The 107053-nt window shown below is 39.0% G+C and overlaps 4 protein-coding genes and 1 long non-coding RNA gene across 6 annotated transcripts in view; 3 read left to right on the top strand and 2 right to left on the bottom strand.

Annotated features, from left to right (window-relative positions):
* Positions 1-313: 313 nt before the first annotated feature.
* LOC125314905 lies at positions 314-16213 on the top strand. The gene is made up of 3 exons (XR_007198251.1): positions 314-588; positions 13656-13660; positions 16202-16213. It is a non-coding gene; the product is annotated as an uncharacterized LOC125314905 (long non-coding RNA).
* A 12104-nt stretch (positions 16214-28317) lies between these two features.
* LOC115736211 (tetraspanin-8-like) lies at positions 28318-43343 on the bottom strand. Its single transcript, XM_048278243.1, has 3 exons — positions 42720-43343; positions 41632-41950; positions 28318-28329 (listed from the first exon to the last, which is right to left on the bottom strand). Exons 1-2 carry the CDS (start codon positions 43227-43229, stop codon positions 41642-41644), a joined length of 819 nt encoding a protein of 272 aa, XP_048134200.1. The 5' UTR covers positions 43230-43343; the 3' UTR covers positions 28318-28329; positions 41632-41641.
* A 28111-nt stretch (positions 43344-71454) lies between these two features.
* Positions 71455-72453, bottom strand: LOC115736227. Its single transcript, XM_030667810.2, has 2 exons — positions 71806-72453; positions 71455-71731 (listed from the first exon to the last, which is right to left on the bottom strand). Exons 1-2 carry the CDS (start codon positions 72301-72303, stop codon positions 71483-71485), a joined length of 747 nt encoding a protein of 248 aa, XP_030523670.1. The 5' UTR covers positions 72304-72453; the 3' UTR covers positions 71455-71482.
* Positions 72454-94953: 22500 nt separating this feature from the next.
* LOC115736229 (glycine-rich cell wall structural protein-like) lies at positions 94954-95701 on the top strand. 2 transcript variants are annotated; one of them, XM_048277680.1, is made up of 2 exons: positions 94954-95560; positions 95597-95701. In XM_048277680.1, exons 1-2 carry the CDS (start codon positions 95177-95179, stop codon positions 95666-95668), a joined length of 456 nt encoding a protein of 151 aa, XP_048133637.1. In that variant the 5' UTR covers positions 94954-95176; the 3' UTR covers positions 95669-95701. The 2 variants fall into 2 exon arrangements, with proteins under 2 accessions (XP_048133637.1, XP_030523671.1); XM_030667811.2 differs by having other exon boundaries at positions 94956-95701.
* Positions 95702-106549: 10848 nt separating this feature from the next.
* Positions 106550-107053, top strand: part of LOC115736197 (UDP-glucuronate 4-epimerase 1) — a 1713-nt gene continuing 1209 nt past the window's right edge. The window contains exon 1 of the mRNA XM_048277756.1: positions 106550-107053. This exon is cut by the window's right edge and continues 960 nt beyond it. Coding sequence (XP_048133713.1) covers positions 106611-107053 — 443 coding nt within the window. The 5' untranslated portion in view covers positions 106550-106610.

A 107053-nucleotide genomic window follows, 5' to 3' on the forward strand; every position in this document is an offset into this window, starting at 1 on the left:
AATGTCACTGAAGTTGCATTAAAATCTTATGGGGCTAAATCATTGATGTGTTCTAAAGACTAGGAGCTCAAAAGTTAAAAAGATCTAAATTTAGGGGTAAATTACCTTTTGAATTGTCAACAAATCTTTCACCCTTATCAAATGGTATTCTATTCTATGGACTCTCCGTATTTCTTCCAAACAATCTATTAATCCATATGCGGTGTGACAAATGCACAAATTTGATTTCAATTATACAGCCTTACATTTTTCTTGTTTGGTGTTCCACTTTACGTCTTCGTGGTTGAAATTTATCAGTAGGTCATTTGTTTTGCTAGATTGAATCCAAGAGCCTTCGATGTCAAACTTAGACGGTGTATTAGCATAAACTCTCATAATGGTTTTGGAAGCTGAGGATTGTGATTTTTGTTGCAGTGTACGACGGCGCCAACAACGATAAAACTAGATGGGTATCTCTATGGGGCATGAAGTTTGCATATCCACAAGTCCAGCTTGATGTGCATTCAGATAGTTGATCTCATGGAGCATATAATCATTCAAAAGGGATCGAAGCGGTCCTCTACAGAAGAAATTCATTGTCCGTGAGCTGTGCTAGATGCAAGTTTGGAATGCTTTGCTACGTCTTTCTTGTGTGTGCATGTTTAGTAATTGTCCAGAATTAAGAAGTCCAGTTACAGGAGGACATATGTATGAGGTGTGTGGCAGTGAGTACGTTTGATGGCATTTTCTAAGTGGGGTTAAACATTGTTTCGCCTTTAGGTCAAATGTAAAAGCAGGGATAATTTACACCAGTAAATTCGTTAAAGTATATTTCTGGTGATGGGAGATGTTATGGATATTCAGTTGAATGTATGATATAAATAAATATTTGAATGCTTCAATTGATGATATATTTGTTGACATGACATGTTTACGTGATCAAATAGCGACAACTTTAAGAAATAAGAAGTTTGCAATATTCAAGGATAACGTATTTCTTTTCTTGAGACATATGCGACCGTGTTTATTATAGTGCAATTGCTCTGTTTTTAGTTGAGATATCTACTTTGATGCGATTTTTTAATTATAAATTTGTCCACATGTAACAATTATTATTTTTTTAATTTTAAACAAATTGCATTTAAAAACTAAACTTGATCACATCGAAAGACCGTCCGAATTTATGTTTACCAAATGGCATTTTTCCAATGTTGCCTTCCAAGGTATTTTTCAATTAGAGTTTGCCAAATAGTCTTTGCATTTCACCAAAACCCTTTAGCCTAAAAGCCTTTGCATTTTTCCAAAGACTTTCTCCAAAAGCTGAACTAAACGCACCATTAATCCATTTTCGCAGCAACTTTGAACCCTTTTGTGCCATTGTTTGGCATTGGTCCAATTCAAATTGGATAGCAACGGCAAGAGTCCTAAAACTCGTGCAAGTTCCGCATTTCAGAAACCTTTTTTTTGTGCAGTGCGGTTTAATTTTAAAACTTGTCCAGGTTGGCACTATAGTCCTCCCCGTTAGATTTTTTTGGTTTTTTTGCGGATGAAAAATGTATGTGGCATTTTCTTATTAAGCTGCGACAATGGATATTGTTTGTTTAGATATCCCCTTCTAATCAAAAGCAAGGAGCACTTTTCGAAATAATGGATTCAACAAAAGTAGCAAACTTGAGAAACGATGGAATGCGATAAAAAAATGAAATAAAAAAAGAAAAGAAATATAAAAAAAAAGTACGTAGGATCACATACATAACAAAAAAAAAAAAATCACGTGAGATTTTCCATCCATGAATAAAAAAAAGGACCTAACATAAGTCCTAATGTGCATCACGTGTGCAAGCCTTAAAATTCAAATGCATGAAAAACATGTTTTAGGACTAAATTGTCGCACCGACACGAGTTTTAGGACTTTCATAAAGTCTTTAGCCCGTTGGTGCTCTGTACTTGGAACAGCTAAGCTTGTTCTGACCTCTTTTTTTTTTTTTTTTCCTTTTTTTTTTTTTTTTTGGGCACTGGGCGAGTGACTATTCTGAGTTTGATCACGAACACGCATTCTGTTTGGCACCTTGAAAACATTAAAAGAGCTAGAACCATGAGTATATCTTGACTTACACCCATATTTATTTCTACCACTAGAATACCTAGTTTTTCTGTTGTCTTAAAAAGGAAAATTATCAAAAAAAATATAATTATATTATATTTGTGTCAATTCACTCCTAAATATTTCAATTATGTCAATTTAATCTTAAACATTTTTATATTTATGCCAATTGAGTCCATTAAGCCAATTTTGGCTGAAAAATGATAACGTAGACGCAACCGTCCCACGTGGCACGATCGACGCCAACGTAATTTTTTTTTTAAAAAAAAATTTGGACTTTTTTTTTTATTGTTAAGGATCGATAGGGTGCCGCTAGCCGTCGGTCACTGACCAAGGGCCTGCGAGTCATCGCCGGATGCTGGCGTGGGAAATGAGAGAAAGGAGAAGAAGACGGGCCCTTTATGTACACAAGAAGCTTGTCTTGCGTCTGAAATTGAGGATGGAGTAGGTTACTTTTACCTTGTTCTTCTGCAACATGGTAACTTAGCTTCAAGTAAGTTGTGATTGTTTTCAAGAGGCAAGTTTTTCACTCTCACATGCTTTGTGAATTGGGGCTTGCGGTCTTGTAACTCCTAGGGAAAAAGGATATCTGTCTTCGAATATTCTCGGTGTAGTTAGACCTTTTTGTTCTCTTCATCCTGTAACATTTCCTCTTTCAAAATTGAAAGAGGTCTCTCGAGAAGCCCCTTTTTAAAATTTGTTTTGAGTTTAGTAGTGTTACTGAAGTCGCAAGTGCTTTAGCTATTTGAATTGGCGTAAGAACATTCATGGTGCCCATATTATCGCCACTACTCCATTTCGATCTTGCGACATAATTGATTCGTAAGTTAATATCTGGTCACGGTTTTCATGACAAATCTCATATTTCCGTCCAAATGCCGCCAGAAAATGCGGATTAAACCTTATATAAATGCTGCGCTGATGTGACAAATCGAGGGAAAATTACATACATGGTCCCTATATCATTGCCTATATCTATGTTTAATCCTCGTACATTTATTTTGTGATAGATTTGGTCAGTAACCTGATTTTCGATCTCGATTTCAGATATTTCTGCCTGAATGTCGGAGATCAACATATTGCGTTGATTTAGATCAAACGATGGAGAATTGATGGGAAACGTTCTTTCTCTCATAAAGCCAAAGACCTTCCAAAACACAATACAACTATTTTTTTTTTGTCATAAACACAATACAACTATTGAGAAGTGGAAATTATCAATAGAAACAGGCGGGATCCAGGCTGGGATGATGGCGCCCATTGCTAACTAGTTCCGAAAAGATTGGCTCATGCTAAAGGAGCAACATCACTTAGGCTCCTTTTGTTTCACGAAAATTAAATAATTAAAAAAATATATTTTCCTAAAAATAATTATTTATGCTGCTTGATTTAACTAGTCAATAGAAAATGTCTTCATTATCGATAACAATATTTTTCTAAACATTTTTGCAGAAGATGAACTTTTTTTTTCTTCATTCAGCTTTTTCTAACGATAAAAACGATCATTTTTAGAAAAAAATTTCTCCAAAACCTTCATTTTTCATGAAACAAATGGAGCCTTAATTATAGGTTTGCTAATTCATGTAAACGCGCAAAAATTATCGCCTCAAGATGTATGGTTTGAACAGTTCCATTGGGCCAAATTCCCCAAAAACGACACTCCGAGTGGTGACCACTTTGAGAGAATCGTGACTGAATCGACCCTTAACGGGTAAAGTACAAGAAGAGGGCGCGCAAAAATGACCGAATCCAACGTCAAGGATAGAAAAAAAAGAAAAAGAAAAAAAGAATACCAATCCAACTAATTATTATGTTTGACTATAAAATCATATAACTTAATTGTAAGTTGGTATGTTTCATGATAAATTCAAGGGTTAATACCAAAATCTTAAACTAGTACACCCGTAACTGATTTATCGTCAACTAATTTTTTTACCACCAAAAACCTCATATTGATATCCTGTGACAAATTTATCATCCGTTAGTTTCCGTTTAATGGATGTACTAGTTTTAGGTTTTTCAATGTATTAATGTAGTTTAACGAAAATTAACAGAGGATAAATTTGTCGTAGGTGTACTAATTTGAGATTTTTTTATGTAAAAAAATTAATTTGAGGTAAATTCGTCACACATGTATCAGTTTGGAGTAAATTTGTCATAGGCATACTAATTTGAGGTTTTTCATGGTATTAATCCTAAATATAAAGTAGGGAGTAATGACATTGTTACATGAGAATGTAAAAAAGTTTGTATACCCTATTTCGAAAGGAAAATTGTTTGATCCAAAACTAAAACTCGGAGAGCAATTAATATCTCGCGTCGTTTTGGTAATGATGTTGACCATTCGAGCATCTTGGAGCAGACCAATCCCATCTTGGAGAGCCCCAAAACTAAAATTGCCATGAGCTCACGCTAACACACGCACAGAGATAAACTTTATTTCTCATTTCTTATCCCGATCGTGGAAAGAAACAAGTAGGAGCTCGAATGAAAATACACAACACTTCAAGAAAGACCAAACAAGATTGACCTGTACATTGGATTATTCTCTGTCTCTTTATTCGTGCTCTTCGCTAGGACTGCCTCCTGATCAATCCTTCTTCCTCCAGAACGATGTCGCGGTCACAAACTTGCACGGAACGTCGACATTTCGATTGAAGGGAGAGAGAGAGAAAGAGAGAGGGCAAGTTTTGCGAGAATTACAGGAACCCTCGCGGGTTCTTCTTCTATCTCCTTCATTAGACTCCATAGGAGGAGGAGACAGTGGCGAGGAGGGTGACTTTGAGCTCCAAAAGTTGGATGTAAGCGGCGATTGTGTGGAACAAGTTGTGGGGGTGGGTTTGATGGCAGCCTGGGACTATGGAGAGGAGCTGGTGAAGCTTCCTTCTTGTGGACAGCATGCTCTTCACTCTTATCTTCCTCCCTCTCACTTGTCTCCATGGGGAAGAAGATGATGTGGAAGAAGACTTCGATCTCATTGTTGAGAGAGAGAGAGAGAGAGAGAGAGAGAGAGAGAGAGAGAGAGAGAGAGAGAGATTTTCAATCTTTGTGAGGGCAACAAGAGAGGCTTGAGCTCCCCTTTTATAGGAAGATGGAATAGCTTTTATATTTTTTTTATGGATTTTTCTTTTGTTTTGAGGAGAATAGTTTCCACCAACTGTACTAGATGCAAGATACTATTTTACTCTTTTTAAATAATGCCAAGTACCAAAAAAAAAAAAAACCTCATTTTTTCTACTCGAAATTCAAAATTTCCAAAAAATTGCACCTATTCCATGGGATAATTTTAGCCGTAACTTCTAGTGTCCCGAAAAAGAGAAGGCACGTACAAGTGAAATGGGTGTGGTTCAAGTTAACAAAACAGTGATATGTTATGGGTAAGATCATCGACGAGCTACTAAAAATATTTAACTCACCGGATATTGCTTCAATTGAAAGAAAAATTGTTCATTATTTTATCGACAATTATGAACAACCCAAAAAAACACATGCCAAAATTGTCTTACGAGCATAACGTGTGTGCCTTGTCGTGGGATCTTTAAAGTGTGAGCCAAAATTATTTTCTTTTTTATTCTTTTTCGGTATTTAGCCCTCTTTGTAATACCTACTCAATACCTAAAGAAAGTCATTAGGGTTGAACAAGATTAGACAACCAAAATAATTATTATATAAAACAATATGATTCACGTGCTACTACGAGGTAAAAGAGAAATTGGAGCCGTACTTTCGCTATAAACTAAGGTTAAATTTTCACTGAAGCGAAAGACTGCAAATTACAAAACGTTGACGATTTGATACATGTGACGGCTAAACAAAGAAGATAGAATGTGGTCCTGAAATAGTTTTTTTTATTAAAGAAATAAGAATGGGAAAATGAATATCCAAAGAAAGAAAAGGATAGAAAGAAGGATCGATGCTTAGGGAATCATCCACATGTGGAAGTGGGACTGACCACCAATTGGGTAGTCTTATAGCCAATTATTGCACGACCTTGCCACTTGAATTTGTTTTTGTCTTTATTCTTTTGTTCCCCACTTATTGCGGCCGGATTAGAGAGGAAGTGGAGAAGGTATTGAATAATTTAGCTTAGTGATGCTGCGACAATGGACGGAACCAGTTACAAATCGTATTAATTTAACTTAACCCCACTTATCTGTGTTGGAACTAAACCTAAAGGTTAGGACAAAATTTGGAACTAAACTTAAAGTTTGGGGCTATGTACAATGTGTTGAGTCGTGCTTGCTATGTCAGGATTTTACTCTTTTCCATCGCACAATGTGGATCGGTTTAAGTTTATCTAATGATATTGAGTTGATTTTGTCTTCGCATTCTTTTGAGCTGTGCCTGTTGGGGTGCTAGGATTGGTTGAAAGTTCTCGATTGGATTATTATTCGTGGTTTTGGAACCTAATACCCAAAAAAAAAAAAAAAATTCAAACTTTAGCTTCTATCCCAATTATATCCAAAACTTTTGTTTGATTTATAAAAAACCCTAAACTTCAACCTCTGTCCCAATTATGTCCAAAAACTTTTTTTATCTCATAAAAAAATCTCCTATTTTTACTTTTGTCCCAACTCTACTGGCTTGATACTTAAAATACCCTCAACTTTAACATTTGTTCCAATTATATCAAATAAAATTATTTTAGAAAGACCCCCAACTTTTACTTTTATCCCAATTTTATCATCGTCGACTTTCTGATCATAATCACCATCAATTAATTCTGCGTGGCTCGAATTTTCTCGACAAACTTACTAATGAATCTTCGAAATTAAAAAACAGCAAGTTTCAAAGACAACGAGATTTGAAATCATTCGTCCAAATAAACAGATCTCTACGTCTAGCAATTCTTTAGGCTATTGAGTACCGGAGAGAATTCGAAATGCACCATCTTAAGTGGCTTTGTATCATCCGGCAATATGTAGGGAAAGCAGACAATAGAAGAGAAGTTGCTAATTTTTGTTATGTTAGCTTTGCTGAGGTGTAATTTATTAACGATGTGAAAAAGGCACATATGATTAACTAACAATGATTATAAACGGAAGGATGACAGTGGTAGAATTGGATTAAAAGTAAAAGTTGGGATTTTTTTGTGAGAAATAATTGAATATAATTGGAATAAATGCTAAAAGTTATGGATTTTTTTGGGTATTAGGCAAATAGAATTAGGACAAAAGATAAAATTGAGTTTTTTTTTTTTTGGTATTATTCCGGTTAAAATTGGGACAAAAGTAAAAGTTGTGAGTTTTTTATGTGGTAAAAAGATTTTTAAATATAATTGAGATAGATGCTAAAATTTAGAGTTTTTTTGGAGATTGGGCTGTGGTTTTAACCGTATAAAAAGGTCTTGTCAGGAAAGTGATGGAGATGCAAAAGTCTTGCGTTACCCTGTGCAATCTGGTGTGCTGAGTTGTGTGTCTGCAAATATTTTGTAAACAATATCAACTGTTTCTGCTGTCTGGCGTGGCTACTCAAGTTTTCAAGAGAAGAAATTGGCAGGACGTTCAAATTGTTTAGACATATTCGACATCAGTCACGAAAATTCGAAGCCTGCGTTTTCGAATTTTACAATGTGATTTTAGTAACGCTGATGATAAAAAAGAAGAAACTAATACGGTAATTTAGTATTTTAATAATAGGATGTGTTTGTTTCAGAGAAAGTATTTTCCCCGAATTAGTTTTCTAGACTTTCATCCGTTTGGTTCACCGAAAAATAATTCAGTCTATGGAAAACACTTTCCGGACAATGAAAATTTTATGTACAAAAATCAAGAAAATGAATTCCTCAATTTGAAGATGTGAAAACACTTTTCGAAATTGCAACTCTTTAATATTTTGATGTTTCAATATTATGTTTTAATATTTTAATAGTCTTTTCTTCTTCTTTTTCTTCTTTTTTTCCTCTCTCACTACGATTGCCCGGTTGCGGCCATCGGCAAGCCTCGAGGCCGTCGGCCGAGCTCGCCAATCCCGATGAGCCTCCAGGCCATTGGCTAAGCTCACTAGTCTCGGCGAGCCTCGAGGCCATCAATCTCCGGCGGCCTTGAGGTTGTCGGCCTCAACGAGCCTCGAGCTTGGATCCGGTAAGCCTCAAGCTTGCCTTCCGCCGGCGAGATCGAGCACTCCCATAGTCGCCGACATCGCAGAAGGAAGAAGAAGAAGAAGAAGAAGATAAAAATGTAAAATATAATTAGAAAATTCGATTTTTTTTTACCGAAGATAAAATCATGAAAGCGAAATCATTTTCCAAAGGAAAACCAAACACCAGAAAACGTTTTCTATCACATATCACCAAACAAAGGAAAGCAAACAATTTTTCGAAAAAAATAATTTTCCAGAATCATTTTCCATAAAATGAATTTCAGGAAAATGTTTTTAGTGAAACAACTCAAATAGGTCTTTCACCAACACTAGGAACAAGAACTCGAAAAGAGAAAATGGGAGATCTAAAAAAACAGCTACAAGATGCTCTGCATCATCTAAAACACAGCTTCGTTTCAATCAACCCCTACTCAAAGGATGCCATGAATGTGAGAATGCTTTCTCAAAGCACCAACGTCGATAAAGGTTTTTCCCCATCTGTCTCTGGCTCGGACAACTTTGCTCCTTTTTCTTCTCTTTCAAGGCCTTCAATGCGTTCTCTACTTGTGAGATTGACAGAAACTTGAGCCCACGCTAAAAAGTTCTTTCCGGTTTGTTTGTTTGTTTGTTTTTTCTAGCTCAAGTAATGGTAATACTGAAAGGACTTCGGAATAAGGAGGTCCACTTAAGATGCACCAATGAAAACCATCTGTGCTAACGCTAAGTTGAAAATTTGTGAGCTTCTTACTCCCATCCTTCAGTAAACCATACAAAGTAAAAAAGGCATATTCTTCTGCACAATTAGGCCTAATTTCAAAAAAAAAAAAAACCCAAGTTTTAGGTTGAGACCCAAATCTTCCCCAAACTTTTTTAGGTGCCATAAAAAATACCAACTTCCAATGAGTTCCCACATCTGCCCACGGTTAGGTTTTCATCCATTTTACACCGTTAAAGTACATGATTCCCCCTGTGTAAAGAGCCGAGAGGCTAACACAATGACGGGTTAACGCGCGAAGGATAGAGAAGCTCGCTGGCTTCGGATTCGTGTCGTCGAGAGAAAATCTGATATAGAGGGAGCAACCGAGCGTTTTGTCTCTCTTTCAGCACGACTGCATAAGTGAAGAAGCAGACCCTGGTTGCTTCTAACTTCTCCCATTCTTTAGAGAAAGGATGTGGACATTTTTGATGAGTTTTTCCTAATCAGCTTTTGACGTGGGCTTAGCGATGACATGGAATTGCCACGTTAGAAGACTTAATGGAGATGTGGATTTAGTGATGACGTGGAATTGCCACGTCAGAACACTTAACGGGAATTTTTGGATGAAGGGTCAATGGAGACAGATTTGGAACTAAAGTAAAAGTTGAAGATTTTTCTTTTAAACAAAAAAAGAAGTTTAGGATAGGGACTAAACCGAAATTTTGGGGTTTTTAGGTACTAAGCCTAAAGATTTTGTGTTTTTTAATGGGATCCAATGTAGATTTCGCAAATTTTGAAATTATGTCATTTAAGAGGATCGACTCCCGTCAGAGTCTGATTTTTTTGGGGGTCCTTGAAATCGATCGAAGCGGATTTCAAGAGGATAGGAAAATTGAGTACCTAGTAAAATGGAAAAAATAGAGTGGTCTATAATATTTTTGTTAGGTCTGTTCAAAAGTTCATAAGTGAATACGTTTCAACTTCAGAATAATTGTCCAAAAAGTTATAAATCTATTATCAGGCAGCTAATTCAATCCAAAACCTTTTAATTTTTTCCAATTTAGTCTTAAACATTTTAACAAATTTTCAATGTAATCCATTTGACCAATTTTCATTGAAAATCGCTGACTTGGTTGTTCAGTCAACGCCGACCATCTTACATAGTACGACACGACCGCCGCCGACATAGATAATTTTTATAATTTTTCTAAATTTTTGAATTTTTTTTCTTGTTTCTCTGTCGGTTGCCCGTTACAAGCGAGGGCAGCGATGCCTTTGCACAGATGCGGCGAGGGCCATGCGCCTTTCCCCACATTTATTTTGGAAACATCTAGCAAGGGCATCATGGTCCTTGCCTTTGGCCTGCAATTGACAAAGAAACAAGTAAAAAAAAAGAAAAAAAACAGACAAAAAAATTGAAAACATTTAAAAAGATTTCAAAAATCATACACGTAAATGATTTTCTGCCAAAATTGGCGGGATGGATTGCATTGAAAAATCATCAAAAAACTTAGAACTAAATTGGCACAATTGAAAAATTTAGGATTGAATTGGCTGCCGTCCAATAGGTTTATGAATTTTTTGAGAAATTTTCTTTTCAACTTCCTTTATGATTTTTTTTTTTTTGTAAATAGTATCTACACGTGGTTGTTGCTCTCCCAAGAAGTCATTAAAGCAACATAAAAATATAATCAATGTTAATATGTAGAACGTATTCCCAACAATTCAACGTATTTGTTTATAGAGAAGACATGATACAAATTTGGAGAACTCTCAATCAATTATATAAGTTACAAAAATGGAAAAAATTGAATCAGAAGTTCAGAACTACAGAGTACTAGTTTGTACAGGAGATTCAATAGCACACTATTGACAGCACAATTAATCTTAATACAAAACTACTATAACTTCATCTAGCTATATAACTTCATCTGTAGATGCATTTGTAAGATTGTGAAAATGACACATATGGTCCCTAAACGTTAGCTAGATATGTAAGGTAATCTCTGAACTTTTAATTTATTCATTGTGGTCCCCTATATAAAAAATGTTCAATATTATCTCTGATTTTGAATTGATGGAAGGAAGATAATGAACATTTTCATATAATTTATGGACTAATTCATGGACTACACCGAACATGTACCAAAAGTCCAGGGATTAGATTGAATAAGTTAAAAGTTTAAAGACCACATTGCACATTGTGCTAAAATTTAGAGACCGTTTTGTGTCATTATTCCCATGAGATTCGATCCCTTAGGGTGTCTTAATAATCTAAAGTCACTTCATAATGAACCCAAGTCTATGTTATCTGCTCCCTCGGTCCAATGAGAATGAACCCTCCTACTAAACTTTGACCGTGAGTTAAGTAACAACATATTAACGTGGAAACTCGCAAGCGACCACGAAAACGTACTTTACCTTACGAACTTACACGGTGCGTCGGTCCAACTTTTTGGGCAATAATAATAGGGTTGTGAAATTCTCGTTCCACTGTTCATAGGCTGTGCGGGTCATCGAAAACGACTTTCTTGAGAAAATTGAGAAAACGAGGACCATTTTCATACAGGCACCCACGTGATGTTGGCCTTATCAGCCAGTCAAATTATTCGAATTCTGTCCGAATATAAAAACAACATGACAGCTCCGCCGGAAAATGCATGCACGTATACACAACATGACAAATGAAACCCTAACTGTCCCACGTTCTCTATACTTGACGATCCTCCATTTTCTTGTTTGTTTAGACCATTCTTTCGTTGAGTCCTTTCAAGTATATTTACATTGACTGAGGGTAACTTCTTTGGGGGCTGAGTTCTCATCTGTAGGTTGATGCTTGGGAAAGGAACGTGTATTTGAACAGGTTTCAGTACCAATCCAACCAACCGGATACTGCGGGAAATGTTTAATCAATTATGGTCGAAAGAGATATGAACCTAATGTCGGTTTGGACCTTTAGTGCCCGATCAATTTGGCGAGAATCTGACCCGGTGAAGATAAGGCAGGGAGAGTGCTTCTGTTTGAGAGGACCCATCAAGATGGTGACAAGAAATGAGATAATTGGAGCTGGGACAGGTTTAGCTGCAGCCTAGTCACAGTGTTAATGCTATTGTCTAAACACTTATTGTTGGAAAATATTCCAAAACGGATTTTGATGATAATAAAACTTGGTCCAAGTATTTAATGAGTTCATTTAAGTGTACGAGCTCATGCCTAAATCATACAGAAGTTAGGATCTGACTCTATGAAGTGTATATCTTAGTCTGAAAGCTGCAAAAGGAAGGGTGTATAACCGAAATCTTGATTCCGCAAAACAGTCCGACTAGATCCTCGGATACTTTTCATATATCAATCTGACGCGGTTGGATTTTTTAAATTTCAAAACCATCTCATAGCCGAAAGTATGATATTCCAAGAGAATCTATGCCAAAACTCAGAGACAAAGCACGAACTTTAGTGCATATGGTGACCAATTCCGGCCAAAAATATTATGTCGTTGGCCGAGGCTCAAGCTCAGGCCCATGTGCTAGGCCGCAGTTGCCGCCGTGCCGGCGACCAGGGAGTCAAATGCGGCGATTCAACCCACGAAGCACACAATGCTTCCCGAGAGGCTGCGGCTGGGGCACCCGAAGGACGCTCCAAAGCCGCAGCAGAGTAGAAACCCGGAAAGGAAAGGCAGGAGTGAAATCATGAGAAGCCCCAAGGAGGCATCTTTCGAAGTGAGGGGGACAGAAGAAGAAGGCAGCGATTGTGAGAGGGATGTGGATTGGAGTCCCCACTGAGATTCAGTGATTGGGGATTCCTGTCTTTTTTGGGAAAATCGAATTAGAGTTTCGGATTTTGGGAAAAATGGTTCAATGTTAGATTTAGGCTTTATACATAGGGCAAAACAGGTAGAGGACGTCGTTCAGGGGTATATATACCGACTAGGCACGTCAACATGCCACGTCAGTCGGAGACATTAACAAAATACGGCCACATCGGATTTCGACAATCCAAATTAAAGTTGGCATTTAAGTGATCGTTCCTTTTTTTTTTTTTTTTCCTTTTAAAGGTGGCATGGGCACACATGACAACAATTCTATTGCCCTGCTTTTCTATTTTTCTATTTCGGGGAATAGATTTGAAACAGAAATATATTTGGTAACGCAATTTCATTTTTCTATTTTGGAGAAAAAAATTCTAGCCCGTAAATAGATTTGGAACAGAAATAAGAGGTGAAAATTTTCTACTTTTCTATTTCTAGAACAGAAACAAAAAAAAATTCTCATTGCTCACTTCTTCTATCTCACATGCGGTCTCCCTCTCTCTCGCATCCTTGCCGTCGGTCGCCGTCCGGGTCCCCGACTATCAATTGTCATTCGTATCACCTGCTGTCGATCGTCAGCTGCCCGTCGTTGTCCATTGATGGTCGCCTCTCTAGAGTCCCCGCCACCAAACTCCGATTTTCAGCTATTGTTCACCCTTCACCGTTTGCCAACAGCAGGCCTCCGGTCACCGTGCGCCGGCCAACCACCGGTAGTCCGGTCATCAACTCCCGTTCGCCTTTTGCCATCCATTAGCCACCGGTCACGGCCTAACGACCGGCAATCTTAGAAATTTTATACTGTTATCAAATGAATTTTTCTTTTGAAAATAGAAATATTGTATCATTATCAAAAGTTTGTCTTTGCTCAAAAACTCGTTCGGGGAATAGAAATAGGAAAATCTATTTCTACTTAGAAATAGAGCCCAAGAAGAAAATGATTGTCATTTGTGCCCTAAGTGATCCAATAAAAATTTTTAATAACAAAGTGAGAGTCGAGCAAAACTTTTGGTACTTTTAGTATCCTTGTAAGCCGCTCGGACCAGCAACTTGCAAAGTTTGACTATTACATGTCCACCGCTCATGCGTCAATTATTGATGCACAGGATAGGGACGTACATGCACCACTTAAATGTCGTGAAAGCGCCATGCACGCGTGCACGCGGCATCGACGCTTGAGGTCCACACATCTTCGTTCGCAAAACGTGGGAACGAACCGGCAAAAGTGGCCGAACGAGCGGCTGTTCACTGACGAAGATTGAAGGGATAAAGCATCATTCGTCAACTGTTCAGCTCGAGACAAGCATCGACACAGCAATCGTTCGTGCGATCCTTTCACTGTACAGTGCGGGAAATATCTCATGTAGTGATCTCATGGACTCGAGTGTCCTCGAAGAGGTGATTTCTTGTGTTTCTAAAGTATTTAAAAAGAAACCAGTGCACATTCACTTCCGGCGGGGGGCCACAAGCTTTGCATGTCGTCGCTTCCTTCCATGCCTTATAGGGCACCTGTCACCCCTAACCCTCTCACGTTAGGAAAAATTATATAAAAAAAAAAGTATTAACCCTATTGTATGGTAATTAATTCAATTTTAAACCTTTTAAATATATTAATTTTTATCTTAAATCTTTTCACAACTTGCCAATTTAGTCCTAAACAATTCGATTGTATCAATTTTATTAGAAAACTTTTGTGATTTGCCAATTTAGATCTAAACCTTAGTTCTTCCAGCCAATTTTGACCATCATTGACATGGCGGTCTAGTCAATGCTACCTATCTTATGTTGGATGGCTGGCTAGCAATAACATGGACAATTTTTCCAATTTTTTTATTTTTTTTCTTTTTCTGTTCTTTCTTTTCTTTTTCTTATTTATTCTTTAGTTTTTCCCTTTGCCAGCAATCACCAAGCCTTGTCAATGACCGGAGGAGGACGCCAACCCTAAGCGAGGGATGCTCGGGCAAAGGCTAGTGAGGACCAGCGAGGGTCGCCTTCACTTGAGCGAGGGTCGCCCTCCGTGTGTGTGTGATTTATCTAATATCCATCTTGCCCCGGCTCTCGCCAACCTCGAACAAGGGTTACCCTTGCCAACTAGGTGAGGGTGAGGGTTGCCCTGCCAAGCCAGCCGAGCGAGCAAGGTTGCCTTCACCCTCACCAAGCCACCGAGGGTGACCCTTGCCTAGGAGAAAGCTAACCTTGCCTAATCCAGGGAGGGTGGCCCTCACCAGCCAGGCCCTTGCTTCCCTCGCCCGAGGCTAGCCATCGACGAGGCCTATCATTGGTCGGTTGAGGGAAAGGGGAAAAATAAAAAAGACAAACAAAAATAAAAGATATAAATTTATAAAAATTATCCACGTCGGCGTCATTTGTCATGGCCATGACACTTAGGATGATCGGCGTTAACTAGACTAACACGTTAGTGATTTTTTTTTTTTTTTTGTGGTCAAAATTAGCCAAAAGGACTAAATTGACAAATCATCAAAAGTTTTAAGACAAATTGCCATAATTAAAGAGGCTTGGAACTAAATTGGTAAGTTACCAAAGGTTTAGGATAAAATTGACATAATTAAAAGATTTAAGACTAATTTGGCTACTGTTCAATAGATGTAGGACTTTTTATTTTTGGACAAGTTTCCCTTTCTTGTTACACGTGCATACAATAGACACGAGAACATAGAAATCACAACACGGTTAACGAATCAAGTGTTTAGAAAAAGAAAATTGGTTTTCTCATAAGCTTAACGATACATATCACGGCAATAATCACGATATTTAGATTGCGAGGTCTTTTATTTAGTATTTTACTTAAGGAGTTAACATGATTTGAAAGCCCTTCAAAAGCTGATGTCGAATCATGTTTGTGTCAAATCTTGCTGTGTCTTAACCCTTTTACTTCCTACCTAATTTAGGATACTAAGCTCCAATTTTCACCAAGGGAAAAATCCTCGAACATGCCAAGATTTATATGAATCCGTTACATCATTATTATTTACTCTAGTATATTCCACATGAATTTACATGAAGATTCGGTAAATTTAAGGCATTTGTAATAAAGATAAACAAAAGAGATTGCGAGACAAATGCGGGCGTGGGGGTTGAACGATACTGCCGGTGCCCTCGGCCACCCATACACAAACTTAGGCAAAATTATAAGTTGTATCACGTCGATATCGACCAACCCTGCACGTGCAATATGTCGTACCCAAGATTCTTCTTGGGATTTCGATCAACATAAGTAATTCTGTGAGTTGTGATTAGACGGCACAACCGCACAAATACCGCAATAAACGCAACGTGACAGCAATTTCTGCTCACAAGCAGATAATCTCTCATCCTGAGAGCGCCTCTCGGGCTAAATACACAAGTCCGTTCACGAGGGTCTATCGTCGAGTCAAATCCGTTCTTTTCATACAAAGTTTGCTGCTCGGTTCGATCACACGTCCCTATTGGTGAAAAAAACTCAAACGTCTCATCCCAGCATAGGGATGTGATCCCCCCACGGGTGGCTGTCACTGGACAGGTCTAATGAAGATAGACCACATGTGCATCCACTGTGATATTGACACACACTTTTGTAAGATTCGTGTTCGCTGAAACGTCAATAGCGGTCGACTTTAGACAGCGTCGGCCGACGGATCCGGGTCGAGGAACTTTGGACAACATCACAAGGTTTCCTATGCCGATGCGAGACTGTTACGATCGCGAGAGGAAGAGGAGAACTCGGCTTATGAACTCGATACGATACCAAACTAGTCCTGATTGAAGGCAGAAATTCCAATTTACGAGTGGAAGGGTGGGTTTGCTGGAAAATAATTTGACTGAAAGTATTGTACGTGAAGAAAAAGAAAGGAAAGAAAAGGGTGATAATGATTAGTGTTGCTTCTATTTGGATGTATAAAACCATCTCTAGGCCATTAAAATGGATTGGGGTTTGGTCAATGGATATGTTTGATAAGTTGTGGGCTCTGTTGGACATCTAAACTGGAAAACTTCCAATGGGCTCAAGGGGGAATTTGACAAATTCAATTAGCATCAAAAACATAAAACTGGGCTCTTACGGGCTTTTGAGTTTTTATTACATGGAAGAAGAAAAAAAAGGAAAGAAACATAAAAATTAGGAATAATTGGAAAAATCATCTACATCGATGATCTTCGGCCATAATTGGCCAAGGGGCTGCAATAAAAAATCAGCAAAAAATTTAGGACTAAATTGAAATGGCAAATTGAGAATTGAATTGGTCTCTATACAATAGGTTTGAGGCTTTTTAGACAATTCCCCATCCTCGAAATCCATCACCATTACCAAGCACGGTCACCATCAACACTAGCACCTGAGTCAACACCACCACCACCCCTCTTGCGAGCCTTCTTATCTGGGGCAGCACGGCTTCAACCTAATGTCACACCTCAAATCTGAGGTCGCCAAGTGTATTGAGCAAATATAATTCGATTGTGTATAAACAGATCTATCTATCTTCCTTATATTTTTCTTTCTTATTCTTTGTTTTTTACTTTATTAAAAAAAATATCCATCTATGGACATGGGTTCGTTCGATTTCTTGTGACACAAACAAAAAGGTTTTTTTTTTTTGTTAAAACAATGGATAACACAAGCGAGAAGAGGCAGTCTATCCAAATTGCCTTTTTTTTTTTTCATTTTGTTATCTGAAAATTTTATAATTCTTATTGGATATGTTTATTTTTATTTTTTTTAGATTTAGAATTTCAAAATCAATTCGACGACCTTAGACTTAGGTTCTTTTGTCATCGAGTTTTACATGATTCAATTAGAAAGGGAAATAGAAGGCCTTACTTGATCTTAACTCAATATGCATAAGCATTTCAAGACTAAAATGATGTGGGGTGAGTTTGTGAGAATCTTGAAATGTGCTTGATTTGTGTGAGGGAAAATACCTTTGTGATAGAAATGGTCAACAATAATACATAAAAGAATAGAAATAATACTACGAAATATCCCAAACTAATACACATATGACAAATTTACCCCATACTATTTTTTTACCATAAAAAATCTCAAACTGGTACAACCGTGATAAATTTATCCTAAATTATTCTTTCGACCACTAAAAATTACAAACCGGTATATATGTGACAAATTTACTCACATACTAATTTTTTTTACTGCTAAAAATTACAAACCGGTACACATAATAAATTTACTTTCCATTAGTTTTTGTTAACTCGAGACACGTGACAAATAGAGGGTAAAAATCCTCAAATGTGCACACAAAATAATTGCCACGTGTCATCGAACTCAGCAATTTAACTATAAAATTTAACGGAAACTAACAGAGGGTAAATTTATCACGAGTATACCGGTTTAGGGTAAATTTGTCAAAGGTTATCAGTTTAGAGTTTTTTATGCTCAAAAAATTAATTTGGGGTAAATTTATCACAGGTGTACCAATTTGGGATTTTTCGTGGTATTAACCTAAAAAAATAATCCATTAATGAAGGATAATGAAGTTTTTTGTTTTTTTTTTTTCTGGTTCTATCCTATTTCTTTATTACAAGTCATGTGTGCTGTTTGTTGAGTGAATGTTGTGAAATCCTACTCCCTCACTCAAGCATCCTCACTGCCAGCCCCTGAGAAGGTGAGGAATTGAACTCCCCATCTCTCCCTTCCCAAGTAGAAAGTTGGCCAGTGGAGCAACCCTCAATGGTTAAAGATGATGGAGCTAAGGTTCATCACTAACGAATTGGACAAAGAATCAAAAGACTTGAAGATTCACCATCAGCTTAATGGATAAAGAAACAAAGGAATCACCCACTTGAGACGAATTCTCACATAATGTCAGCTCATATTTGCGTGCTTACAATTGAGAATGCACCTCGTACTTATAGGTGGACTAAAACTAGGAAATGTTAAACGGACCCAGAAATCACCGAGTCAGAAAACCATTATAACTAAGATATCAAATTGGATTAGGAATCTACTCAAATTTGTAAATCAACTTAAATTAGGTAATCTACTCAAATTAGTCCATGTGTTATTTGCTACTATTCCATTTTGGTAATTCGTGCTTTATCCAGTCACAAACTTGATCCGTAAATCAAGTAATCAACATCTAGTCACAGCTTCATGACCAATTTCATATTTCCATCCGAATGCCTACCAAAAATGGCGAGTAAACACCAAAGATAAATTTGACCCAAAAAAAAAAATGAAAGATTAAAATTTGGCGCTGACTTGAAATATCAAGGAGAAATTGCGGAAATGGTCCTCATACCAATTCAGTCTTAAACCTTTTAATTGGACGAATTCGGTTCCAAACCTTTTTTCATTGGTACTGATTGAGTCCATCCGGCCAATTTTGACCTAAAATCGCAGATATAGAAGTTAGCCATCCTACGTGGCATAGCCAACATCGATGTGGACAAATTTTAATAATATTTTTAAATCTTGTAATAATTTTTTGGTTTTTTTGTCATTTTTTCCTTTTTGGCTAGTAAGGGTTTTGTTTTTTGCTTGCAAAGGCCGCCAAACGACCTTCATTGGCCACATGCAAGGGCTGGTGAGGGTCACGGCCCCGAGGGAGGGCTACAATACCCTCACCGACCACTAGGGTGAGGGTGAGATGCCAAGATCGAGGGCGAGAGCTTTGCGGCCCTCGTGCCGATCCAATAAGGGCAAGGACGCCCTCGCTCATGGCTAGCGAGGGTCGCCGGCCCATGCCTATGGCCAATGAGGATCGGCCAATGGCCCTTGCTGGCCCTCAACAAAAAAAAAAGTGCAGAAAAGAATAATATAAAGGAAAAAAGAAAACAAAAAATATTTTAAAAAATTAAAATAATGTTAAAAATGTCCACATCAATGCTGATTGTGCCACGTAGGCCAGCAAGCGTCCTTCTCAGCGATCCAATTAATACTAATGCAAATGATTTAGGATTGAATTGGTTTAATTAAAAGATTTATGATTGAATTGGTACCAATGTAATAGGTTTAGAAATTTTTTTTATACTTTTCTCTCTTCCTTTCTCTCACTTGTCTCCATGACGAAGAAGTAAAAGAAGACTTCGATCTCATTGTTGAGAGAGAGAGAGAGAGAGAGAGAGAGAGAGAGATGAGGGGGTAAGTAAAAAGGCTTAAGCTTCCATTTTACAAGAAGGTGGAATAGCTTTCACGTTCCACTATAGGAAGATGCACGGGAGATTTTTCTCTTTTTTGAATAATGCCAAACACCAAACAAAAGGGGAAACCACATATTTTTCACCCAAAAATCCGAAAGTTCCAAACTTATAATGATAATAAAAACACTATTCGACAGTAGGGGTGTGCATGGTCCGGGCCGGTCCGGTCCCGGCATGGAACCGGGGACCGGACCGTAGTCCCGGTCCCCATATTTTCAAGACCAAGGACTGGACCAGGACCGGCGGTCTCGATCCGGGCTGATTCTCGTCCGGTCTCGGTCCCGGCTCAGAGGGACCGCTAACTATTGAAAATCTAGTCAACTTAATAAATTATGCCATGGTAAAAACATAACGACTCGCTATGACTTTTATGATCGACGAACTTGACCAAAATGTTCAAATTCAATACCAAATCCAGCCATTACATGATAAAAACATCACCAACCGCACTCAAAAAAGCCTGCAAAGAGAAAAGATGACCAAAATGCTCAAATTCAATACCAAAATACTCAAATTCAATACCAAAATACTCGTTGGACCTTCAAACTTGCACCAAATCCAATAATAACATAAGGAAAGAGCTTGGTTTGTTAACCATTCTGCCTTGTGTTATTGAGTAAAGGCATAACAATCAACTCTTCTTGTTTACAAAGAAAAAGAAAAGGCAAGAAAGGATAAAAAGCCAAGTGATGCAGGTCTTCATGGACAAATTCATTTGAAACTACCAGAGCTTTGATATGATCATAGCGGGCCATTATACATGACCAAAATGCTAACCGCAAGCAATTCTTCTTATTCACTTGGCAGCAAACACGAAGAAGCAAGAAAAGCAACAAATGTAGGCTGTCGAACTCGGCTCTCCATGGGAGCTCCTTCCCTCTACAGAGAGAAATCACTTGCAGAAAACAAGGGTTCCAATAAGAACTCGAAAATGCCAAAAGATCCAAAGTTGCCCTATCTTGGGAGATCCCATAAAACTTCCTCTCATCGGACCAAAGCAAGCAGCTCCCATTTTTCTTTTTTCCTGACCTAAGGATCAAGCATGCAGACACAAGGTCACATACACCACACCACACAACACAACATAGTCAGCAATAGAAACATCTGCAACAACACTAAAAATAGAAGCTAAAGCCACTCCCAAAGGTTCACCTGTGTAATGAATATAGAAAATCATCGTCTTGCCAAGTGCAACCGTGAAAAGATACCGTAGCAAAAAAAGAAAATGTGAATACATAAGAGTAGTGAAAATATCTTTATGGGTGATTCCAATGTGGGACAATATTCGCAAAAATAAAAATAAAAGTATACGAGAAGTCTTAATATCTCACCATATATATTCCTTTCATTTCAGCTTGTAGATGATTTCCCAATAAGCTCCAAGTGAGCATCATCCATATCTAACAAAAAGCAAAATATTAAATAAAGCACTCTCTTAGTTATACTAAAGAATAACAATATAAAAATATATATCAATGACTTACCACACTCAAACTTTTCCGCATTCACAAATGCACTCTTCAACATTAATTGGCTTATTAACCACTCGCAACCAATCTTGGGTGCAAATCAAAGCTTCCGCTACTCTAGGAGTCAAAGAACTCCGAAAGTTATCAAGTACACGACCGGATGTGTTAAAAGTCGACTCCGAAGCAACAGTTATTACAGGAATAGCCAAAATATCTCGAGCCATCAAAGAAAGTATTTTGAACTTTAGGCCAGCAGTGCTCCACCACATCAAAAGGTTAAGATTACAACCTTCTTCACGTTCGGCTTTAAGATACTTATCGAGCTCGGATTCGTTTGCTTTGGACAATATTTGGTCCTCTTCATCGGGGTACTCGAACTCCATCTCCTTGTCCCAATCATCGAAACCTAGCTTCTTTTGACTATCCTCATCGGGGCAATAATGAGGATCCTTACTACTAGTACTACTACTAGCAGTAGGAGACACACGTTGAGCACCCAAATTTTTGTTACAAGAACCAAGATAAGATTTCTCATAACAACGAAACAAACGTTTCAAGGCAATTCTCACATTATCGCAACTCTCATCAACTTTCGCACTATCATCATAGATAAGTCTATAAGAATGTCGCACATAATGCATCTTTTTTCTTGGATCCAATATCACCGCAATCAACACCATCATATTTACTTTTTCGAAACTCCCATAATATTCGTCAAATTTTTCCTTCATCTTCGCAGCCATATCTTTCACCCTAGGAATCAAAGCCGTCTCCGCTTGTTTCAGAGATCTATATAAAGAAGCTATCCCAACAAAATAATCATTTGAAGTGATATACAAAGTCCCGGACATCTCTTTAGTGGCATCATAAAACTTCTTCAAAAATATGGAAAGAGCTTTGGCATTTTCCGAATCATCATTTTTAGGATGTTCATTCTCAAGCTCAGTCACATAACAAGGATCCTCTTTTTCCATTCTTTGAAAAACTTTTCTTAGCTTTAAGGCAATGTCCAACATGAGATAAGTGGAGTTCCACCTTGTAGGAACATCGAGACAAACTAAACCCTTATAAGTGATCCTTGCACTCTCAATACAAATTTTGAATATTTCAGCTCTCTTGGGAGAACCCTTCACATAAGTAATTGTGCCTCGAATACGTAAAATAGATTCACATACCTCATTTAAACCATCCCTCACAATCAAATTTAATATATGAGCTGTGCACCTCATGTGTAAATAACCACCATCTAAGATCAACAACTTGTCTTTTGATAATTTCTCTTTCAAAAAACCAATGGCTACATCATTTGAACTAGCATTATCCACAGTGATTGTTGACACTTTTCTCTCTATTCCCCACTCATAGATGCATTTCTCAACCATTCTCCCAATGTCCTTGCCCTTGTGACCAGTGACCACCACAAAACTGATTATCCTTTTGTTTAATTTCCAGTCATCATCAATAAAATGTGCAGTAAGACATAAATAGCTCAAGTTTTGAGAGGGAGTCCATGTATCGGTCGTGAGTGCAACCCTAGACTTCAGCTTATGAAAGTAAGTCTTCAAACTTATTTTTTCATCAAGATACAACTTCATGCAATCTCTAGACACTGTAAACCGTGAGATGTGATTGAAGAGGGGTTGTAACTCACTGATAAAATCGTGGAATCCAACACGCTCAACCAACGAAAAAGGTTGTTCATCCATTATAATCATATGGACAAGCATTTTCCTACATCGTTCCTGGTTAAATTTCCATGTCGATAAGACATTATCACTACCATCACCAGTACTAGTACTAGTAGTATTCCCCATTTTCAGTTGAGTCCTACGTACGGCAAACAATTTTTGTCTCTTATCTATATTCTGAGGGCTCTTACTGCACCTATTCAAGTGCTTCAACATAGTAGAAGTACCGTTAACAACAGTGTATATATACTTGGTATCACAATACTTGCAGAACACTTGAATTCCCTGTTTCTCTTTTTTTCCTTTATGAAAGTGAGTCCATGCTTTTGAAGTTTGTTTACTAGGATTAGGACAATCATGAGATACCTTGTCAGAATCAAACGCCTCTACGAGGTCATCTTCTTCACCTTCATGTTCTAATGAGTCCATGTCCAGAATACTTGGCATATCATTGGATTGTTGCCCTTCCATTGATATGTAAATTGATCACCTGAATCAAGAACAACATAAATTAGATATAAAGTGAAAACTCTACAGCAAAGACAATAAAGCATACAAGGGTTCATTTGATTACAAAATAATTTCATCTCTTACATCTTTAAAAAGGAAATTTGCAAATATAATGGTTATTAATGAAGGGATTAACAAGTAAAGATAGGCCGTCAAATAAAAGAGTTCTCTTCTTTTTCTCAAGAATGTGGATAACAAGAATCGCATGAATGCACTTGAGATTAGGTACAGGGAGAAAATTACTTATTATGACTACTAGATACAAAGATGTTCTCAATGCTTCTTAGAGTGCAATATAAACTTAATGGCAATAATCCCGACTAGAGAAAAACTGTATAAAGGAAGATGAAGGATAAGTTTGACTCTAGTTGGTTTCACAATCTTGGGGGTGGTAAACCACACTTGAATAAAAGGGCAAAAAAACGCAACAAATCACATATACGATTAAGCTAATCCTGGGACCAAGAACTAATCTAACCGGTAACTGGACAATAACAGGACACGCGGACATACCGAAGCTACGTACTACTTCAAAGGAGCATCTCAATTAAAATTAAGTTCACACACTAAAACCTCACGAGATTAGCATACAGTTGAACATGAACGAATACAAATCTCGACACACACACAAAAAAAAGCACCGCGAGCAAACGCAAACAGCTTCTTGCACCGATTCAAAAAAACCTACTGAAACAGCATGAAGTAAGAGGGAGATGTTGATGCTTACGTGGTGCACCAATCGTCGTCCGACGAGTCCCGAGCGCCCTCGACTTCCTCAACCTGCAACTCCTTGAAATCGAGCTCTCTAATCTGCAATAGGTCTCGCCAATTGTCGTCTGACGAGCAAGAGATGGGACCGTGAGAGAAGCAAGGAAAGAGGCGAAGGCGAGATGCGAGTGGAGCGGCGAAGGCGAGCGTAGACAAAGAAGAGAGGACTCAGAGAGAGGTGGCGTGAGAGTGAGATTGGGATTGAGAGGATTCTGATTTATGAAAACGAAAAATTAGGTTAACAAAAGGGCTTTTATTTTTACCTTTCAGAAATAAGAAAGCCGAGCGCTCCCGGTGTGGTTCACAAAGGAAAAAACAAGATGGAAAATAAGACTAAAAAGAGAGTCTTGAGGAGGAGAGTGTGACCATGCAAGGTTGGGAAAAAATGGGCAAGTGGACTTTTATTATTATGTTTTGTGTTCATTTTTTTTTTTTGCAATTGTATATATTTATATATAAATAATTATATATTATTGCCGGTCCGGTCCGGGCTAGACGAGTCCAGTCCAAATACAAGAAACCCGAGGACCGGACCGCCTAGTCACCGGTCCCATTTATTTGGACCTGGGACTGGACCATCCACCTCAAGGACCGGACCAACCCGGCCGGTCCCGGGCTAGTCCGAGCCTATCCAATCCAGTTTGCACATCCCTATTCGACAGGACACTTTGCCCTGACATTTTAATGTCCGGATGAAGAGAACGCAAGTACATGTTTAATGGATGAGATTCGAGATGACAAAAGGACGCCATTTTATGTATCAGGTCCTCTATGAGCTATTCAAACAAAACAAAAACCACATTGTATATTGCTTTCGACTAATGCTATTGCCAATCATAATAAAAAGAATTCTTCTCGAACCACATGCCACAATTATCTCATGACCATAAGTATGTGGCCTTTTTTTTTTTATGCTTCAAAAATTTGAGCTAAAATAGTGCATTTCTTGGAATTTTTTAAAGTTTGAGCAAAAATTATCTTATTGTAGAATTATTTCTTTTTGTATTCGGCCCTCACTATAATATCCATGCAGTACCGAAAAAAAGGTATTAGGATCTAAAAAGATTAGACAATTTTGAGGTTTGGTTATATCACTACCAACAACTCTAAAATGTTAAGATGACAAATGAAACCGTGATTCACACATATTTCTAAAAGCAGTGGGAAAAAAAAATCATATAAAAGAATATGGTGCCTGTGCTCTGAGCTAAAAGTGAAATTGTGGCCGCACTATCAATATAAACTAAGGTTAGTCTCGCACATGCAGCCGGGGCACGGATGAAATTGTCACAGTTAAGTATCTCGATTTCTTCTTTTTTACATAGGTTATCAAAGCAATAACAGAAAATCCATAGGCACAAGTTTTCTAAACGAAGTTTTACGGGAGGATAAATGAATACGCTGTAAATGAATCTATCGATACACAATGTATTCATTATGTTCGTTCAATCACATAATCAAGTGCTTTCCCGAGAGAAATGATTATGTGATTGTTCTTAATCTACTGTAAAATAAACAGCTTGTCTTTTGTGATAAAAATAATAATTGACTAATAATCAGAAATTATTATGGGGTTTACACTTTCAAAAACTTGTATTCCAAAGCATTTTGTTACTCTCGTGATCACCCAAGCAAAATCCTCGATAATAACGAATTGTCTCTCATTGTTTTTAGAATGATTGTCCAAAAAGTGACTCTCGGTACCAAATATCCGACAGACTGGATACTACAGAAAAGACCTCGGCGATTATGGTCGAAAGAGATGTGAACCTAATGTTTGTTCGGACCTTTAGTGCACGATCAATTTGGCGAATCTGACCTAGTGCAGACAAGATAGGGAGACTGCTTCTGTTCGGTAGTACACACCAAGGCGAGGGTAAGAAATACGATAACTGGAAATGGAACAGGTTTAGCTGCAGCCAAGAGAGAGAGAGCGCGCACAAGCGAGCGAGCGAGCGGACTACGCGGCCTGACCTTCGAGATGGGCGCTATTGTGGATAGCGTCGGGGCTGATCCGCATGCGGCAGCGACGATGGCGGCTCCATGGGAGAAGCTCTGAAGTTTGAGGGTCAATATAATTATGACCTAAATCTCACGTAAACTCTTCACACTTTTTAAATTTAGATTCAAACCGTCTTCATCCTAAATCAATCTAGATTCATTTCTGGAAGTTATTCACGTTTTCAAAAAGATGATCTCCCTTAGATCTTAAGTTTGCTATAATAGTCATTCGTATGTATCATGTGTACTCTTGTGACTTAATTATTGGAGGAGTCATTTCATTACTTGTTGACAACTTGGATTGGCAATTTGATTCCGATAATTATTCCCCCCCTCGATTTGACTTGTTGTAGGATTTATGTCATTACTTGTGACTTATTGTATGAGTTAATTAAGGTATTCTTCCGCATCAACTTATCATTTTGATATTAATCGTTGGGGAGTGTACAGCAGAACTTCGATACTTTTATCCGAGGAGATCGCCAAAAAGGAGCCCACGTCCGAACCCGTCGACATATTCAGTTGGACTCACCTTCATTCAAAAGTTTAAGCCAACGAGATATCAGCTATGATATGTTAATTATCATATACTGCACCAATTCTTCAATGTCGGATTTTACTAGCACAACTCACTCATATATGCATCCTAATAAAGACAAACTCACTTGGGCTTCTTGATAGCACAATGACATTAACCGTGTTCCGGATAATGTGAAAGCGTAGACAAATGAGACGATTTGAGAAGGGAAGAAATCTGTAGAAATTAAACCAGAGCATGGGTGATTTAATGTGGCTTGGTGATGTGATACTCTATAGGGAGAGGTCAATGAAAAGTATTTATTATACTCAAGGTGAAAGAGATTTCAGTCGCTCGAACGCCCATAGCCAAGTGTCTCTTGATCCTAAATACACCCAAACTCACAAGAATCAATCAATTCCATAGGAGTATGCCCGTGCTCTCAACTTGGGAAAATTGTCCAAAAATTTTTAAATCTATTATACATTAACCAATTCAGTTTTAAATTTTTTAACTATGTCAATTTTTTTATTAAATATTTTGACAACTTATCAATTTAGTTCTAAACCTTTTAATTGTGTCAATTTAAACTAAAGCTTTTGATGATGTGTCATTTTAGTCCTAAACCATTAACGATTTGTCAATTTTGCCGTTCCGGTTAATTTTAATCCGAAATAGCATATGTGGCGATCTAATCATGGCTACCCATCTTAGTTGGCGTGACCGATAATCGATGCTGATGTAGGCAATTTTTGTACTAATGTAATCAAATGATATTAGCTTTGAGCTATGATAAACAACCTACCCTTATCTTGGCTCGACCTCGTCAAATTAAGGTGGGTCGAACTTATCCGCGTATGATAATCATGCAATCATGCACGGTGTGAAATGAGAGACATATCCGACGTCCATCTATCAGAATCAGATGTGAGTCAAGGTAATTCGCGAAGCTTGACCAGTACATGTCCGCCACGTGTGCGTCAATAAATGAGACACAGCGTAGGCCCTAGTGTACGGACGTACATGGACATGAACGGCAAAAATTAAATGGCACGACTGTTCCTGCTGACTTACTCGTCCCGTTCATCCAAAGCTCTGAAAGCGCCATGCACGCGTGCATGCAGTATCGACGCTTGAGGTCCACATCTCGAATCGCAAAACGTGGGAACGAAGTGCAAAGGAGGCCAAATGAACAGCTGCTCACTGATGAAAGATTGAGGTGATGAAGCATCATTTTGTCAACTGTTCCATTGGCGACAAGCATCGACGAAGCAATCGGCCGTGCGTATCCTTTCACAGCACGAGTTATCCTTCACGGAACATGTCATCGAGCGTCCTCGAACAGAAAGTATCTCATGTGGTTGTCATATGTTGTTTTACCGGGAAAATTATTTAAAAAGTCATAAACCTGTTGCGTTTTTGCCAATTCAATGTTAAACCTTTTAATTTTACCAATTGAGTCTTGAGCCTTTTCACATTTTGTCAATTGAGCCCATCGGGCTAATTTTGGCTAGAAATCGTCCACGTATACGCTGGCCGTTTTACGTGACACGGCCAACTCTGTCGTGGATAATTTTTAATATTTTTTTTATTTTTTCGTCCTCAAGCGAAGGCCCGCAATACAGAGCTCAAAATACTCCATTTTTAGAATTACTTTCTTTTCTTAGCCGACGAATATCCGAACTTGAATGCACTTTTCATCCGGCCAATTTTGGCCAAAAATCGCCGACATGGACGCTGGCATTTTACGTGGCACGGCCGACTCTATCTTGGATAATTTTTAATTTTTTTTACTATTTTTTTCGGCCTCAAGCGAGGGCCCGGCAATATAGAGCTCAAAATACTCCATTTTTAGAATTACTTTATTTTCTTAGCTTACGAATATCTGAACTTGAATACGCTTTCCGCGTAACAAAATACAATAATACGCGATATGCTAAGAGATATCTGTTATTGCGGAATATATTGCGCACCTTCCTTTAATAATTTGAAAGATTCGGTCCAACTCAGTCGAATTCAATAATAAAGTAGAATAAATACTTCCAAAGCATCCGAAGAGAACTTATGCACATTCACTTCTAGTGGGCCACTAGCCTATATGCTTCATCACTTCCGTCCATGCATCTTTCAGAAAGCTAGTGTCAAATCAGCGTTTGTGTCAAATGTTGCTTTTTCTTTTGAATCTTTCCTGTCCTTGCCTAATTTAGGATGTAAATGTCGATCCTCATGGTGGAAAATTTTATTGAATACGTCATGTTTTATGTGAGTCCATTGGATCGTCAATATTATTTTAGTGAATCCCACAAGGGTTCATATGAACTTAACAAACCCAATGATTGTTCCAAGTGCAAAGAAAAATACGTGCGTGCGTGCCGTCGGTATGTAAAACCTGGTAAATGGTAGGAGAAGGTATTTTTGCATTGATAAGAGAAGATTGTATCTGTAAAAATTCAAAAGTTTAGGAATCATATTGAGCAAATTGAGCTAAAGTTTAGGGACCATATTAAACAAATTAAAAGTTCAAAAACGACATTATATATTGGGTCAAAGTTCATCGATTATATTCAATAAAAAAAAAGGTTCATTGATTATATGTGTAGTTATCCCCTTTTATTATTACTCAGCATGGTAGTGACTTATAGAAACCTAATGCTGTTAACTAACCACTAACTGTCCACATTAGCATTGGATATGTCCAATTGGATGATCCAAATGCAACAACATTAAAGACACTCATTTATCAATCAATGAAGAAGAATATTTTGTGATGTATCTGGAGATATCAATCCAAATCGCAAGCTGATTATTGGAGGTGCTGGAATCAAGGGATTGATAAATCAATACCTTTAAGCATGTTCGCCTTTCTTCTTCTTCTTCTTCTTCTTCTTCTTCTTCTTCTTCTTCTTCGACAAGCAAAATTACTATTATAACAAAACAATAATTTTTTGGATCAATCTCTCCTGTGGTTGCATGGATAGTTCTCAAAGTTCCAATTTGGGGTGCAAAAATCGTGATTTTCGTAATGAGTTTCAACTTTGGCTTAGCTCGTTCGTTCGATCACATAATCAAATGCTTTCCCGAGAGAAATGATTATGTGACTATTCTTAATTCACTGTGAAATAAATAACTTGTTTTTTATAATAAAAGAAATAATTAACTAATAATCAGAAATTATTATGGGGTTTACACTTTCAAAAACTTGTATTCCAAAGCATTTTGTTACTCTCACGATCACCCAAGCAAAATCCTCGATAATAACGAATTGTCTCTGATTGTTTTTAGAATGATTGTCCAAAAAGTGAATCTCGGCACCAAATGTCCGACAGACTGGATACTACGGAAAAGACCTCGGCGATTATGGTCGAAAGAGATGTGAACCTAATGTTTGTTCGGACCTTTAGTGCACGATCATTTTAGCGAATCTGACCTAGTGCAGACAAGATAGGGAGACTGCTTCTGTTTGGTAGTACACACCAAGGCGAGGGTAAGAAATACGATAATTGGAAATGGAACAGGTTTAGGTGCAGCCGAGAGAGAGAGAGAGAGCGCGAGCGAGCGAGCGAGCGAGCAGACTACACGGCCTGACCTTCAAGATGGGCGCTATTGTGGATAGTGTCGGGGCTGATCCGCATGCGGCAGCGACGATGGCGGCTCCGTGGGAGAAGCCCTGAAGTTTGAGGTTCAATATAATTATGACCTAAATCTCACGTAAATTCTTCACACTTTTTAACTTTAGATTCAAATCGTCTTTATCCTAAATCAATCTAGATTCATTTCTGGAAGTTATTCACGTTTTCAAAAAGATGATCTCCCTTAGATCTTAAGTTTGCTATAATAGTCATTCGTATGTATCATGTGTACTCTTGTGACTTAATTATTGGAGGAGTCATTTCATTACTTGTTGACAACTTAGATTGGCAACTTGATTCCGAGAATTATTCCCCCCCTCGATTTGACTTGTTGTAGGATTTATGTCATTACTTGTGACTTATTGTATGAGTTAATTAAGGTATTCTTCCGCATCAACTTATCATTTTGATATCAATCGTTGGGGAGTGTGCAGCAGAATTTCGATAATTTTATCTGAGGAGATCGCCAAAAAGGAGTCCACGTCCGAACCCGTCGACATATTCAGTTGGACTCATCTTCACTCAAAAGTTTAAGCCGACGAGATATCAGCTATGATATGTTAATTATCATTTACTGCACCAATTCTTCAATGTCGGATTTTACTAGCACAGCTCACTCATATATGCATCCTAATAAAGACAAACTCACTTGGGCTTGTTGATAGCACAATGACATTAACCGTGTTCCGGAAAATGTGAAAGCGTAGACAAATGAGACGATTTGAGAAGGGAAGAAATCTGTAGAAATTAAACCTGAGCATGGGTGATTTAATGTGGCTTGGTGATGTGATTGGTGATGTGATACTCTATAGGGAGAGGTCAATGAAAAGTATTTATTATACTCAAGGTGAAAGAGATTTCAGTCGCTCGAACGCCCATAGCCAAGTGTCTCTTGATCCTAAATACACCCAAACTCACAAGAATCAATCAATTCCATAGGACCATGCCCGTGCTCTCAACTTGGAAAATTGTCCAAAAAGTTCTAAATCTATCATACATTAACCAATTCAGTTTTAAATTTTTTAATTATGTCAATTTTTTTATTAAATATTTTGACAACTTATCAATTTAGTCCTAAACTTTTTAATTGTGTCAATTTAACCTAAAGTTTTTGATGATGTGTCATTTTAGTCCTAAACCATTAACGATTTGCCAATTTTTCCGTTCCGGTCAATTTTGATCCGAAATAGCATATGTGGCGATCTAATCATGGCTAGCCATCTTAGTTGGCGTGATCGACAATCAATGCTGATGTAGGCAATTTTTGTACTAATGTAATCAAATGATATTAGCTTTGAGCTATGATAAACAACCTACCCTTATCTTGGCTCAACCTCGTCAAATTAAGGTGGGTCGAACTTATCCGCGTATGATAATCATGCAATCATGCACGGTATGAAATGAGAGACATATCCGACGTCCATCTATCAGAATCAGATATGAGTCGGGGTAACCCGCGAAGCCTGACCAGTACATGTCCGCCACGTGTGCGTCAATAAATGAGACACAGCGTAGGCCCTAGTGTACGGACGTACATGGACATGAACAGCAAAAATTAAATGGCACGACTGTTCCTGTTGACTTAGTCGTCCCGTTCATCCAAAGCTCTGAAAGCGCCATGCACGCGTGCATGCAGTATCGACGCTTGAGGTCCACATCTCGAATCGCAAAACGTGGGAACGAAGTGCAAAGGAGGCCAAATGAACAGCTGCTCACTGATGAAAGATTGAGGTGATGAAGCATCATTTTGTCAACTGTTCCATTGGCGACAAGCATCAACGAAGCAATCGGCCGTGCGTATCCTTTCACAGCACTAATTATCCTTCACGGAACATGTTATCGAGCGTCCTCGAACAGAAAGTATCTCATGTGGTTATCATATGTTGTTTTATCGGGAAAATTATTCAAAAATTCATAAATCAATTGCATTTTTGCCAATTCAGTCACAAACCTCTTAATTTTATCAATTGAGTTTTGAGTCTTTTCATATTTTGCCAATTGAGCCCATCTGGTCAAATTTTGGATAGAAATCGGCGACGTGGATGTCAACCATTCTATGTGGCATGGCTACTTTTGTCGTTGATACTTTTTAATATTTTTTTTATTTTTTTTCCCTCAAGCGAGGGCCCGCAATACATAGCTCAAAATACTCCATTTTTAGAATTACTTTCTTTTCTTAGCTTACGAATATATGAACTTGAATACACTTTCCATCCGGCCAATTTTGGCCAGAAATCACCGACATGGACAACGTTCTATGTGGCACAGCCGACTCTATCTTGGATAATTTTTAATATTTTTTTTACTATTTTTTTGGCCTCAAGCGAGGGCCCGGCAATATAGAGCTCAAAATACTCCATTTTTAGAATTACTTTATTTTCTTAGCTTACGAATATCTGAACTTGAATATGCTTTCCGCGTAACAAAATACAATAACACGCGATATGCTAAGAGATATCTGTTATTGCGGAATATATTGCGCACCTTCCTTTAATAATTTGAAAGATTCGGTCCAACTCAGTCGAATTCAACAATAAAGTAGAATAAATGCTTCCAAAGCATCCGAAGAGAACTTATGCACATTCACTTCTAGTGGGCCACTAGCCTATATGCTTCATCACCTCCGTCCATGCATCTTTCAGAAAGCTAATGTCAAATCGTGTTTGTGTCAAATGTTGCTTTTTCTTTTGAATCTTTCCTTTCCTTGCCTAATTTAGGATGTAAATGTCGATCCTCATGACGGAAAAATATCTTGAATACGTCATGTTTTATGTGAGTCCATTGGATCGTCAATATTATTTTAGTGAATCCCACAGGGGTTCATATGAACTTGTTAAACCCAATGATTGTTCCAAGCGCAAAGAAAAATACGTGTGTGCGCGCCGTCGATACGTAAAACATGGTAAATGGTAGGAGAAGGTATTTTTGCATTGATAAGAGAAGATTGTATCTTCAAAAATTCAAAAGTTTAGGAATCATATTGAGCAAATTGAGCTAAAGTTCAGGGACCATATTAAACAAATTAAAAGTTCAAAAACGACATTATATATTAGGTCAAAGTTCATCGATTATATTCAATAAAAAAAAAGGTTCATTGATTATATGTGTAGGTATCCCCTTTTATTATTACTCAGCATGGTAGTGACTTATAGAAACCTAATGCTGTTAACTAACCACTAACTGTCCACATTAGCATTGGATATGTCCAATTGGATGATCCAAATGCAACATTAAAGACACTCATTTATCAATCAATGAAGAAGAATATTTTGTGATGTATCTGGAGATATCAATCCAAATCGCAAGCTGATTATTGGAGATGCTGGAATCAAGGGATTGATAAATCAATACCTTTAAGCATGTTCGCCTTTTTCTTCTTCTTCTTCTTCTTCTTCTTCTTCTCCGACAAGCAAAATTACTATTATAACAAAAAAATAATTTTTTGGATCAATCTCTCCTGTGGTTGCATGGATAGTTCTCAAAGTTCCAATTTGGGGTGCAAAAATCGTGATTTTCGTAATGAGTTTCAACTTTGGCTTAGCTTGTTCGTTCGATCACATAATCAAGTGCTTTTCCGAGAGAAATGATTATGTGACTATTCTTAATCCACTGTGAAATAAACAACTTATTTTTTATAATAAAAAAAATAATTAACTAATAACCAGAAATTATTATGGAATTTACACTTTCAAAAACTTGTATTCCAAAGCATTTTGTTACTCTCGTGATCACCCAAGCAAAATCCTCGATAATAACGAATTGTCTCTCATTGTTTTTAGAATGATTGTCCAAAAAGTGACTCTCGGTACCAAATATCCGACAGACTGGATACTACAGAAAAGACCTCGGCGATTATGGTCGAAAGAGATGTGAACCTAATGTTTGTTCGGACCTTTAGTGCACGATCAATTTGGCGAATCTGACCTAGTGCAGACAAGATAGGGAGACTGCTTCTGTTCGGTAGTACACGCCAAGGCGAGGGTAAGAAATACGATAATTGGAAATGGAACAGGTTTAGGTGCAGCCAAGAGAGAGAGAGAGAGAGAGCGCGCGAGCGAGCGAGCGAGCAGACTACACGGCCTGACCTTCAAGATGGGCGCTATTGTGGATAGCGTCGGGGCTGATCCGCATGCGGCAGCGACGATGGCGGCTCCATGGGAGAAGCTCTGAAGTTTGAGGGTCAATATAATTATGACCTAAATCTCACGTAAACTCTTCACACTTTTTAAATTTAGATTCAAACCGTCTTCATCCTAAATCAATCTAGATTCATTTCTGGAAGTTATTCACGTTTTCAAAAAGATGATCTCCCTTAGATCTTAAGTTTGCTATAATAGTCATTCGTATGTATCATGTGTACTCTTGTGACTTAATTATTGGAGGAGTCATTTCATTACTTGTTGACAACTTAGATTGGCAACTTGATTCCGAGAATTATTCCCCCCCCTCGATTTGACTTGTTGTAGGATTTATGTCATTACTTGTGACTTATTGTATGAGTTAATTAAGGTATTCTTCCGCATCAACTTATCATTCTGATATTAATTGTTGGGGAGTGTGCAGCAGAACTTCGATACTTTTATCCGAGGAGATCGCCAAAAAGGAGCCAACGTCCAAACCCGTCGACATATCCAGTTGGACTCATCTTCACTCAAAAATTTAAGCCGACGAGATATCAGCTATGATATGTTAATTATCATATACTGCACCAATTCTTCAATGTCGGATTTTACTAGCACAGCTCACTCGTATATGCATCCTAATAAAGCCAAATTCACTTGGGCTTGTTGATAGTACAATGACATTAACCGTGTTCTGGATAATGTGAAAGCGTAGACAAATGAGACGATTTGAGAAGGGAAGAAATCTGTAGAAATTAAACCTGAGCATGGGTGATTTAATGTGGCTTGGTGATGTGATTGGTGATGTGATACTCTATAGAGAGAGGTCAATGAAAAGTATTTATTATACTCAAGGTGAAAGAGATTTCAGTCGCTCGAACGCCCATAGCCAAGTGTCTCTTGATCCTAACTACACCCAAACTCACAAGAATCAATCAATTCCATAGGACTATGCCCGTGCTCTCAACTTGGAAAATTGTCCAAAAAGTTCTAAATCTATTATACATTAACCAATTCAGTTTTAAATTTTTTAACTATGTCAATTTTTTTATTAAATATTTTGACAACTTATCAATTTAGTCCTAAACTTTTTAATTGTGTCAATTTAACCTAAAGTTTTTGATGATGTGTCATTTTAGTCCTAAACCATTAACGATTTGCCAATTTTTCCGTTCCGGTCAATTTTGATCCGAAATAGCATATGTGGCGATCTAATCATGGCTAGCCATCTTAGTTGGCGTGACCGACAATCGATGTTGATGTAGGCAATTTTTGTACTAATGTAATCAAATGATATTAGCTTTGAGCTATGATAAACAACCTACCCTTATCTTGGCTCAACCTCGTCAAATTAAGGTGGGTCGAACTTATCCACGTATGATAATCATGCAATCATGCACGGTGTGAAATGAGAGACATATCCGACGTCCATCTATCAGAATCGGATGTGAGTCGGGGTAACCCGCGAAGCCTGACCAGTACATGTCCGCCACGTGTGCGTCAATAAATGAGACACAGCGTAGGCCCTAGTGTACGGACGTACATGAACATGAACAGCAAAAATTTAATGGCACGACTGTTCCTGTTGACTTACTCGTCCCGTTCATCCAAAGCTCTGAAAGCGCCATGCACGCGTGCATGCAGTATCGACGCTTGAGGTCCACATCTCGAATCGCAAAACGTGGGAACGAAGTGCAAAGGAGGCCAAATGAACAGCTGCTCACTGATGAAAGATTGAGGTGATGAAGCATCATTTTGTCAACTGTTCCATTGGCGACAAGCATCAACGAAGCAATCGGCCGTGCGTATCCTTTCACAGCACTAATTATCCTTCACGGAACATGTTATCGAGCGTCCTCGAACAGAAAGTATCTCATGTGGTTATCATATGTTGTTTTATCGGGAAAATTATTCAAAAATTCATAAATCAATTGCATTTTTGCCAATTCAGTCACAAACCTCTTAATTTTATCAATTGAGTTTTGAGTCTTTTCATATTTTGCCAATTGAGCCCATCTGGTCAAATTTTGGATAGAAATCGGCGACGTGGATGTCAACCATTCTATGTGGCATGGCTACTTTTGTCGTTGATACTTTTTAATATTTTTTTTATTTTTTTTCCCTCAAGCGAGGGCCCGCAATACATAGCTCAAAATACTCCATTTTTAGAATTACTTTCTTTTCTTAGCTTACGAATATATGAACTTGAATACACTTTCCATCCGGCCAATTTTGGCTAGAAATCACCGACGTGGACAACGTTCTATGTGGCACAGCCGACTCTATCTTGGATAATTTTTAATATTTTTTTTACTATTTTTTTGGCCTCAAGCGAGGGCCCGGCAATATAGAGCTCAAAATACTCCATTTTTAGAATTACTTTATTTTCTTAGCTTACAAATATCTGAACTTGAATACGCTTTCCGCGTAACAAAATACAATAATACGCGATATGCTAAGAGATATCTGTTGTTGCGGAATATATTGCGCACCGTACTTTAATAATTTAAAAGATTCGGTCCAACTCAGTCGAATTCAATAATAAAGTAGAATAAATACTTCCAAAGCATCCGAAGAGAACTTATGCACATTCACTTCTAGTGGGCCACTAGCCTATATGCTTCATCACTTCCGTCCATGCATCTTTCAGAAAGCTAATGTCAAATCAGCGTTTGTGTCAAGCGTTGCTTTTTCTTTTGAATCTTTCCTTTCCTTGCCTGATTTAGGATGTAAATGTCGATCTCATGATGGAAAAATTTATTGAATACGTCATGTTTTATGTGAGTCCATTGGATCGTCAATATTATTTTAGTGAATCCCACAAGGGTTCATATGAACTTAATAAACGCAATGATTGTTCCAAATGCAAAGAAAAATACGTGCGTACGTGCTGTCGGTACGTAAAACCTGGTAAATGGTAGGAGAAGGTATTTTTGCATTGATAAGAGAAGATGGTATCTTCAAAAATTCAAAAGTTTGGGGATCACATTGAGCAAATTGAGTTAAAGTTTAGGGACCATATTAAACAAGTTAAAAGTTCAAAAACAACATTATATATTAGATCAAAGTTCATCAATTATATTCAACCAAAAAAAAAAAAGATTCATTGATTATATGTGTAGTTATCCCCTTTTATTATTACTCAGCATGGTAGTGACTTATAGAAACCTAATGCCGTTAACTGGCCACTAACTATGCACATTAGCATTGGACATGTCCAACTAGACGATCCAAATGCAATAGCATTAAAGACACTCATTTATCAATCAATGGAGAAAATTATTCGGTGATGTATCTGGAGATATCAATCCAAATGGCAAGCTGATTATTGGAGATGCTGGAATCAAGGGATTGACAAATCAGTGCCTTTAAGCATGTTTGCCTTTCTTCTTCTTCTTCTTCTTCTTCTTCTTCTTCTTCTTCTTCTTCTTCTTCTTCGACAGGCAAAATTACTATTATAACGAAAAAAACTCTTTCAACCATAAAAGAGCTATCATTCATCGCCCACGTTCGATGTCACCACCACCTTCAAACAATCGCCGTGCTCGAAACCCGTCACCACCATCAAGCTCGGTTGCCATCGACCCTAGCACCTGAGTCGGCACCACCGCCATTTGTCATTGATTTGCACATGATCCGCACGTGATTCAACTAGGAGCCGAAATAAAATGCCTTACGAGTTCTTCATTGTAACTCAACAAGCATGTTATAGGCGTACTCAAAAGGCCCGTGTTTGGCTCCAAATCGGACATTCCGTTGCGTCACTTGACCATGTCATTTTGCAGATTAGATCATCTAATAATTTAATGACCGTCAAGAGTGAAAAAGAAGAAGACGACGTCGTGTAGATGATCCTACGTAGTTGAGATTGCTTCCATTTAATGCTATTGCAAAGTGTAATCACGACTTTGTTTTTGTTCTACATAGGTACCCTCCATGTATTGACATGTTAGCAAATTAACCATAAGAGCATACTTACGTAACTTTTGTTTATGCACGTTTGAAAACAAAATTTGTCCAATGGACACACGCCTTCACTTCAAAGTTTGGCCCAAAATTGTCCCATACGTGAAAGTTTGTGCTTTTATTAGTATTTGGCCCCCCCCAAAAAAAAATTAAAAATTAAAAAAAGACTGCGACATATAATCAATTGGCGGGCTCGGCTCAAGCCTTATACCTAATTCTTGTCCAAATTCGCCCATGATATAAGATATATCAGGGCCGAGAAGAACCTTAGAAAGAAAACTTTTGAGCTCGATCGTGCGTCAACTTTCCTGTTGGAGCTCAACTCCCTTAGAAAATTGAGATCCCTCATCTCGACTCGGCTTGATTACAATCATCTATTAAACGAAATCCGAGCTCAGGCTGGAGATCGAATTTCATAAGTTCGAATATTACGTAATCTTAAGTGCTTTCGTGATTATTAAATAATGAAAATAATGCAAACTCAATTTGACTCGATCTTGCTCACGAGAATAGCTTGGCTCGATTAGGCTCATGAGCTTATCGAGTCGAGTAGTGACCCGCTAGAACTCGACTTGACAAGATACTCGAATGGTTTGAACTCGAGCTCGACTCGAAAATAAACAAGTCAATTTTCGAGCGATTGATCGAGCGAAACTCGAGTTAAAGATCGTAGTGCAGTGGCTGCTGATCGATAGCGATGTTTTGGCACCCGACAACACGTGGGACGTTCCACTCCCGCTGGTAAAGCAGCATTTTCAAAAGTTTCATAATAAATTGATAGAGCCTCCAATATGGTCACATGAAGCATGGGTACTACTGTCGGATAGCAATGTAGGTGGACCGGTAGCTTCTAGATTAATAATTTAATCAGAAAAAAAAGGAGGATCTCATCCGAAAAAAAAAACAAAAGACAAAAGACAAATCGAGGAGGCTTTTCCTTCAGATTTTTATCACTAAATCATACTATTTATGTATTCGAAATTGTGTAAACATACAGTATGATTATCCATGCCGACATATGACTAATTTCGTGCGCTGAAGTTTTGGGCACATCATTTTCAACCAAAATCCAACCCATAATCTTCTCTTCTTTTCTTTCCTTTTCTTTTTTTTTTTCTATTAAAACACGGGGGTATGTGATTCTTGCAAACTTCCACAACGGATTTGATTTACTAAGCTATGTGACCAACTTTCGAGTTTGCCAAATTATCTAAGTATATGTAGGATATCTGAATGTCAATCGCAAGTTAATCCAACATTGCTCAAGACAAATTACTTGGCAATTGACACCATCAAGGCCTAGGAGGCAGATGAATAGGAGGGTATGGCACGATCCGGCTACACTGACGGTGTAATCGAGCCGAGTCAAATTGCCAAGGTCGAGCTCAACACGGCCCAATTACATTCAATCTACTAATAAAATTTGAGCTCGAGCTCGAGTTTATAATCTCGAAGAAACACGACTTCCGAAGTAAGTTTTATACTGGAAAGAACAGACAACGACAGTTGGGAAAGGGTGCGACTTCATGGAATCATTGTAGCCTCAGGATATGGTCACAAGGTGTCAAGAAGCACGAGTACAATTATCGTTCAGTGATGTTGGGGTCGGTATCTGGATTTTGACAGGCTAATCAGACAACAAAGGAAAAGGACATCAACCCAAGAGAACGAAAGACAGAAAGGCAAATCAAAAGGATGTCTTTTCATCCAAGATGGTACCATGAGCAATTTTTTTTCCTTGGTAGAGTAAAGCCCATTTGAAGGTACTTCCAGTTTCAGCTACTTCTTCTCTTTTAACAGTCTTTCCAAATCAAAATTTGGAGAGTGAGGAATGGAGTTCACGTTTAGGAATTTATGTACGATATACTGTGGGATTCCCTGTGCCGATGTGTGATTAATTTCGAACACATGAAGTTTTTCGAAGGTGGTGAAAATCGAAATTCGAATTCAGGGGCTATAAAAATAAATCGGATGTTAACTGCAGAAGTAATTCCGAACACATTTGGCACGCTCCATTTCCGCCCTCATCAACCAGCCGTGCGGAGTAAGAAAGTTTTTACTGGTAGATTATTCTCAAATATTAGGGGTGAGCAAATTGGACTGCATCGGCCTGAACCGGATCGGGATCGGATCGGACAGACCGGGTTGGTCTAATCCTTTAGGGGGGCGGTCCGGTCCCGGATTCCATAATGGATGGGACTGGATCGGACCGCCTAATATATATATATATATATATATATATATATATATATACATACACACACAATTAGATAAAAAATTAAAAAAATTTGAAGAATTAGTTAACCTAATTTCCTTATCTTCCGCTCCACACTCACTCATCTCCTCTTGCTTGTCGCTCGTGTCTCGCCTTCGCAACGCAACCTCCGATCTAGTCTGTCGAAATGCAATCTCCGATCGTATTTTATCTTAACTCAATCTGTATTTTTTCTTGATTATATTATGCAAACACATTATTTTGTTCGCGCATGGATTCAGTGGAGTATAAGTGTAATTCCATTTGAGCTTGATTCTTTTCAACTCGAGGAGAATGATGTAGGAGCATAATCCAATTTCAATTGTTTTAAGTGTTTTTCTTCTTAATTTAATCTTTTCTCATTATTTCAGAATGATAAGTACTCATGTGATGGTCGTATGATGGTCATGTGTGTGTTTTATTAAATTGGATGATTGAGATTGGGAGTTTTTAGTTTACATCCAAGAGTTAAATTTTTTCTATAAACAGCTAGTATTATCGATCCCACTAGGATCGGACCAAGACTACCAGGACCGGACTAGACCACCGGTCCCGAGCCGATCTGTTCTCGATCCGGTCCTCAATCTCGAAAATTTGGAGATCGAGACTATCGGTCCGGTCTCCGGTTTCATATCGAGATCGGACTAGCCTAGACCATGCACACCACTATTCTCAACTAAAATCCAACCATTTCTTTTTTCTTTTTAAACGGGTGTATTTGCACCTTTAGATTTGACTAATCTCCACGGCACAGAACCTAACATGATTTAGATCCACACAATGCAATTCTACACAAGATCATACATACATCTCAACTCAAATTCAGAACTACAGAGACCCAAATTAGACAACGCGGGATCGGCTAATCACTCTTTAATATACTCTACTACGCATCCACATTCAGGGGTTCCGCCCCTTCCAGAAGGCGTTGTCCTCTCGGCTGTTCCGGAACGCGGAGCACCCGACTGAGTACACGACGATGAGGACGACGAGGATGATGACGTTGACGATGGCGACCTTCTTCCAGTCGCCCTTGAGGTTGTCCAGCAGCCCGGCCTTGCAAGACTGGCAGTTGTAGCACAGCACGGTCGAGTTGTTGCTCCACGCATTGCAGTCCGAGTCCGTGTAGGTCGTGGTCGAACTGGCCGTCCAGACGAGCGGGCTCACGTAGGTGAAGTTGCAAGAATCTGGTGGCTTGCAACAACCAGACTGTGAAAAAAGCAGTCACGTTGTTAGTTCCAAACTTCCAACCACAGAACGACTAACAGAGGAAACCAACATACTCAAAACAGAGGACAGTATCATCTCCAGAAACAAAACAGCAGCATAAGAACCAAAGTCCAATGACAGCATTGATCTCTGTAAACGTTTTGGGACGACAACGACAACTGCGCCAGACCAGTTTAACGAAACCAAGAGGAAATTTCATTGGAAGGGACCTTCGACATGACGAACACGTCAAGATTTTCTCTCAATTTGCCACAACAGCAATTCGATTCAGCAGACATTATAATCATATTCATATCGTTATGGCCGATAACAAAGTCGCATCTTCCAATTTGCTCATAGAAGTTAGAATGGAATCCTAACTGAGCGTGCAGTGAATCCCCAATGCAGGATCAAGCGCCGAAACAGAGACAATTTTAAAACCCGCGTTGCAGTCTGAAAATTTTCGGCCCAAAAGGAATCCAGAGAGCACCCTGCTCCATCATCACCCTAAGCAAGGCAAACCACAAGAACCGCAGAACGAGCGACTGAACAGATCCATCGGGTTTGGTCAACAAGCCCTCAAAGATCTTATCTTTAGCATTATGCAAGGAGCGAAAGCATGCCTTAATTTGGCTATCAATTACTCACAGTCGATCCAGCACTTGACAGAACAATCACTGAGGATACAACTCAAATTCAAACAGCACAGGACAATGAAGAGAAAAACTGTTGCAATTACTTGGAGAGGGAGAGAGAGAGAGAGAGTTACTTGAAGAGCCGACAGGTGCTCGTTGTAAAAGTCGTTCACCACAGTATCTTTAGAATACTTTTCGGCGTAAGCGTTGCAGACCTTGCTGTCGATCAAGCAGCTCTTGATTTTGTTCCAGTTCTTGGTGCCGTTCACCCGCTTCTGCAGCCAGTCGGAGTAATCCCCGAGCTTGTACTCCTTGTACCCTTTACCGGACACGGCCTTCCCGGCGCCCTTGTTGGTGACGACGAAGGTGAAGACGGTGAAGGCGAAGAGGAGGAGGATGAGGAGGAACATGACGAGGAGGTAGAGCCAGAGGAGCCAGGAGACGCGACAGCAGGCGCCGACGAGGCCCGCGATGGAGACGGCCATGAGGAAGACCCCGAGGGCGATGACGGGCTTCTCAAGGAACTTCTCGCAGTCGGTGTCGGCCCGGTTGGCGAGCCATATGCCGGCCCCGAGGACGGGGACGGAGAGGAGGAAGGTGGCGATGTTGAGGATGCCGATCAGGTTGTTGCTCAGGCGGAACATTGTTGTCGAATCAGGGATGGCTGGGAAAAAAAAAGAAAGCAGAGAGACCCAACTGAGTGATAAGAAAAGATCGTGCGGACAGGAGGTTAGATGGATGAGGAGAGAGAAAATGGAGTATAAATAAGGGGAGAGAGAGTGTGAGTGTGTGTCGAATTGGGGAAGATGATGTTGCAGAGAAGATTCAAATTCGGCAGGTTACAGCGCAAGTTACAGACGAAACCGCACGCGCTGGGATCCGGCGCGTGAGGTGTGGGGAGGTCGGAGTTGCGTGCGCGCGTGGAAAGTTGTCTCCAGGACGGTTACGGAAGCGGAGAACGATGAAATTTCAGACGTCAAAATCCGATGAAATTTTTTTTTTTTGGTCGGAAAAATCCGATGATTTAACCACTGAAGAATTGCCCAGTAGCTTCTGACCAAAAAAAAAAAAATTTATTCAGCAGTCATTTTTCTCACTAGAAAAAATAAAAAAACAGGTAAGAGGTTTGAATTCCCCCACCTTCGAAAGGTAGCTGAGGTGGCGATAATAGCAGGATTTTGTGCATGGACCAGATAAAAAAAAAATCGATGATTCTCTGACCGACAAACAAAAAAAGAAGACGAAGGAAATCCGTGGATTTGAGCGCTGAGTCGAATGTCGGATCCCCACGCAACGAGTCGGATGGTTTTGAGATTGGGTCGACGATTCGTACGCGCGTAGCGATCGATCGCTAGTGGGGTCGGGGATGGGGGGGAAGATGGAAGATGCTCTCCCACACGTCATCTCCATAGTCATCAAGGGAAACTGGTCGTGGCCCCACATTTCAGATCTCTATAAATTTGAAACGTAGGCTCGTTGGACACGCGTAGTTCATTAAATAGACAACGGGAAAAAATGAGGTGACACCAAGGAAGTATTCAATATTTTCTCGAGGAGAAATTGGTTAAGTCGACTGCTGACGTGGCATCGATATATTTTACCCACATTCAATTGATAGATTGACATATGTCAGCTGAGTTTGGAATTAAAAATAATAATAATAATTTTGATTTATCTTATTCATCCTCGCATGTGGAACACCATCCCATGCGGCCACCGTCTCCACCATTTCCGTGGTCCTCTTCCTCCATCGCAGAGCGTCACCCCGTTCGGCCACCATCCCCCTCCCTTCCGGGTTCCGGCGCCGTCCATTCACCAATGGCAACGACATTGTAATGAAATGTGATTTATCTTGTCCATCTACCGACAACAACCTGGTCGCCATGACGACTGTGAGCAACGAAACGGAGCGACGAAAGTCCATATCTGGTCTGCCAAATCCACTCCTCGATTGAGTCCGTCTACACTGCTACGCATCCAAGCCGACCATCCTTCTCTCATCCTTCCCTGTCCGTGGTTGGGGATTGCGTTTGTTTGGCGCCGGCAGCCATGAAGGGCTAGATATGAAGAGTTGGCCAGCCAAAAAGATGCTTGAAACTAATGCCGACGGCCTTCGATAACAACCAGATCGGAGAGAAAAGCGGGCAGAGGAAGAAGATGAGGAGAATAAAATAAAATAATTGTTTAATTCCGACCCCCCGGAGTCTATAGTCGGTGCTTCAAATTTGGCCCGAGCGAACTTCCAGAGCTAGAGCCGTGGCCACGAGTTTATCCAGTGTTTAGCAGACTGGATAAACTTGAATACATTCGAATAAAATTCTGAGCTCGCAATCGCAAGGTTGCTCTATCACTTCGTTTCCAATCCATCGTTGATCGGTACCTCGGTTCCGACCCTCCAATCTTTACATAATTATTATGAATTTCAACCAATCCATCACTATTTTCTGATAATTTCAACTTTTTTTCCCCTTCGTAGTTATTGTGAGTTAGGTGCGAACATTCAATGAGGGTTTTAGATTGTCCGGATTGGAGAGTCGTTCGCGAGATGCATGAGAACAAATCTTTAGCTTGAGGAGGCAGAAGTTTCCTTCTCTCTCAATGAGGATTTTCAAAGATTTTAATTCTGTCGTAGGTAGCACCAAGCGTACGATTTGATTTTTAATCCCACCTTGTCCTATCCTAAAAATTCGGTGGTTGTAAAGGGCCACCTCCATCGTGACTGGCCTTTTTTCCACTCATATTCAATAAGGCTATGTTTGGTCATTCCAATTTTGAATACACAAATCCTATCCTATGAAGCAATAAGACATGTCCTGCGCAACACTCCAGTATGAGCTGGTTGTGCACCCAACTTTCGAGTTGGTACGAGTGTCCGGATTCGCGAGTTCAACTCCTCGCACTTTGCTGTATAGGATCGAAAGCATCGGTACTCTGCACATGCTCGAATACACAAATCCTATCCTATCCCGATTCAAAGCTGGATGACCAGATGCGGCCTTATTGGACATGAATAAAAAGACGTGCGCAAAGTCAGCGATTGAGGTGGCCCTTTACAACCACCGATTTTATTTTATTTTTTTCCATTTGGTAGTCTAAGCGTTGCCAAAAGATTTTAAGCCCCTATAGTCATGCTGACAAAAAAAAATGTGTTTGATAAATTAATTTGAACGCCCATTTTGCAAATACAACGAATTTCTAAAGGCCTTTTTCTCGAGGTCAATGCAGAGCAGCCTTGGCATTCCAGCATTTTCGACATGCTGAATGGTCAATGAAACTTGTTTGTGCTCCCTCACTGATTTTTAGTATTCCTCTCCGGCAAGGCTTATGGCTTTAATCATCACATTGCCGATCACTGCCAAGGGTCCAGAGAGTCCAACGACCTCGACCGCGCTCGCCTAGGGTCACACGACACCTTGGTGGCCCTCGTTTAGGGTTGCGTGGACACTTGATTTTGCAAATGTGAGATTCACATCGGAAGTGGCTAGAAGTACCGAAGAAGCTGGAGGGACACCGGTGGGGAGTCGCTTTCGGTTCGGGTAACATTGGCGTTGCGCTGCCTTGTGCGTGCGACGTCGGCGGCTTAGCAAATGACGCTCGCTAGAGGTCGCACGACCTCAACCTTGCCTTATCTACGGTCACAACCTCGGCAATGGCCGTCGCTAGGGCTTTCAGCTTCGCCTGAGTCACCAAACGTCGCTAGGATTAACTGGTTCAACATGAAATAGAAGAATTTACATTCCATCAATCAGAGCAAACTCTAGATGAGATTTGGACCCATGAAAATATGACTAGTCCTCCTGCTCTCCCCCCCACGTCAAAGAGTTCCTTCAAGTTCCGCGGCCTAAGATAAGCCTTCCTGTGCAAAATGAGAGCTTCGCTCATGGCCTCTGCCGGAGACGACACGACGCAGCAGCCGATTTTACTGGTCCTAGCTTCTCGTGTCGCGCTGGTGCGTGGTTCGAGGATCATCTCCTGGCTGAATCCATTGGCAACGGCTGCCAACCAGTGTAATCTGCTTCGAACTCCTCCATACAGACAAACCGTCAACTACTTTGAGACACAACACATGACAACGTCGAAATGAAGATCGCCGGCGTGTCAAGGCTTTTTCGGCATCACAATCGCCACCCAGAAAACCTCCTATACAGCTATCGAGCATAGTAAGGAAGCTACACCGATTGCAGTAGAGGAACCTGCAATCTGAAAGAGGCTTGGTAAAGGCAGGCCAAAAGACTGGCCAACAGCAAACAGAACAATCCGACCTCGAGAGACAGCTTCTCATGTAGTATGATTTCAAGGCAATGATCCTCCATGATCATCTCTACGATGGGCGACAACGAACAGGGAACGAAAATCCAGCGTATCGGCTTGAGAGTGTGTATCCTCTCGATGTCAGGGGCAAAGTTCCTGTGCGAGCATCTCTGCTTCATGGCTAGCCACGGTATGCCCAACCTGATCAAGGTAGGAATGGAAAGGAAAGGAAAGCAAGAAGCAACAAGGCACAGTTTCATCCACAAAGTTCAGCCTCCGTTATATTGTTCTAGAATCCAAACTGCGGCGTAACCAGAGATGATCAAGTCCTACGTCATGTGCAGTGACAGTTGCTGTTTCTGCATCCCTCTTGTTAAAGTTGAGCGATTTCGGGGACGTAGTAATCTTCTGGCCGGGGAGGCAGCCTGCGGTTAAATAGACACAATCAACGAGGCCTGCCAAGCAGGTCCCTTTAGATGCACGGTCCAAGAAGGTGATCCCCGATCTAAATTTCGCCGAACCTTAATCTTCCATGACCTTGAAGCTCACATCCGAGATTCCAAAAACCAAAAGACTGCATTGATCGTGCTTCGCTGTCTCCTTGTCACGAACTTGTTCGTGCTTTACCGCCACGACCACACGTTCGGCAATCGACCCAGCCTGAAATGGTTCCGAATATGATGGCGGTTTTGTCAAGAAGGAACGTAGTCGTAGTGATGGTAATGACGACGACGACGACGACGACGACGACGATGGCAACGCACGAGGAGACGCGCCGAGAAGGGTTGGTCGGCTGCGGCATGTGAAAAACGACGATCCCTGTTGTAGTGAGACCGGAGCTGCTGGCGTCGGACGTGACCCGGAGAAGCGGCAAAGCGCATTGAACGAGCTTTTGCTCCTTTGGAGGTTGGAGAAGAAATGGGGTATCTTTGAAATTCCGAAAATAATTATTTTAAACGTCTGATAAGTGAGATTCAATTAAATGGCATGTGTAATAGTACTAAATCGTAGATAACATCTTTAAACTTGGGGGCATGATAATTTCGAATTAAAGGGAATTCCATAAATTCACTATTGTAATTTTTTTTCAAAAACAAACATGTATCATTTAAAGAAATATATATCTATTTACTCAAATATTCGAATTGTAGATTAAAAAAGAATATAAAAGCGGTATTACTAAAATAATTTTGTACGGTGTACATTTCTTCCTGTATTGTGTCGAATAATTCGAATTAAATAAGTCGAGAGTTTAAAATAGCAATAGTTTGCTTTACAAAGAACATATGCATTTAGCTTCTTCCACTTTTGTTTTTTATAGTTAATCGGGGTTTCATTTTTTTTCAATTGAAACATCTTTACTTAACTTACTTGATTCTGTCTTGCTTAAAGAAACATTTTCGGAACGAAAAGTAATACCTTTCAATAACAAAGTGGAAAAGGTAAAAATGCAAAATGAAGTACAACAACAAAACACCAAATTTATCTCAATTTGATAGATGGGTATAATCTTTATTTTTGGAATGAAATAAAGAACCTATCTGTTTTCTTGTCTATAAAAAGAGACAATTCGAGGACCGACGGTGTGATCTCCAACCGAGTAACGCAAAGTTCAATTTCTTTTAGATGCAATTCTTGAGGGATTACCAAAAAAGTCATAAACCTATTGCAATTGAGTCTTAAATATTTTGCAGTTGTGCTTACTCAGTCCACTTTACCGGCTCAGTCCACTTTACCAGCCAGCGCTAATGTGGACAAGTTTTAATAATATTTTTTTTGTTAATTTTTCTTTATTTTTTTTCTCTTTCCTTTTTTTTTTTTTTTTTGCCCTAGGCGAGGGCAGCCTCGCTATGGCCTCACTGGCTACGGGCCAAAAGGCAGCCACAGTAGAATAGGCAGAAAAGAAAAAGAAAAAGATAATAAAAAATAAAAATAGTAAAATCTTATTAAAAATTATACATGTCAACGTTGACTAACAAAGTGGACGGAATCAGCACAATTGCAAAAGATGTATGACTCAACTGGAAAAAAAAAAAAATCGAACTGAATTGGTACAATTACAATAAGTTTTATATTTTTTTTGGTAAGTATGCCAATTCGAGGGCCTCCATGACTCTTTCTTTGTTCTCCACCTAAGCAAGATTCTAGGGCTTTGGTGTCTTGATCTCGCATCAGATAACACGAATTTTTGTTCGTTTCAACAATTGAATTTAGAGACTTGAAGGCTTGATCTTAACTCAGGTATAAGATGGTCAATAAAACTAAATAAGAAATTAAAAAAAAGGTTATAAACAAAATAAATAAAGAGGGAAAAGGCCTCAATCGACCAGACCAACCTCCAAGGCTTCCCAGAGAGTTTAATGTCCTAGGATTGGAAACATGAACGGTGCATCGTCATCTTGGAATCGAATTCGGAACCGGAACTGTGTTAGGGCTTGTGGGTGTGTGTGGAGATTAGAACTTCGCTCCTATTTATCGATAGTAGTCACTTGTTACCAACGTAACAACGATCCACCCCTAATAAGGAAAAAAAAATGCAAGTGCACTCACCCAGGATTCATCCTGACCACCTCATAAATGCAAGAGTGAGCTTCTAGCACCACAAAAGAAGAGGGGGGGGAGAATGGCAATTGAATGCAGTTCCGCATTCGACAATCTAGAATATGTTATAGTATGACATAGACGACAGATAAAGGCGACCATCCGATCGAGAATAGCAGCTTCGAGTTCAAAATTTTACTGTCAAAGCTTAACTGGTTCAAGAAAACAAGGTGCAAACACAAGCAAACTGTAGATAAGATTTGGACCCATGAAATTATGACTGAGTCCTTTAAAACTGTCTACTCTCCAACTATGTCAAAGAGACTGCAGCTCTGCGACTTAAGGTAAGCCTTCCTGTGCAAAATGAGAGCTTCTCTCATGGCCTCTCCTATCGCGCAGCATTTGATTCTACTGGTCCTAGCTTCTCGTGTCGTGGTGGCGCAGCTCGTGTATGGTACATGACAGAACCTATTGGCTTCGAACAGATGCAACCTGCTTCAACCTCCTCCCTACAGACAAACAGTCAGGAACTTTGCAATAGAATGTAACCTTGATGAAAGGAAAACCTCTTGTCAAGGCTTTTCGGAATCCCAATCACCACCCAGAAAACATCCTATATGAGTATCAATTATAGTCAGGAAGCTACACTGATTTGAGTTTGATCGGGACACATTGTCTTCAACCAATACTTATTCTGACGAACTACGAGGACCAATTACTTGAGAATCTCAGAATGCTGCATAGTAGCAGAGGACAAAGAGGAGAGAGGAACCTGCAATATGATAAAGGCCGGTGGAAAGAATGACAAGCATTGTCCATCTGACCGTTAGAGACAGCGGAGGTAGAGTGTATGGTTGGCTGATTACAAGCCCATGATTCTCCATGATCATCTCTGTTCTAGAACATTGAACTGAAAGATCCAGAACCGAACCGCTGCTCAACGAGTTGTATACAGAGGATTACACGGCAAAGATACTGTACAAGCATCTCCGCTTCATGTCTAGCCATATTATGCCCAACCTGATCAAGGTAGAAAAGCAACAAAACACAGTTTCATCCACAAAATTCAGCTGTATATGCTAACATTCAGCCTCCATTATATTGTTCTAGAATACAAACTACAACATAACCAGAGATGATCAAGTTCTACCTCATGTGCAGTGAAGGTTGCTGTTTCCGCATCCGTCTTGCAGAAGTTAACTGATTCTGGGTACGCAGCAATCGCCCTGCCAGGGAGGCAGCCTAAGGTTAGATCAGGACAATCCAACACCGAGCCTGCCAACCAGGGCCCTCCAGACACACTGTCCAAGAAGGTGATCCGTTATCTAAATTTTGCCAGACCTGCATTTTACATGACCGTCCATTCGAGATTCCAAAACAACTGAGATTGTACTGATCGTGCTTCCATTTTATCCATCTTGTCCTGTAACTATCTTGTTCATGCTTTATCGCCCTGACCACACGTTCGGCAATCGGCCTGTAGCTCCCAGCCTCAACATGAAATGGGCGACATCCAGGCCCAATTGTCACTTTACCTTCGTATTTACATAGTTGTACTGGTGATGATGGAGATGTGCAAGGCGACACGCCGAGAAGGGTTGGTCCACTGCCGAAAGTGAAAAACGACGATCCCTGTTGATGATCCAAAGAAGGAACGTAGTCGTGCTCAGATGTGATCTGCTTCAACCTCCTCCCTGCAGACAAACAATATAACCTCTGAATAGCTTGTCGAGGCTTTTGAGAATCACGATCGCCATCCAGAAAACACCCTATATAACTATCAAACATAGTCAGGAAGCTATACTAATTAGAGGTAGATCGACACACCATATATGTAAGACCTGTCTCGGACCAATGCTTGCTCCAATGAACCATAAGAGTGAGCAAAATGACTTGTCAAAGAACAATTACTTAGGAATCACAGAATGCTTCATAATAGCAGGGGAAACAAGAGGAAGAGAGGAACCTGCAATGCGATAAACGCAGGCAAAAAGAGTGGCGAGCACTGAACTGAACAATGCAATCACGAGATAAAGCGGAAACATTTGTGGTCAGGTTACAAGGCAATGATCCTGCATGATCATCTCCATCTGAGGACGCATGATTGAACTGAAAAATCCAGACCCGCCCCGCTGCTCCAGCATTTGTATCCTGTCGATTACAAGGCAAAGATACTGTACGAGCATCTCTGCTTCAGGGCTAGCCAGGGAATGCCCAACCTATTCAGGGTAAAATCAGTTTATAATCGTGTAAAATGAAGTAGGTGAATCACCAGACTGATACACATATGATAATTTGAAGCAAAGTCCACTTGAGGCCCTTATTTGATAAAAACAAAAACACTTCAGGCCCTTATTTGGAATTTTCTCAAAAAACTCAAATTGACACACATATGATAATTTTACGCCAAATCACTTTTTTTATCATAAAAAATCATAACCTAGTATACCCGTAACAAATTTATCCTCTGCTAGTTTTCGTTAAATTAGGTTAATACGATGAAAAATCCCAAACCGATACACCTATAATAAACATATGGTAAAAATCTCAATATAGTGCATCTATCAACCGCCATATGTCATCTAACTAAGTAATTTGACTGTGAAATATAACATAAATTAATGGAGAATAAATTTATTACGAGTGTATGAGTTTGAGATTTTTCGTAATATTAACCTTTATATATATCTGTTAAATTCTGAGCCATCTTAAATGTTTTTGCCAATAAATTGACTTATAAAAGGGTTATTTCTCTTTTATGCCATGAAGCTTAATTATTTGAATAAAATAAGTCTCAACTTATTGCATGTATATTTAGTTTGTTTTACTTTTGTTTACATTTCTATTAAGAGGTTTTCTTTATTATTATTATTATTATTATTATTATTATTATTTTGGTTGAAGGTTTTTGAGAAAATTTCAAAAAAATGCTTGAAATGCCTTCATTTTCTCAAATAAAGGCTTGAAATTGACTTTGTTTCAAAAAATGGCCCGAAGTGCCTTCGTTGTCTCAAATAAGAGCCTAAAGTATATATTGTTTCAAATAAAGGCCTAAAGTGACCTTATCAGTCTCAAAAAAGGGCATGACTCACTAGTTAGTAGGGGTATTTTAGTCATTTAATAAGTTTTTATTATTTTATTATTTATTTTTTCATTTTTTGAGTTTTTCAAAAATTCAAAAAATAAAACTAAAAAAAAAAATGAGAACACAAAAGGGAGAAGGTCGCCCTTTCGCCTGTGGCCGCCACCCCAATGCCGGTGGGCGGCATCGACGATCTCACTAACCAGAGGCGAAGGTCTGCTGGCCCTCACCAAAGCAGGGAGAGGTAGAGGGGGCCATTTGGGCCCGTGGGCCCGGAACCGGCCCGTTGACCGGGCCCACGGTTCCAAAAACGTAGGAACCGGCCCGGAACCGGCGGTTCCGAACCGCCAAAAAAAAAAATAAAAAATAAAAGTGGGCCCGGGCAGAGAGCCGTTGGGCTCTCTCGCCCCAGCCCCCTCCCCCGGCTTTGGGCCGTTGCCAACGTGCAACGGCCAAATTGGCCGTTGCTTTACATTTTTTTTTAAAAAAAATAATAAAAAAAAATGATTCTTGCCTATAAATGCATATGCTTCCCCTTTCATTTTTGTCACAAATTCTCCGAACAATCTCTCGAATTCTCTCTAAAATCCTCTCAAATCGCTCAAATTCTCCCAATTCTCTCAATCCCGACTCAATTCTCTCAATCGGATTTCCAATCAATTCTCTCAAAAATGGCAAGTGGAAGCGGAAATGCCGACAAGGGCAAGATGGCTATGGGAGATTCCGAGTATCCCATTCATGAATACGATCCTCGTGAGTATGCAAGTTGGGAAGACGACGACGATAATATCAACTATGTCCCGATTCCGAACGTCGAGCACATCCCAACACAAGAAAGTCTTCATCCTCCCACCGGTATCGAAGAAACGTCAACGGCAAATGAGTCGGAACGGAAGGGCCGAGATAATACATCGGACTTGTGGCTACACTTCGACAAGGTACGTGATGAAGTCGAAGGTAAGTATAATGTAAAATGTAAATATTGTTCGCAAACTTATAAATTCACGAAAGGAGACGGCTACGGAACATTCCGACGGCATTTGACGAAAAAATATCCAACGCAAGCGGGGATCGACAATACGCAACAACAAATTTCCGAGTACGCCACTTCTAAGCCTCATCCTTTATTTCGTTTCACTGAAGCACTTTATAAACAAACATTAGGTGAATATGTTGCCCTTGATCATGCTCCGTTTAATACTGGTGAAAATTTTAATATGAAATATTTGATAAATATTGCGTTGGTTCGCATAGCGCCAACTATTCCAAAAAATACTCTTAAACGCGAAGTTTTTCATCTTTATAAAAAAGGAAAAAAATCTTTAGGAAAATTTTTTGCGGAATTCAATGGACGTGTGCATATAGGTAGCGATATTTGGAGTGATCCTTGGCAAATTCATTCTTATATGGGTGTCACGTGTCATTGGATAGATGACAATTGGATGATTCAAAAAAGACTTATTGCATTCCGAGTTTTTGATGAAAGCCATTCGGCTCATAATATTTATAGAATAATTAGGCAAGTTTTAGAAGAATATAATTTAATAAATAAAGTATTTTCAATTGGTTTTGATAATGCCGCCGCAAATACCGCTTCTATTCCCGAATTAGAAAATATTTGCAAACCCACTTTTGGCGGACAATTTTTTCACATTAGATGTGCTTGTCATGTTTTAAATTTATGTGTACAAAATGGTTTACGAACTCTTGACACTTCTCTCGCCCCAATAAAAAGTGCAATTAAATTTTTATGGAGTCGTCCCTAATGTATGAAATCATGGGGAAAATTTTGTAAACAAAATGGGAGAAGGCCAAGAAGATTTCCAAAAGATATTCCGACTCGTTAGAATTCTACGTACGAGTTGCTTCGGCAAACTTTTGAATATAAAGATTTATTATGTATGTTTATTTCACAAAATATTCCCGAAATTACTTTACTTCCTCAACATTGGGACGTTTGCAAGAAAATTTTAGATATTTTGAAAATTTTTAATGATGCTACTAAGATTTTATCTGGTATTTATTATCCTACAACGCATTTATTTTTAATAGAGTGTGTTAATATTAGTAGTGTTTTTAGTGAATATGAAAAAGATACCGAATTAGGTCAAACTATTTTAGTAATGCGAGAAAAATGGTTGCATTATTATTTGCAAATTCCTCTTGTCTATTTAGTTGGTATTGTTTTTGATCCACGTATTAAATTAGACGATTTACAAGATTATTTGAATGTGTATTATCATGATTGTTTACATTTGGAAGATTCAATAGATATTTCAAATATATTAGGACATGTTAAAGAATCTATAGTAGCATTATATGGAGAATTTTGTAGTAGATATGGTTTAAGTGATTCTCGGATCTTTACAATCTTTGCCTCACGTAGCGAAGGTGGTAGTTCACTTAGTAGAGGGTATAATATGCTTAAGAGTAGGCAAAAAAAAATAAAAAGGGGCAACAGGTAATATTTCTGAATTAGAAAAATATTTAACCACTCAATTTGAGTTTCGTGATGCGGAACATAGTACAGATTTCGAAATCTCGAAGTGGTGGAAGAGTCACCAAATCGAGTATCCAGTTCTCGCCCTCATCGCTCGTCAAATATTAGCAACCCCTTCTTCAACGGTTGCAGTTGAACAAGCATTTAGTTACGGAGGATTAATTTTGGACTCTCGCCGTTCAAGATTAAGCCCGGACTCTGTGGAAGCTCAAGCTTGTGTCGGCGATTGGACGAGGGCGAAATATCGACACCAAGAGTTAGATCGTGAACACGAATTTTTTAGCGATGATGTTGGAGATACCACCGCCACGGGTACCACAACGGGTAGCGACGATTGACGATGAGGTAAGTTGGGGTTCTCAAAGGTAAAAAGAACTACATGGGCTTTGATTCTTCTATCCCCAAGAAGATATGTAGGCCGCTTAATGATAATTCATTAAATTCAAGCCCATTCCTTTTTTTTTTCCCATATTTTATTACAATGTACAATTTAATTGTATTTTATAATTTATTATATTTATTTTATTATTTATTATTTTAAAAATTATTATTAAAAATGAATCGGAATGAACCGGCGGTTCCGAAGCGGAATCGGAACCGGCCCGAGAACCGGCCCGGAACCGCTATTTTTCACGGCCGGTTCCGGTTCCACCTTTTCGTGGAACCGGAACCGCCGGTTCTCGAACCGGAACCGGCGGTTCCACCGAACCGGCCGTGACTAGGGAGAGGGCCCCGACCCTCTCCTAGATCCGGGCGAAAGTCGCCGACCCTCGCCTAGATTAGGGGAACGGCCGCAGCCCTCGACCAGTCCGGAGGGACAGTGGGCGACCCTCCACCGACCTTCTCCTTGGACCGGCCGAGGGCCGCAACCCCGGACCTAGGCGACCCAGCACTGGGAGAGGGTCGGGGCCCTTTCCCTACTAAAGCGAGGGCCGGCCTGCGGTCGGCAGGGGCAGTGACCATAGGTAGGAGGGCAGCCCCCTCCCACTTGTGTTTTTTTCCTTCGTTTTTTTAAAATTTTTAATTTAATTTAACTAAAAATTAGGTTGAAAGGGTATTTTGACAAAAATACCCTTGATTGGCCAAAAGTTTTAGCCTACCAACGAGATGAGGTCCTTATTTGAAATTGTCATGGCCACTTCAGGCCATTATTTGAGATGATGAGAGCACTTCAGGCCCTTATTTGAAACAATGACCTCTTCAAGCTCTTATTTAAGAAAATAAGAGCACTTGAGGCCCTTATTTGGAATTTTTCGAAGGTTTTCTTTAGTTTACCGTGTTAACTTTTTGAAAGATAGCTATAACATTTAAGAATATATTTAAAGATTCTTTCTATCTATTTTTTCAATTTTAGACTCGAGTATTTGAATTGTAGATTAAAAAAAACTACTAAAATTGAAGCTCGTGAACTTCGTTCTTACCAATAACTATAAGAAATATGAAATTAGATTATTTTCTTGGTTTGGTGTAAATTTCTTCGTGTATTGTGTTGGATTATTTGAGTTACATGAATTATAATTTAAAATAGCAATACTTTATGAATTATGGTTAAGCGGTTTTCAGTATTTTAGTTCATACTTTTGTTTAGCTTACTTAATTCTTTCTCGGGTAAAGAGATATTGTGGAATTAAAAAGTTATAACGTTCGATAATACTGCACAAAAGCATGTGCGATATAAAGAACAAAAAACAATCTACCAAATTCATATCAATTAAAAAAAATGGTTACAATCTTCATTTTCAAATGAAATAAAGGACCATCATTTTTTTTTTTTTGGTTCTGCATTAATGAAAAAAGGTAATGCCCAGACCTAGACAGTGTGATCTCCGATTGAATAACATGAATTTTAATCCTTCTGTCAATGCAATTCATAATGACTCTTTCTTGGAAAAAAGTATCAAAAAAGTCTTAAATATATTGCACTTTTCCCAATTCAATTATAAACCTTTTAATTTTGTCAATTCAGTCATAAACCTTTTGTATTTATGAAAATTCAATATTAAACCTTTTTTTATGCCAATTTAGTACTAAACTTTTTGTATTTATATCAATTCAGTTCATGTAGCCAATAATGGCCGGCGGACGCCGACGTGGACACCGGCCAGCACCGAGGGGGCAACTTTTAATAATATTTTTTGTTTTTTATTTTTTTGTTCATCTTCTTCCTCCTTGATCACTGAAAAAAACAAATCGACTTCCAAAAACTCGAGTCAAACAAATACCAACTATTACAACATTTTTTTTTTTAAATTTCAAATAAGGGCCCAAAATGCTCTCATTTTCTTAAATAAGGACTCGAAGTGAATTTTTTTTTTTTTAAATAAAGGCATAAAGTGCATGTATTTTCTCAAAACAAAGTTATGAAGTGAACTTTATCTCAAATAAGAGCCTGAAGTAACCATGAAGTCTAAAAAAAGGGGTTGATTTCAAGATCATTTTCGACTTTTTCCTTTATTTGATTTTTTTCTTTTTTATTAGACTTTTCCTTTTTATGTTTCCTTAAAAATTAAAAAAAAACTCAAGGAGGCGAGTGGGGACAGCCCTTCCGCTTGTGGCCACTAGCCCACTACTTGAAGGGGGGCCGACGGGGTCGCCGGGGCCTCGGGGAGGGCCAGGTGGCCCTCTACCGGATCTAGGTGGGTGTAACCGACCCCTAGCCTAGTCAAGGCAAGGACCGGCGACAACGGGTGGGAGGGGCATCCCTCCAGCCTGTATGGCTATTTTTTTTTCATTTTTAAATAATAGAAAAAGGAAAAAAGAGAGGAAAAATAAACAAAAAATCAAAATAAGAAACAACGAAATATGTTATGACACTTCAGGCTCTTATTTGAAATAAGATTCATATGTGAGCTTTATTTGAGAAAATGAGAGCACTTCGAGCCCTTATTTGAAAATTTCTCCTTTTTTTTTTGTTTATCTTCTTTTGGGTCGACTTCCGAAATGGTCAACTTCCGGAATTTATAGAGGCAAGGTCCGGGAACAACAAAAAAATCAACTTCCAGAATCAGTAAATCAATCAACTTCTAGAATCCGTAGAGGCAAGCCAACAGACAAATGTAAATCAACTTCCATAATCTTTAGCACCAAAAAAAATTCTAGAATCTGTGTTTGCCTTTTCGAAGGCCGGTCTTTCTGTGTTGGCGAGGCCCAAGCGCCCCATGGTTGGGCAAGGCTTGGCCTGGCCGGACCTCGCTCGGATCTAGCATCATATAGCCGTCGCTCACCCGGCCATGGCCGACTTCACTGTACGGACATGAATTGTATCCGATTTAATTGACAAATGGATTAGTGGACTATTGAGCCCGGCAACGGCTAATTGCGAGTCAAACCGTGGTTTGGGCGTGAAAGTTTGGCTCGGGATTGAACCTCGAAGGCCCCAACGGACTACCCACTCCCCTACCGCCTCACCCACCCCTTATATATGCTCTCTTCTTCTTTCTTTTCCTCATTTTTTTCTCTCCTCCCCCTCTCATTGCTATGTCCGCCCGACTCCTCCGTTCTCTCTTGCTTATTCATGCCTCCATCTTTCCCGACACCCGGGCAGCCCCGACGCCCAGCGGTTTCATGAGCTCCGGACACTTTGTCCTCAATTCCTCCGCCGCCTTTGATGCCCATGCTCTCTCTACCTCTTGCTCATTCGTGGTGGCTCACGTGCGCCAAGGAAGAAGAGGCAGCCGAGCTCATTTCATCGTCAATTCGACCTTCGTCTGCGCCAAGTTTCAATCCCATGTAAGTAACTCTTCTACCCTAACTACTGGCCTTTCCAATTGTTGTTCATTATGGTGATTTATGTTGTTTTGGGAAATGGGTACAGATAGAGAGAGCTTTGTGTGCATGGAGGGGAGAACGCCCTTATACGAACGATCCGCTTCTTGAGTTAGCACCTTTGGACTATGGATAGTTGGGATATGAAAATTGATCATCTTGTTTGCCGACGAGTCAAAGCGAATTGGACTTGGAACACATAAGTGGGTGTTTTGGCCGTGAACTTAAAGTGGAGGGAGGGCTAATTGCCCAACTTGTTTTGCTTATTGGACTTGCTTGTGACCCATGGATGGGTATTCTGTAATCGGCTTTGTTTTTTAAATGAAGGATTTATCGTCAAATCTGTTGCTTGAATTGGTATCCTTGAATTGTAGATGAGTTGAATGGGGGAGTGAAATTATTTGGATTGTCATCGAAACAACTCGAATAGGAATCAAAGTCCAATTGGTAATTCAGCTAGGGAATTTGATGGAAAGGGAAGGAAAGCCTTGTACCTCCGGCCATGGGGTGTAGTTCTGTGTTTTTCAGAATTGTTTCATCAAATAAACCCATGATTGTTCTACGACTTTTCTGTGTATGTTTATTGTGATAGTTTTCTTTGATGCTTCGTTGTTTGGCTACCTGTCAAGATCTGCCTAACCGAATGAATGAGTGGATAGATTAGTCTTTAGATTAGACGTTTTACTTGCTGAGCTGTTAGCTCACTCTTTGCAATTTAACCATTTTCAACTCAGTAATGAGGATGAGGCCACAAGGTGGTCTTGTGGATGTCGGTGGTGTAGAAGAAGCTCGTCGGTGATGTCATCGGATGGAAGTGGTCATTGCACTATGTAATTTTTCTTATAAATCTTTGAACTTTTGTAAAGAACCTTTTAAAAGATGTACGTATATCCATATTAACTTAATTTTCTTTTCCCAAGTCTTTTGCTTGTGGATCGTGTGTTTCATCGGGTTTAGGAGTCCTATTGATAAAGTCGTACCCTTAGGCATCGTGCTTGCTTTTGTTTTGCATGCACTTGTATTTTTATTCAGTCTTCCGCATGCCCCTCTATATTATGTAATACAATATTAAAACAGAATGCGATTTAGTAAGGGATTAAGGATGGTCCCTTATAGATTTGGTATCGGAGCAATTGGAATCGAGGATCAGTCCCTTACATTCTTAGTATCAAAGCAAGAGGATCGAGGGCCGCTCGTTACACTCGCCCAACACAAGTCGCATCGCCGTCACTCGCCCAGTCCTAAGCCATCACTAATGGCAAGCTTGGCCTTGCCTAATGAGAAAAAAGCCGGTCTTTGGGTGATGGAGAGGCGGACGTCGCCCGGTGATGGCGAGGCAAGCCTCGCGCAGCAGTGATCACCGAGCCTTGGAATATGAGTTTTTTCCTGGAAAACTGGGAGGAACACTTGGACCTAGGGTCTAAATTTTCCTACAAGAGAAGAAATCGCTACTGATGCTAATGTTGATTGTTGCAACCCGACCTCGGAGGAATCGGGTTAATGGATTACTAAGCTTCCGGGACGGGCTTAGCTCAAGCCCTTCGAGGCCCATTCCAAATCGCGATGGGAGATGAATATCGGATTCTACCTTAATGCGGTCGGGTGACATGTGCAATGTGTATATGCAAAAGGAGTCGTCACTGGCCATTTTTTGAAGGTTAACCGAATACCTCAGCGAGCGGTTGGGAGAATCCGTTCGGTTCTCGAGAACCAGATATTTTGGATTCGGGGACTTAGTTACATCAATATTTCTACCGACGCCCTTTCGGTGCCTAACATCAAGTGATTTTCCTTACTACGACTTCATGCAGACTCAATTTTCGGGTGAGTTAAGTCGGAGTTTAGGTTTCTATGCAGATTGGAAAGACTAATCCTACCAGTCAAAATCAATAAAGTAAAGGTGCAACCAAGGATCCAAAACACGCGAATAAAGTACATCAAGACAAGTCATGGCATCCCTAGTATAGCCCTAAAAGCTTAGAGAAAGTGTGATTTGAGTTTGGGATTGATTTCGAAAGATTGGAGATAGCTAACCCGGAGGGGCAAAATCATCATTTTTTGGAAGGATCAAGGATTAAGAACACCCAAAAGTGGCTTGGCCAATTGATGGTGGTCATTTCCTATTTTTTGGGAAATTTTTTGAAATTTTTCAAATGTTTTATTTGTTAATTTATTTTTTATTTAATTAATTTTTTAAAAAAATTTTGTTTAATTTAAAAAATCAATTTTTTTTTATAATTTTTGCAAATTTTTTATTATTTTTATTGGACTTTTTAGCCGTTTTCCTTTTTTTAAAATATTTTCTGCTTTTCTATATTTTTTAATATTTTCTTTATTTTCAAAAAATTATCCGGGCCGGGTTGACCCGACCTAGTCCTCCTGGGCGCCCGACACGAGCCATAAGGGATCCGGATCGGCCTAAACGACACCGTTTTGGGCATTTTTTTTTAAATGAATTTTTTAGTCATTTTTTTTTATTTTCCCCACAAATTTTTAATCTAAAGCTCCGAAATGTGCCACGTGTCAGTCTATGAACCCGTTCAATCAATTATCGATTATCTAACTTAGTATTGTATGCAGCCACTTAAGGTGTGAAAGCAGATCTACCTTTTATTAATTAGTTTTTGTTTCCACTAAACCTAATTAGTTAAATAAAACAAGTAACAAACTAAATTGCATATGCTTTTCGTCGAATAGCACGAATTTCAACTCTTCTTCGAATGCAATTTTAGAGCCTTAATGGCTCTATCTACGGTATTTCTTCTTTTTTTTTTTCTCTTTTGGTTGAAGTATCTTTTCCATAACCGAAATTTGGGATTGGAAGGCTCAAATTTAGGATGGTCGAGGTCTCGATGACTCGACTATTTGGTGAGGCCTTGAAGATTTAGTTCTAAAATCTTGACGACGAGAAGTTATTCGATTTGTGCTTTAGAAGGCTTTTAATTTTTTAGAACTTTTTGATGGCAACTACACAAATTTAAATTCTCCGTTTATTCCAAAATGAAGAGAGAGACCTCATATTTATAGAGAGGGTGGGAGGAGTCTCCTTATTGTTCAAATTAAGGTTGCATAAATCCACAATTGACATTTCGATCGCTACATACTTTGATTGAAATAAATACCAAATCCACTTTGAATTTGATGTGGATAAACGCTAATTTGGATGCATTTTACGCATTTCATTATCTAGGATTGGTTAATAGCATCATAGTTGACAGATAAAGGATATATCATCCGACCGAGGATTTAGCTGGTTCAAATTCAAACTTTGCTGTCAAGGCTTTAACTGGTTCAAGAAAACGAAGTTGCAACACGAAAGCAAAATGAAATTATAGCTGGTCTCCTGAAAGAGAAGAAGGTAGCCTTCCCATTGCAAAATCAGAGCTTCTCTCATGGCCACTGTCTGGAGACGACACCGCCGCAGCATTTTGATTCTACTGGCCCTAGCTTATTGTGCCGTGCCGTACCGATGTGATCTCCTTCGACTTCCTCCTCCTCCTCCCTACGGACAAACAGTCAGCTGCTTCGCAACACTATATAACAACGGCGCTCCTCCTGCTCCCCACGGACAAACAGTCAGCTGCTTTGCAACACTACATAACCATGGCAAAAGGAAAACTGGCTTCTCTAGGCTTTTCAGAATCACAACCACCATCCAGAAAACATCCTATGTAACGTAACCATCTAGTATGGTCATCGAGACTCCATGGACGTAAGACCTGTCTCCGACCAATACTTACTCTGACGAACCACAAGGACCAATTACTTGGAAATCACAGAATGCCGCATAATAATAGGCAGAGGAAAAAAGAGGAGAGAGGAACCTGCAATGGGATAGAGATTACCCAGTAAATGGCGGCGGCAGAACAGAACACCGCTCCAATAAGTGCAGGAACCACGCAGATACCCGTAGTTTGATCACAAGGCAACGATCCTTCATGATCATCTCTATCTTAGGCAACATTGAAATGAAAAATCTAGTCGTGCAAGGCTGCACAACAACTTGTATGGAGTCGATTACACGGCACAGATCCTGTACGAGCATCTCTGCTTCCTGGCTGGCCATGGTGTGCCCAACCTGATCAAGCAAGGAGCAACAAGGCAAGGTTTCATCCACAAAAATTGAGCCGTATATTGTTATCAGCTTCAGTCTCCATTGGATTGTGTTCTAGAATACAAGCTACGGCATTACCCGAGATGATCAAGTATTACCTCATCCGTCTTGCAAAAGTTGAGTGATTCTGGGGACACAGCAATCATTCCGCCGGCAGACAAATCGGGACAATCCAACAACGAGAACTGCCAACCAGGGCCCTCTAGACGCACGGTCCAAGAAGTTGGTGGTCCGTGATCTAAATTTCGCCAGACCCACATCTCACATGACCTTGAAACTCCATCATACGAGATTTCAAGAGACAGAAGACCGCATTTATCACGCTTCGTTTTCGTTTTCTCCTCCTCGAACCCGAACTTGTTCGTGCCGTATCGCCTCGACGAGGCGTTCGACCGCCGACCTCGTCCTCCGTTCAGCCTGAAATGGTTGCGGTCCAGGAACGTTCAATTGAATTGCGATGAAGGATGATTGCCGTGCTGATGATGATGGCGATGCGCGAGTGAAGAACGACGATTCCTGTCGTGGAGAGCTCGGAGGAGCTGCGGGCGTGGGACGTGACCTGGAGAAACGGGGAAGCGCATTGAGCGCGCTTTTGCTCCTTCCGAGTTTGGAGAAGAAACCCCATGACCCAAATGATGGTGTCTACCCGGTTTCGCACAACAATCCCTGCAACTACAAGAAGGAATCAAGAAGAAGACGATGAAGATGGAGACAGATGAGGAAGAAGAAGAAGTAGGTTGCTTTGGCTCGTAGCGGAAGGGTAGAAAACGAGGTGAGAAGGATCAGAAATTGTACCGGTTTTGATTCTGTACGCACGCCATAATCGCTGAGTCGGTTGGGGCATGCTCCGACTCAGTTTGCTGTGGTGATTCACCAACTCCATTTATGCGATTATACATTTAATTTGAGGTTAATACCACCAAAAAAAAAAAAACCTTAAACTAGTACACAATAATAATTTTACCCTTAAATTATATTTTTGAACGTAAAAAACCTTAAACTATTATATATGTCATAAATTATTTTTCTGATCATAAAAAATGATAAATTGATAGACGTGCAATAACTTTACCTTTCCATTAAATTAGATTAATGCTGCAAAAAGAACTCCAAAATGATAAAGTTTGGATTTTATCTTTGTCACCAACTTGTTCATGCTTCATCGACTCCTCGACGGCATACTCGGCAATCGGCCCGATCCTCTCGGTCCCAGACTGAAATGGTTTTCATGGCGATGCGCGAGTGACGAACCGACGACCCAAAGAAGGAACGTGATGATGATGATGATGATGATGATGATGATGATGGCGATGGCGATGAGCGAGGAGACGCGCTGAGAAGGGCTGGTCGGCTGCAGCGAGTGAAGAGCGACGATTCCTGTCGTCCGGAGAAACGGGGAAGCGCATCGACCACGCTTTTGCTCCTTTCGAGTTTGGAGAAGAAACTCATTGTTGACACCTAAATTTTGGCTATTCTCTTTAGTCATGAATTTTTGCATAAAAATTAGGGACTAACTTTAGTCCCTAGAAAAAATATTCAAATCATTTTTTATATAGGATAGTTTATTTTATGCATTACGTTTCGAAGATGACAACGAGAAGGACATTGTCGAAGGTTTCTTGACGTCCGCGGTGAAACTGAATGATAGGGACTCCATTAGCGGGACGGTAGTGAGGAGGATTGGTAGTGGTAGTTTTGAAAGGATTCAACCAAAGGAAGTGAATCCTTTTCTTCGCAGGGACATGCAGGGGCTAGGTTGGCCAGTAGGATATCTTCTAAGGTTCATATGGTGCTGTTTATAAGGCTAGAGATAGAAGGATGTCAGAACTTGTCGCCATCAAAGTGATATCAGTTAGAGAAGGGGAGATTTGGAGAACCAGAATTGATTTCTCCAGAATAGATCTTAAACAGAATAGATTTCAACTTGCAAAGCGGGGGAGGTTTTCACACGTCCAAATCCCAAAAGATACGAAAAAGAAAACCGAATAGATTGCAAGGTGAAAGCATGAAATTCTCGGAAAATCCTCACATATCAAAACAGCTCCAACAGTTTTGTACTTCCCTAAAGATTCATAGAGAAATCTGATCTGTTTTTGAAAAAAAAAAGCTCAAGCGGTCTTTGTCTATAAAAGGAACTCACGTCCTTCTTCACTGGGGGACGGGAGAGGATTATTGTGCAGAAGGGGAGCCTTTCGTTGAAAAAGAGAGGGATTCGTCCAAAAAGGGTTTTCGGAGAGAGAGAAGAGTAAGAGGGAAGACTTCCTCGAAAAAAGTATCACAGGGGCAGAAAAGTTGGATGAGGTTTTGTTTAAAAACAGAGTGAGTTTCGTCCAGCTAGAGAAAGAGAGAAGTGTGAGCAGGGGGGCTTCGTCCAGTGTGAAGAACAAAAAAAGAATAGAGAAAGGGGATAATATGTTAGTGCAGAAAAGTGAGAGAGAGAGCTTCGTTCAGTGAAGGTAGAAAAGAGGGAGGGCTCAGAAAACTTGGGGAAAAACGAAATGAGTTCGAGATGGAGTTCGAAGGTTTTCCCGCAAGGGTCGAAACCCTCCTCCATTCCAAGCTCATTAATGCACTGATCCTCCCTTGTGACAAACTCCCCCGCACGAAAGCTCAAACAATCCAAGTCTAGCGAAGGAGCATCACCTGCAATGATTCGGATGATGCTTGCAGCATTGATGAACCGCTACTGACCTCCATCGGCGCCACCATCAAGTCCAGCGCGAGTCCCTCGTTTGAGCCGATCTTCATCCGCAAGTCCCATCTGGATCCAAACGAGGAACGAAAATCTGAATTTTTTTCAGATTAGGTAAAATTCGATTTCTTCATATTTCATTTCTTTTTTTTTTATTATTATTATTATGAGAATATTGGATGATTTTCGTTTAGGAAAATTTTAGCTATGTTTGGGCAAGCCTTATCCATTGATATTGCAATATATGATAATTGCCTATCCGATTTTTTCGGCATCGTTAGCATGTTTTATAGATTAGAAAACCGTTTCGAATCGGAGGGGTGATTCCCTACCAACAACGTGCAAATTCGGACTAATCTCGACCCCGAGATTTGTCTCGATGGCACGGGGATCGAGATATCTAATCTTAACCACCAGATTTGATTCCTCGATCCAATCCGTTACCTAATTCGAATCGGAAGATATTTTCATAAATGATCATGCATGATTTGATTTGTCACATAAAAATAAAAAAAATAAATAAATAAATAAATAAAAATCCGTTCAAAACACCAAAAATATCTCATTCATGTAGATTGCATATAGTTTAGAACATTCTATTCATGTAGATTGAACACATTCATTTTACATATGCACGTTGTTTAGGCCTAGTCGCATAACCACTATGTCATTTTCATGTCGCATTGATTAGTCACGTCATATATTTTGCCACGTCATTAAAGTTTGACATATCCTATGGTTCGGCATGTCATTTTGTCACGTTATTTTTACGTGTCGTATTATACGTTATGTCATAAACTTGATAAGTCATTGATGTCATGTCACATTCATACGTCATTTAGAATAAGGCTCGTTCATTTTAAATTAGTAGATTAGTCCAGTCTAATATAACACGTCATTTAGATTAAATTCATGTCATTTTTGCATAACATGTAGGTTAGAATTCATGTTGCTTTGCATGTCATTAGGATTCAAAAACTTTTAAAAAAAAACCATCACGCATTCATGTCGTACTAGGATAGCCACCATTTATCAAGTCATTAGAATTGTGTTCTTAAAATACAATTACATTCATGCATTGCATTGCATCATTCATTTAAAAAAAATAAAAAATACACCTTTGGAACTTTAAATCACAATCTTTGAAAGTTGCCGACTCAGATAATTTTCATTGAAATGAAAGGTACCGAAAGGGCGTTAATAGAAATATTAGCGTAACCAAGTTCCCGAACTCAATGAATCTCTGGTTCGTAGGAATAAAGTATTTCTCCCGATACTTTATTTAGGTGACTAATCAGCCTACCATAAAATGATTAGTGGCGACTCCAATTTGAAAATCTTTTTGCTTATTAAATAGTGAACCATAAGTTGCGACTTGGTATGGACTTGGGAGAGTCCGAGTTAAGTTAATTAGATAATTAGCTTGATAATCCATTAGCCTAGAAACCTGGTTTTTAGGTCGCGACACTCATGACGCGATGATGCCTAGGATTGGTGTCTGTCGGGTTTCGCACGACAGTCCTGCAACTGCAACAAGGAATCAAGAAGAAGAAGATGGAGACGATGAGAAAGAAGATGGAGACGCAGAAATTGCACAGTTTTGTCGCGTCTGCGGTCTGTCCATGATTCATCAAAATTGATTCTGTACGCGATAATCCCTGTGGAGTTGGTTGGGGCAGGGGGCACGTTCCCACTCATTTCTTCAGTCTTGCAAACTAACAAGTTTTCGAATTGTAGATAAGAATAAATAAAAGTTGTATTGCTAAAATAAAAGACAAACTTTGGTGGTGTGATCTCCTATTGAATAGCACGAATTGTAACTCTTCTTTGAATGCAATTTGAGAGCCTTAATGGCTCTATCTATGGTTCTTCAAATAAGCACAATTCGAGGGCCTTAGATATCGGATATTTGATTCCTTTTCCCGAACAACCGAAGTAACGACTTGAAGGCTTGCTCTCGATTATAATATGGTCGAGGTCCCGATGACTCGAATATTTGGTGATGTCTTGAATATTTAGTTTTTAAAATCTTGATGACCAAAAGTCATCGGGACTTGTGTTTGTGAAGGCTTTTAATTTTTTAGAACCTCTTGGTAGCAACTACATACAATTTACCGTCCATTCCAAAATGAATAGAGAAGACATCATATTTATAGAGAGGGTGAGAGGAGTCTTCTTAATGGTCAAGTTAAGATTGTGCATCCACAATCGAAACTTTGATTGAAACAAATCCCAAACCCAAAAGTGAATTTGATATGGATAAATGCTAAGTTGAATGCATCTTACGCATTCCATTATCTAGGATTAGTTATAGCATCTTCCAACTTTTATTCTCATGGCGAAAGTGAAAACTTTTATATGGAGAATAAAAGAAATCCTCTCACGATATTTATCTCTCTTGTCATATTATTTGGCAGAGGGAGAACCAAGGGTGTGTTTATTTCAAGGAAAGTGTTTTTCGAGAATTGATTTTTTGGACTCTCACCCATTTGGTTCGCCGAAAATGGCGAATCAATGAAAAACACTTTGTGGTCAACGAAAATTTTGATGTATGAGTTCAAAAAAGTGAATTCATCAATCTAAAAAGGTTAAAACACTTTCCAAAATTCTCCTCTTCGATTTTTTAATAAATTCTTTCTTTATTTTAGTATTTAATAATTTATCATATTACATTTTCTTTTTCCTTTTCATTTTTTTATTTTTTCTTTTTCTTTTCTTTTCCCTTGGCCGGTCGCCACCCATTGGCGATAGCTAGTGACCAACCATTTGCAAGGGCCGACAAGGCTCGACCTCGAGCTCACCGAATCTGTCCTCAAGAGTCGACCTCTAGTGAGGCTTGCCGAGGCCACCGAGCTAGCCCGATTTGGCCTCGAGCACTAGCCTTTGGTGAGCCTCAAGCTCGCTGGTCATCATCAAGGCCCGGCGACTAGCTGAGGAAGGAGGAAAAAAGAAAGAAAGAAGAGAAAAAAGAAAGAAAAAATCAAATTAAGTTACAAAATTTTAAAAATATATAAAAATAGGACTTTTTTTTTTTTTGTACCCAGGATAAAGTCATGAGATTGAAATCATTTTCTAAATGAGATCTTAACATCATAAAACATTTCAGCCACATTTCACCGGATAAAAGAAAACTAATTATTTTCCCGAAAAATGTTTTCTTTTATCATAAAGTTTTTTGCGAAACAAACGCAAGATAAAAAAATATTAGAAAATAAAAGACAAATTGCATAGGGAAGTAACCGAACGAGGAATTGGTCAAAAAAGAAAACACTAGGTAAAACTCATTGCATTGCAATTCGGCCAAAAGGGCAGATGATAGCATTTTTTCACTTACATAATCAAATCCATTTTTGGCGCATGAAAAACAATTTGACTTAAACACCGGTATCGCAATGGAGCAATCGAAAGAAAAATTACGTTATTAAGGACCTGAATGGCAACCATTGTGATCTGAAAATGTGATTCTAATTAAAACGACTTTTTTCGATTCTCGTTCTCTAGACGAATTTTAGAGAATCAAAATGCACTTGGTAAATGCAACTAATTTCTATTTTCGAGAACAATTTCTCTTCTCAATTTTTGTCATTTAAATCAAATAATTATGTAGTTACTTTGTGAAATTTCATACTACATTTCGAATTAATCGAAGATTAATTCATATTGATTCTCTTATATAACATATTGCATATTGAAATATAAAAATAAATATCAAGAATCATCTCGAGTTATTTTATCAATTTATCGTAAGGTTTCATCCAACTCTTTTGAGCAAGCGGACAATGGATACGAGCCACACCCTCGTGTCTACAAAGAAAATGCACCTGCACCGCCCGCATTGGTGTGCGTTTTTGGTTCTAGAAAATCAAATCTTAGTCTTAATTCATCCAAAACTTAAGAACGAAACCTTGCTAAGTGTTCACGCTAGTTATTTTTGTCTTGTTCCAAAATTTTCTAAACTAGACTACGTCTAAAGTACATAACCTAGGCAAATCACAACCAATAAAATCAAGTGTGCAAACAATAAATCATGACATTGATAAATCGCATCATAAAACCCTAACGAAGCGCTAAGGGCTTAGAGAAATGTGGTTTGGGTTTAGTTTCAAAAGTGTTTATGATTTTCCTCAAAAAAAAAATCTATGAAATCTAGAAAATCTAGACCCAAATTTATGAAAATAAGGTGAATCTAGCTTAATCTAAGCTTCTTCTATTTTTAGAGATTTAAAAAAAAATTAATTTTTTAATTTATTTTATTACCTTGTATATATGTTTATTTTTCTTTGAAAATGAGAGCTCCGTTTTAGGTCGAGGGAGAAGTAACGAGAGAAGCGAAAGAAAAAAGTGAGAGATGTGTGACTTTATTCTATTTTGTGATTCTCAAAAGTGATTCTTTTTTTTTTTTGTTCTTGTTTTTGCACTGAAACTGTTTCTGAGAGTATAATTAAAATCAGAATCAGTTACATTATCAAACAGGATTTTCATCTTTTTTTTTTTTTTCGAAGAACAAAATTAGATAATCATGACGATTATCATAGAGGCCCTAAGCAAAATTTGCAAGATTTGTACTCATCTTTTGACTCTTTTGGCTTTGGCTCGTAGCACATACGATTGTGGAAGAATCAGAAATGGTACAGCTTTTGTCGTTTTGTATGCAAAAGCTTCGATGTTATCCGGGGACAATCACTATTGCTTTCTCATAGGATCATGGTACGATTCAGTCTGGTGTGGTGTGGTGTGGGGGACTCACCGACATCATTCATGCCAATCCGTCTCATCTTTCTGTATTGATAAATAAATGCTTTTTGCCGGACCAAAACAAGAGGAAATTTAAAGATGCCATTAAATTTAAATCTCATAAAATGGGTTGGAGCGAGGTTAACAAGGTTTTCGTCGGAACTAAAAGGAAGATCATCTTATGTAAATGGATGTGTGCACATGATAATTGAAAAGCTGAAACTTGAAAGCGCAAATTCTAGATCACAATAACAATAACGCCCGAGATGAATGCACCGCACCTTTCAACATTGCGTGGAATTCTTTCGGTAAGCAAGTTTCGCATTTGAGGGCGCGGTCATTTCATGAAAAATAACCGCCTATGTCGCTTAAAATATTGAATAAATGAATAAAAAAAATTCATTCATGATGAAAACATTTTCTGATGATTAATTTTTTCTAAATGATATAAACAATCACTTTTCGAAAAATATTTTTCAAATTGCTTATTTTTTTTATTTTATTTTATTTTGTGAAAGAAACACACCCTTTTCGGCGTATCCCTCTATTGCAAATACACGGAATTTCAGTTTTGGCTCTTCGGCGCAAAAGTAGAAAAAGAGCAGAGAAGAATCAGAAATGGTGGTGGCTTCGAGAAATTGTCCGCCATAATTACTGTGCAGTGGCTGTGGCAGGGGACAATACTGAAAACAGCAGCAGCAGCTTTTATAGTATCAGAGATGACAGACAAAAAAAAAGGAGATCGTCCGACCGATAAATGCCAGCTTCAAATTCAACCTTTTACTGTCAAAAGAGGGCTTTTTAACTGGTTCAAGAAAACGAAGATGCAAAACATTGGCAAACCCTAATGAAATTACGACTGAACGTGTCCTCTAAAAACTTTTTCTACTACTCTCCACCAACTTAACTATGGTAGCCTAACCTTCCTGTGCAAAATGAGAGCCTCGCCGGGAGCAGAGGCCGTTGCCCGCGAACTGGTGTGATCTCCCCTTGATCAATCATCCTCCTCCCTACAGACAGACAGAGTCAGCTACTTTGCAATACAATATAACCTCGGCCAAACCACAATCACCACCCAGAAAACATCCTATGTAAGGCCTGTCTCCGACCAAGACGTACTCCGACGAACCACCAGGACCAATCTGATCAAGAGGCTTGCATAATAATAGCAGAGGAAAAAAAAACAGAGGAGAGAGGAAACCTGCAATGGGATTCAGACTACACTCGGTAAAGGCGGCGGATTGCAAGGGCGGCCAATAAACAGAACACTCCGATCATGAAGTACGACGGCGGCATTCGTATTCCGATCAAAAGGCAACGATCCTTCATGATCATCTTCACTTTAGGAAAAATTGAACTGAAAAATCCAGCCTTGCAACGCTTCTCGAGGAATTGTATGTGGTGGATTACAAGGCAAATATCCTGCACGAGCCTCTCTGCTCCATCGCTAGCCATGGTATGCCCAATCTGATCAAGAAGCAACAAGGCTCAGTTTCCATACGCAAAAACATTCAGTCTCCATTGCATTGTTCAAGTATTACCTCGTCTGGGGACGCAGCAATCTTCCCGCCGGCGGATAAATCGGGAAAATCCAACACAGAGGCCTGCCAACCAGGGCCGTCTAGACGCACGGTCCAAGAAGGTGGTCCCTCATCTAAATTTCGCCAGACCCGCATCTTACACGACCTTGAAACTCCATCATCGGAGATTCCAAGAGACAGGAGACTGCATTGATCACGCTTCGCTTTCGTCTTCTCCTCGACCCGAACTTGTTCGTGCTGTATCGCCTCGACGACACGTTCGGCATCCGACCTGTTCCTCCCTGCCGGAAGCGGTTGCGGTGCAGGAATCTTCGCTTGATATCGATATATGAAGGGCGATAGCTGTGCCGATGCGCGAGGTCGGCCGCAGCGAGTGAAGAACGACGACCCCTGTCGTAGAGAGTTCGGAGGAGCTGCGGGCGTGGGAACCGACCTGGAGAAGCGGGGAAGCGCATTGAACGCGCTTTTGCTCCCTCCGAGTGCGGAGAAGAAACCCATGACGCAAATGATGCTGTCTACCCGGTTTCGCACAGCAATCCCTGCAACTGCAAGAAGGAATCAAGAAGAACAAGAACAAGAAGATGGAGACGATGAGGAAGAAGAAGAAGATGTATAAAAAAGGAGACTCTTTTTTAGCTTTGGCTTGCAGCGCAAGGGTAGAAAAACAAAAAAAAACCAAAACAAAAAGGAGATGCGAATGAATCCGAAACCGTACATTTTTGTCGTTTTGCATCCAGTTTTGAATCTTTTGATGTCGTACGGGGATAGTTACCGTATGATTCAGTCCGGTGTGATGGACCCACCTGCCTCATTCATGCCATCCGTCTAGAGATGGCCAAAATGAATCGTGAGCCCGGAATCGGCCCGGAACCGGCCCGTTGACCGGGCCCACGGTTCCAATCCGGAATCGGAATTGGCTCTCAAGGGCCGGTTCCGGTTCCGACCCGATTTTAAAAAAAAAAAAAAAAAAAGAGGAGGCCCGGGGAAAAATAACCATTGAGCCTAGGAACAGGCCCGAAACCGGTAGTTCCACCTATTTCGGGAATCGGAACCGCTGGTTCCTAAACGAGAACTGGCCACCTCTACATCCGTCTGATCTTTTTATTATTGAGTGGAGAGAAAATCACTAAATGTTTTTTTTTTTGTTAATGAAGTTTTTTTTTTTTTTTTTGTGGCAGTAAAAAAGATAGCCAATATATAAAAATAGATTTGTAACCACAAAATTGGAAAGTTAGATTTTGTCATCGATAGTTTCCAAGCGACGCGTAATAATAATAATCTCATGGGAAGTTCATAGATTACAATAATGGTAACACCTCCGAACAGGCACAACCATTTTTAAGCACTAAATCGGAGAAAACGAGGTGCATAACTGGTTGATTTTTCTTTTCCTTGCAAGACCGTGTCAAAATTGGAATGCCATTGTTCTTGTTGAAGATATTTTAGATATTTTCCGGAGATATTCAGAATGTCTCCTCTGATTTTCTATATATCTTTTGATTATGCATATCTAATTTGATTTCATTTGATTTTTGAGATAATCATCTCATGAAGCCTATAAATGGACTCTCAATGTGTACTCCTTTTAATACATCGAAATATAAATAAATTCTGCTCTATTCTCAACTGTTCTCTCTACATGCGATGCGGAAATGTTCCCTAAAATTAGTGTACTGCGTCAATTGGTTTGGTTTTGTCCTAACATTACTAAACATATAGTTTTACGTCTTGGGTTACTATTCATAAAAACCACCTACCAAGGATCATCGTTGAACTGGGTTTTTGTGTTGGTTCTATTTTCCTACTTGGCGATGCTGATAATTTTCCTTAAAGATCACTTAGCTTTCTGGGAAATTATCAAAAAAAAAGTCTTAAATATATTGTAATTCATGCCAATTTAGTCCTTCTGATCAATTTTCGCCGGAAATCGCCGACGTGGCGAGGCCTACGCCGACGTGGCGAGGCCTACGCTAATTTAGCTCTGATGTGGTCAATGTTTTATACATTTAAAAAAAAATCGATTTTTATGTTTTCTCTTTTACAAGAAGAAAAAAAAGAGAGAAAGAAAAGAAAAAAAATATTATTAAAATTTTGCCACATTAACCTCGATCGTCAGCGATTTCTAGTTAAAATTATCCGGAAGAACTAAATTGGCACAAATGCAAAACGTTTAGGGTTGAATTGGCACGAATATAAAATGTTTAGAATCGAATTGTCAAAAGAAAAAAAAAATCTTGGGATTGAATCGACAAAATTGCAATAGATTTAGAATTTTTTTTGTTATTAGATGTGAGAGAATAGTTGATCACCAACTCTGCGAGAATTCTGTGCACGCTAGAAGGGGGTGTTGAAATCACACCTCTTGGGCTGTGCATGGCAAGGCAAACTCAACATATTGGGGAGGCAAACTTGAAGTAATTCAATATCTTTTAATTAACACGCTCGAATCTAATTAACATGATCTTATATGTATGGAGAGAAGACTAAATATATATTCATCATTAAAAAGTATGAACTTATTTACACTTTATGATATGTATTGTGTACACTTATGTATTTATAGGGTAACCCGTATATGTACCAATTTATGAGGAAACTCGTATTAGCAAGATAATGGTTTTTTAAATAAAGAAATAGAACTTCATAGAATGTAAAAATATTACTCAAACTTAACAATTTTTTTTTTTTTTTGTAATATCCAAGCTAGAGCGGTTACTTATATTGATGTTGTTATGATAAGCAACTGTTTTGAAAGTAAAGAATGCTATGATGTTCGATTTCACTTAGACTTGAAAAATGATTTATTCGAAGAAACTATAAACTTTAGACTTATATGGAAATAACATGGATCTAGTGTTTTTTCTACATTGGATTTTATTGTCCTTTAAACTTAAATGTGTGTGTCATTATTTGGTACAATATTTGTTCACTTAATAAAGAGTACTGAAAGTTATAAAACTCGTCGCATAAGTGCAATCAAGTCTCAAAACTTATCGAATTGGTGCAATTAAATCCCTCCAAATCTAATTTGGCCAACGGAAATGCTGATACGACTTTTTTTTTTAAAGACACATGACACCCACCAAATGCTTTATCAAATAATTGAAATTATAGAAAAAAGAAAAGAAAAAAAAGGATAAAAAATTAAAAAAAATTAAAATTGAAAAGTATAAAACTTGAAGAATTAAAAATTCAGAAAAAGGATAAGAGTTAAACCAAAGTTAATGCATGTTCCTAAAGGCTTTTAATTTTTGAGAACTTCTTGAGAGTAACTACATAAAATTTACGGTCTAGGTTTATCCATTTCAAAAGAAAGATTGTGCATCCCCAATTGAAATTTTGATCACTGCTCGGATTTAAATAAATACCAAATCCACTTTGAACTTGACATTGATAAGTGCTAAATGTGAATGCAGTCAACGCATTCCATAATCTAGGATTAGTTATAGTATCATAGGCGACGATCATCCGACCGAGAACGGCAGCTTCAAAATCAAACTTCTACTGTCAAAGAGGCTTTTAACCGGTTGAAGAAAGCAAGATGCAAAACACAAGCAAACCCTCATGAAATTGTGACTAAAAATGTCCTCTGAAGCTTTTTCTACTCTCCACCAACTATGGTAGCCTAGCCTTCGAGTGCAAAAATGAGAGCTTCTCTGGTGGCCTGTGCCGGAGAGGAGGAGGACGACGATGCCAATGCGCAGCATTTGATTCTTCCAGCCCTAGCATCTCGCGCCGCGCTGATGCAACTCGGGATCATAGCCAGCAGCGCGGAGCGGTGTGATCTCCTTCTACCTCCTCCTCCCTACAGACAAACAGTCAGCTACTTTGCCACACGATATAACCTTGGCAAGAGGGAAACCAGACTGTCAAGGCTTTTCGGAACCACAAGCACCACCCAGAAAAGCATCCTATTGTAACTATCGAGTATCGTCAGGAAGCTAGGCTGATTCGAGTTTGATTGAGACACCATGGATTGTAAGACCTGTCTCCGACCGACGAGTACTTACTCTGACAAACCACAAGGACCAGTTACTTAGGAATTACAGAATGCTGCATAATAATAGACAGAGGAAAACAAACAGAGGAGAGAAGAACCTGCAATGGGATAGAGACTCAGCAAAGGCAGCGGATTGCAATGGCGGCCAATAAACAGAATGCTCCGATCGCCACAATCGACGGAGGCATTCTTATTCCGATCAGAAGGCAATGATCCTTTATGATCATCTTGACTTTAGGAAAAATTGAACTGAAAAATCCAGTCATGCAACGCTTCTCAAGGAATTGTATGTGGTGGATTAAAAGGCAAAGATCCTGTACGAGCATCTCTGCTCCATGGCTAGCCATGGTGTGCCCAATCCGATCAAGAAGCAACAAGGCTTCAGTTTCATCCACATTCAGTCTCCATTGTATGTTTCCTGTATACAAACTTCGGGGGCATTACCCGGAGATGATCAAGTGTTGCCTCATCCTCATGTGCGGTGACCGTTGGTGTTTCCGCATCCGTCTTGCGAAAGTTGAGTGATTCTTAGGACACAGCAATCTCCCCGCCGGCAGATAAATCCGGACAATCCAATACCAAGGCCCGCCAACCAGGGCCATCCAGACGCACGGTCCAAGAAGCTGGTCCCTGATCTAAATTTCGCCAGACCTGCATCTTACATTGTCGCGACCTAAAAAAAATCGAAATTTTCCTAGGTTAATGGATTACTAAGCTGTTAAACCTAGCTCGGACTCTCCTATGTCCATACCAATTCACGACGTTCAATCATTTCATGCAAAATATTTTTATTTAGAGTCGCCACTAATCGGTTTACGGTAGGTCGACTAGACACCTAAATAAAGCATTAGGAGAAATGCTTTATTCCTACGAACCGGAGATTACAAGTCCGGGAACTTGGTTACGCTAGCTTAACCTAACGCCCTTTCGATACCTTTCTCTTTCATTTTTTTTTTTTTTTAAAAAAAATTCTGCAGGCAATCTTTGATTGTTTCTTACGAAAGAAAATAAATAAATAAATAAAAGCTCAAAAGAGAGAAATCAAAATCAAGAGAGAGTGAGCACTTTGTCAGTTCTTTGTGCCGTGGAGTCTTAATGTTTACATGGCTTCCAATTCTCCCAGAATCAACACCAATATGATCCACAGCAAAAATATGAACCCGGATTTCGGACGCCTGATTACAAAGTAAAAAAAAAAAATTAGTCATCTTGTGACATAAACTAACGAACGCCATAATCTTAACTAAAAATATGATCGCGACAAATTCAATTATAGTTACAAAAATAATGATCCGTCATCTGACATCATAGATTAATCGATAATATAATCCCGACGAAATATTGACCGTGATGAATTCAAATTTGATTAGAAAAATGACCCATCGTCTCGCGGCTCAAATTAATGATCAGAATTTGATTATTATGCGGTAACTCCCGGTTGGATAATGCCTAAAATCACATAAGATCGGATTAGTTCGAATCAGGAAAATAAAATAGAATTTAAAATAAGATCAAATAATCACCTGATTCGGAACAATTTAATTTCCGATTTGGACTCCCACCAACGATACTCTTGGTACAGTGGTGGACAGTAAAGAGAATAACCAGCAGCCCCCTTTTTTTGTGATGGCTCAACAAAAGGAAGTCTAGAACGCCGAGGAATTCTGCAAAAGCAAAGAATTCTCCGAATGCAAGTAAATGTCAGCCACTGTTGTCAAGTCGGAGAACGAAAATTTCGTCACCGAGGCGGAGTAGAACCGGGGTCAAGGAGTCGCAGTGAGTCCGCAAAGCATGCTAGTCGTCGACCGTCGAGGGGGAAGGATGCAACAACGGTATTCGAAGTATTGACTATGAGAGTTCGACTCAGATTTCTCGTTCACGCTCGTGTGTCTTTCAAAGTGTGTTATGAAAATGCTCACCGTGAACACCCTATCCCTCTCTCCTCTTTTGTTTTCGTTTTTTTTTCTCACGATCTCTGCTCTCCCCGATTATCCATCCCGAAGTGAGCGAAGTCTGGTTTCATAGCAAATAACACTGCCGCCACTTTGGAAAGCTTGGACCGTTGAATCAATTACCGAAACTCGTGGAATCAATTACTAAAATTTTGCTTTGGATTGCCATCAAGAATTGGCTGTAAATCAACGCATGAAGTATTTCTCTCTTGTGGGTCTTCATGAATATTCCTTCCCCCTATGACCAGATTCTTTCCACCATGTGCACGTCCATTTTAATCCTTCCTTCTTTGTCTTGCATGAACAGATGAAAAAGAATAATAGATGATCTGCAGGCCCGATCAATTCCTTTTTATTTTCATGTTGCGATCTGTCCATTCCATTATGTGCTTCCTTTCCTTTTTATTTGTGACCATGATATTTGCCTCCTGATCTGCAGCCAAAGAATATTCCCACGATGACATCTTTAATCCCCAAATTTGACTCAATATTTTCAACTTGGTGTCCTTTATTCCATTAATACAATCTTTTCCAATCAAGACCGTCCCATGTGCACTTCTCATATAATTTTGGCCACAGAGCTACCCAAAGGATTATACTGTAAATTACCATCTCGCAGATTGAATTCACTATGCCAATTAAGTCCAAGACTATCCATTTGAACCACATTTGCCACTACCGGTTCAATTAAAATACAAATGAGATGCATGCAGAAATTAAATTGATCTAAATACGAAATTTATGCAAATAAAATAAATGTCATTCTCTAATTTTATCAGAATCCTAAAAAAAGTAGTCAAAATTTAGGTGTCAACATACATGACCTTGAAAGTCCATCCGAGAAAGACCAAAGACTGCACTGATCACGCTTCGTTTTCTCCTCGACACCAACTTGTTCGTGCTGTATCGCCTCGGCGACACATTCGGTGACCGACCTCGTCCTCCCGGCAGGAAATCTTCGCTTGATATCTCTAAATGAAGGACCATAGTCGTGCCAATGATGATGGCAATGCGCGAGGTCGGCCGCAGCGAGTGAAAAACGACCACCCCTGCCGTGGAGAGCTCGGAGGAGCTGCGGGCATGGGACGGGACCTGGAGAAACGGGGAAGCGCATTGAGCGCGCATTTGCTCCTTTGCTCCTTTTGAGGTTGGAAGCGAAACCCATGACGCGATGATGCGTCCACCCGGTTTCGGGTAACAATCCCTGCAACTGCAAGAAGGAATCAAGAAGAAGAAGAAGATGGAGACGACGAGGAACAAGAAGTCGAAAAAAGGACAGACTTCTTCTTTTTTAGCTTCGGCTTGTAGCGCAGGTAGAGAAAATAAAAGGGGAGAAGAATCAGAAACGGCACAGTTTTGTCGTTTTGCATCCAGTTTTGATGTGGTACGGGATAGTTACTGTGGGTACGATTCATGCCATCCGCCCGATCTTTTTATACTGAATCACTAAGGAACTGCATGGCAATCATTTTAATCCGAAAAAGTAATTGTGATTAAAATAATTTTTTCTTATTTTATTTTTTGAATGAGTTTTAGCAAATCGGAATACGTTTGGTAACTGCTCAAAATTTTTATTTTTGGAACAGAAACGTGTTTGATAATTGCATAAAATTTCCGTTTCCTGGAACAATTGCTCTTCTCAATTTTTTTTCATTTAAGTCAAATAATTACGTAGTTACTTTGTGAAATTTCATCCTACATTTTGAATTAAGTAAAGATTGATCTCTTATATAACATATTGTATATTGAAATGTAAAAATAAATATCAATAATCATCATGAGTAATTTTCGCCATTTATTGTGGGGTTTCATCGAACTCTTTTGAAGGAGCGGACAACCGACACGAGTGATACATTCGTTTCTTCAAAGAAAATGCAATGCCCTGCCATGCATTATGTGCATTTTTTGTTCTAGGAAATCAAGCTTCAATTTTAATTCATCGAAAACTTAAGAACGAGAGTTTGTAAAGTGTTCATGATGGTTATTTTTCCTTTTCCCAAAATTTTTTAAAACTAAACTAAGTCTAAAGTACATAAACCTAGGCAAATCACAACTAATGAAATCAAGTGTGCAATCAAAGAATCATGAAATTGATAAATCACATCATAAAACCCTAATGAAGCCCTAAGGGTTTAGAGAAATGTGGTTCAAGTTTAATTGTAAAGGTCTTTATGATTTTTCATAAAAAAAAAAATCAAAATCTATGAAATTTAGGGAATCTAGGCCCAAATTTATGAAAATGAGGTCAAACTAGCATGATATAAGCTTCTTCTATTTTTATGGATTTTCTGAAATTTTCTTATTTTTTAGAATTTTTCCAAATTTTTTTCGATTTTTTTATTTTTTATGGAATATTTTATTATCTTATACTTTTTTTTCTTTGAAAATGAGATCTTGTTCTGTTTTAGGTTGAGAAAAAATTGAGAGAACTAAAAAGGAAAAGTAAGAGATGTGGGGCTTCATTCTCTTTTCTGATTCCCAAAAGTGATTTTTTTTTCCAGAGCCAACTTTTTTTTTGTTCTTGTTTTTACTTCAAAACTATTTCCGGGAACAGAATCATTTATCTTACCAAACAGGATTCTCATCTTTTTTGTTCTGAGGAACAGAATCGGAGAACCGGAATGGTTACCATGCAAGCCCTGAATGTTTTTTTGTTCAACTAAAACTTGAGAAAATTCCAAGATGCTATTTAATTTAAACATGCTTTCGACCCAAAAAAAAAAAAACTAAAACCTACTAAGAAGGGTTGGAGAGAAGTTATTAAAGTTTTTTTTTTTGGAAGTACAAAAAGGAAAGCCAATATATGTAAATAGATTTCTAAACATGAAATTGGAAAGTTGAATTTTGTAATCGATAGTTTCCCGACAACGCGCAATAATAATCTGATGAGAAGATCGTAAATTACAATAATAGTAATGCCCCCGTTGAATACACCTTTCGAGAATTTTGGAGGCAAAGACTTGCGAGGGATGAACAGATACCACCATTTTTAAGCGGAGAAAATGAGGTGCATAATAGGGGTGTGCAATCGGATCGGGTTTACCCGGAACCCGGATCGGCCCACCCGAAAAACAGGGTTGGGAATCGGTTCTTGCTCAAACCGGTCCGGGTTTCGGTTCCAATTTTTGGGAACCGGTTGAAACTGGTCCGGTTCTCGGTTCTAGGTGAAGACCCACCCGGACCGGTTTTAGAACCGGTTTTTAGTTACTTAAAAAAAAAACCCTAATGTAGTGTCCAAATAACTATGATTTTGGTTTTATGCTCGTGGTGTTTGAGTTTTTCTGGTGCTAGTTCATGCGCGCTTAATGTTAGGGGTGAGCGGTTCCGGGTTCCGGGTAGGTTCCACCTGGAACCTGGAACCTACCCGCTATTACGGGTTCCTTATTTTTCGGAACCTAGAACCTACCCTCTATACCCTGGAACCTGGAACCTACCCTATTACGGGTTCCGGATCCGGTTTCGTGGTACCCTAGAACCTGTCAATACAATTCGCTTTGCATCAAAATAGAAAAAAGAGTCCAAAACATCCACTTCGGAGGAAATGCCAAAGCCTATTTAGAACAATTTTCTGAGCGTTCAAAAAAAGTCCAACAATCTGGGAATATTTTTGAAAAGATCAACACCACGCCCCACATCGGTGCATGACGGGAAAGATCTTTTTCCCGAAAGGCACCCAATATTGAGGACAACGAGCTTGTACCCAAAGAATGTTAAAACTTGCAGCAACAGTGCACAAGACTAAATCAATATAACAGGCTAAACTAGCAAACTGAAGCATCACACATTACATAAAAATGACATCATGAAACAATTGGGGAACAGATTTTGGCTTCTAAGCGAAATTGTAGTCCGGAACCATTGACATCCCATACACAATCGACAACTCACTTCGGGACAAGCATGGGAGAAATAAAGGACGGGATTGCCCAAACCAGAATCGGAGACTAGAGAATATAGCCTTCAGCCACAATTACAGGCAACCACACGCAACACACACACACAGAGAGAGAGAGAGAGAGAGAGAGAGAGAGAGAGAGAGAGAGAGAGAGAGAATTCATTGAGAGTGCACCATCCCAGTTGAACTCGGAAGCGTCGGGGTAAACTTGTGATCAAAGGTATAATCTTTAGTCAACAGATCTGCATTTAAAACTAACAACGTTAGTCAAATCCAAAACACACAAAAGATTAGGGAAGATTAAAAGCTGCACACCACTACGAATTATTGGCAACTATCAAAACATTTGATTTTTTTGGGCCTTCTTATGTCAAGCATTCACTCTCAAAGATAGATGCTGGACCAACTAGAAGACTATCGTGCATCCATCTCCTTTGTCCCACTGATTTCACAAGTGCTTTGTGAAAAGTAGACACATGCAAGGCAGGTATCTTAAAGAGACACATACTATAATAGACCACGCAAACACAAAATGGCATTGCACTAAATTTGAGCCTGAATTCTTGACAGCTTTATGATCAAGAATTGATCATGTTTACTAAGAATTATATCATACAATCACTCCTCATTCTCACTTATGTTCGCTCCAAATCACTCAAATACTTGGAAAAGAGAATAAAGCAGTAGTAAAATTAACAAACAAGTGACAAAAGTTGTTTTGCTTGTCATCATGTAGCACTAAATTACCAGATAAGATCACAAAAATGCTCTCGCTATGTTTACCCATGAAAATGGAAACAAGTAGATCTTAGTATTAGCCATCACGTACTTGCAATTCTCAGCATAATAAATCAAGGCAATTTTGAAAATGATCATTTCTTCAAGAAATAGGTGCATCCACATGCCAAAATATTCTTTCAATGAATCAGTATAACATATCAAAGACCTTTCCAAAAATAATCATTTCTTCATGAAACAAGTGCATCGACATGCCAAAATTTTCTCCACCAATTAGCTATTGATAGGTAAAGGATCAAAAGTAGAGTTTACCCACAGCTATAGAGAACATTGTGAATCATATTTATCCACTTCTCCTGTCAACAATAGGCAAAAAGCATTCATTCATTATTGTAAGCGCCACGGCTAGCTTGAAGTTGCATTCCACCCTCCGAGGAAGCCCTTGAAGAGGCATATCAAAATCCGTATCTATCCCGCGAATGAGAGACCATGAAAATCCACCTTCTATTTCCTGTTTGATCCCAAGATACTTTTGAAGATGTTCAAAAAGCTGCAAAATTGACAAAAACTTGAGTCACCAATACAAACTCTGCATAGATAATGTAAATCTACCCGAAAAGGAGGAGGAACTATAGGGCTAACTACACACAATATAAGAGAGGCAACTAATGAGGAGAAGCCATTATTTTTTAACCTTTAAACATAATCTTCTAACTTCAGATTTGTTAAAGTAAACAAAAAGAAAAAGAAAGTTGAATCAACAAGACCAGTAAATCAGCAAATCATTATTACTTTGTTGACATTAGAGATCATAATTTTCCTGGAAAACATTCATTCAATTTTCTAGCGGAATATCTGACTCAATATAAATAGGGGCATTAGAAAGACGAAGAAGGATCGACAAGCTGATGCTTATGGCATCTATCCCTTAAAGATTAGTTAGGATGCCAATATCAATACAATCTTTTGCGAAAAGGAACATTACCTCTTGCCCTTTCCCAATATCTAAGACCCAAAATCTAACCACCTGAAACCAAACGAAACAACAAACTAATATTAGTTTTAAAGTAAAATTACTGCTAACTAAACTAAAACAATTAATAGAAAGCCTCACCACATATAGCAATTCCACTTCAACCAAGAAGCTTTAATTACCGAGGATAATATCCTCATTAAGACAATCCATATCTTAAAAAAAAGAAGGAAGAGATTAAATAAAGCGTTCATTCGAAATATATACAAAGGAATTACAATATATAAACATATAAATATCACTTACCCGACTCAAACTTTTCTGCATTCTCAATGCACTCTTCAATGTTAATCGGCATACGAACGGCTCTTAACCAATCTTGAGTGCAAAGCAAAGCTTCCACAACTTTAGGAGTTAATGAACTCCGAAAGCCATCAAGCACACGACCCGATGTACTAAAAGTCGACTCCGAAGCAACAGTAGTTACGGGAATAGACAAAACATCCCGAGCCATCAAAGATAGAATTTTATATTTTGAGCCGGTAGTCTTCCACCACATCGGAAGATCAAGATCAAGAGCTTCTTCATCTTTATCTTGAAGATATTGATCAAGCTCGGATTTGTTGCCATCGTGTGCTTTTTTCTTTGAGAGAATATAGGTTTTCCGCCAAACTTGGATGTCATATTTGCTGTTAGCTTCATTACCAACGGAATTGGAGCTACTACTACTAGCACTTAGACTTTGGCCACCACGATTTTGTTTGCTTGAAGCAAAAGATTGCTCATAAAATTCATATAACTGCTCCAATGCGTTCTTCACCTTATCATACATCTCATTGATTCTCGATTCATCATCATAAATTTGTTGATAACAGAAACTCACATAATTCAACTTTTTTGTAGGATCCAACACAATGGCAATCAACACCAGCATATTCACCTTATCCAAATTCCCATAATATTTGTCAAATTTCTCTTTCATTGTCTTTCCCATAGGTCCAAGCTTAGGATCCAAAGAATCCGCTGCGTCTTTCAAATATTTGTACAAAGCAGCTATCCCCTCGAAATAACCATTTGAAGTAATATATGAACTCCCCGACATCACTTTGGTGGCTTTATAGAATTGTTCTAGAAAATCAGAAAGAATGATGGCATTTTTCCAATCATCATCTTTAGGAAGATCATGGTTAAGCTCACCCACGAAAGATAAATCCTCTTCTTCCATCCTTTCAAAGGCTTTTCTAAACTTTATGGCGGTGTTTAACATGAGGTAAGTGGAGTTCCATCTAGTGGCAACGTCAAGACAAACCGAACCTTTGTAAGTGATCCTTTCACTCTCAATGCAAGACTGAAATGTTTTGGCTCTCAAGGGAGAACTCCTCACATATTTAATCACATTTCGGACACGTTCAATAGAAGAAGCTACCTTAAACAAGCCATCTTTCACAATCAAGTTCAATATATGAGCAGTGCACCTCATGTGCAAGACCTTGCCATCTAAGATCAATGACCCTTCTTTTGAAAGTTTATCCTTCAAATAACCAACTGCAACATCATTCGAACTAGCATTATCTACGGTGATTGTGGACACCTTTTTTTCTATTCCCCACTCGTAGATGCATTTCTCCACCATTTTCCCAATCTCCCTACCTGCGTGACTATGCATCACCACAAAATTGATGATCCTCTTATGCAACTTCCAATTTTCATCGATAAAATGTGCAGTGAGACACAAATAGTTCATGTTTTGAATGGAAGTCCATGTATCGGTGGTGAGTGCGATCCTTGAATTATACTTACCAAAATAAGTCTTCAAGCAAGTTCTTTCACTAAAATATAATTTCATGCAGTCTCTAGCCACCGTAAATCGTGATATATGCTTGAAGAGAGGTTGTAACTCACCGATATACTCACGAAATGCAACACGCTCAACCAACGAAAAGGGTTGTTCATCAACTATGATTAACTGAGCAAGCTTTTGCCTACAACGATCTTGATCAAAGGTCCAAGTGGATAAAACACTACCAGTACCGGGATCTCCCCCTACCTTGCCATCTACGTTGGCATTACGCGGTGCAAAGAACTTCTGCCTCTTATCTACATTGCGAGGAAACTTCTTGCACGTTGCCAAATGCTTTCTCATTGAAGAAGTACCATTAGAAACATTGTACTTTAACTGAACCCCACAATGCATGCATCTCACGTTATTTGCTTTTCTAGTCTCCTCATTTATGATTTTCGCAAAATGATCCCGGACATCGGATGTATTTTTCTTATCACGAGGAGGAAGACTAGCGCCTAGTACCTTGTTTGTCGCACTCGCACCCATAGTCGAGGATGGCTCTTCTCGACCTTCATTGTCAAAAAATTGCAATTCCGTGTCCGGAGTTATCTCCTCAAGTCCTTCCACCTCCATTGACATATTATCTTGATACATTAACTTCACACCTACAACCAAATAGTGTAATAAAGTTAGAAAGAGAAAAAGAAAGTTAGAAACCAAGAAGCCTAAACAGCATTTTTACATAGATGACGTATTAAGAAGACGTGCCCAAGTCTCCATAAACAACTCCAAGACTCTAGAATGAAAGCTGAAAAAGCAATAGAGCAGAAAATTTCTTTTCTCTATACATATTTCGTAGCCTACCAGCCTCCTCATCCATGGGCTGATCAAGCTTATAACTATAGAGAGCTTATATAGAGAGCTTAGATCAGATTAAGAAATTTTTATTAATCACAGCAGCAAGAAGAAATTTTCGGATAAGACTACGTTTAGCGGCAGATGCAGAGTACTCAAATAAGAGATGGACAAAGAACCTGTCATGGCTACGGGTGAAATTCACTTCATTTTATCGACTCTTCAATCACCTTTCAAATTAAAATTCAAACAAGTCGATTCACACTACAACCCGAGGTTCCGTGACCATTTTTTGCTTTACAATAATAGTTGACTCATTCGTGCACGAGCAAATTCTGACATGATATATGGAACCCCGATTGTCTTAGACTTACTGCTCAAGAAGATCCTGAAATTGAATGTTAGCTCAACATATATGCACCACCAGTAATTGCCTGCTGTTTCTTGCAGCTTTGTGCATTCTCTCAAGCATAAATTTCACTTGCGGGAGTTTGCGCCTTTAGCATATAACTCCATGCAACCATGTCCCCGTGACATGATTTGAATAAAACGTAGAAAAATCACGGGCTTCGGACATTCGTATGCCTCTGCAGCATAGTCTTCTCCATTGCTATGTATTGACAAACGTCTACAAGTTCAGCTAACGATATCCGAAATTCTAAATCACACTATGAACAATGCTGAGATCCCTTAACAGAGAATCTAATCATGAACAACATCCTGGTAATGGACTCTCCAATCACGTACTCCTTGATCACCTTACCAATTAAAGAACTTGTGACATTGGGTGTAAATATTCTAGTTGATTCTTTGCAAGCGTCTAGGATAACGTGAAGGAAGAGATGTTCTAGTAAAGAGACAAGCAGCTATGCTAGTATTGGAGTATATTCCCGGGTCCTAAACCAGCAAAAGCATCATTCGCTTATCTATTGAACTTTAAGGGGTTCACTTAAGAGTCGCAAGAACAAGGAAAAAAGAAGCAAACAAATTGATTGTGTAAAAAGCAAAATCAACCCACAAAATGACAAAATCAACGAACCTTGGGCGCCGTTGAGGGATGGTCGTCCGAAGTCGTCGAGGGATGGCCGTTGGGGCGTCGGTGAGGGATGGCCGTCGAGCGTCGTTGAGGGGTGGCCGTCGGGCGTCGTTGAGGGATGTCTGTCCGATGAGGCGATGGACGCGAGGGAAGGGCCGTCGTTGAAGGGCTAGAGAGGGAGCAAAGCTTGGTGCATGATGTGGGATGGCCGTCGGGCGTCTTGCGTTGGGAGGTTTCGGAGGATTGGAAAAATTTCTCACGCGAGAGAGGAGAAGACCATCGGGCATGTAGCGTTGAAGAAGAAGTGAGAATAGAAAGCAAAAGTACACCCACCGAAATAGAAAGTAGGAATTAGGAAATTAGGGTTTTAAAAAAACCGGTTCCGGTTCCGGTTCCGGTTCCGGTTCCGGTTCGGTTCCATATGGAACCGAGAACCGGAACCGGAACCGGCGGTTCTTCAAAATGCAGAACCGAAAACCGGATCCTCACATATTAGAACCGGGAACCGAACCGGAACCGGCGGTTCGGTTCTCCGGTTCTCGGTTTTACCCTGGAACCATGCTCACCCCTACTTAATGTGGTGTCTTTTAGCATGTTATTTGGATCCTACAATTTCAGTTCTTTTTTAATGGGTACAACGAAAATTGAAGTATGATAGAAAGACTTGCACTACGTTAATTCAGCATTACGGAGGATCATTGTTGCTTTTGGTGGATTGCAACTTTTATTTTTTATATCAAGGTTTGTTGCTTTTGGTGGATCATACTATTATTTATTATTATTTTTTGGATTGTTGTTTTTGGTGTATTATAATTTTTGTTGCTCATTTCATCAATGCTCATATTATTTTGATGAAAAAAAAAAGGAAAACAGGTTCTCGGATAGACCACGAAACCGGACCAAAAAATAGGGTCGGTTCCAAAACAGGTTCCAAGACAAACGGGGTCGGTTCTCGATTCCAAAAGCTGGGAACCGATTATAACGGGGTCGGTTTCGGGGTCTAGGTATGGACCCGGCCCACCCGGTCCATGCTCACCCCTAGTGCATAACTAGTTGATTTTTCCTTGCAAGACCATATCAAACATGGAATACCACTATTCTTGCTGTAGGTATTTTAGATATCTTCTAAAGATTTTTAGAATGTTTCGTTTGATTTTTTATATCTATTTTGATTATGTCTATCTAATTTGATTCCTTTTTTATTTTCGTGATTGTCTACTAATAAAGCTTATAAATGTACCCTTTTTAATATATCGAAATATATAGAAATTTTCTTTTTTGCTCTATTCTCAATTATTCTCACTACACGCGATGCGAAAATCTTCTCCGCTTTTCTCAAAAATTCATATTGTTTTGGGTCCATCTACACTAGCCTCAACTCCGTACCTCCTGGCAGTAGGCCATCATAAAATTTCAACTTTTATTTACTTGGCAAAAGCATAAAACTTTTACAAAAGACAGATTTTTTCATGGATATGGTAAATACTATGGTATGTTAATTGGTTTGGTTTTGTCCTAACAGTACTAAGCATATAGTTTTACGTCTTGGATTACTATTCACAAAAACCACCTACCATGGATTATCGTTGAACTGGGTTGTTCGTGTTGGTTGTGTTTACCTACTTGGTCATGCTGAATTATCAAAAAAATGTTAAATTTATTGTATTTGTGCCAATTCAGTCCTAAAACTTTTGCATTCGTGTCAATTCAGTCCTTCCAAGCAGTTTTGATCAAAAATCATTGACGTGGCGAGGCCAACTCCGACATGGCGTGACCAATGCTGATGTGGCGATTTTTTTTAAATATGTGAAGATATTTTCGATTTTTATTTTTTATAATATTTTCATTAACACGCTCTAATCTCATTAACATGATCTTTCATGTATCGAGAGAAGACTAAATGTATGCTCACCATGGAAATATGAACTTATCTACACTCTATGATATGTATTGTGTATTTTTCAAATTTATGAGGAAACTCGTGTATGTACCAATTTGGATATATGAATCAATCAAGATGGATGGAACCTGTTGACCCACCCATGTGTCTTATCTAAGCTTTTTACGGCATTCGTTCAAGAAATATGCACATACCTAGATAAGTTCACCCGTGTTTATAAATCCAATCTAATTATGCGAGATTTTTTTTTTTGTGTGTGATTTATTCTGTTTGTTCAAATATATGTTTTCGTCGAATTCATCTTTTCCTTTAGAGTTCCAAAATTTGAGTCATGCCAATTGCAATGATCTTTTGTTGCATTTGCGTACCAAAATGTTTAGATCTATAATATTAAGACCGGATTTTGTATCTTTATCTTAATATAGATAACATAACATCCATTATCCTCACTTTAAATCTCCAAACTTCGCCCGTGCTATATTTAAAATAATGAATGTGGTTTATTTGCACTGAGATTCGAGAGTCCATTTTGAATGGGCAAATCTATCCTCAAAAGCTTATCCATAACCTCCGTTAACATTCTTGAAAAACAGAAAGACAAAAAATTTCATCCAAACAGAGTATCTAATCAAAGCAAGTAGACTTACCTTTCTTGTATCTATTATTTCCTGAAATCCGACCCTACTTTTTCTTTTCCTTCTAACGTTTTCCATTTCGTATGAGAAATTTGTCTTCTTTTACTCATTTTTTATCCAGTCCTTTTTAGAGGGTTATGCTAAAGCTCAAGGTCATCCCTTTTCACTCATTGTTTTAATCGTTTCTTGAATTAATATTGAGATGAAAGACATGATTTGAATTATAAATTATTAAATCGAAACTCATGGACTTGTTTCTTATCAATTTTGCAAAATAAAATTATTTTCAAATTAAATGGATGATTACCATAGATGGCATAGAACCATTCAAACTATTGTTCTCAAGTAAGTGAATTTTCTTATACACACACACACACACACACACACACACACACACACACACACACACACACACACACACACACACACACACACACACACATATATATATATATATATATAAAAGAAATACTCAAGACAAGTGTGTTGATACCTAAATTTTGACTAATCTTTTTCAGTTAGTTTTGCATAAAAATAAGAACTAATTTTAGTTCTAAACAAAAATCACCTCTCATATTTTTTTTTTAGAATACATTATATTTGCAATAAAAAAAAATACTCTCTTGGATGCTCATTTGTATACTCTCTTGGATGCTCATTTGGATACTCTCTTGGATGCCTTCTTGGATGCTCTCTTGGATGCTCAAAAGAAGGGTGAGTGGGAGAAATTATGAAAATGAAAGGTGAGTGGGAGAAATTATGAAAGTGAATGGTGGGTGGAAAAATGAGAAAAAGAAGGATGTGTAGAATCCAAAAGAAGAAGAGAAGTGGGCTATAAAAGGAGAAGAGCTCTTGAGAATTGGAGGGGGCTTTTGGAGAGAGAATTTGGAGAGTTTTTAAAAGGAATTTTCAAAGAGAAAAAAGAGAGTTCTTGAGAAAAACCAGAGGAGAAAATTCGAGAGTTAAAAAAAGAGCTTCAATCGAGCACCATTTTCGACAAATCCCGACATAAACTTTGCCTCTTGCCATCTAGCAACTCTGCTGTTTGCCATCTCCGACGATTAGCCACAGTCATCCAGCTCCGGAACCCTAAAGCGAAACTACAACTTACGCGTAAGTAAGAGTTTGAACAATAAAAGGTAGTCTTCTCTACCTCGATCTGCAAAGATGTAATCGTTTGATTTAAACATTTGTTTGTTTATTTTGGGTATGTCGCATATCCCAAATTTTAGCTTTGTGTAATAAATTGCACGTTAGTTTGTCTTGTAAGTATTTATGATAGTCTGCAATTTTCTTTTAAAAAAAATCATTCATCCCCGTGTATTGCATCAAGTTCAATTCTTTACATTCCCCAAAAAAAAAAAAACAAAAAAATTTGCACCTTTGAACCTCCAGTCATGATTCATTAAATTGCCAAATTAGACATTCTTCTTGAAAATGATACCAAAAGGGCATTAATTGAAAAATTAATGTAATCAAGTCCCCGGACTCAAAATCTCTAGTTTATAAAAATAAAATAGTTTTCTTCCGCTATTTTATTTAGGTTCCTAATCAACCTATCAAAAAGGATTAGTGGCAACTCCGAATTCAAAACACATTGCATGTCAATCACATTAAACCTTAAGTTGCGATTTGGTATGGGCTTAGGAGAGTCCGAGTTAGATTAACTAAATAATTAACTTAATAACCCATTAACCCATCTCTTAATGGGGAGAGGAGGGATTATTTCCATGGATTTTGGACATCTCCTGCTACCAGATTTTTCACCATTAGATTTATGTCATGTGGCAACACCAAAAAAAAAAAAAAAACTCTAGCCTCTCTCTCTCTCTGCCCCCTCGGCCTTGCATTGTCCTTGAGCCACCACCGATTCATCACCATCACCACCTATCGCAATCTAAAATTTAGGCTAACGGATTATCAAGTTAATTAAATTAACTAATCTAATTCGGACCCTCACAAGTCTTACCGAATCGCAACTTAGGTTTTGTTCATGAGAAAATATTTAATCGGAGCCGCCACTAATCATTTACAGTAGATTGATTAGAAACCTATATAAAATAGCAGGAGAACTATTTTATCTCTACGAACCGGAGAAAATGAGTCGAGGACTTGGTTACGCTAATTGAAAACTTAACGCTCTTTCAATACCAATTTCATGAAAAAGCCTTTCCGATTGATCGATGTGAATTTGATGATTAATTGGAAAAATATGACATGAGGACCATATATTAAGCACCCATAGGATGATTTTCTTTGGTATTTTCGGCAATAAAAGAAAACATTCAAAAGCAATCAAAAATCTGAACAAAAATAAATAAAAATGCCCATAATATACCTTTTAATTTTTAATTTTTCCGAAAATCCTCTCATTCCCAAAGATCCGGGCTAAAGCGAGATTTTATCCGCTACATCCTCAAGATTCAAACCAGTATGCAGATATGTGTATAGAAAAACATCCATTTTGCCAAAGGGCGGAATATGAATTTCTATATTAAATCACCATCCCATTCCACGAGATCGTGGCTAAGGCGTGTGATTTATTTTTCCGACAGGTCTAGCCACATAGGGGAACATATATTATGGGCATGCTTGTTTAAAAATGTGCAAATTTTATAACAAATCAAAAACAAACAGCATGACAAAAATAAAATAAAAATGAGTCAATTTATGTTGGATATTTTGAAAATATGAGAGGGGTGGCCAAAAATATGGCATTAGGATCAACATTCACTCATCTAAAAAAATTGATCCACTTTTAATTTGAGAAATTATCTTTGGGATTTGAAATTTTAATTTCAAATAATTCTCAAAAAATGGGATAATTATCCAGTCGAATGCAAATATTATCTCTAATCAAATGCTTTCAGAAAATTTACCAGAGATAAGATCAAATAATCATCTCAACCGATTCACATGTTAAAGATAATCATTGGAATCAAAAGTCTATCCACAACAACCAAACATTATCCAATTAAGCACCGATCCTTATCTACGATACAAGATAGCATCAAATAACATTGAGATAAGGTAAGGATTAGATAAATCAACCAACCATGGATCATAATTCAAAGCGAGGATTATCCACACGTTAAATACTATCTGATTCAAAAATTCCTAGAGATTAGATAGAGCCCAATTCGCATGATCATTATCTAATTTACATGAGATAAGATTGAACAATCAATGGATAATATCAAATCAACCAATTGGGATAAAAATCAAAACAATGCTCATCCATCTATATGCAATTCAGCCAAGAGAGTGAGTATGCCGAAAATTCAATTCTTAATTTGATAAAATCCTCAAATTTTGACCTAGTTAAATTTGATCTTGAAAGTGCTTGATTTACTTTGAGAAAGGATAAATTTCCCTTTAAACTTAATCAATTCCCAAGAGTGTGACAATTCAACCAAATTAATGAATGAGTATGAAAAAATTCACTTCCGAAAAGTTTGATTTTCAGTTCTTGATGCGCAAAGAGCATTCTGACTTTTCTTGAATAAGAAAAAAAAGGTTTTCTATGTTTACTCAATAAACAACCTTCAATCCATGTAAAACGGCGTAAAAGAACACAAAATACTCACCTTTGCGCTCGCATTCAGATTTGCATGATTAGAAGTAATGAAACGTGCAAAGATGACTTGAATTGGATAGAAAAATCGTGCGAATAGTGTATAACAGCATAAAAACAGCATCGAATGCATGCAAATCAGTAACTAAGAAGACAAAAAAAAAACACCTTTTAGCTTCCGCAAAGATCTTGACAAGTTGATGATTATAGAGCAAGCAAAAAACGAGTATTTTCAGACCAAACAGGATGTATATAATGCAGAAACATGATTGAAACAGCAATCAAATTACACAGAAAACATGCTTGAAGTACTCATCAATTGTGCTCGAAGTTACCTTGACTCGTAGCGCAAAACTTGGACTGATTCGATGCGGAAACTCCTCTGGATAGCAGCACAATTAACTTCCGAACAGCGGCGAATTCTGCACTGAGTAGGGGCTGAATTTGCACACGAACAAAGCTGAAAATAGCTTGGACAGCAACTCCAAACACGCCTGGTTGGTGGCTCAATTGGGATGCCCAATCAGTGACAGAAAAGAAGGGCGGCCGATGACACAAACGGAAAAACCGTTCTATTTAGGTGCCTTCGGCAACCCACGAGACTCCTCTGAATTTTCTGCTCTCAAAGCTCTCTCTTGATGCAAAAAAATTTTCCTCCCCCGCGCGTGAGTGTGATAGCTTCCTTATATAGAACTCGATTGACTAATCCTAGTGGGAGTAGGAACTAATCAGGACCGTTAGATTAGCTAACCTAACTTAGGTAGGATTAAATGTGAGCTCTTAGATCATGAGTTCCCGCATCTAGCAAAACTCCAACCAAGACAAGTTTCTGAAATTATTAAAACTCGTTAATTATTTGAACCTCAAAAGAGCCCTACCCCTCCTAGGTCTCTTATCAAATTCGGCCAACTAGGATGAAGATGATGCACGGCCAAATTTTCATGTCTTTTGGAATCATCTCAAACTTAGTTCGGACCTTAATTAACTATCGTGAATAATAAACTAAGGCCCTTTCATAATTAATTAACCAAAGCAGGCTGATTTGAATCGGAAATTAGGTCCAATTAGCTTTAATAAATTCGGCACACCCCATTGCCTTAGTCAAAAATTTTAGACTGAGTTTCGTCCAATCGCTCGTCAAATTAAGCTCAATTGACTCATCTTAAATGCAAGTGACATGCATGACCGCCACAAAATAAATATGCAGAGCATGAGGATTAAATTTTTGCAAGAATTTTGACTGATTCTCGTTTTATGAAAAAATCAAAATTTAGGTATCAATACCACCACGACGGTCGCCGCCAACGTATTGTCTTCGACGTTTCCCAGGACCTCGTGGTCGGCGTCCAAGCTCTATATCTATGGCACCAAGCCTCTACGACACTCCGTCCGTGTTTTGGGCCCTCCCATGTTGCCCAACTCCTCGGCTCGAGGGTCGGTGACGGCTACCAACTACGAAACAGCGCGACTATGACCACTGCCGGCCTCGATCGACCTTGAATCAAGATCAATCCGAGCCCTCGACCACGGATGGCCCACGATCTCGAGCCGACCCGATCCGAGCCCCACGTAAAGATGAGCAAACCGCACTAGCGAATTAACAAAGTCAACCCCACCCACTATCCTAATTAGTGGAGATCAAATGGATCGGTTTGGATCAAAAGCCACATGTCGCGCGGTTCCCTCGTCTCCTCATCCTTTGTTTCGGCTCGAGCTCTCAGCCACAAAAACGAGACCACATTCGACCAAAAACCTCCCAAAAGGAGCCACCTCACCAGCCCCACTTTCCCAAAATCATCAATCATCGTATCTCCAACGTCATCGTCCACTTGTCTTCTTCACGCGAGTCAAAGAGTCTTGACCTAAGGAGCCGCTATAAATGGGCAGCATGCGTTTGTTGTTTTCACCTCCAAGGCAAAAACCCACTGCAACCTCGGTCTATACCATAATAGAGATAGTACTCATCGTTATCATTGTCCGCATATGGTTGTTGGAGTGATAGCCTTCTAAAGTTTCGAAAGAATCCAATAATGGCAGCTCCGAAACTAGCCATGGTCACGGCTCTTCTTCTCCTCGCAACTTCGGTCGCTGATGTTTGCGCTGGCAGAGCAGCGAGAAAGGACTTGGGTGTGGATCTTGGAGGCATAGGGGTCGGCATTGGAGCCGGGATAGGCCTTGGCTTAGGAGGTGGCGGCGGATCCGGATCCGGCTCCGGCTCCGGGTCTGGCTCCGGCTCTAGCTCTGGCTCATGGTCCGGCTCCGGCTCCGGTTCTGGCTCGGGTTCGGGGTCGAGCTCAGAAGCAGGCTCGTATGCTGGGTCACATGCCGGGTCTAGGGCAGGTTCCGGGGCAGGCTCGGAAGCGGGATCGTATGCCGGGTCTTACGCAGGGTCCAGGGCCGGGTCGGGCTCGGGCTCTGGACATGGCGGAGGATATGGCGGGGGATCTGGAAGAGGCGGCGGATCGGGCTACGGGGAAGGAGGTGGATACGGAGGAGGATATGGGAGTGGGGATGGAAACTGAACCGGACGATAAGTTTCAGCATATATAATGCTTTAACTATGTGTGTTTTTTCCACTTCAGGGCTAGAGATTTGTGTTTAAAAGAGTGTAGAAGTTGGGTCCAATTTCGCGTGATGTACTAAAGTTGGATGTTTGAAGGTGTCGTTGTCTTGTATCCTAAGCATTTTTCTTTGTTGAGAATATGATCGACCATGTAATAGTTTGAAAACTGCGTGTATGTGCGCACCTCTTGATACCATCTGTGCACCTCTTGGTACCATCTTATCATAGTTATAACTTATAACGTGAAAAAATCTTAAATTTATTATATTTGTGTCAATTTAGTGCTAAATTATTTTTTTCACCGATTGAATTTTAACAATTTGTATTTATGTCAATTTAGTTCAACCAGTCAATTTTGCCCGAAAATCGCCGACATGGGCACCGATCATCATATGTGACAAGGCCGGGGCTAATTTGAAAAATATTGATAATAAATTTTCAATTTTTTTTTCTCTTTAAAGTAACCGACGAGCATCGTGGGGCCCTCGCTGGCGATAGTTAAGGAAAAAATAAAGAAAATAAAAATTAATAAAAGAAAGAAAAATTCTAGGAATACTAGAATATTACTAAAGATTATCCACCTCGGCTCCCGGCCTCGCCACATAAGACGGCTGGCGTCCACATCGGCGATTTCCAGTCAATTTTGGCCAAATGGACTAAATCGGCATAACCGCAAAATGTTTAGAGCTCAATTGGCTAAAAAAACGTGTTCAAGATCGGATTACCAAAATTGCAATAGAGAGTAAGGATTTTTTTTGGTAATTTCATGTTAGAACGTTGGAAATTTGCAGATCATTCTTGAAAGTAAAATAGATATACAGTAAACAGTTGACGAGGTATCAAGAAACAGAAATGCAATTCTATTTATGGGCTGCGAGATCCCTCCTTATATCAGCACCGCTGCGCTTGCTAGGGCCACCAATGCCTCGAAAGAACATGATTTAATACTATTTGCAAATGATGATAATAATAATAATAATAATAATAATGGGGACAGTTTATTTTTTCACATTTCGTTCGCTTTTTCTTTTCCGGTTGAATGTTGGGGCATTTTATTCAAATGACATTAAGCAACTTTTTAGTAAAATCTATAAATTTATTTATCAAAAAATAGGAAAAGGAAAGGATGGGAAGAATTACCCAAAAAAGTCCTAAACATATTACAATTGTGCCAATTAAATCTTAAATCTTTTTTTTTTTGTCAATTGAGACTTAAACCTATTGCAATTGTGTCAATTCAGTCCATTTGGCCAACCAAATATTACTCGAAATTATTTAAAAAATATATAAAAAATTAAAAAACATAAAATATTATTAAAAATTTTCACGTCAAGGCCAGCAATACATCATCAGCACAAGCGGGTCAAATGGACTGATTAGGCACAATTGTAAAATATTTATGTCTCAATTGATAAAAAAAAATTAGGACCAAATTGGCACAATTATAATATATTTATAACTTATGTGGTAATTTACTAGGAAAGGATATCCTTTCCTTTTATAATCCAAATGAACTTGTTGTATTTTCGCTATATGCAATATCCACTTTTATGTCATTAAAAACCTACGTCCGAATTGATACTTGAGCTCTAACTATGTAATGATTTAGGTTTTTTGGAGAAAGAGAATGAACTCCACATTGACCCCCTTTTCTGTTTGTTTCTAATAAATTTCACCCCCAAAAAAATTAATATTCCACCATTAATTTTATTGTAAGTGTGTCTTTTCGATACATCGTAGCTATTGTCTGAAAATATAGTGTTTGCCTTGGGTTGCAGAAATTTAAGATCGAAGACAACTTATAAGAGCAGCGTTGTCAACAAAAATATTTTGCACCCCAATTTGAATAGTGTCAAATCAAGTACCTAATTTTTTGTGCTTTTTTCGGCTGCTCGTCCACTGTTTTCCTTCTTTGCAGTTTTGGTATATTTCTCCCGTGTTTTAAGTATCCTTTCAGAATTTTCGACCCCAAAAAAAAAAGTATCATTTACGAATGGATCACAAACCCCCTAATAATCGTCGAAATAGAGTAATTATACATTGGTCGTAGTTCTTTTAACTTCTCGTGTGTTACGACATTTTTACAAGAGTTAAAGAAAACAGAGATAAGTGCACTGAAAATCCTAAGACCACCACGAAAGTGCAATAAAGTCCTAAAACTTTCAAAGGTACAATCGAGTCCTAAAATTTATTACAAAAGTGCAATCAAGTCTCAAAACTTGTTACGAAAGTACAATCAAATCTTAAAACTTTCAAAAAAATTGCAATCAATGGAACAACTTGATTTCATTGATTTGACAAGCTTTAAGACTTGATTCATGTTGACACCTAAATTTTGATTAAAATTTTCAATCGTTAATTTGCATGAAAAAAAGGGATTATTTTTTAGTTCCTACCAAAGATAATTAGTTCATCATTCATATTTAATTTTATCATTCACGCATAGCATTTGCATTTTAATTTGGGCCTGCGGTAGACGGGTTTAAGCGATGGAGGTGTTTGAGTTTATTCTGACAAATTAAAGCCCATACATTGAATGTCCAGGCCGAGTACTTTTAATCGTTTATATGGTCGAAATTGCGTCCGTGGGGTTTTTCTAACTTGGACAGATTATGGGAATCAATTGGCCAATTATACTAAGATTTTATTTTATTTTATTTGGCGTAATTCCTCGCGATTTTTCAGGGAAGAAATCCGAAACTGTGAGATATGAAAAGTGATCTGGGCAAACTGACGGGAGTGATCCTAGGAGCGATTGAGGCCATTTTCATCGACCATTCGGCCAGAGAGAGAATAGAGTGGGCATTGAGGGAGACTTCACCATATTCACGTAACACAAAGGAGAGCACAGGAAGTTTTCCTTTCTTCGTTTGTTTTTCGTTTTCCCTTCTTCTGTTTTGATCATTTGCTGTGCCAACCCTCCCAGAAAGGATCTTCCTTTGGTCTTCTGCTGCTGCCGCCGCCACCGATCCCTCACGTGGTGTCTGCAGACCAGACGACGCCGCGCCAAGCGCAAGTCCAATGCTATAGCCACCATTATTGCCGCTGATTCGATGCCATCGATCCCGAGCCGTCGTCCGTCGTTCCCCACTGAGCCAAGCCTTCCTTGACGAGTCCAGGCGAACCTCGACGAACCATCTAGTTCAAACTAGCAACTTCATTGGGTGGGTCCAGTCCACTTTCGTTCCTCCAGTACAGATTTTTTTGACCTTCACCAAATCATTGGCACATCTCTGGGCGTGGACTTCATAAGGGAGGGACACGTTGAAAGAGGAGGTGAAAATATCATCTTGCAATTTCACTGATATGATTTCTCTCTCTCTCTCCCCAGGATTCATGCACAGGTCATCCATGCACAAATGTGCTCTCTGATGGATACGCCTAACGCCGCCATTAGTCCACCCACTTTTCCAAGAGAGGCAATAGATGCAGAAGGCAGTGATTTTGATGATCCGTAAACCCATTCCGGTCGTCCACCGAAGCCAGGACCAAGCCAAACCACAATGTCCAACTTGTGAAGCTTCACAGCCAGCATTGGTCGTGACTCAAACCGAGAGCAATTCGAAGCCTTGTCCATGAACAAGTGAGTCCGAGGAGCAATCAGTCGGCGAGCGATCCGCGCCAATCCTGATCCGCAAGTCCACCGGTCCAATCCCGATTCAAAACGGGAAATAATTCGGCGAGCATTAAAGATTAGGTAAAATCTTATCTAATTTTGATTTTATGATATTATTGCTTATTTTTGAATCAATCATATCTTCAAGCATATTTTTCGTTAGATTAGAAAATCGATTCAAATTAGGGATTTAATTCCCTACGGACAACGTGCAAGTTCAGAGTAATCTCAATCCCGAGATTTGTCTTGATGGCGCGAAAATCAAGATATCTAATCTTAATCACGAGATTTGATTCATCGATTCAATTTGTTACCAAATTTGAATCAAATAATATTTTCATAATCATGCATATCTTTAATTGCATATTTGATTGATTTGTTTACTTACTTGAAAATTAAAAAAAAAAGATTTAGAAAGATAAGATTTATTAGAAATCTTGTCTCGAAAATTCAGTTGCTTGAGATAGATAAGATTTTATAGAAATCTTATCTCATAGGATAGGCATTCATTTAGAAAGATGTGATTTGTTAGAAATCATATATAATTAATTGATTAGGTGCATTTTAAATATCCTCATGTAATTAGGATTGCATCTTCATTTAGATAGGATATCATATCTGAAAACTTTTAGATTTAGGATGAAAGATTTCATAATTTTAGGGTTTAATTCAAATTATTTCCTAGACATTTAGGATAATCCCATTTAGCATAGTTTTAACTTCATGAATAGTTAAATCCAAAAATTCAGTCAAAATACCAAAATATCTCATTCATATGCATTGCATATAGTTTAGAATATTCCATGCCACGCATCTTATTTATATGCACGTCATGTAGGTTAAAATGTGTAATTGCCATGTCATATTTTGTTCATGTCATTTGTCACGTCATTATGCCATATCATTCGCATGTATGCCATGTCGTTTGTCATATCATGAACTTTGCCTTATCGCATTTGCATGTCATTTAGTGTCATGTCTAGGTTCATTCGCATAGTTGGCATGTCTAGATTCATTAATCTAGTTTACATGTTTAAGCCATTTAGCCTAATGTTGCATGTCACTTAGGTTAAATTCATAACATTTTCGCATGCCATTTAGACTAGGTTAATTTAGTCAATTTGCATGTCATTTAATTAGAATTGCATTGTCATTCTAATTAGCCTCATTTTCGCACGTCATTAGAATTAGGTCATTTAAATAAATGTCTTGCATCCCATTCCATGTCATTTAGTCTAAGATTGCATACGCATTTTATTTCATTTGCATTCTTCATTTAAATAGGCAAAAATCATTAAAAAAAATGTTGCATTAGACTAATTCTTATGCTTGAGAGATAAGCGTTAGGATTTAGGCTGCAGCATCCAGGTATGTTCCCTTTTCCTTACCCTTGCAATTTATTTAACACTTCGATTATTAGGTGTTAAATAATGTCTACGCACCTGCATGATCACCTCACATGTTAGGACTTTAGATTAAAATTAATGCAAGCTGTCTACTTAAATGTTTTTTATTGAAATGAAAGGTACCGAAAGGGTATTTAATAGAAATATTAGAATAACCAAGTCCCCGAATTCAATGAATCTCTAGTTCGTAGGAATAAAGTATTTCTCCCGATACTTTATTTAGGTGTCTAATCAACCTACCATAAAATAATTATTGACGACCCCAAATATAAAATTTTTGCATGAAATTGAACCTTAAGTTGCAATTTGGTGGTTGATAGAGCTTGGGAGAGCTCATACTAGGTTAATTGATCTAATTAACTTAGTAATCCATTAGCCTAGAAACCAGATTTTTAGGTCACGACAATTACATTCTTTGAAAGTTTCATGACTCAACTATAGTTTCACGATAGTTTTTTGGACTTTTAGCACACTTACCAAAAGCAAAAAAAAATCAAGGAGTTACACGCGTGACCAACCGGGGATGTCATCCGAGATCACAGAAGCGCCCGGTTTCCTTGCTTTGTCTTGTTTCCATTCGGGTATTATTTTATGTTAGTTGGGCCAACACATGGGCTGTCATGGGCCGCACCATTTTTCCGATACATTCAGATGATGGGCCGGCCCAAGTGTTCTGCTGGCCCAACCAATAGCCCAAACACTGTCGTTTTGGTGTTGGCTCTCCTATCGATGAAATCTATTGAAAAAGTATGTCCTCCACTTTTTTCCTCTGTAGAATAGTGATTGAGTTTAGAATTTTAACAGGTCGTTCGACGGCACAATGGTTCAATGAACTAGATTTTGTCCATATTAGGGATAAAGGTAGTCATAGATTTGACAAGTGGAATTATTTTTTTTTTCATTTTTCAAATAATAGGTGCGTTCACACTAAATTAATTAATAATTTGAGAATTTTGACCAAGATTTAAACATGACATATATGCTAAGTGCCTCTTCAGACAAATGATTCATCTGCTAAAATATTTATAAAAAAAAAAAACGAGGATTGCATAATTAGAAGGTTTGCTCGAATGCAATTGTGATCGATGAAATATATAGAAAAAAGAAAAAACCCCATATGGAAAAATTAAATTAATAAGATGAAGGACTAACTAACACGTTGATTTGAGATGGAATCGAAGCTAGATTTTGAAGCAGCCAAGTTTTTTCTTTTTTGCCATTTATGGATGGAAATGAAGCTCATTTTTCTTTTTTGCTTCTGGTTTTTAGATAATCAATTTAGGGGGGTCAACAGGTTGAGTCGGGATCGTCTTTCACGATACCCGACCCAAAACACAACACGTGTGCGCTTGCTTGATCCGGACTCCGAGATCGACATAAACATGACCCAAACGGTCGGGTCGGCTATCGTGAATAAGATTACTAATCTTAATTAACGCATTCCGAAATTTAAAAAGTTTTTTATTTATATTCTTGGGGTACGGAGTCGTGCACCCATGTGATTTCGACTGATTAAAGAAAAAATCATATTTATTTATGGTTTAAGGATTATTTGTTTCGTCGTGAAATAGTTTTTTTTTTTTTTTGCCCTTTTGGGACAGATAGGATCGTTGAACTTTCTGATAACCTGTCGTTTTCAAAGGTTCCTCGTTGTCTGCGATTCTGCGTTCAAGAAATTTCGTCGCGTTTGACTTTTTTTTTAACGTGATTCATTCCATTCCAGACTCCTCCAATTTCTCCCCTTTGTTTTTTTTTTTTAATTTGGGAACAGGACGTGGCATGATTAGTTAAATAAATAAATCAATCTCCGCTCGTTTTTTAATTGTGTCGGTCCACCGTTTCAGAGAAATTTCGTCTCCAGTAGATGGGAATCGTCTCTGCTTTTTTTTCTTTATCCTTTTGTTTTTTTGTCTGGATTAGATGACAATTTTGTCTTTGATGAAGATCATAAGCATGTGGAGGTTGAGTGATTAACGCTTTAAACATATTTATAGCTACTCATTTGATCTTTTTAATTGATATATCGAAAGTGAAAACATTTTCCGTATCGAGCATGGTTAACAATCGTCCATAAAATGGCGAACCCTTTGATAGCGAAGGGAAAAGATAAACTCGGCACGATTGTACTCTTTACTATCTATCCCCAGCAAGCTTCGGGATAGATTCGCATCCTAATATTCTTAATCTTCAAATTATTCTATCTCATTCTACCAAAAAAAAAACATAAGTATTCTATCTCACGATAATAGAACTTTATTTAAACGCAACTCACATATACAATTCTTTCTTCATTCTCTCTCGCCCTCACTTGATCTCACGCTTACTTGCTCACTCTGCACTCTTACCTCAATTTGAAAATCAGTTTTCCTAGATTGAATTAAATATGTAAGTATTTTAAGAACGTGGGTCGGATTGGATGTGTGTCATTATATATGCATTGCATCAAATGGATCATAAACGGATTAAATAGGTTTATTTGAGTTGGATCATTTATGATTCGATCTGACCCTCCCATTCGAAGAGTTTATCTAGAAAGCCGAATCGCGGACTAACTATTCTCCAAGCACGGGCATCTCAGAGAATCCTATGAAGATGTCGGCACGACCTTCCAATCCCACTTTGAACTTTTCTCTCTTTGGCCTCTTCCCTGTTTGAACTTTCAACCCCACGAAATAGACATCCATTGCACCAGCTTGCCAGATGACGATGCGTCTTTCTGCGATGGCGATGTCTACAATTTTTGTTCTCGCATTTTTATCGATAGAACTTCCAAAGCTGAAAGACAAGGTACATCATTTTCCTCGAAAATTAGCTCGAGAGGCCGATATCTATTCCCTAGCTCCAACGCAAGCATGTTGACGGTGTTGATTCGCGTGTCGTTGCCGGAGTTGGAGAAGTCGTTTAATTAATAATGAAGGCGTTTAAAAAGATATTCCGTGCGAAATTGACAAATATGAAATTTATTTCATGGACTCTCTTGTAAATAGAGAGAAGTATGGATTGTCTTTGGACCATCTAATCTTTATTAGTACTCCACAGAACGACATACGTCGATTTGGCGTTGAGGGTCTTATTAAAATTGGATAGCCTTTTTGCCACGAACCTATCCCGCTTGTCCTAAACCGTTAATTTTTGAAAATTTTACCTAGTTAATTGTACTTGTGTTCTCTGTAGTAATATGGATAAATAGCTTTTTTAACCTATAAGGTTTTTTTTTATATGTATTTCCACCATGTTCAATTACAAGTGTCGAAACTCCTCAATCGCATTAAAAAAAATACGTGAGATCATGATTTAGAAAATGTCGATGTCGTATATTGATACGAATGGTTTGGAAAAAGAAAGCAAAAGAGAAAAAGGAAAAGAAAAAAAAAGCAATCACGAAAGGAAAAAGGATAAAGGAAAAAAATTGGTGAAGATAAAAAAAAAAAAAAAAGCGCATAAAAAAGAGAAAAGGAGCCGACGGAATGATGCATCACACTTCGAAGTAATCTCTTTTCTATCTATAGCAAGAACATGTGCTGTCATTTCTCGGGGTCTTACTCGCAGCAACCATCTTAATCCAATAATCGACGACCCAAATAGCAACTTTACTTATTTTCGATTACTAAACTCGACGGTCGAAAAACTTTCTCCAATCGCGTCCCACGAGCAAAATGAACCAACCCCTTAATTAGCAAGTTCCTAATTGTGGGCAGACGAGGGAAGGTTCCGTCGATCGCCCCCGGCCCATCTCCGGCGTACATTCGCTTTAGTGGCCGCGAAATCGATCAATCGACACGTCGAAGAACCTTCTAAGAAGTAACCCATAATTGAATAGCGGAGGAGGAGGAGGAGGAGGAAGGCCTTGCTCTATCTCATTATTATATTACCAATAGAGGGAGCTAATTAGCTTTAGAGATAGAGAGAGAAAGAGAGAGACGGGGGTGTTCCAGAAGACGTGCCAGTGCAAAGATGCCAACCAATCCATCCGCAACAAGAGGGGGGTTTCCATTAATATGAAAGGGCAATGAAGAAAAAAGCGTCCTCCACGGCCACCATGCACAAGCTGGCATCAAGATGGAAAATCCAGAGGATTTGAAATTCATTTTTTTTTTAAATATCGTTTGCACCGGGAGAGGTGTCAATAGTTCAGCTCGGTTCGATTCGGATTTTTCAGAAGATCGAACCGAACCGAATCATTAGCGTGCAAGCTTGAACTAGATCAAATGTCGCTCTGAATTGAATATGAATTGAACTAAAAATCCCGTTCGGTTCGATTTCATTTTCAATTTTTTCTTTTCATGAAATGAATGCGCCTTAAAGGAGAGAGAAAGTTAGTGAGAGAGAGAGAGAGAGAGTTGAATTGTTAGCAGCAGTCAAAGAAACGATACGGAAATCTAGAGAGAGAGAGAGAGAGAGAGGAGGAGGTGGGTTCGATTTAAGGAGCACCGCCCATTCACAACCCCCACATGGCCCGAAGAGGCCCGGATGATCCCACATCCAACCCACCGTTTCCACCGGCTTTGCCGGCTGCTTCCCCCTTTTAGCATTCCCCCATAAATGATCCCGGTCGCGACCGGTTCTTCCGGTAGGAGGTTAATCCTTTCCTCCCCTCCCTATCGCTTCGTTTCCTGTCCACAGAAAAGGAAAAACTCCTCACAAAAACCAAAAACCATATCCATCCCTCCTCCCCACTCCGGCAATCAAGAACGGCCCCCGCCCAACGGCCATGATGCCCATCCCCCACCCCCTCCCTTCCAAAAAAAAAAAAAAAAAACGACAAATGCAATTTTATATCGAAATGAGTTATCCGATCCAGTAAGTTAAGATGAAATGCGTAGATAAATAAGTTTTCACGCATACACGAACCACGCGATTCGATCGTACGAATCGGCGAGCATACGAAGGGGAACCCCGAACACGAAAGGTCGGGATAGGGGGATTGTATCTTGATAAGCTTCTCGACTCGACGAATCGCAAACCCCATGAATTCCCATCGACGCGCGACTGATCTTTGATTAAAAGCCAATGTGTGCATTTAAAGCCCCCCTTTTCTTCGTTTCGCAGGGGGCTCGACTCAAGAACCGATTTTCTCATTATGAATGAGCAGCAGCATGCAATGCACGTACGCGGGACCAAATTCAAGCGGGCACACCACGGGGGTCGTTCAGACTATGTTGTCCCCAATCACACAGAAAAACCGAGTTCGTCGATTCGAAAGCGAAAACGGGGGAAGGAGAGAGAAGAAAATTCTTCGAGATAAAGCGCGCGTTCATTTCACAAAATAAATAAATAAATAATTTAAAAAAATATCCCAAAATTATTCTCTGATTTCACTTGCAAAGATTAATTAACAAAAAATATTGTTATTGTCTAAAATGTCAAAAAAAAATTGTCCAATTTTCCACTGCACAGTACAGTCTCTCTCTCTATCTCTATCTCTACGTGTCTGAGTTAATACTTTCTCTCTCAATCTCTGATATATCCAAGCTGGCCGTCCTTTAACGCGTTCACGCGTATGCTTGTCGCTTCCGGGTGGGTCGCCACTATATATAACCCTCCTCTCACTCCCCACCCTTTAGCAGGTGCAGGAAAAAAAAAGAAAATATAAATATAATAATTTTTATTTTCCCTCTCATCTGCATCTTCTTCTCCTTGTTCTTCTTCTCCACCAATCCAAAACCAGAACAACACCAAAAGGAAAATTTTCTTTCTGTGGAAGATCGAAGGAAAAGGAAAATCAGGGAAGAAAAGGAAGAGACCCCCCATCTAAGATAGAGATCGCCATCGCAGGAGAAAGGAAGATCGAATCTTCTTCTTCTTTTTCTTTTTCTTTTTTGATATTTACGACGGGAAAGCAAGCAAACCCGGATCGAGATCGAGCGGCAGCGAAGAGAATGCCGTCGTTGCAGGAGGAGCTGTTGCCGTCCACCCCCGGGAAGTTCAAGATCGACCACCGCGGCCACGCCGTGAACCGCCAGTTCCACCGCTGCTTCGCCTCCACCAGCACCCTCTTCCTTTGGGCCCTCTTCCTCGTCGCCCTCACCGCCTCCTACCTCAGCTTCCAGAGCTTCATCGACTCCGGCAACCGGTACTTCACCGCCTCCTGGGGCGGCATCCAGTGGGAGAAGCGCGTCCGCGACTCCGCCCAGGTCCACCGCCCCGACGGCTTCTCCGTCCTCGTCACCGGCGCCGCCGGCTTCGTCGGCACCCACGTCTCCCTCGCCCTCAAGAAGCGCGGCGACGGCGTCGTCGGCATCGATAACTTCAACACCTACTACGACCCGTCCCTCAAGAAGGCCCGCAAGTCCCTCCTCCAGGGCCGCGGCGTCTTCATCGT

The sequence above is a fragment of the Rhodamnia argentea genome, chromosome 4 (genome assembly GCF_020921035.1).
Source record: "Rhodamnia argentea isolate NSW1041297 chromosome 4, ASM2092103v1, whole genome shotgun sequence".
NCBI lineage: Eukaryota > Viridiplantae > Streptophyta > Magnoliopsida > Myrtales > Myrtaceae > Rhodamnia > Rhodamnia argentea.

Coding starts and splice junctions, on each gene's coding strand:
- LOC115736229 (XM_030667811.2), top strand. CDS start 95,177: ATGGCAGCTCCGAAACTAGCCATGGTCACGGCTCTTCTTCTCCTCGCA.
- LOC115736227 (XM_030667810.2), bottom strand. CDS start 72,303: ATGGGTTTCTTCTCCGCACTCGGAGGGAGCAAAAGCGCGTTCAATGCG. Junction 71,732..71,805: donor TTGCTGCGTCCCCAGACGAG/GTAATACTTGAA, acceptor CTTCTTGATCAG/ATTGGGCATACCATGGCTAG.
- LOC115736211 (XM_048278243.1), bottom strand. CDS start 43,229: ATGTTCCGCCTGAGCAACAACCTGATCGGCATCCTCAACATCGCCACC. Junction 41,951..42,719: donor AGCACCTGTCGGCTCTTCAA/GTAACTCTCTCT, acceptor CTTTTTTCACAG/TCTGGTTGTTGCAAGCCACC.